Source organism: Meriones unguiculatus, chromosome 10, assembly GCF_030254825.1.
Source record: "Meriones unguiculatus strain TT.TT164.6M chromosome 10, Bangor_MerUng_6.1, whole genome shotgun sequence".
NCBI classification, from domain to species: Eukaryota; Metazoa; Chordata; class Mammalia; order Rodentia; family Muridae; genus Meriones; species Meriones unguiculatus.
The window spans coordinates 33,431,812-33,560,488 of NC_083358.1; the positions used below are offsets into that span (position 1 = coordinate 33,431,812).

At 49.1% G+C, this 128,677-nt stretch overlaps 2 protein-coding genes across 14 annotated transcripts; both read right to left on the reverse strand.

The window, feature by feature from the left end:
• Positions 1-2,993: 2,993 nt before the first annotated feature.
• Nlrc5 (NLR family CARD domain containing 5) lies at positions 2,994-75,348 on the reverse strand. 10 transcript variants are annotated; one of them, XM_021654995.2, is made up of 48 exons: positions 75,248-75,305; positions 59,798-59,910; positions 55,055-55,358; positions 53,887-53,946; positions 53,268-53,336; positions 50,780-52,427; positions 48,712-48,795; positions 48,490-48,573; positions 46,632-46,715; positions 46,433-46,522; positions 45,515-45,574; positions 44,209-44,271; positions 43,713-43,796; positions 41,876-41,959; positions 40,881-40,970; positions 39,896-39,964; positions 38,990-39,058; positions 37,903-37,995; positions 37,604-37,687; positions 36,767-36,856; positions 35,955-35,999; positions 35,194-35,283; positions 33,986-34,069; positions 29,424-29,507; positions 26,840-26,929; positions 26,513-26,575; positions 24,844-24,927; positions 23,413-23,496; positions 22,564-22,653; positions 22,228-22,293; positions 21,023-21,106; positions 20,851-20,934; positions 16,269-16,355; positions 15,697-15,831; positions 14,943-15,023; positions 14,638-14,730; positions 13,001-13,084; positions 12,391-12,474; positions 9,977-10,063; positions 8,231-8,314; positions 7,842-7,925; positions 7,642-7,719; positions 6,922-7,005; positions 6,768-6,839; positions 6,438-6,521; positions 5,042-5,125; positions 4,614-4,697; positions 2,994-4,151 (listed from the first exon to the last, which is right to left on the reverse strand). In XM_021654995.2, the coding sequence occupies exons 3-48, from the start codon at positions 55,344-55,346 to the stop codon at positions 4,049-4,051; spliced, it is 5,553 nt and encodes a 1,850-aa protein (XP_021510670.1). In that variant the 5' UTR covers positions 55,347-55,358; positions 59,798-59,910; positions 75,248-75,305; the 3' UTR covers positions 2,994-4,048. The 10 variants fall into 10 exon arrangements, 9 of the variants coding, with proteins under 9 accessions (XP_021510670.1, XP_021510671.1, XP_021510673.1 ...); XM_021654996.2 differs by lacking the exon at positions 75,248-75,305 and adding an exon at positions 65,217-65,321; XM_021654998.2 differs by lacking the exon at positions 59,798-59,910 and having other exon boundaries at positions 75,248-75,348.
• A 24,874-nt stretch (positions 75,349-100,222) lies between these two features.
• Herpud1 (homocysteine inducible ER protein with ubiquitin like domain 1) lies at positions 100,223-110,489 on the reverse strand. 4 transcript variants are annotated; one of them, XM_021657140.2, is made up of 8 exons: positions 110,220-110,489; positions 107,516-107,593; positions 107,354-107,425; positions 106,011-106,141; positions 104,096-104,218; positions 103,203-103,553; positions 101,681-101,786; positions 100,223-100,953 (listed from the first exon to the last, which is right to left on the reverse strand). In XM_021657140.2, the coding sequence occupies exons 1-8, from the start codon at positions 110,376-110,378 to the stop codon at positions 100,789-100,791; spliced, it is 1,185 nt and encodes a 394-aa protein (XP_021512815.1). In that variant the 5' UTR covers positions 110,379-110,489; the 3' UTR covers positions 100,223-100,788. The 4 variants fall into 4 exon arrangements, with proteins under 4 accessions (XP_021512815.1, XP_021512817.1, XP_060248171.1 ...); XM_021657142.2 differs by having other exon boundaries at positions 107,354-107,428; XM_060392188.1 differs by lacking the exon at positions 110,220-110,489 and adding an exon at positions 108,961-109,305.
• Between the last annotated feature and the right edge of the window lie 18,188 nt (positions 110,490-128,677).

The window sequence follows — 128,677 nt, forward strand, 5'->3', positions numbered from 1 at the left end:
GAGTTTTCTAGTTTTCTCAGTTGGAGGCCTGAGCCCCGTAAGAAGCCCCTGTGGGGGGTATGTAAGTCAGCACACGTTCCTGAGGTTGGCTTCTCTGGTGCTGGTTGCCTGGACAGACAGACAGCTCAGAGTAACCCAGGTGGCCCGCACCCTTCCCCATGCTTATGAGTCAAAGCCATCCTGAGCACATCCACTGCCAGGACCTGTCTGGGCCTCAGGTATATGGGAGAGGAAGGGACAGAGGGAGTCAGGAATTATAATGCGTGCAGCTCTACTCCAAACCTTTTGTCTCGTGGGTCTGAGGTCACCTGCGTTCAGGGAGGGCAGTTTTTGCCTGGGTTCAGACCACAGCTTGGTTGGAGTCACAGGGAACGCTTCCTCAAGCTCAAATGGGGTTGGAAGTATTCAGGGTGGTGTGACCATAGACAAAGGAGGGCTTTCTTTCTTTCACTGTTGATGATGTCTGTCCACCCACTGGTGACTAGAGGTGTGACCTACTGGTGACATGGGCTGCCTGGTAATCTTCAGCATGCTAGCCTCTTACGTCTTTCTTGTAAACTCTGGATGTGGCCTGCTTTGGCTGGTCAAAACAGAACCCAGGCAGGGTATAGGACTGTTTCATTTCCTTGTCTACAGAACACCCAGACCTGCAGGCCACTTCCATTCCCAATCTAGGACTGACCCCAGGTTCTCTTTTGACTTCTTAGAAATGCAGAATGTCAGTCCAGGAGGCCCAGGTTTCCTGACGCTGAACCTTCACATTCATTGCACATGGAAGTTTTTGTTTTTTAATAACTGGACTTTTATAGGGAGCTTTCTCATCAATTTCCCAAGGCAGTTTAGAACAGTGGCTTCCAGACAGCTGTATGTGCTACGGGATAGAGGTGGAGAACAGGACAGGCAAAGAAGTTCAGGAAGGCTTCAGGTCCGAGGTAGAAATAGTAACTGCAGTTCCTATCAGGAAGACGGACATTTGTTCCATCTGTGAACCCCTAGGATGATGACTAAGTGATAAACAGCATGGGCTTCTCCCAGCCCTGCAGGCAGACTTAGGTGCTCCCAGGCCAGGCCACATCCTTACCTCTTAGAGAAGACGCTCAAGCTTCTCACTCCGCCTCTTTGGGTTTCATTCGCTTCTCTCTATATTCTTAAACTGGGCCTCCTCTGGGAGGAAGCCTTCAGGTACACTGGGCCCCACTAGCTTGAGATGAAAACCTGCCAAGGTTCTCAAGCTGGTAGGCGGTAGGAAAGGAAGTTACTCAGGAAAAAAGAACAAGGAATTGGCACGCAGACTTGAGGTGGTCAGAGCCAGCTCCACGTTGCCAGTCAGCACATGGTCTGTTTTGGGGCCCGCTGTTGTGAGTTTCTTGGAGTTTAGAACTTGGGGGTAGCGAAAACTGAAAAGCCAAATGTAAAATGATGGGCTGAAAAATGAAAGCTTGTCTCCGTGTCCTTGGCTTCCTCTCCTCGGGTCCTACCCTGTGTGCTCCTCGCTCGGCCTGGCACTTCCGGTGGACTGGCACTTCCGGTGGACGTGCTTGGGTCTTTTTAAAATCGAACTATCCTGTATTCTATCTGGGCCAGACAGGGCACAACTGGGCACAACAACTGCTAGCTGACCCGGGCAGGGAAACGGGATTTCGACCCAGGATTTCTTGGTAAACTTCTTGAGTCCTCTACCTGCTAACTTCCTGCCCATGATCGTGGTGGATGGCGCCAGGTGTGCCCCTGTTCTGGCCCGATAAGGATGTCCCGGTATGATGAATGGGTGTTTGGCACTTGGCCGGAGGACTTTCTCCTCATGCTTGGCGGGATGCCGGAGACAGTGGAGGGCTGAAAAGGTCAGGGCCAAGTCATCCTGGTGAGCCACAAGCATGCTTTGACATACCAAGCGACTGGCCAGATGGGAACAGCCTCCAACATCACCTAACCTCCTATGGGGTCCCATGGCCTTCTTTCTGGTGAGTTCCATCAGGAAAGCATTGATGGGCCAGCCTGCCCTCTAGTGCTACTGAGCTGTAACTGCATGCTACCGGCCTGGCTTTTCACAACATAGTGGGAGGAGGAGGGACTTGTACCCACTGAGAGTAGGTACCATTCCGTCACTTGGGGCATCGCCGCACCCCGTATGACGCCCAACCCTAAAGCAGAAAGGGAAAAAGCGTGTAATAAGCACTTACTTCTTTGTGGCAAGGACTTTGTTCACCTTGCTTTCCCGACCTCACCTCATCTTGTGTCCATACACGTGCATACATGGTGTGTGTATGGAGCGTGCGTGACCCAAAGAAACAGTTCACGCCTTCCAAGATATGGAAGGGGCCAAATCACATTCCGTTCTCAGTCTTGTTCAAAATATTCCACACGCTTGGCCAGGCAAAAACCAAAAGAGGGTAGTTGGTGTGGTGTCAGGGTGACAGGGGAGGGACTGTAGCAGCCTGAGGGATGTGTGCCCCAGCTAAAGGTCACATCGTGTGGCTTCATCAGCGTAGCTTTGTTCTTTCGAGTGTGTGTGTGTGTGGGGGGGGGCTGGACTAGCTCCCCCTGACCCTCAGAGAATCTCTCATAGACCAGGCTGTCCTGGAATTTGAAATGTAGCAAAGAGGGACCTTGATATCTCCTCCCTATATGACCCAAGTACTAGGGCTGGAGTTATAAGCATATGCAAGCATGCCTGGCTTTGGACTATCTCCTAAAAAGCCAGAGTTGGGATTTTAAAATACAATTTCCAGAATTTAAATACTGACCATTAATTCAGAGAAGAGTTTAAGTATTACATAAGTCAAACAAATCTGTTTCTACCACCTGAACTTTGATAACCCGCCTCATGTGACAGGTGAGGTTTGGCGTGGTGTCTGTGGTCACATGACCGATAACTCCGAGCCGCTGCCCATCCTAGCAAGCACACTTCTGTCATCCCTCCAGTTCTCCAGTCCACAGTGCAGAGGTGATGCACTTCTGACCTCAGAGAGGCAGGAAACTTATCAGACACCAGCTACAGGCAGGAGGACTGTCTGTGTTTATTGATCATTTGACTTGGAGTGCAGTGAAGATATTTTCTCTCTTGGAAGACACACACACAGACACACAAAACATGGAGTCTCAAGGGGTTTCTAAATCCCGCTGAGGTAGTAGGTGGGCCAGGTGCCTGGCCCAATGCCCTGGAAGTACCTAATCCTGGAGCTCTAGGTTTGCCTTTGTCCCTCATACCAGGAAGGAACAGATGAGCCTGAACTGTCCCAAGGTCAGGCTAGCTCCTAAGCTGGGGCTGAACATCCTTGGAAGGGTGGACTACCCAATTAACAGAAGGGAGAACTGGGCTCTGGCAGGAAGGGGCTTCATGGTGAGTCCTTGGCATGTCCCAGAGCCCTGACAATTGGGCTATTGGGACAGTCAGCACTTAACTCCCTTCCCAACCCAGGACAGAAAGATGCCTGGGCTCAGCTGCTCCAGAAATTGCTTATGAATACTTTTTAAAAATGGTGCTGAGTATTTAGCTTAGGGCTTCACACATGCAAGGCAAGCACTCCACCACTGAGCTATATTCCCAGCCCATTTTGATCTTTTGAGACAGGATCTTACTAAATTACCCAGGCTGGCCTCGAACTTGCAACCCCTCTGCCTCAGATTCCTGAACAGCTAAGAGGTTGTTCATATAGCATAGCCCATACCATTAGCCTAGCTTCATGTTCTTTTTTAAATAATAATAAATTAGGTTTTAGACTTGCCTGTGGTTTCCCCGGCAAGCTGAGTGTCACGTGACATGGACATCATATCATGGGTGGATCCTTGATCATGTGTACTGACACTTACAGTGCAAAGAGGCTCTGACCAGGTGCCAGCCACTCTACAAATCCCATGTAATGCCACATTTGGCATACCCTGTCATGAGCATGAGCTTTTCATGTCAATAGGTCATAGTGTACCATTCACAGCCTTCCCTGTTGTATATGACATCATAGGACTCTCTCTTCTCCTGAGCCCCCTCTCCTGGTTAGGCGACGTTGTCCCTGGGCTGGACTCGTAAGTCTTGAGAGATCCATTGGGTTCTTCAAAGAGCCTGGGGCTGCTGGTCAAAGAAGGCAAAGTCCAGCCTGGGCTCCTGGCTCTGCAGGCTCTGGGCTACGTCAGCAGGAATGGGGTTTTTCCAGAGGCTGTGGGCATAGACATGGGCCTCAGCTCTAGAGTTGTTCTCTCGTCCTCTTGTCTCTGCTCCTAACCTACCCACAGGGTTTGAGATCAAGGAAAGCCTAAAGCAGAAGAGCCACCCATGTCACCCAATGGAGGCCGTATATACCAGTGCAGCCACCTTAGCATGGCGCCCCTGCCCCACCGAGAGCTATGTCCCAGGCTCTGTGCCCCAGCCACCCCTTCAGTCCTCAGCACCCTCCCAGGTAGAAACAGTCAGAGACATACAGCTACAGAGGCAAAGTTAACACAGCTGGCAAAAAGCATAGTTGGGATTTGATCCAGGGTTGCTGGCTGCCAGATTCCCAGTGGAATAGTCAAAGTCTCCCCAGGTAATCCTCAGCCCAGGCTCTGCCTCTCCCCGCAGAAGGCTGCTTTAAACTGTGAGGTCTGTGCGGCCTCTACCCCAAGGCCCAGCCCTTCATTACCGAATGACTGGGACACAGGATCCCTGGACCAGCCCTTGGGCCAGGAGTCGGGCTCCTCGTGCTGTGATCTGGTTCTTCTCCAAGCTTTGCAGTGGGCAGTGGAAGGGGAAGAGGAAGAGAGAGGCAAGCATGAGGCTGGTGGTGGGAGTTCCTTCTCCACATCCTATCCCAGGCAGGACAAGGTCAACTCCTCCCAGAGTTCAACTCCCAGGACCACCAGAGTTTAGCAGTGGACTCTGACCCCCGTGGAACAGTTGAAAGGCTGAAGCCTATTGCATGGGAAGAACTAAGCTGGGCAGGGGCTCGGACCAGCCAGAGTGTTCTAAAACACTGGACAGATTTCTGAGAGGCGGGAATGGCCCAGTAACCTCGGGAATTGTTCAGGATGTGAGACCCTTCTACACTCCCCACCCACGGGCATATCATACTCCACTTTCTTCAGCTGCCCCATCTGCGGCAGGACCTGGGCCAACTCGGCAGCCACCTCGTCACCAAGCAGATTCCAGGACAGCCTGCAGGGTGGAGGAGGGGCACACTCAGAGGCAGGAGGACATTGAGGCCAAAGGAAAACAGTAGAAAGCACTAGGCCTCGGCAGCTCCAGGTACGAGAGAAGTTACCCTGCGGGTGCTTGAGTAACTACCCACCTGGGAGGACTCCTCAGTGGAAGGTGGTTCCTTCCTCCCTACCCACCCCCACCCTATGCCTGAGCAACATGTTCCTGAGAAACCACAGCATGACGCAATGCACAGCGAGAAAACACCTTGCGGCAATGTCTCTTTCCCATGTGGTGGCGCGCGTCACGGTTTTAGAGCCCCCCCACCATTGCTTGTGTTTTAAGGAATTAATCTTCAATGGAACCACAGGTCTCTACTGTTTGTGGGAGCTCCATAGGAAGGAGCCTAGAGGGAAGGTACTGAAGAGAGTGAATACAGCCGCTACTAAGGGCAGAACTTCCAGCAGGGACCCAGTCCCTTGCTCTGTTCTTGCTGGTTAAAAGGGGAGGATCGAGCCGGGTGGTGGCGGCCGCAGTGGTGCACGTCTCTAATCCCAGAACTTGGGAGGCAGAGGCAGGTGGATCTCTGAGGCCAGCCTGGTCTAGAATGAGTTGCAGGACAACCAGGGCTACACAGAGAAACCCTGTCTCAATAAACAAACAAACAACAATAACAAAAAAGGAGGGTCCCTGGTTTAAAAGGGTGGGTTCAAGATCAAGAGTGCTGGCTTGTGGCATAAGGAGGAGGATTAAGAACCTGAAGAGCGGAGGGTGCAGCTACCTCAACAGCATACTACTCAGCTGACATGCACGAGGCTCTGGGTTCTATCCTGAGACAGAGAAAACAAACCTCTTCCAACTATTTAGGCTGCAGACCTGGAAATCCTCTTGCACTGTTCCCCGTACTTTGGGATTTAGGATTTTCTTCTCTATGCTCAGGGCCTCAAATCTTAGCAGTCAGGCTTAACTATTTGACAGTGCTGCCACAGTCAGAGGTCTGAGGCAGTGGGATGGCCAAAGGAACCATAGCCAGTGTGGAAGTGGGGGCTCTCCACCAGCTTCTTGCCTTCCGTGTTAGAACAGCTATTCACAGGTAGAGACTCCATAAGCCATGAAAAGCGTCCCCCACATGGAAAGTCAAAGACAAAAATCCTTTGCAGACCAAGGGATCCTCCTCCCTTCCCATCCCACAGACAGAGAAATGGGCAGGAGAGGTCCAGTGCTCTGCCCTGTGTTGCTGGAGAGCAAGGGTTAAGATTGTAGGGCGAGAAATGGTTTCCCGTCTCCAGAGGGGAGGACCAGTGGAGAGAGGGCCCACCCAAGTACTCACAAAACTTCTTCCAGGCCTGGGCAGAGCATGAGGTTGGTGGCAAGGTGCTTAGCAGCCTGGTCTTCAATTTTGCAGGAAATCAGGCTGGATGGAATGAGGGTGGTCTCTGAGACAGAGGCCATAACCAGAAGGACCCCGTTTCCCATAACGACAGCAGGAGGGACCAGGGTGGCCTGGCCAGAGCCAGGGGCTATCTCTTAGAAAGTCATGGTTCTCCTATCCCCCATCCTCAACTCCCATCTCTTCAATGGACCTCCTGGGAAAAGGCTTTACTGAAAGAGAACTGTGGCCCTTTAGCAGGAGCCCACATGGTCAGGGAAGGCTACTTACTTGATTTGTCTAAGCAGTGGGAGCCTCTTGCAGAAATGTGGAACACCTCCGGCCAGGTTATTCTCTGCCAAGCTGTGGGGCAGGATAGACACCAGTCAGAAGTGATGCAGAGGCTCCCAACCCATCCCTCGGCCCAGGCAGGACTCTGCCTCACCTGACCTCTTCTATGTGTGGGCATTGTTCCAAGGCCTGAGCCAGGCTCAGGGCCCCTTCTGGACCCAGATGACTGAATGGCAAGCTGTGGAAAGGGCAAGGTGAGAAGAGCCTGGGGCTGGGAGCCTTCAAGAAGCCTCATGCTCTTAGCTATGCCTCAGATTAGAGCAGCAACCTTAGCTGGCCTTTGGCTCTGTCCCTGCTCACAAAGGACTCAGTGGATGGCGAGGTCCCTGACTTACGGTTCTGATACGCTAAGTTCAGGGCTTGGGTTCTTCATGTATTAGGGAGTCAAGCTTTTCATACTGTTTCTAGTCTTAGCTCTCTTCCCAGAATATGGTATATATATATAAGAATCCCAGACCTAGGAATGGATGCATGGGACTCAGGAAGCCATGGACTTCATTTGTAGAGAATAGTGCAATCCCTTGAAGCTTTTGCAAGTGGCCTTTTGCTAACATTTTATTCAAACACTCTCAAGCAGGAAAAGTGACATCTGTTACAAATGAGGAAACTAAGGCTCAGACAGGACAGAAACTTGGCTGGGGGTGGGGGGCTCACAGAGACAATGGGTAGGGTCAACACTAAGCTTCATCTGGGGACTGGGGAGTGGAGCAGAGAATGGGCCATGCTGATCTCAGGCTGGGATGCTCAACCCTCCCACCTCTCCCGGGTCACCCCTTCACTGCTCTGTGTGCACAGTCAGCAGGAGGACACTCACCACAGGACCCTCAGCTGTGGGGGCAATCTCCGAGCCAGCCCCAGGGCCGTGGGATCCCCCAGAGCATTGTGGCCCAGTCTGTAAGAAGGGCGGGGAGAGGGTGAGCATGGGTAGCCTGCTCAGGATCCCCACTCTGCCCTGTTCTGAAGGAACAAGTAGGCCAGGGGTCCTGTGGGGCACCTCCCTGGACAGATACTCACGTGATCTCCTCCAAGCACCTGCAATGGGTGAGAGACTTCGCCAGCTGTACTCCCCCAGCTGGGCCAATGTTGTTCCATGAGAGACTGAAAGAAGAGCTTATTGAACCCTCTCCTCTCTCCTTCCTCCTCCATCACCCCTCCTCTCTCACCCCTCTTCCCTCACCCCTCCTCCTTCATCCCTCCCCACTACATTTGCATAAGAGCCATGCCTCCCTCCTGATGGGACACAAGAACCCAGAGAATAGGACCTAAGAGGCCACAAATCTCCCTACTGGGCACCAAGGTTGGGAAAGCTTCCCCTTTCCACCTCTGGTCTGGGCCAGGGCCCAGTGTCTCCCAGGAACATGGTGTGGTCCCTGCAGGCTCTTTTCAGTGGGGCTGAGACTCACTCTAACTTCCTGAGCCCTGGCAGCCTTGGCAAGATGGCAGCTAAGCTCTGCATACCCACGTCTCCAATCTTGTTGTGCCTCAAGCTTGGGAAGAAAAGCAAGGGTGAAGAGCCATCAACCTGCCACCCACCTCACCTTTCCCGCACCCCTCCTGGTTAAGAGACAGAGAAAGGCCTCAGCTCACACAGGAATCTCATCATCCCACGTTTGGATGGGACTCCCAACTCTTGGTGTCTGTTTAGGAGAGTGTCCCTGCCATCATCCTAAAATCTTTCCTGATAATCTTGCATAGCATCTTTGGGAGTCCAAGGATCTCCCCAGGAGCTGCTTATGCAGTGTGGAAGTGTGTGAAGAGTTGAGACTAAGAAGTGAAGAGCCTACTTGAAGAGACATGGCATTCTACCCCACCCCCATCATTTTTTTTTCTTGCCAAAGTTGCTTGGAATCTAAGGGAAGGGCAGGAAACTTGTCCCAGCTCCTCCAAGCTGTCAGAGACTCTAAAGAGTGACAGAAGGCATCAGCCGCCATCACCAAGTGCTGTTCCTGCTCAGCCTGGAGAAGCAGAATACAGGCTCAGAGAAGCACAGGGGCCTTTGCAGGTGCTGTGTGCAGAACTCTACAGATCGTCAAACAGATCACCAAATCCTCCCGAAAACTCATAAGCCACTCACAAGACCTTTGGAGGAAAGTATGCACAGTGGCAATGACTATCCCAGGTAAGAAAAGTGAGTGGCAGAGACTCACAGTCAATTGCAGGCACAGGAGGGAGGGGCGAGGGGGGGGTGCATGATGCTTAAAGCCCCTGGCCTGAAACAGTCACTACAATCCTCAGCTTTGCCTTGTTTGCCTAGACCCCAGCAACGGAGTGTCCCAGGTGAGTCTGGCAGGATGGCAAGCTCATGCGGGTTCCCCAGTTAAGGCATCTGAACTAAAACTGGGGCCTTTCTCCGTCATCATTAACACCGATGCCACCTCCACCACCACCATCACTGTCATCATCATCATCTTCATCACTGCTGCCTTTTCTGCACCTGGAATGGTCTTGCCTAAATGAGAGGCAAGAGCCGAGCTAAACAAAAAGTAAACTAAACTGCCCAGGGAAATGTTTTGCCCTCCTGTTGTGAGGGTTATTTGTTTTCTTTGGCACATTGAATTTTAGCAACTAGCCTTGCAGAGGGTTGATTTTGTATGCCACATTCTCCTGCATGTTAACTGCAGGTCGTACCAGAGTCCAGAGGGCCTCTGACAGAACCAAACGCCTTTGTTTGTTTTAGACACAATATTCTGTGTTGCAATGGGGGAGACACATCATAAGAGAGGGTGGCCTTCTCTTGTCAAATAGGCAGGGGGTGGTCATGAGTGAGATCGAATCCAGCCCATCACTTGACAGAGTGTGGTCTCTGGCCCCTCAAAACTCCCAGCACTGTCGTGCTCATTGGAAACACACAACCTGGGCACATGGGCCTGTGCAGTCCTAATTCTCATCTTAACACAAATCTGCAGACAATCCCATGCATGGGAAGGGCTACTATGGGGCTCCAGCCCCACCCTGCCAGGTCACTTTTGTATCAAGGAAGCTGGGGGAGCTAGAAAGCAAGAACAACGGGCACCAAGGTGAAAGAGCACAGGGATGTCCCTGGAGGGAGCCAGCACAGGTTCCAGAGGCGCCCAGTGTTTCCCTGGGTGCTGTCCCAACAGAGCTCATCAGCGGCACTCTCTCTTTCCCAGGAGTCACTGGTTACTCACCAAAGGTGCTGCAGTAGGGTCATGTGGCTTAGTCCTTGGATGAGCAAGGCCAGAGAGGAGGAGGCTTCCAGTGGAAAGTGACTGAGGCTGGAGAGAGGAGGCCAGGTGAACTTTGCATGGCTGGGGTCTGCACTTTGCATGACCGAGGTCCTGTCCAGACTCATGAGGCCTCTGTGCTTAGCACACCCACAGCCCTCCGATGTAAAGTGTGAAGAGCAAATGGCACCCGTAAGTTGTGTATGGGTTATTGAGTCCCATGGCTAGGGGTTTTGTCTTTTCAACCACATGCTTAGACTGGTGCTGAGCAGTAACAGAGAGCACATAACAGGGGCCATCTTAAAATGTGGGTGTACTCATCTACAGATGAGGAACACTGAGGCTCAGAGGGGAAAGGGACCTACTCAGGGTCACAAGAAAAAGCAGCAGCAGCAGGAACAGAACATAAAACCTCACGACCCCTTTCCAGAGCCCCAGCCATTTGTTACCCAGTAGCTGGTGATTTCAAGATCCCCAGCCTGAGCATGGGAGGGAAAAATGATAATAGTAGCCAGAGCTTCTACCAAGCGACTGCTGCCAGCCAATGCTTCCAGCGCTCACCACACACGGTTTCACTCAGTCCTCATAATCCCAGTAAATCAAAGCTCAGAAAGAAGACTTAACCTAGGGAGGTAAACACTGTGTCCGAACTAGCATGGCAATGTGGTTTGGCCAACTGCCTTAGTTTCCTAGAAATCGTCTTTTGCTTGTTTGTTTCTTTTTTGTTTTTCGAGACAGGGTTTCTCTGGGTGGCTCTGGCTGCCCTGAAACTCCCTCTGTAGACCAGGCTGGCCTCAAACTCAGAGATCCACCTGCCTCTGCCTCCCAAGTGCTGGGATTAGAGTCATGCGCCACTGCCCGGCCGAGATAGGGTTTTTAAGGATATACAGTCAGTGCTGAAGTTGACACAGCCTCGGCCAATGAAGGCAGTCAGCAGTACCAAGAGCCTATCCACTTCACCTGGACAGTGTGGGTCTGCGCACGGTCCACTCCCCTAGCCTGAGAAGAGGGTGAGGACAGCTGGGAGAAGCTGGCTGGGTTTGAGGGGAGCTGCCAGTGACAGAAGATGTGGACCCGACAGATCTGGCTACTGTATTTTGAGAAGGAGCCTTGAGTGTCTGGCATTCTAGGCTGACGAAAGCAGGATGATCCCTAGCGCTGGCCGAAGCTTCAGGGCCAATGGATGACCTTACAGGGTCTTCAGCCCCTCTGACAGAGCCTCGGGAAGATTCCAGAAGCCTAAGCAAGCAGTGCATACCCAGGGAAAGCCCAAGCAACAGCTCCACGAAAAGACAGGTGAACCTGGTATGGTCCAAGGTTTCCAGTGTCTCCCTCCCATTTTCACTGTTCTCCCTGAGATGGGCCAGGAGAGACAGACTGGGGGCATGCCGCAGCTGTGGTTCAACTGTGTGCAGCACATATGTGGAGAAATATCGGGAAAACAGTTCACAAACTCACTGTTCCAGGAAGTTTTCTGAAGAAGTGCTGTCTCCAGGGGATTTCACCCTCTTTGTTACATATTTTTTGAAATTATGGAGCTTTTTATAACCAGGGTTTATTACAGGTCATCAGAAAAGCAGATTTAAAGCAGAAAATGCTGGGTCTATGCAGAATGGGAATATTTTTTAGGTTGGGCTGTTTCTGGCATCTCTATGACTTTGATGATTGCAAGTTACTAGGGAGAGTAAAAGCAGAGAGTTACTAAGAAACTGTGACCGGCAAGATGGCTCAGCAGATAAAGGCGCTTGCTGCCCAGTCCGAGGGCCTGAATGGATCCCTGAACCCCATCTGCTGGAAGGAGAGAGCCACGCCCACTCCCCAAAGTTGTCCTCCCCCCCCACCTCTGCACGCTCACATTTGAGCACACACACAACGTTGAAAGAAAGGAAGGAAGAAAGAAACTGATTCCAGAGGGACAGGAAGGAGTCCTGCCCAGAGTTTGTGTCCTCTCTTCTGTAACAGCATCTAAAACGACATGCACTTGAATCCAGCCATTGAAGTTAGTTGCCTTGTAGGTTTCTTTAAAAAAAAAAAAAAAAAAGCCAACCAACTGCTGCCTTGGCTGCTTTGAGTTGGGGATTATGTTTTGAAAGACCGAGCATCCTGATGACACACTCAGCTGGGCAGGAAAGTGAATGGTGTGAGGAAGCTCATCCAGGAACACAAAGGTACATTCAGAGGGAGGAAGGGAGGGAAGGAAGGAGGGATAGAGAGCACAGTGGCTCCTAGGCACATTCCATATACACCTCTGTATGAACCCCACTCGCTCTCCTCCCCCATGAGCCTCCTCACCTACTTCCCTCTCCATGCATTCCCCATTTACGCCTCCCCATCCCTGTCTGCTCCCCCCTCCTCCTCCTCAGCATCCCCTCACTTACTGCAGCCTCTTTAGTCTGCATGTCCCCTGAAGGGCTCCTATCAGTAGCTCTATGTTCTCCTCACAGAGACGGTTGTTAGAGAAGCTGTAGAGACCAAGCAGAAGGCTCCATTCAGGCACTGTCCTACCTGTCCTTTGGCCCTGTGGAGGCTGACTGGGGTTACATATAATAGCCAGGCTTTCTGTCCAGTCCTCACCCCAGGGCCATTCCTAGCCCCAAGGCCCAACCTCTAGGGTTCCTACTGGAGGGGTGGCTGTCACAGCTGCATCAGATAAGGGTGCCAGATGAAGGCTACACAGAGGATGAGGGACATGCAAGCAAACAATGATTCTTCTGTCCCTTTGTGCTTTCTGTACCCTGGCCCTCATCAGCAGCCGAGGCAGAGGCAGATTCAAGTCCCATTTTGACAGATGTGCAGTCCCAAGCCAGGGAGAAAGAAAATTCTAACCAGAGACACTCCATGGGTCAAGGGTAAAGTTAAGACAGAAACACAGTGTTGAGCTTGGGCACTGCTAGGCTTGGGCCAGAGACAGATGCAAGTGCGCCTGCCACCCTTCCAGAGGTGTGCCCGTCCTTGAAGCCCGGCCCTTGGCTAGCCATCCCAACTTACTCTAGCTCTTCTAGGTGGCAGCAGTGTCCCAAACCAGAAGCCAGGTAGGCGAGGCTCTCTGTGCTCACATGGCTGGAGGTCAGCCTGTTGGGACCAAACGGTGCAAGGTCAGGCAGAGCCTGGCCCTCAGGAGGTCTAGCACTGATGACAGAGGCTGGGAGTGGCTCTTGGAGACAGTGGGTAGAGGACATCTGTCCTCATAAACCTCTCCATCCTAATTGAGTCAGGACTTAGCTGGAGGCAGAAGCAGGGGCTGTCCCCTAATCCTCCTTAGCCACAGTTGGGTGCCATGGTAATAGCCAGCTGACTTTTTTTTTTTTTTTTTTTTTTTTTTTGTACAGCTCTCAACCTTCTACAGTCGAAGCCTGACAGCTCCAAAGAGGTTTTGTTTTTGTTGGTTTGTTTTTTGAGACAGGGTTTCTCAGTGTAGTCCTGGCTGTCCCGAACTCACTGTGTAAAGCAAGCTGGACTTGAACTCACAAAGAGCAGCCTGCCTCTGCCTCCTGTGTGCTGGAATCAAAGGCAAGCACCACCACACCCTACCCAAGTTCATGGGCCTTTTATTTAAAATTAAAAAAATAAAAACTTTTCCTCCACTTAAGTTTTTTTTTTCACTTTATTCTATTTATTTATTTATTTGTAAAAATTTATTAAGGGGAAGTAAGAAAAACTCCTGAGAGTGGGAGGGGTTACAAAGCGGGGGGGGGGGGACGACCAAGTTTCTCTATTATTTAAAAATTCTGACTTTATTTATTTTAGTGTGTGGGTGTGGGTGTGTGTGTTTGTGTGTATACATGCACATGCCATCATGTGTGTGTATGGAGGTCAGAGTCGTACCTAGGAGTTCTCTCTGTCCTCCACGTGGCTCCTAGGGGTTAAACGAGGTCCTCAAACTTGGCAGCAAGCGCCTTTACTGGCTGAGCCATCTCACCAGCTGAGAGTTCCTTGATGTGATCAGTTGCACTGAACATCAGGAAACCTCATTTGTATGTATTGGGCATGGGGGCTCCTTCTAGTAATCCCAGCAGCCCGAGGCTAAGATAGGAGGGTGGAGGGTTTAGGGCTAGCCTTGGTTACATATTGAGACCCCATCTCAAAATCAAACCAAACCCAACCAAACCAAAGCTCCATTTGGCAGTCTTTGTTCTGGTAACTAACTCAGGCAAGGTTTACCAGTGGATACTAACATTTGTGGGTGGAAGTCCAAAGAAAAAGAGGGGATGAGGATAAAAGGAGGAGCGAGGCAGGGGAGAAATGAACAATGTGAAAATGTCAACAGAGATATTTGTGGTAAATTCCCAATACTACAAGTTTGTTTGTTTGATTCTGAGACAAAATTTTCAGGCTAGCCTTCAACTCCACATCCTCCTGACTTGGCCTTCTACATGCTCAGTAACTTTTCATTTTCAGTTTTCCCAGAGACAAAACAAAACAACACAGAATGTAGAGAAAGGGATACTGTTTTAGTTGCGTGGCTGTGTCCCTAAGGTCACAGTTAGGACCCCCGGAGCCCTGGCATCATCTCTAAGAACCTGAGACCTGAGCACAGGGTGGGGCCAGCATCCTCTGGACCCAGGGGCAGGGCTCAGGTGAGTGGGCAGGCAAGAGGGTCTCAGTAAAAGTGCAAATCCACATACCGGAAGCTCTTCAGCTCACAGCTACACAACAGGAGATACTGCAGCAGCCTGGACCTGCTGTCGTCATCGTCACTGAAGTTAACCTGGGACAAACTGCGAGGGGTCAAGAATATTTCAGAAGACTGTAGGCACCTCAGGAGTCACCACGAGAGATGGATCCTCTAAGATCTTCCCTGGGTATCCCTGAGCCTTTGACCCTTGGCTCAAGTAATGAGTCCCACCCTTGGGAAGCGAGAATGTGGCCCGGAGAAGACACTGGGGTAACCAGAGAACTTGAAGCCACCGCCAGCACTGGCAGTGCCAACCTGAGCTGCTGCAGTCTGGCACATGTCTCCACCAACTGTCTCGTAAGGCTGTGGTCGGTCCCCGGGTCACAGTGAGCCAACCTGGAAGCAGAGAGAATAACTGCAGTTTCTGAGTACCTGGACCACGATGAAGTCCAGTCCTGGCCTTCACACTCACGGCACAGGGAATGCATGCTGTCTGAAGAAAGTCTGAGTTTACTGCGTAGTTACAAGCACTGCTGGGAAGAATGGTCCAGGTGGGCAGCTGGCATGCCTGATGTTGACGACGCGAGGATGGGCATGCAGACAGGAAGATAAGTTGGGGCTGAGAGCCAGCCACACCCTATTCCCCAGAATGTATGCATGCAGAGCTGTTTCCACCCCAAAGAGGTGATATTTCAATGTCTAAAATGTGACATTTGGACTGAGATGTCATAGACCCAGGCATCTATGAGGGTAGAAAATGGGAAACTTGGCCAAATCTTGGCTGTTAGGCGTTCCAGTTGAGATGGGGACATTTAAGCTGAGTCTTGAAGTATGAAAAAGTATAACCAGACAGAGAGGAAGAAACTAGGCAAGAAAAGGACATTTGGGGTGGAAAGAAGAGCCTGTGCAAAGGGTCTGAGGTCAGAGAGGACAAAGTGGTGTTTGAGGAATTGAAATTTGGTGGGAATGAGTGGGCCTGTTGGGTTGGAGCGGGGATGGAGAGCGAAGGATGTGGAAAGAACAAACATCAACAGAGGCTGAGCACAGGCATAAGAAACACTGGTCCCACCTCCTGCTTCTTGCCACCAGCCACTCCCTTGAAGCTCCAGATGCTGGGTCCCACCTGAGGGCCATGGCCTCAGAATTGTCTGCTTGGTGAGGAAACTCCAGCCGGAGCCACAGCTGCTTCTGGCCCTCAGAGATGCTGAGGGAGAGAAGAAAAGCTGGGGTGAGACGCTTGTTCTGGCGGGCTGACTAAGCCTGTGTATGCCTGCTCTCCTGCTCGAATCACGATGGACCCCCCAGCCGTCAGGGTGACAGGCATTTCAAAAATGGGAGGTGATGCCAAGAGCAGACAGGACCATGGTGAAATCTGTTACACCTTATCTAGAGCTATAGGACATGTTAAGTGCACCCAAGGGCCGCTTCTGGGTAACCACCATGGATACCCAGACATACCTGCCTGGGCCCTGGACCCAAAGTTACCTTGCTCTGACATTGTGGCCCTGCTTACTGCACAAGACTCTATAAATGTATATAGCTCTTCAGGCATGCCCATCAGTTTCTGCCAGTGACAAAGCTGTTAATCCATAGGATGAGGTGCTAATGTCTGGATGACTAAGGGCTCTTCCCTGGACTCACCCTAACTCAGTAAGACATCCCGAGGCTTGGGCACAGGCTTCCATTAGAGCCGGTAAGTTGATGTGGGCCAGCCAGGGCTCTTCCAACCTGTCAAGGGAGAGACACAGACAAAGACCACTGGGGTGAGCATCAACTTAGCATGCCTGAAGGAGGGGTAGTGCCAGGAGGAGCCTGGAGGATTCTGTGTGTGTGTTGCAGGCTGTGGGGGTGTGACTTTTAAATTATAAAATCAGGGCTGAGGCTGTACTCAGTCTGTAGAGGATCTGTTTAGAGTGCATAAGACCTTGGGCTCCATCCCTAACCACAAGAAAATCAGGCATGGTGGTGCATAGCTGTAATCCCAGCACTCAGATGGTGGAGGCAGGAGGATCAGGATAAAGGTTCTCCTGGGATGCATAAAATCCTCTCTCTCTCTCACAAGAAAAAAAAAAAAAAAAAAAAAGCGAAAACCACAGACAATGGGGCTATGGATACAATAAAAACGTTACATACATGTATAAACATGTCCTAATGAAACCCACTGTTACAATTAATGTAATTTTTGCATTTAGCCATATATGTTGTAGGCTCATGCTTCTGCTGCACTGCTCTGCTAATGTCATCTTGGTTAAAAGGGAAGTTAAGATCATCCCCATCCCAACAATTATTTTTGCAACAATCTGAACCAAGAATTTGTTTTTTCTTTCTTTCCTTTCTTTTTTTAAATTTCTTTTGAGACATAGTTTTGCTATGTAAACCAGGGTGGACTCGAACTTGAGGCACTCTTCCTGTTTCAGCTTTCTGAGTGCTAGGATTATAGGTGCTTGCCATCAGGCCTGACTCAAGGATATTTGTGTGTGTGTGTGTGTGTGTGTGTGTGTGTGTGTGTGTGTGTGTGCTTTCCTGTGTCATGAGGACAGTATGTATTGAGGTGAATGGAGGTCAGCAGACAGCCTCAGGTGTCAGCCCTCATCTTCTAAATTGTTTGACCCAGGGTCTCTTTGTTGTTCTCCGCTCCATGCCAGGCAAGCTGAGCAGAGGGCGTTCAGGGATGCTACCGTCTCTGCCTTCCATCTTCCTGTAGGAACACAGATACACACTACTTGACCAGCTTTGCGTGGTTCTGCAGATCTGAACCTGGGCCATCGCGTTTGCAAGCTTTACCAACTGAGCCATCTCCCTGTCCCAAGAGTAGTTTTTGAAATAATGTTTTTCAGATTTAATACAAGTCGTTATGTGGTAAAAGTCATAAAAGTGTAACTCCAATTTTATATTTAAAAGAAGGAAAATGCATAGAAAGAGAAAGAGGTAGAGCCAGATACAAGGAAAATGTATGCACTATGCTTGGCATTGGTTAGATGGCAGAATTTTTATGAGCAATTTTACTTCAATTTTGTTTTTTTTTCCTTTTTAAACATGATTTATTTATTTTTATTTCATGTGTATTGGTGTATTGCTTATAAGAATGTCTATGTGAGAGAGTTGGGTCACCAGGAACTGGAGTTACAGACAGCTGTGAGCTGCCATGTGGGTGCTGGGAATTGAACTTGGGCTTTCTGGAAGAGCAGCCAGTGCTCTTAACCACTGAGCCATCTCTCCAGCCCCTGATTTTGGCTTTCTACATTTTTTTAAACTTTGTTTTTGTTTGCTTGTTTGTTTGAAACAGGTTTTTGTTGTTGTTGTTGTTTAGCCCTGTCTGTCCTGGAGCTCCCTCTGTAGACCAGGCTGACCTCAGACTCAGATCTGCCTCCTGCTGGGATTAAAGGTGTGAGCCTCCACCACCCTGCCCGTTTTCTAAACTTTGTGCAAAATGTACAAGTGGATTTAGTAGTAAGAAAAAGTTATTTAAAACAGCCCTGCTTTACAGCTCAGTTGCACTATTTTTAAAAACATTGTTCTTCTTTATGCTAGTCTGGGTTTTCTGCCAATTTTAAAAACGTTATTTTTAGGCGAGGAACGTTTTATTTTAAGGTGTTGTTTGGGTGATCTAGGGAAAAAACTGAACAGTGGAACACAAAGTCACATTTGCAGACCCACATTCACAGCACAGGGCTGAAAGGTGAAAGCACCCCAAGTGTCCATCGGCAGGTGAACGAGTGAACTGTGGTGTTACCCACGTGCTGGCCTACGCCTCAACTATTCAGAAAGAAAGTTCTCACACCTACAGCAACATGGGAGAACCCTGAGGGCAGGCTCTGGGAAATACGGCAGTCACAAAAGGCTAAATACAGCGTGATTCTTCTGACAGGAAGTAACTGGAGGAGCCCAGTTCACAGACAGTTCACGCCAGAGGCTGGGGTGAGTGGAGCATTGGAGAGCTGTTCACTGGGGAAAGAATTTCAGTTTTGCAAGATGAAGACTGGTTGAACATCAGGGCTAGAGTCTTTAATATTACCAAGCTATACGTAGATCTAACTGTGTTATGGCAGTAATTTTTGTTCACTTCTTTTAGTTGTCATTTCACTTTGTTTATTTGTTTGTTTGTTTATTGACAGGGTCTGAGGTAGACCAGACTGACTGGCTTTAGACATTCTAGGTAGCCAAGGCAGTCCTTGACCTCTTGCTCCTCTGCTTCTGAGGGCAGTAATTACAGGCTCATGACAGTACTCATGGCTAATTTGACTATAATTTTAAGACATGTTACTTTGGCCTGACGATGGTGATACACACCTTTAATCCCAGCACTTGAGAGGTAGAAGCAAGTGGGTCTCTGCATTTGAGGCTAGCCTGGTCTACAGAGTGAGTTCCAGGACAGCCAAGGCTACATAGAAAAACCCATCTTAAAAAAAACAACCCTACCCCCCAAAAAAAAGACAAAGAGAAAGAAATGTTACTTCTTTAATTTTAAAAAAGGAAAATAATCAGCTCTCATGTGCCCATCTTTGAGCTGTATAGTCAGTGATGCGTGGTGCGGCCCGTGAAGCCAGGTTTTTGAGGTACAAACTTGTTAGCTTATCTCATGGAGCCTTTTGACCTAATTACCACTTTAGGAAAGTCAGGGGTTAGCTTCAGGGCACATAAGGAAGTCAGCAGGCCTGTCACTATCTGTGACGGGTAGTTGCAGCCCAGAGCCATGGACCAGCAGTGCCCAGGGGCCTGTATGGACCTGGCCCCCACAGGCAACTGTTCTTTAAGGACCACGTGAGAATTTCATATTCACCCAGATAATGCAGGGCCCTAAGGATTGCCAGTTGATTTCCCAGGTGTCCCGACTGAACTACAACCCTGACTTATTCATTTGTATGTGGGTGTTTATGTTTCTATACTGTGGTGGCTTAAAAGAGACATGTCCCTCACAGGCTCGGGCATTTGAACACAGGTCTCCAGCTGTCATTGTCTGGGAAGGAGGTGCGGCCTTGTTGGCGTACGCCATCGGAGGTGGGCTTTGAGAGTTCCGAGCCTCACCTTGCCTCCAGTTCTCTTCCCTTGCTTTGTGCTTGCGGTTAGAGATGTGATATCTCAGCTCCCTAGAGTTGGCATGTCTGCTGCTTGCTGCCAAGTGTCCCCGCCATAAAGCACTCACCTTTCTAGAATGGTAAGCCAAAATAAACTCTCTCCTAGGTTGCCTTTGCTCATGTTGTCTTAGCACAGCAACAGAAAAGTAATACATATATGTTCACGTCCCAGTGTGTGCCCATTTGTGCGTGGGCGTGTTTGTGTACGTGTGCACGCCTGCATGAGGAGGCCAGAGGACACCTTCGAATGTTGTTCCTCAGGGCCCTCCATCTTGTTTTCAGAGATAGGGTCTCACTGGCCTGGAGCTTGCCAAGGAGGCTAGGCTGGCTGGCCGGCCAGGGATTGGGATTGCTGGCCTACGCCTCAACTATTCAGAAAGAAAGTTCTCACACCTACAGCAACATGGGAGAACCCTGAGGGCAGGCTCTGTGAAATACGGCAGTCACAAAAGGCTAAATACAGCGTGATTCTCCTCAGCGTTGGGATTACCACCCTCTTTTTTTTCTCGGGATTCCAGTTCTGGGGCTAGAACTCAGGTCTTTGTGTGGCAAGGCGAGCATTTCGCCGATGGAGCCACCTCCCAGCCCCTGATTTTTAAAGAGATTCATAGTGAGGTGTTTAGAAGCGATATTTTCGTGAGGTCTTCTGCGTTTTAGTTTAAAACACTTTAGCCAAACAAATGTGAAGTGAGTATGGAAGAAAATGAGCAATTACAAAATGCGGGAAATGGACTGAGGGTTTTTAAAGATTATTCTGTCTCCTTTTTAGTATGTTCTTTTTCTGAAGGCTTTCACATTATAGTGAACATGTAAGCATATTCATTTTATCTTATTTTTATCTTCCATTAGGTATCCTTCAGAGCTTTTTTGGATTGTTTTAAATTGATTTTTAATTATTATTTCTTTTGTGGAGTTAGGGATAAAACCCAAGGCTTCGTAGAGGCTAGATAAGCACTCTATCAACTCAACTATACACAAAGCATGATTTATTTATTTTTTTAACCCCAGAGCACAGCCTCCCTCTCCTCCTGGGATGACTCAGACAGAGACATGCCTATGGAGTACAGGGAATGGCCGGGCGGTGTGTGTGCGTGCGGAACCCCACCTTCCTTAGCTTCCCCATTCCCCTCCCACGTGCAGGAGGGTACCTGAGGCCCAGAAACCCTGCTGGTTGAGTCACCAGGCTAAGGAGCTTGGTCAGCTGTGGCAGGTCCAGGTGGCACCTGGTCAGCCTAGGGACAAAGACCAGTTATCAGTATGGCTGAGGCTGGCAGGATGCTTCACCCATCAGGAACCCCATGGGCTGGGCCTGTCACTCACGAGAGTTCTGTCAGTCGTCGGGCTTGGCTCAGGCTGGAGGCCAGTCTGGAGACGTGTTCTGGGCTGAAGCTGCATTCACGTAGCCTGACGGCAGAAGGGAGGGCAGAACCTGAGGAGGGGGCTTGGGCTGCTGGCCTCTCCTCCCGGTCTCCCCGAAGGATACGGGCCTAGGTTGAGGCCTGACAGGTGTTGGCTACTGCCTCAGGAGCTGTGAGTCAATCACTCATGGAGCATGACTCCACAGGCACAGTGCCAGCCTCCAGGCGTAGGGCACCCGCCTGCTGCACATCTTATTTTGTCCTCACGGTACATTTACAGGCAGCCACTGACTGACCCCAGCACACAGCTGTTGGGTTATCTCTGGGGAGGAAAAGCTGGCTTCGGCCTGACCCTATGACTAATGGTGTAATTCAGGTTCCTTGTGTGGAGGGTGTGCCTGGGCATTGGCATTGGCCCTGCCCTCCGTAACCTACAGGTAAATTAGGTCGCTGTCCCTAAAAAGGGGCTGCAGGATCCCAAATAAGTTCACTCTGGTGCCAGGGATGCTGGTGCTTCCTGGACCTCCAGGAGGGGCTGCCACGTAAGCTGGCCTCAGAGGGCTGGGAGAATTCTCTCTGAGAAATGGCAGGAGAAGACGATGCTAGACTCAGGGCCCATTGTGAGCAGGCTAGGAAGGACTAATTATGTAGGGTGTGGTGTGAGGGGGGTGGGGGTGGGAGTGGATGGAGAGCAAAGGCCCTGTGTGTGTATACATCTGTATGTGTGTCTGTGGGTATGTATGTGTGTATCTGTGTGTGTGTGTCTGTATGTATGTATGTGTCTATGTCTCCTGTCTGTGTGTCTGTGTTTCTCTCTGTGTGTCTCTGTCTGTGTGTGCATGTGTACTTTGCATGTATGTGTGTGAGAATGTATAAGCATGTAGTATATATTTTGTGTGTATAGTCTATGTGTGAAATGTGTGATAGTATGTGTAGGGTCTGTGCATTTTTGTGTGTAAAGTACATGTGTGTGCCACGTGTGTTGTGTAATATGTATAATGTAGTTTGTGTGGTGTTGGGAATGGAATGGGGACATCAATACTCATCTGGAGAAACCAAGCCGGGTTGTAAGTCAGAAGCAGGCTATCTGAAGAGAGAACCAGTGAGGAAGCCATGGATTCCTCACAGGTCAGAATCCTTGCCTTTTTCCTGCTCACCCAGTATTACCTCAGTGTTGTCCTGGCTCCTTCCTCTTTGGAGAAGTGTACCCGGAAGTTCTGCTCTGAGCCTAGACTGTGAGAAAAGAGGGCAGAGAGGCGTCAAGCTAGCACTCTGGGCACCCAGGGCACAGGGACGGAAGTGTGTGGAAGAGATGGGGCTGAGACTATAGGGAGCAGGGCAGGCCTTTGCCACCCTCATTCTATGAGGAAATAGACTCTAGTCACCTGGCCCTCGCCACCCTGGTGGCACCCCATCAGGGATAGACTCAAAACCACACATCGTAAAGCTGAAATGTGGGGGTCTTGTAGCCCACCACCGGTCAGTCAGTAGTTAGCAGCCTACCTCACAGACACCTCACAGACACCAGGGCAGGAAGGCAGAGTCTCCAGCAGGCACAGGACCCCTTCCTGAGAGATACTGTTGTGACTGAGGCTAGGAGAGAAGCAAGGCTCATCAGGGTCCCTGCCCCTTGCCTTCCCCTCCCAACGTGTCCAAGCACACATTCTCTAGATGCTGACATTGAAGCCCAGAGAGAGAGAGAGAGAGAGACAGACAGACAGACAGACACAGAGAGACAGAGACAGTCTCAGAAGGGACACTACCTATATAGGAAATGCGCCTGGCCCTGAGTCCTTCAGAGCTGCCTTTGCTGAACCTGTAATTCCTAGGGTTGGGGTGGGATATTGAGGAACCTGATCAGGCCACTCCGGCCCTAGCTGCATCAGGAACTCTCAGAGTGCCAAGTTCAGTTGTCTAGCAACAGGCTGTGTGAGGAGACAGAGTGAGAGTGGATGGCTTCCTGAGAATCTTCCCTTGCTGCAGACCCTTTCCAAACTTGTGTCCCATAGACGGAGTTAGAGTTAGGGTTTCAGGAGTGGGATTAACGAGGAGCTGGCTGCTGAGGCCCCACATCAAACTTGGTAGGGATGCTGCTCCTGTCTCAGGCTAGCTTGGTGAGGAAACATGGAGGGGCAGGTCTCCTCTACCACAAGCCCTAACTTATCCTGTGTGTCTGACCCAGGATCTGCCCATGGGGAGGCTGAGGGGAGGAGGTTGTCAGGGGTAGGTCCGGGTTAGAGCCGTCCCTTCCCATCACTGGTTCTTGTTCTCGGATCCCCTTGAGATGTCCCCCCACTTACGCTCTTGTTGAGGGAGAAAAATCCCCTGGCTGTCTTGGGGCTGCTCACTTACTCAAGCCACCCGGAGATGGGCATCTGTGGCAGGCATCCCAGAATGCACCTGAGCCCGCCGTCACCCAGCCGGTTGTCTGTGAGGCTGTAAGGAGTAAGGAACAGTGTTGATGGACCACACTATACTCTGCCTGCTCCTCATGGTCCCTGTGGCCACTGCATTGACTGCCACTGCTGCTCGTCATCACCACGGCATCACCAGCCCCAGCACTGGAAGCATCAGCCTCATCCCGAGCTACCCTGCCTGTCACCGCACCATCATTGCCTCAGCACCATGAGCATCACCAACAGCTCTGGTCCCCTCACCAGCACCACAGAAAACCAGCATTTACTGTGTCCCATCACCCCCTTCAATATCTTCATCACTCACGGGCCTCAGGTTCCTCTAGCAGGCTTTTAGGAGTTAGAGAAAAACAAATGAGCTTTCCCCCCCAGTGCCAGCTAGAAGCCACAGTGATCCAAGAAAGGGACAAATGTTTGGAGGATACAATTACCCAACAGATTTCCTCCTGTGATTAGGAATCTAACATCAGAAACTATACCGGAACATCATTCTTACTCCCTCTCCGGAGAGTATCGCTGGGCTCAGCACAACTTCAGAAACATAACCGCAGCGTCCCGAACATCTGATTTCCCACCTACCTTTCTGATACTTAAAAAAGATAATTTTCTTTTATTTGTATGGGTGTTTGCTTACATGTATGTATGTCTACTGCATGTGTGCCTGGTGTCTACAGAGAGGCCAAACTGGAGTTCCAGCCAATTGACAGCTGCCATGGACGCTGCTAACAGCATCTGGGTTCTCCGCAAGAGCAGCAAGAGCTCTTAACCCATTGCACCCTCTCTCCAGTCCTGTACCCCTGACACTTGTTTATTTGGAATTTTCTGCAGACTTTTCTTTTAAGAATTGCTTAGCAGAGGCTAGAGAGGTGGTTCAGCAGTTCAGAGGGCTTGTTGCTTTTGCAGAGGCCCAGAGTTCGGTTCCCAGCACCCACAAAGGATGGCTCAACCACCTTAACCCCAGCTCCAGGAGGTTCACACCCCTTCCTTCTAGCCTCTGTGGGTGTTCACGTGTGTGAGGTGCTCATGCATACAGGAGGAGAACTGATGGATTTTTAAAATTGCTTTGTTACACAAAGCCAATTACTCTAACGAGCTGCATTTGATTTTTGTGGTACTGGAGTTTGAACCTCAGGCTTTGTCCCTAGTAGGCAAGTGTTATACCACGGAGATACACCTCCGGGTGTAAAGTGACCTTTCAGACACAGACCGGGGAGACTTAGAGATGAAACCCAGAGTCCCACCTGTCCCCTGACAACTGGTCCTGAGAGCAGCGGGGCACACGAGGGTGCCTGCTAACAAGGGCTCTCGCGTTCTTTCACCTCTCCAGCCCCATCCAGGTGTGCTCCACTCCTTCCTCCCCCCGACTTACTCGAGCTGGCTGAGGGCTTTGCACCTACTCAGTGCATAGCACAGTGGCTCCATGTGCTCCTGGCGGAGGCTGCATTCTGGGAACCTGCATGGCCGGGTTGGGGACAAGCAAGAGATGAAGCATCCAGATACTCACACCACTTCTAGCTCAGCTCTTCCTGGGTGTGGCCTCTGAGCTCCAGGAGTCCTTTGAAGACAGTGGACACACAGCTCCTGTTCCCTGCAGGCCCCCTTCAGTGCCTGTGCACTCTCTATGGGAAGGGTGATTCTCAGTGTGGTCCCTAACCAGTCACACCAACATCACGTGGGAACCTGGAATGTGAATCCCGGGTCCCCCACCAAACCAACAGATCAGAAACTCCAGATCACTCTTGGAGCTGGTCCATCCTCCTCTAATAAGAAAACTCAGACCGAGGAGGGAGAATAAGGGTGACATCTGTTTTTACAAAGGCTGGGATACAAAATGACAACTGACCTGTCTGATTTAAGAGGCCTACAGTGAAATCTCATAGCCAGTTAAATGAAAGGGCCATGGCCAGCCAGCAATCTTAAACAAAACAAAACAAACAAAACCCCAAATTGAGAGTTATAACACTTTCAGCTAATTATTTTTAAAAAAATCATTATTACTCTCCTTAATTTTGTTTTGATTTGGTTTTTATTTTGGTTTCTGTTTGTTTGTTTGTTTGTTTGTTTGTTGAGAAAGGGTTTCTCTGTGTGTCCATGCCTGTCCTGGAACTTGCTTTGTAGACTAGGCTGGCCTCCAACTCACAGATACCTGCCTGCCTTTGCTGGGATTGAAGGCATGTACCATCACCACCCAGGCTATTCTCTTTAATTAAAACAAAACAAAACAACAACAACAACAAAAAAAAACTTTTTAAAAAGATATTAATTCTCTATGTAGCCCAGGCTGGCCTTGAACGCATAAACCTCATGATTCTCCTGCTTCAGACTCCTGAGTGCTAGGATTACAGACATGTGTCACCACATGTGGGCTCATTATTTGCCGTCTAGCCCTTTGCAGAGAGGGTGTGTCTGCCTCTGGCTTTGGGTCAGTCGGCAGCTAGAGCTCTGTTCCCGAGCTCTTCTTCCCATGTTAGGGCCACACGTTGGTGCTCAGTGAGTGCGAACTGACTGTCACTTCACAACAGAGACGTTGATGACCCAAAGGGTCCAAGGTCTCACAGAGAGCTAGTGGCATTCAGCTGCCTCTGCATTCAAAGGCTGCTCTCCAGTGCCATAGTCTCTGTCACCTTAAGGACCATGAGCGTCGGCAAGGCAGGGTCACCCGTGTCTGCATGTGCCTGGTGCCTTACAGTTTGTACAGCTTTGACAATGTTCCGCTGTCCCACAGCACCCTGCTATATCTGAGGAAGCCAACAGTCAAAGGGTAAGTAGGCCCCAGGCTCTGGCCGCACTAGGCTTGGACAGCTGGATGGGTGGGCAGGTTGTGTACCCCTTTCTGTAGCTCCGGCTCTGAGTTCTCGTCTATTCGGACTCTGTTAGCTCCTGGGCCCAGCCAGTCCCCCTCTAGACCTTTGATTCTTCCTGCTGAAGGAACCAGTTCACATTTGGCAACAGGCACCCTGCTCTCTGCTCTGACCCCACAGGGCAGGTCTGCTTGTCCCTGATCTCCATGGATACCCCGGATGGTTCAGAAGACTTACCCAAAGCACACACCCTCTTGCTCCTCTTTGGAGCTGAACTGCAGGACAGCATGACACAGGGACCTGTAGTGAAGTAGACATGTGGGCTCATTATTTGCCGTCTAGCCCTTTGCAGAGAGGGTGTGTCTGCCTCTGGCTTTGGGGCAGTCGGCAGCTAGAGCTCTGTTCCCGAGCTCTTCTTCCCATGTTAGGGCCACACGTTGGTGCTCAGTGAGTGCGAACTGACTGTCACTTCCCAACCTGAGGCCATTGCCTTTGGCTTGGGCATTTCTGACCAAACATCAGGACCCTCCCTCCATGACCTAGGGCTCCCAGCATGACACCTACCTGAGTTGGACCTTCTGAACTCGTGGGCACAGGTTGAAGATGTCAGCCAGCAGGAAGGGGCTTCTTGAGGATAGGACTGTGTGGCTCAGTCTGAGAAAGAAAGGACAAGGACAAGCAGGGTCACTGGCCAAGAAACAAGTAGGCTGGAGGGGCAGGAAGAGGAGTACATATTGGCTGCCAGCTCTGCAAGGTAATAAGGACGTCAACAGGGACTCAAGAGGAGCAGAAAGGGGTAGTGGGAGCAGGGGACTGAGCCCCAGTTCTGTTTGCTAGCTGTGTGGCCTTAAGTAAGTCTTACAACCTCCGAGTTTCGGGCTCCTTCTGGGGTGCACGGGACTAATTTTGGTATTCTCTCTTCTCTGTCGGACATCCTGCCTGACATGCTTCTGATCGCTGCTATGGTTTAACTTTTCTTTTGAAGACTTGTCTGTATTTATATGTCTGTGTGGATGTGTGTCCATGCGAGTGTATGTCACCTGTGTGCATGAAGGCAGGGTACCCGGAGAGTCCAGGAAAAGGCATCAGATCTCTGGACCTGGAGTTATAGGTGGTTGTGAGCCATTTTATGAAGGTGCTGAGAGCGAAACTTGGGTCCTCTGTAAGAGAAGGAAGCTCTCTTAGCCACTGAGCCATCTTCAGCCCCTTATATTTCTTTCTTTCTTTCTTTCTTTCTTTCTTTCTTTCTTTCTTTCTTTCTTTCTTTCTTTCTTTCTTTCTTTCTTTCTCTTTCTTTCTTCTCTCTCTCTCTCTCTCTCTCTCTCTCTCTCTCTCTCTCTCTTTCTTTCTTTTCTTTCTTTCTTTCTTTTAACTGGTGTGCGGGCATGTTCTCATGTGTATGTTCTTAGTAGGTACACATGCAGGTGTGTGTGTGTGTGTACATCCAAACGTTGCTATCAAGAATCTTCTTGGCCTCTCTCTTCTACAGTATTCTTGGAGGCAGAGTCTCCATTGAGGCCAGAACTCGCCAATATGGCTGTCTAGTCTGCTTGATTACCTATATTTTTACCGCAGAGATCATGGGCAGAAGGAAGTGCGGGGAGGCCAGAGAGACAAATCCTAGTGACACCCCACGTGGCGGCCTTAGAGACCTGGTTGTGGGTGCATCTTTCCTGGGGCACAGCTCTTCTCTTTCCGTTGCTGCTCTTGTCCTTTACTCTCGCCTCTACTCAGCAGCCAACCCAGGCTTTCGAAAGTTCAAACTACTCCTCTGTCTTTCAAATCCCTGGCTCCTGGGTCCTGTGTGACCAGCCCTGATGTCCCCCACCATCTTGTCTCCCAGCTGCTCCCGGCAGCCAGCGGCTCTGATCTCATGTGTATCAAGGCTGTTCCTATAACCCATCAAGCCAGCTGTGCTTCGAGGCTGTGAGCATGCTGTTCTCCTGTCGGGGATGTGGTTCCCTGCCCTTCACAGCCTACAGAGCCAGATCCCTGCTGTCCTGGTTGGTTGTAGCTCTCTACGATCACACTATCATCTGTGTCATCTCTCCAGACTCTTAGCACCTAGAAAAGTACCGAGTTACTGTTTCCTTTATTTTTTGGGGGGGAGGGGGGAAGGAGGTCAGGATTTTATTCTATAGCCTTGGCTAACCAAGAATTCAATATCCCCTCGCCTCAGCCTTCCCAAGGGCTTGGGTTCCACCCCCTGACACCACCTGGCTCCATCATTCCTTGCTTGGCTCATTGTACTACAAGGCAAACACTGAGAAGGCCAGGACCTAGTTGTTTGCCTTTGCCTCCTGTGTCCATAGCACCCCAGACAGAGCCCGGTCCGCAGCGAGGAGGGTGGGTGAAACAGTCAAAGCCAAGCAAGGGCCCAAAGATGGATGCGGAATAAGGGCCGAGGCGGCTTGACCTGGAGCTGTGACTGGTGTGGCAACCCTGACGCTGACCGTTCCACGTCTGCATGCCCTCCTCCCCACCATCCAGAGGAGCAGAAGAGAAGCGAGTGCCCAGAGGCAATGTAAGCAGCCTTGTGCGTGTCCAGAGCCCAGCCTCCATGCTCTTGGTGCCACTATTAATGCTGTGATTTAATTTCCTGTTGTATTTTTCCATCTCAGCTGTGGATGTTTCTCCCTAACCCCCTCTGCTAGAAGCATATTTAAAGTAAATCCTTTTTAAATTCTAACCAGTCTGCACTGAAATTAGAAAACAGAGTTTTAAATACTTTGACGGATGCTGCTTAAATCCCTCCCCTTTGACAGGGTGACCTTTAAGAACATGGCATGTGACATATACGTGGCCTCCATCTGCTTGGGCCCTTCGTAGGGGTGGGTGACCTTTCCACAGGCAGCAAAAGCGTGACCGGCTGTTGGCCGCACTCCTCCCATCCTTCATGAGGCTCTGAGCACATGGCCTATTTGAGTCCCAACCCGGAGCGAGAGCTGTCGTGGCAACCCCACTGTTAGAACACAGGAGAGATCCAGAGGAGACAGAATTAGGGTGAAGCAGGTGATCCGAGTCTCAGATGTGTGAGGTAAACTGATGCCGTGGCGGGAGAGGGGAGGGGGACAGGAAGGACGGCCCTGCCACACAGAGGCTGGAGGATGTGGTCAGCTGGACAGGAGGACCGGAGACCAGGACTCACTGCAGCAGGCTGAGCTGGGGCAGCCGGGGCAGATGCTGCAGCAGGGCCTCTAGGCTTTCATCACTCAGGGTCTTGCAGGACAATCTGTGAAGCAAAGGATTTGAATGAGGCGGGGGAGGGGGGGCCTTCACAGCGGAGCCTTCAGGAGGGGAGAGAGGTGTCGCTGACGGCATCCCCTCTTAAGACTCGGTCAAGTCAGGGACATCTTGGACACACTGGATGGAACAAATGAAATCGCTTTGTTCTGTGCGTCTTTCTTTAACAAGCTAGTGAACATTTTGGATCTCTCAGGGACTAGGAGATGATCTCCACAAACTCCATGGACTGGCAGGATTGTGAGTGGAGGGTCATCAGCTATTTTCACCCCGGCGGTGACCTATCACCCCATCGGGGAGATGTCGGTTTCTGTGACCCATCTAATCACCGCAGCGCAGGTACAGACAGTGTGACAGAACGGGAGAGAGTCCAAGCATCTACCCTGCAGCCACCGTGTGTCCTGAATATCTAGAGAATCACATTCGCCCTTTGCTGTGTGTGTGGGGGGGGGGGAGGGTGAGGGGTCTGGAGTCACTTCCTGTCCCCACAGCCCTTTGGGCCGTGTTTCCCTCCTGCCTTCATCCCTCTGTCCACCCCTGCACTTTCTCCTCTGTGCCTTTCTCTTTGCGCCTGAAGGCTACTGCCCTCAATCCTGCTGTGCTCATGGGCTGGTTGGGAGAAGAGGGTGGGGCAGCACTGATGACGTGGGTGAGGTGTGGGCAGGGGCAGCCTGCAGTTCTGAAGCTAAGTCTAACAGGCTTCAGGCTGAGACTAGCCTTCTGGCCTGGCCTAGCCAGGAACCATGGCAGTGTTTGAGTGGACCTTCACTGAAGATGCTCTTTCCACAGCACCTCCCGTGTGGGGTTTCCCCACATCACTAGCCCACAGTATCATGGCCTCTGGGTCTACAGAAAATTTTAAAGTGGTGGACGTATGACCCATTCCAACTTATTATGGTCTCCCGGTAGGTAGAAAGGGCCCACAGCAGGGCAGCTTACCACCATCCCTGACCTCCAAGTGAGTCCCAGGAGAGATAATCTACGCTGGGGGGCTGGGGAGGACCCTGAGATATGAATTGTGCTCAATCTCACCTCCACCCCCTCCAACTCTGTTCCGCCCTTCTTTCCCATGGAGCCTGGACAGGGCCTGCAGCTCCAAACCCTGTGTAACCCACAGCCTGATATTCAGTGAGAGCGTAACAGCACCGAGAGTGTAACAACGCTGAAGCACTTTGGGCAGCATCACTGTGACACTGTGACACTGTGACACCACACGGATGCCTGTCTGCACATACCTAGATGGGCTTGCAGCATCCTGCTCCAGACAGCCATGGTGCAAGGGCAAGCACTCTACAAAAACACGCCAGGCAAGGCCGCTGGACACTGAATGATGTATTGCATGATTCGGGGATGTTATCATTCATGTTTGAGGTTTGATCATATTTTAATTTTTTACATTAAAAATAAGAATTCAGGGCAGAGTGGGACATGCCTTTAATCCCAGAACTTGAAAGGCAGAGGCAAGTGGATCTGTGCTTTCAAGGCCAGCCTGGTCTACAAAGTTAGCTCCAGGCCAGCCAGAGCTACACAGTAAGATTTTGTTTTAGAAACTTAAAATAGAGAGAGATAGAGCCAGGCATGGTGGTGCAGGCCTGTAATTCCAGCACTCAGGGAGACAGAGGCAGGTGGATCTCTGTGAGTTCCAGGCCAGGCTGGTGTACAAATCAAGTCCAGGACAGCCAAGGCTACACAGAGAAACCCTGTGTCAAAAAACAAAAACAAAAATAAATAAAATAAAAATCTATAGATAAATGCATTTATAGATTTTTATACCAAAATATTTACAAATAAGATGATAAAGTCTCTGAAAACTACTGCTTTAAAATAACTGGGTACCTATGCATGTGTTTGTGTATGTTTGCACACGTGTGTGTGCGCGTGAATTTTTGTTGCTTTTGAGACAAGGTGCTGATTTGTAATCTCAGCTGGTCTGGAGCCAGCTGTGTGGCCCAGTCTGGTATTACACTCCTGATGCTCCTGCCTTAGCTGTGAGCTCTGGGATCACAGGCAGGTGCCACTGTGCAGGGCTGTGTGCTGTGGTGTGTGGGGAAAGCAGTGGGTGTGAGTTATGGGACAGTCACTCCTGGGGGAGAGGGGAATCCCGAAGGTCCTTTATTCTCCTCTGTGCCTTTCTCTTTGTGCCTGAAGGCTACTGCCCTGTCTCTATATGCCAGGAGGCTCTAGAATGAAAAGGCCTGTTTACGTGGAAAAGCAACCTCACGGTGAGGAAGGGTGACAGACAGGCTTCGACAGGTAGCCAAAGTCAACGAAAGCCTGACAGCAGGCAGCCTAAAGTGACAGAGGAAGAAGTTTGGCCAGTGGATGCTTCCCCCACGTCCAGACCCTAGCTTAACTTGGAGAAAAACAGCCCAAATCAGCCAGAAGATGGCTTACAAAATACCTGGGGGGATGGGGTGGGGTGCTCCAAACCCAGGGGGACATGGAAGACAAAAAAGGAAACGGGAAGCTTCCAGGGAGAGAGGAGGCTGGGAAACAATGCTTGGCGGCAGTGTGGATGCAGACCGCCAGCCAGGAGGCAGAGGTCCATCTCGGTGGGAAAGCCGAGAAAGCCTGCGCAGGCAGCCGTCTGCCACAGGTGGTTTCCTCCTGGTGACAAGCACGCCAGGTGGCACGAGTCGCCAACTCTCTTGCACCCTCTCTGCAACCGCTTTCGAAACGCAGTCTAAAATTACTCTGAAGGAATTTGTTTTTAAAATGAATCGAGAGCCGGTGAGATGGACTCTGGGCTCGACGCGGTGGAAGGTAAGAATGGGCAACTGTGAGTTCCTCTGACTTCCGTGTGGCATCAGGACAGCACACCCACACAAGTACAAAAAATAAATAGAAAAATAAATAGAGATCAGATCGGCCTGCCTCTGCCTCCTACGGTGCTGGGATTACAGGCATGCACCACCGTGCCCAGCTTAGAACAAACTTTTCACAACTGAACTGAGGACTGGTGAGTAGGCTCAGAGGGGAAAGACACTTGCCAGCAAGCCTGACAACCTGAATTCAATCCCTGGGAAGTGATCTATGAAACGTCTCCTCTGACCTCCGAACACAAGCTGTACACATGTGGTACACACACACTCCTTCCCCTCCCCAAACAATAAATAAATAAAAAGTAATAAAATGTTTTTTAATGAATCGGACTTACACAACTTGCCCCTCAGGAAAAGCCATACCATCACTGTCACTGAATAGTAATTAGATGCAGGGAGATTGCTCATGGCCAGATCCCATCCTGTCAAACAAAACAAACCCCTCCTTCCGGGTGTGTTTGGTATGGAGAAGCACATAGGAAGTGCCCACTGAAGGGATCTATATGGATTTGCTTGTCCAAAGGAATAGAACTGATTTGAGATGGAGCCAGAAGGAAAAGCAGGTACGATGCAGGTGAGACTGTGGGCTGCTCCTGGTATAAGCCTGCAGATTCAGGCGGAGCAGCACTAATCTGAACATCCCAAATCCCAAATACAAAATCGGAAACAGTGTGAGCATTGACATTACAGTGCAGGTGGAAAATTCCAGTCCTCACAGGTCTCAGCTCCAAGTGCAGGCCTGTTATAGACACTGGGCATTTCTTCCAGCTTATGGACATAGGGCTTACATCAAACTGATGAATTTTGTGTTTAGACTCGATTCCCTTTTCTGAGGTCTCTCATCCTACATATACAAACATTCCAAAGTCTGAAGAAAATTCAAAACCCATTCAGTTCCAAGAATCTTGGATAAACACGATGCAACCAGAAAGTAAAAAAATGAAGCATACAATGAGAAAAAAAAAATACACAGAGCTGTGACAAATGATACCATGATACAGGGAGAGGAAGAGTTTGTTTAGTTGGGGGTCTCTGGACTGCAGTTTTTAAAAGGTTATTATTGTTTTGTTTTGAGACAGGGTTTCTCTGTGTAGCTTTGGCCGTCCTGGACTTATTTTGTAGACCAGGCTGGCCTCGAACTCAAAGATCCACCTGTGTCTGCCTCCCAAGTGCTGGGATTACAGGTGTGCGCCACTGTGCCAGGCCCTTAAAAGGTTATTCTCGTATAGGAATCTTGTAACTGACTCCCAAGGAAAGGCTCTCTGTTCACAGAAGTGGAAGCCGAGGCTCGGGACTTCAAATCAGCCAGCTTCTATGTGGCTGAGCTAACTCCTGATTACGGTCAAAGACCTTAATTTGAAGTGGGTGAGGTAGTCCAGGGGCAAAGGGCTCAAAGGTGATGAGCTTAGCCGTAGAGAGAGGATGAGGGAGAGACTTGCGTGGGCGTCTGGGAGAGGACCCCGTGTGGCCTGGTACCTGAGACTAGGAAGGCTCCTGGGAGACGGTTGACTAGAAGTCCCAGAGGACAGCTGATGTGTTTTGAAGAAGGCCAGGAAAGACCTATCAAGTCTCCTCTGAGGGTCCTCTCCCAGGTTTCTGCACAGCAGCCCACACTGTGCCCTTGGGGTTGTGTCTTGTCACTTACTGGACTTCCAGAGGCCCTGGGCATTTCTCCAGAGCGGCACAGAGGCAGCCAAAGTTCAGGGGTTCCAGATGACACTCCTGAAGGCTGAGAACGGGCAGGGGATGGGACAGAGAATCAGAGTGGACACAGGCCTCCTGTTGTCTAAGGACACCCTCCTCCTTCTAACAGACATCCTCCCCAGAAATGTAGGCCTCAGATCACGTCCTATACCCTACAGGGCACACTCCCCTCTCCAAGCACTCCTGTGCCACCATTATGATATCTGCATTAAAGCTGCTCCGTGTGGTGTAAGGCCTTCCCATCTACCACCTCTGCCTGAGCCCAGGCAGCTCCTTCACTCTCTAGAATCACTTACTACTCATTATTACTGACCCCCACTCTTGCTCTCACAGTCCTTCATCACCTTCCAAGCCTCTCATCTTTTTAGAGTGTATTTTAGAGTGTATTTTGCCTGCATGTATAGATGTGCACCAAGTGCATGCCCAATGCCCATGAAAACCCATGGCAGAGGGTGTCAGATGTCCTGGATAACTGTGAGCTGCTATGTGAGCACTGGGAACCGAACCCAGGTCCCCCGCGAGAGTAGCGAGTGCTCTTAACTGTGGAGTCGTTTCTCCAGGCCACACCTCATCTCTCAACACTGCAAATCTAATTGGCCCCTCCACAGCTCAAAACCCTCAGTGTTCTCCTATTATTCTCAAGCAAAAAATAAAGATAAGTAAATAAACAAAAAGGAATGCCTTCGCCCAAGCTCTCCTTCGATGCCCTCCAGCTCCATAGCAATGCTTCTCAAGATGCCCTGGTCCTGACTTTTGCTCATGTTCTCTCTCCTGCCTGGGGCATGACAGCCTCTCTCTGAAAATCTCTGTTGACACCACTTTAGGCACCTTAGGGGAGAATGCCAGGGCTCAGAGGGGACATATAGCCCCTTGTGTCACAGTTGGGAAACCCCCCCCAGCTCCTAGGCCAGACTTTTCTGGGGTGTGAAGCGAACCTCTTTCTAGAAAAGAAACTCTCAAAAGCAGATGGCAAGCCATGGCCAGGGGTAGCTGGGCATCCAATGTGTTTCAGAGATATGACATCGTCTCCAAGGAGAGTGTCAGGCTTTGGTCCCACTGCGGTGACCCATAAGGCCCGGCCGGTCTCTGTACTGTGCTTCTTTCTTTCCCCGTCTTGCAAACCCTCTAAACAAAAATGGGGTACGGTACCGGAAGCTCCTGGAGGTGTGACGCTGACGGGACTCCAGTAACTGGGCTCCAGCCGGAAACTCTGGTTCACACCCACCAGTTAGTGCGTCCCTTGGAGGGGGAAAGCACAGCACACGTTAAGCTTGAGCCATATCTGTGGGGCTCCTACACCATCAGCACGTCCGCACCTGGAGGCAGAACTGGGAGGGATCCTGGAAATCGGATCCCAGCCAGGTCCTCTGTTGCTCAGGTGGGGAAACCGAGATCCATGAAAGGGAAGCTGGGGCAAGGGAAATCAGCAGTTCCTCAACCAGGTGAGTGGAGACAGAGCACAGTGCCTTCACTGTCCACCAGCTTGACAGGACCACACATCTGCCTCACTGTTTCTCAATTCCTCTGCCCTCGGATCCCATAGAGCTCTTAGAGGGGGAACCAAGAGCCTCTAGCCTGGGGCTCTCGGGGTTTGGATCGCCTGGCATGTTAGCTGTGGTGAGGTCAGTGCCCAGCTGGCCCCTCCTCGAGCCCAGCCATGAGGACAGCCGCCAGGGTTCAAGGCCATGATGCCTGCCGTCACTAGGGGACAGCTGGGAGGACCTGTGGAGTGTTAAATATGTTTATGCTAAGAAGTTAGCCTGGCTTCTAGGGGTGGGGGGAGCTTACAGATTAACGTGTGACTGCCCCCAAGACCACGCCAGACCTCGGGGCTCGTCCTTGGGTTCGGGGATGTGTGCTAGGGTGGTGATGGGGCATCCACAGGAAGGGCCCAGGTCTCCTCTCCTCACCTGCCGGTCCCAGCTCCTCGAAGGAGGATGTGGTCACTCTCAAGGCTGAAAGAGAAGAGGAGGAAGCTGGTTGGGAAGAGGTCAACAGCACACTCCCCCAGTGGAGCTTAGGGACCAGGAGGTGGCCTGTCAGCCAAGAAAAATAATAACAGTGGATCAAAGGATGACAAAGACTAGGGCTATGGTTCTTCAAGACTCTTGCATGGCTCGTGGCCTGTTACTTCAGCGCCCTCTTGTGGTGAACTGGGAGAGGAGGCACTCTTCAGAGCTCTATCCAAATAAGGCCTTAAAGAGTCTAATAAAGTTAGAGACCTGCTCTGTCCACCTGCGGCCACAGCTTTATTCTTAGGGTTCCTGGGAAAGGATGATGGGCAGAGTACTCCTAAAACTACAAGCTTTCTATATGGATGGATTCAGGGCTGTCGGGGGGCTGGCGCCTTTCCTTCTGGCTTCATCAGCTCTAGAGATGCCACAGTTAGGCCAGTCCCCGAGCCCCAAAGGCCACCAGCCAGCTCCCAGCTTGCTTAGGGGTATCCAAGGACAATCAGGAGAGTATGGGAGAATAGGAAGACGTTTGCCCCAAGGAGAACTTGGGGAAATTTGATTGTTCCTGGGACCATGAGGGCCACGATTTTCACTCATTCATTCACTCACTCTCTCACTCATCCATTCATTCGTTTGTTCATTCCACATCTCACTGTACCTGGTATTATCTAAGACCCCGATGGTGACCCAAGGTGACCTGTAAAGGGGGAGCCTCACAGGAACTTATGAGTGGTGGGGGAGCTTGGGAGGTTCGGGGTACCACTCACCTGACGTCGAAGTGGAACACCCACTGCAGGGAGGACATACATGGGATCAAGCCAAACACGCCATCCAGGGACAAGCCATTCCTGCTAAGGCTGGAGAGCACACAGGTGACAAGGGGAAGCCACCAAGGACCCAGGCGTGCGCTCTGCATGTGTCTCTGACAGCAGATGGCAGATCCCAGTGAGCCCCAGGTGACCAGAGAGAAACCCTCCAGCTTCACTGCACAGCCAAGGAGATGGGCTAGACAGGCAGGAACTTGCTCAGGGTGACAAGCTGTGTTGGTGACAAGAGCTAAAACGGGAACCCAGAGAAACCCCTGAGCTCTACTTCTGCACCCGGTAAAGAAATGGGAGGGGGCTGGAGAGATGACTCAGAGGTTAAGAGCATTGCTTGCTCTCCCAAAGGTCCTGAGTTCAATTCCCAGCAAACACATGGTGGCTCACGACCACCTACAATGGGATTGCATGGAGGCAGAACACTGTATACATAATAAATAAATAAATCTTCAAAAAAAAAATTAAGAAAAAAGCAGGAACAAAAACATCTCTTCTCTCCATGGAGAGACCAGGGACTGCTTGGAGAAGCCTGAGGCAGAAGCAGAAGCAGAAGCAGAAGCTGGAGTGCAGAGGGAGGCCTTTGAGCAGAAACAGCACTTGGTCAAGCTAGGGTGAGAAGAGCATGCGTTGTGCTCTTCTTGAGCATTGCCTGGGTGCTGCTGTTGTGGGAAGAGGGCATTCTGCTTACGTCTTTACTGAACCCAGAAGAGGATCCAGAAAAAAAACCTTCTCACTGGTGGTAACCTAGAGGCCTTAGGGGAAGGGGGAGGGTTAGTTGCTTACTTCAAAGACTGCAGGAAACCCAGTCCTGGGAGCAGCTGGGCTAGTATGGCCACCCCTTCGTCTCCCAGAGAATTGTCTGACAGGCTGGAAAGGAAGGAGACGAGGTTAGTGGAGGGTGGAGTAGGCTCTGCTTTGGTAGCAGTGTGGTCACCCAGCTGTTCTTGGCACCGGGGACCCAATCTAAGCACTAGGCCACATTGCTGCAATTCAGACATGGGCACATCACTCCCCCAGGATTCTTGTCTAGATTTGTGGCCTTCTGGGAGCCAGGAGTGGCTACAAAGGATGCAGATACTCACTCAAGATGGTCCAGGTGGTGGGTCTGGCAGCTCGCTCTCAGCGCCTCACTGAGCCCCTCCATGTGCTTGGCCAGGAAGCCACAGTGTGTCAGCCTACAAGGGGCAAGACCCACAGCCCTGCAGTGCCCACCAGACACTGTGCCCAGAGCAAAGCTGGACCCCCACCCCCAGGGCCAGGCAGAGAAGCCAGCGGGCAGAAGGGAGGGATCGCGGTACATGACCTCGAGATAGACAGGAGACATGCCTAAAATAGCATGAAGAGGCATAGGGCTGGGGACGAGAGGGAAAGAGAGGCAGAGGTAAGGGGATAGAGAGGCAGAGACAGGGACAGAGACAGGTAGAAACAGAGACAGAGACAGGTAGAGATAGCAATAGGGATGGATGGATGGATGGATGGTTAGATAGCTAGATAGACAGACAGACAGACATAAGCAGAGACAAAGAGGCACAGAGAAAGAAACACAGAATTAGACAGAGAGAGGATAGAGAGATGGTTCAAAAGTTAAGAGCACTGTCTGCTCTTCCAAAGGTCCTGAGTTCAATTCCCAGCAACCACATGGTGGCTCACAACCATCTAGAATGAGATCTGGCATGTAGGCAGAACACTGTATACATAATAAAAAAAAGAAAAGAAAAGAAATAGACAGAGAAAGGCACAGATAAAGAGTGACAGTAACAGAGACAGAGACAAAAAGCAAAAAGACAGAGGATAAGACTAAGTGCCATGGAAAAAGGACAAGATTCTGAATGAGATAAAAACGCAGGCAGGCAGGCAGGCTGAGAAGCAAAAGGAAGATAGTGTCGATGGGAAGAGGCAGGGCTGAGGTGAGCCCAGGCTGAGGCCCAGAATTGGAGACCAGAGGCCCATGGCTCCTCTTTTCTCCATTCAGAGTCTCTGCAGCCCCGGGTGCAGGCAGCTACAGGATGGGGCTGCCTGGGAAGTGGGTGGTGGCTGAGGGGTGGGCTATGTAGGAAAGAAGAAGTTGCCAGGCCGTAAGTCCTTGACACAGCAGGTTGCGGTGTCCTCCAGGGAGCCTATGAGACAGGCCTGAGGGTTGGGGACAAGGAAGAGAGACTATCACCATACCTGACCCTTGGAGAGCTCCGGGACTGCTCAGAGGCCACAGGAGACACAAAGCTGGCAAGTGGTGCTCCCCTGGAGGAACACAGAGCCAGGCCACACTGAGTGCATCTTGCTTCTGGCTCTGGGGTCCAGTCCCAGACTCACTATCCACCTTTCAATCTCTGTCCTTAGCCAGTGGGACTTCACCTGCTATGTGCCTCTCTCTGGGACTAATTTGGCACGTGTGAGCTGTCTCGGTCTAGCGCTAGCTAGCTGCGCACAGAGAGTAAACGCTCAGTTCACCCATGGTTGCTGTCACCATTAATTAATACCATTGTCATTATCACCATCAGGAATGGTAGAGATGGCAGCTGTCCTACCAACCCTCAGAGTTCAGACCCTGTGCAATAGCTTGTGGAGACACACGAGGCATGGCACCATTCTTCTGGCCATGTGCTGGAAGTCACCTAAAGGAGGGTGGCATACAGCCCTTAATGGTCCTTGTGCCAAAGGAATATAGGAATTTTGGCCATCTTAGAGCTCCAGGCCAGGCTATTCTCTATATTTAGGCTAGAAACCCAAGTTTCCCATGAATAATTGTCAGGGTATCCCAGCCTGGCCTGGCGTACCACACAGACCCTATCTCACAGGCCTCCCAGGAGTCTGTCCTCTGCTCCTTCCTTATCTGACCCTTGCCTCCTGCAAGCCTGCTCACTGCCTGACTTTAGTGAGTTCTTTTTCAGTTTTTCAGACAGGGTCACATGTAGCTTAGGTGCCACCATGTCTGATTTGTGCAGTGCCAGGAACTGAGCCAAGGGTTTCATGCAACATTAGATAAAAACTCTACCATCTGAGGTACAGCTGCAACCCTACTTTGTGAGTTCTTGTCAAGGTTTCCCTGGGTCAGGGAGGACACGGCTCCATCCTTACCTCTTGTGGCTCCCCTCCTGCTCCCTTGGCTCCCGGGCAAATGTGAGTACCACAGTGTTGGTCAGCAGGCTATGGGTAAGAGAGGGGTGAGGGAAGGAGGTTTAGTGCCCTTGTCTAACCCTGACCTGGTGGGACCGCTAAGGCACAGCACCTGCCTAAGCTAAGCCCCTTCCTAGGACTTCCTCTGAGGCTTTGAGCTGTGAAGCCTTCCTGCTGCAAAGACTTTGTATTTTTCCTGTTCTGCTTTGTGCCTCAGGCTAAAGCATGCCCTCTCTGCCTTCTCTGGGCCCGGTGGGGGAGGGGATTTCGTCAGTTGCTTGCAGCGCTTTGGGATATGGGTGCTGTCTCCCGTGACATGCAGCACATCTCAATGATCACAGTGAATGGGGACCCCAATCTACCTTGTGAGAGAACCTGATTTTCCTCCATCTCTTTGAAGGGTGCATGGGACAGAGACCCTCTGTGCAGCTGAGAACCAAGAACTAGGCTTTCAGCAAAGCGCTGACATCCATTCACACCTGTCCTCAGCCCCCCATACTGATAGAGATAGAGCTGAGGTTGGACCAGGGGGACAGGTGGTCACAAGTCACTTGGAGACTGTTCTCATGAGAAGCTGGGAAGGGACTGAAGGAAGCTGAAAGGGGGCAGCACCCACAGGCAGTGGGGACACAGAGGGCACTGCATAGCTGGAACCACCTGGAGGGGGAGCTGGAGAGCTGTTCTCTCAGTTTCTGTTACTGCCACTCCCTGCTGGCTTCACTGGGCCCCAGACAGTTCTCCAAAAGGGGACCCACAGCACTGGCAGTGGCTGCACTACTGTGCCAGTTGGGCAGGCCACCCGGCAGCATCTTCTTGGGGGAGGGGGGTGTCCCTAGGGCATGAGGCCAGAAATAATACGGGGAGCTTCAGAAAGTCCGATGAGGAGACTTGGAGCTCAGGGGCTCAGGGATGAAGGGCAGTGACGGGGCCCTGTTGTGGCTCCCACCTGACGCGCAGCTCTTCAAGGGTCCCACACGTGCTCACGGCTCTCAACACACAGGCCACCCCAGTCCTAGAGAGCTTATTGTCACTGAGGCTGTGGAGAGAAGGAGGAGGCGGTATCAGCAGGCACACAACTCCTGCCCCTGGTCGCGGCTTGGAAGTTGTTAGCGGTTATGGGGCCCCAAGCAGGGTCCCTCAAAGAGCTACAGCCATGTGAGCCAAGGGATGTATGACGCCCCCTAAACATGCACACTCAGAGAATCAAGCCCTCTACCTTAATCTGTAAACACTGCCCCTGGGTTCTCTCCTCTCCGAGCTTCAGTTTTGGGGTCTATGGAGTAACATGGACGGCTGACGTAGTGGGCTATATACGAAGGCCTTTAGACATGCACGGTCTCATTTAACTCCATCTTACAAATGGAGACACTGAGGCCCACTTTCCCAGAGTTTCAAAGTTAGAGAATGACACAGTTCAAGCTGAAGCCCAAATCTTTTTTTTTTCAACCTCACTACTCCTTACCCAACCCAAATAGGACCTTTAGACCCCAACACAACACCTCCAAACGCCGTGTCTCTCTGCCCCAGTTCTGCACCATGTACCCCCTGCTTTCTTGGGCTGCGACTCCAACAACCTACGCTTAACCCAACACACCACTCTTTCCACGAATGCCTTGACCCAGGAGCACAGCACCCCCCCCCCCACCCAGCGCCTCAAGTCTGGCCCAGTGCAAGCAGCTGTTGCAAGGACCACCTGAGCCAGGTCCGCCATGATGTTCTACTGCCCATGTGCAGGCAATTAGATGCTGAGGTTACTAGCAGTTCAGGACAGAGGTAAGAGCAAGGTGTAGTCAACAGCCCAACTTAGCTGGAGAGAGAGGAAGAGGGGTAGAGCAATGCTCCTACTGCTGGCCGTGGACACGGAGGACAGGGGGTAGCAGGGACCAGATGGGACTCTTTCAAGGCTCCTCCCGTTCCCCAGCAGCAGGTTGTACAACTCACTCCAGTTTCTGGGCAATGTGCAGCCGCGCAACAGCTTCTGCCACAAGTCGACAGCCTTCATCTTCCAGGTGGTTCCCTGAAAGACTAAGACAGAGAGAAGCACTGTGGAGATGCTCTCAAGGCCCCTCCTCGGCTCCCGTCAGAGCCGCATTCCCAGGAGTGCGCTTTACAACCAGCAGCAGGGATCGGCAGCCAGCTCCGCAGGTGGCAATGACCTTGGTACTCCTACACTGGCGGCACATTTCATGCTCACAGTCTACGAAGCAGTAACACGTACACATTCATCTTACTGTGGAGCAACCCAAGGTATGGAGTCCTTGAGGGCCTTGCTCAGGGGTGGGCTTGGATTTGAACCCAGACAGCCTGCCTCGCGGGTCCCCCCTGTGATCCTCCTTGTCTGCTGCTACATCCATTATTGCTCCTTGGGATGACCTTTCTAAATCTATGATATCTGGCCCAGTGTGGCCAGGGAGGCTTTCCTGAGTTTTTAACTACTTGCTGGAAATCCCTGAAATCCCACAGATAAGTGGTTGGGGAGAGATTTGGGAAATTGCCCCCACTAATGAGAATAGCACCTTCAAAGGCCTTGTGGCATAGCACACAACAGCACCCAGAGGAAGCCAGTGTGTTTAGATTGGAAATTGAGTGAGGGCAGCAGCAGGGTGAAAGCGGCTGGGGAGGTTGTGGCATGCTTCTGGGTCCCACAGGATTTGAGGATTTGGGGCTCTGAATCCCCTGGAACTGGAGTTAGAGGCAGTTACAGCAGCCCACCACAAGTGCTGGAAACTGAAGTCGGGTCCTCTGGAAGGGCAGCAGGCAATCGGCCACTAAGCCGGCCCTCTAGACCTTTAATCATTAACAAAAATTAAATTTATTTTGTTATTCTGTGGGGGGAGGGTGCGCATGGAGGTCAAAGGACGACTTGCTGTTGATTCGCTCTTTCTGCTCTTTCCATCGTGTGGGTGTTGGAGATTGAACTCAGATGGTAAGGTTTGATGACAAATGCATTTATCTGCTGAGCCACCCCCTGGCCCACATTTGATACATTTTAATCTTGTCTCTGAGACTTAGACTTACAATGAAACAATGTAATGAAACAGGCGACTCTCACCCCGAGATGGGGCCAACTCATTCCTAAATAATTCATAGTACCCCATTTCTTTTCTTTCTTTTTTCATTTTTTGGTTTTTGAGGCAGGGTTTCTCTATGTAACCCCTGGTGTCCTGGAATTCACTCTGTAGACTAGGCTGGCCTTGAACTCAAAAATCTGCCTGCCTCTGCCTCCCATGTGCTGGGATTATAGGCATGTATTGCCACCATCTGGAGCACCACACCATTCTCTCTACACATCCCTTGGAGGACTTCCTGGGACTGTCTGGGTGGAGCTCTCTTCCTATCACTAGGCAATGACCACCACCAGTTCTAAAGCCCTGCCCAGGAGATAGGCATCATGCCTGTAAAGAATAGGTCACCCCAAAAGCAGGAGGAGTTCCACTTTACTGATGGCCAAGGAAGTGGTGGCAGGATTCATGAGGATGGGCTGGAAACCTCAGACCAGGCTCTTGCCAGCTGTTTAATCTTCAACAAATTTATCTTGGTGCCTTCATTTCCTTCTCTTATAAAATGTGGTTCCATCACAGAAAGGAGATGATAAAAACACATCCTAGCAGCTTCTAGATGAGCATGTGATACTAGACAGGTGACAGATGTTCTGACTGTTGAAGTTTCCCCAGCCAACTGTCACCACACCACTCACACGATGGTAAGGCCTTGTCTGCCCTGCCCAGCCTCCCTAAGCCACTCCTGCTCCCGGCTTCCCACTTCCCAGGGTACTCACTTCACTTCCTCTAGCCGGGGACCTTTCTGGAAGAGCTCCACCAGGGCTTCTGCGTCATGGACCCTGAGCTGACATTTCTGAAGCCTGGGATAGGAATGGAGGGTGTCAGGGGAAAACCATGGTCCTTCCGGTTCTGAGTCAGGTGGGTCCTGAGGGAACAGCTCTGGGATCTGTGCACCTCTAAGCAGTGGGGTGATCCTGCTTAAGGCACTCAGTCTGTCTGTGTCTTCTACCAGAGCAGAGTAATACATATCATTCATGGGGCTCCTGAAGGGCTTCCCATGAGGTACCACACACAGACCTCTGAGTACAGTGCCCCCACATACAGCCTGGGTCCATCTGGCTGAAGCTCTTATTGACACAGTTGCTTATGCATGCCCTTTCACTGTCCCTCCATCTGCTTTCCCCGCATTCCTTCCTGACTGTTCTTCCTCTCTTGGGAAAGGGCCCTCCCTCCATCATCCTTTTCTGAGGGTAGTGGGCCCTGCCAAGGTACCTGATTTCCAGGCTTCGGCTCTGTTCTTTCTTCTGTCCATCTTTGTCCTGTAGGTCTGGTGCTCTGAAAAGAACAGATTACATACTAGTCTGAGACCAGGAGCCAGACCTGATGGACTGGACCTCTCTGCTCGGCACCCAGGGGCTGATGACCCTGCAGCATCCCATCGTGGGTTAGCGGCAAAGACGGTGCTGGAAGGTACTCAAGGTGCCAGTAGGCAAAGTAGTAGGAGCAAAGGGCTTGAGGTCTAAGGGAGCCTTTATTCAAATGTGGCCTTCCCCATGTGTGGCTGTGCAGCTTTTGGCAAGTCACTTAACCCATCAGACTATTCAGTTTCAATGTTCTAAGGTCTATGATGGCATCTCTTTGATGTGACCTTTGGTTCGGAAGACAGGGAGCAGGTACTGTCTGCCACAGGCAGGTCCAGGTAGTGGGGAGCTACAGCCCTTCCAGACTCTCCCAAGAGCTGAAGAGCGTGTCAGGGACTGTAGAGAAGCTTGGGCTATCCCACAAGCCAATGTCCATAAACTTATAGATCGGAACTAACAGAACCCTTTGCAATGACAGATGTGCTCCTCCACTGTGTCATCTGCCACAGGACACCTGTGGCCACTGCTGAGCCCTGGAAGGGTGGTAAATGCACCTGATGGGGTGAAAGTTACTTCATTTAAATAGCCATGGTGACTGATAATGATCACATCGGGTGTCTAGACATCTAGGAAGGAAATGATGTTGGCCCAACTGGGTCATGGTACAGATGGCAAGAGCGAAGCTGAGAGCAGGAAAAGGTTATGGCTCTGGATCTTAGCCAGGGAGGAGCGAGAGAAACATGATAGGAGTGTTTTCCCAGTGACAGGAGTGCTCCTATCTTCACCCACCTAAAGTGGGGGCAAGGCAAGTGGAAAGCATGCACAGCTAACATCTGAGTGCTGGTGGCTTGCCTGTGTCTGAAGCATGTTAGATAATTTACTCCTTCTACCCCTAAGGAAGCCCTAAGAGGGAGCTACCATCACTGCTGTCTCCTTTGTGTGTCCTTCAGTTTGAAGAATTTTTCATTGCACAGTATCCTCACATCTTGCCTACAGGCCTGTCTCACTCTCAGACCCTTGGGGTGCTTCTCTAGCCAGGAGTCGGATGCACTCCAGACATGGGAGGAAGGGAGGACACTTGGCCAGCCCTGAGCAGGGATGCACACAGCAGCAGGGAGAATCTTCCCACTCCAGTTCTTGCTAGGTTCTCATTTTCACCTTCCCAGCCTAGATCCCTTCTCAAAACTAGCTGGAGCCATGCCCCCCTGGCTACTTACCCTGATTGCTTTGTAGCTGTCTCTGTGGCCAGGGACAGAAAGAAGATGAGGTCCGATTCCCTACAGGGTCAGACACAAAGCCATGATAGCCAGGGACTGCATGTCAGCACACCACTCGACTTTCCCCAGCTGTCACCTGCCCCCGCCCCAGTCATTCAGTAAAAGTTTATTTCCTAACTGGTAGAGATAACAGGAGAACTGGAAAGAATGTCCCAGCACAGGCCATAAATCCTCTACCACTACAGACAGCCTGCTTTTGTAAGGTCAGGAAGATAAGGTGAGAGAGTTTTTGTTGTTGTTGTTTTTGTTTTGTTTTGGTTTTTCGAGACAGGGTTTCTCTGTGTAGCCTTGGCTATCCTGGACCAGATTTGTAGACCAAGCTGGCCTTGAACTCACAGAGATCCACCTGCCACTGCCTCCCTGAGGATTATGGGGATGCTCCCTGAGGATTATTAAAGACCTGTACCTGGCTGGTTTTGTTTTTTAAGGCAAGGTGTCAAGTAAACCAGGCTGACCCTAAACTCACTATGGCCCTCAGGCTAGCCTTGGTCTCCTAACACACAGAGTGGGTGTGCATCACCATGCCCTCTGGTTGTTTTTAAAAATGAGAGTTACAATTGTATTCTGATTAAGAAACCTGACATGCATCCTACAACGTGAGCCAATGAGAGAACACTTTCAGAACCATGGAGAGCGACACGTGACTCATTCCGTCTGCTGTGCCTGAGCTTCATAGTTCTGTTCATCCATCTTTCCATCCATTTACTATTTATTATGCACCAGATCTGAGCAAGATTCTAGCTGTGAATCAAGATGACTGCTATTCATACAGGTATTTTAAGCTAGGGACCTTCTCCTGTCCCATCCTTCACACCTCTCCCCCTTTCCTTTTGCCTAAGACCTCAAAGACCTGCTCACCTGACCTGCAGCTTTCTGACAGTAGGACATGTGATGGCCACCTTCACCATGTACAGTAGGGTTGACACGGAGAAGCTGTTTCGGCTCAGGCTGCATAATTGTGGCAAAGTGTCAGGGGTGGATGCCCTTGACATGGTCTGCAAAGGAAGATGTGATGTGGGCCAGGAAAGGGGCTTGGCTGGGGGTAAAGACCACTTACTCAAGTTTCTGGAGCTTCGGCAAGCAAGGGAGCAGCTCCACAAGACTCAGCACCTCTGGGTCCTTGAGCTGGTTGTCATTCAGACTGCAGAGAGACCAAGGCCCGATGTCTCAGTTGTGGGGAGGGGCACTCGGAGGCCCCAGGTGGGGGGTGACAGTCTGATGAAGTGAGATCTGCTCCCTGGGCTGAGCTGCACAATATGCCTGATTCTTGAATTCAACAAGGTCCCAGGGGACCAGTGAAGTCTCTCTGGGAGACTGAAGGCTCTAGTTCCAGTCTCAGCTCTGGCCTCAGCTCACTAGAGCTCGGGACAACCTCTCTGACCTCACTGTCTCTACCTGGAATCCCAGCTGGAAGGACAGGTGGATAAATGGTGTGAGAATAATTGAGAGCAACAGGGGAAATTAAAAACACACAAAGAAAGAAAGGAAGGGAAAAAAGAAAGGAAGGAAGGAAGGAAGGAAGGAAAAAAGAAAGGAAGGAAGGAAGGAAGGAAGGAAGGAAGGAAGAAAGAAAGAAAGAAAGAAAGAAAGAAAGAAAGAAAGAAAGAAAGAAAGAAAGAAAAAGAGGGTAACAGGGACCAAGATTAAGGTCACTAAAATAGGACAGTTTCAACAAGATCAATGGTTTAAACCTTCATCCCAACCAGAGTGACCACTGCCCAAAGGCACCCATGAGAGGGAAGAGCAGGGACTGGCCAGCTTGTGTTCGATTCTGTAAGTGCTGTATCCTACCGCTTGGGTGAGCCTGCTTGGGTTCAGGGGTTGCCTTTCTGAATCTCAGAAAGAAGCTATATGAGACTATAGCAGATCAAGGATTTTCCTGAGACTCTGTCTCCTAGTAATGCATAAGTTACACTCATAACACTCACCAACATGACTGTCTAAACATGAGCCTGACAACGACATCATCAACAGACATGTTAAAGTGGGTGGGGACAGTCCATGATACTTCAACCCTACACAAAGAACTAGAGGCAACTGAGGAATGCTAAGAGTGGGAAAAGCACATCAGTTAGTTATCCAACATCAGTTGGCCAGACCCGGAAACATACATGCAAGTAACATTTACAGACCGTGTGGGTTATAGTTAGGAATATATATGTATATATACATATATGCATACAATAACAATACAATTAATTAAACAATTAATGAAACAATAACAATTAATGAAAGGGATCTGAATTGAATCTGAAAGGGAAAAAGGAGCAAATAGAAGGGAGAAATGATACTATATAAATTATGTTATATATTTATATATTTATTATATAATAAGTATATTATATAAATATATTATAAAATTATATTATAATCTAAAAATAAAATTAAAATTAATTTTTTTTAAAAGACTGTAGTAGAAGGTCTCTGGTTCCAACTTTCTCTGGAGCAATAGTTCCAGACCAGCAAGAAGTATATGGTGCTGATGTGCTCAGCCAGTGTGTGTTGGATCTAAGCGTGCCTGTGTGTGCCACAAATGTACCGATCTGTGAATAGGCATAGGACACACCCTTGAGTTAGGTGAGTGCACTTTTTGAAAGTGTGCAGGAAAGTGAAGTTGTGTGTTGTATGCATTTATGCGTACCACAGTACCTGCCTTCTGCCTAAACACTGTGATCCCTTTTCCTAGGGTCACAGAATGAGGGGAGGGAGCCCAAAACTCATGATTCTCCAAGATGGCCCCAAATATGCATCTTGTTGGAGTCTGAGAGGTGTTCTTTTGGATTTGGGCCAGCTCATTCTGACACTGATGTCTCCTTCGCTGGTCCCTGATGAGAATATGCAGGCCCCAGGGGTGTCCTAAGAGCTGAGAAGTGACCCTTTCCCCAGGCAAGAAAGCCCTCCTGTACATCACTCACCTGACCTCCTCCAGCTGGGAACAGAGGGGCAAAGCCTGAACCAGATGGCTGATGCCTCGGGCTGTAATCTTACTTCTTGTTAACCTACAGGGCAAGCAAAGATGGTAGAGAGGACTGGGGACGGAGAAGAGGGCTGGCCAGGGTTCCGTCTCTACAGACAAAGCACGGAAGAACGTGCCAGACATCCTCAGTGGCATATCCTGCTCGCAAGCCTTGGCTCACCCCAGAATCTTCAGGCTCCCCATAGTAGGCAAGCTCCTGCACAGGGCTTCGGCAAAGGCGTCCCCACACTTTCTGCTTTTAAAGCTGCAGGAGGGAAGCAAAATGGGTCAGTGCTGGGCAGAGCTTAGTGACTGGCTGTGCGCCATTGGTGGCATCCATAGGGACAGATGAGACATCATAGTAGCACAAGTCACCATTGTCGTTGTTGGAGCAGTGAGAAGTACAGCTTACAGCGTTGGCTTCTTTGTCTGCCAGATCAATTGTCCACGTCACCCGCAGAAACACAGCCACATATAGTGTAAATCACGGCAAGCAAACATTGTTATGTGTGCACGCTCATCACTCGTTTGCACCTATGGCAGCCAGAGCATGTCGATGATCTTTATCTTTTTTTTTTTTTTCTTTTGTCTCTCACTGATCCTGAAACTCACTCTTTAGCTTAGGGCTGGCTGTCTAGCACTGAGCTGTGGAGATCCACCTGTCTCTGCTCCCTCAACAGTACAGTTACAGGCATGAGAGGCTATGCTCAGCTTTCACATGGGTGCTGGGGCCTTGAACTCAGGTCCTGTTGCTTTTACCATAAGCCATCTTACACACTGAGTCATCTCCACAAACTGAAGAAACTTTCCTTAGAAACAACGAAGAGCTAATTCTCAAAATGTGCAGCGACTTTAGAAGAGGTACAATTCATCTCACAAATTGATCTAAAAAAAATCAATTTTGAACTGGGCGTGGTAGCACATGCCTGTAATCCCAGCACTCCAGGAGGCAGAGGCAGGCAGATCTCTGGGAGTTCAAGGCCAGCCTGGTCTACAGAGCTATTCCAGAAAGGCCAAGGATACACAGAGAAACCCTGAATCAAAACAAAAACAAAAACAATCCACAAAACAACAACTACAAAAAAAGCCAAACAAACCAAAAACAAGATCATCCCCTTTCCTTAACCTCTTTCTTTTCAAAAATGTTATCTGGGGTGCTCTTTTAATTGGGAGGGGAGATTTTTTTCTTTTATTTGATTATTTTGTTTTCCATGCTGTTCATGTTTCTTTCTAGTGTTCAATGTTTCAAATACTAAAAGATTTTAAGTAATAAAACTGTACCTGGGGGTGGGGAGCTGGCCTAGGCTGCCTTGTTACAATGTTAATATCGTATACTGAAATGTCAATAAAGTGTTTTCAGTTTATAGATCCATGAGTAAGTTTGTAAATAAAACCTGGTGTTGATTTGAAGAAGGAGAACAAGAAATAGAGTGATAGCAGGAAGTAGTTTTCCGGCCAGAAGTGACATTTCCGGCCTCTCTTGCAGCCCAGAGTGATTGTGTGGCAATTTTCTCATGATGCAATATGACTGGAACGCATGTGCCCTATGTCCACGGCGACCTTTAAACACATCCTTCCAAGGTCACTCTCTCCCTTCCTCCAATTCAGAGCACAGGGGGCACCCATGATTCAGCACTGATCCTACAGCTAGGATGCCTGTGGGTGTGCTGGGAGAAGGACTGGGGTCCCTGCATGGCTATACCGTATAGAGCTAGCTACCAACTTGGGCCACCTGCTTCTGAGTTGTCTATCTCAGGGATATACACTCCAACAGGACTTTGGGAAGGTTTATTGTTGGGACCACAGCCTTGCCCTTTCTTTAGCTGATAGGTTCAAAGGCTTGGGCCTGGACCAGACACCATGTTGAGAAGCCTGTCATGCATCATCCCATTCGCCCACGCCCTCCTGACTCGAGAACTCATTGCAGGCATGGAGAAACATCCTTAAGGGAGGTAATACGTAACTTGACCATGGTCAAACAGCCTTGAACAGCACAGCTCACATCGCAGACTCCAGTCCCTGACTTCTAGAGAGATATGAGAGCCAAGAAGCCACAGGCAAGAGAGAGGTTCAACTGGATTCCAGAGGTCTGATCAAGGTAGAGTGTGTTATACACTAAACGAGGACGAAACATTCTTTTCTGAAAGTCAGGACTTAAATCCAGTCTCTGACAAACTGGTTGGCCTCTCACTCTCTCAAAGCGCAGTGGTCTCCCTCCCCTTCCCTACCTCTTTTCTGACTAGACCCACCTGAGAGTCTCCACCTGTCCACATCCTACCAGAGCCTCTGGGCAGTGGGGCTCCAGTGGGCAGCCATCAAAATCCAGGTGAATGGGGACATCCCTGTGCTCCAAAATGTTGGCCACTGCAGCCAGGTCCGCCCGGGTCAGTGGGAAATTGTGGAAGGAGAGTTGGAAGGGAAGGCTTTGGGCAATGAACCTCGCCAGCTCCAGCTCCTGGGTCTCAGCTGCACAGTGAGACAATTCTATAATCTTTGGCCCTGTAAGTTTTCGGCTAGCCAACTTCCTCAGCACCTGGACAACAACAGCCTGCCTGGAGCCCACCCAGGCTTCGTCCTGCTCAGTCAGGTGGCAGAGGAAGGCACGGCAGGCATGAGATGCCAGACCTGACAGGAAGGTAGGGATTTGGCCCGAGAGGCCCAGTTTAGCTTTGGTCCTCTGCACCCAGCGGGAGTTGAGAGTGACGTAGTCGGTGAGTGTGTCTTTGTCCACTGTGTCACTGGCCATCAGATACAGAGCAGCAAAGAACTCCTGAAGGCTGAAGTGTGCAAAAGCATAGCCTATTTTTTGGTGCTCAGGATGGTTACGGATACAGAAGGAAGTCAGGAGGCTGTGGACGACTCCAAAGGCCATCACAGGGGGAGAGATGTCTTCCACAGAGAAGATAACCTTTCCAGTGTCCAGTCCTCCAAGGGCAACCTTTCCAAGGCCCAACAAGGATTTGGCAAGCAGAGTCTCATTGGGGCTAAATGTTTCTGCCATCTTCAGGTACAACTGGGTTACAGTGGGTGGGAGGGCTGTAGAGCTTCCGGAGAGCAGGCGGCGGAGGCAGAGACAGGCCACCTTGCACAGCGCTGGCACTGCACAAATACCCCGGAGATGCTCATTGGCTCTCATTTCTGCCAAGGCCAATTCCTGCATCAGCAGGTCACTGAAGAAGTGGCTAACATACTTCTCCACCCGCAGCCCATCAAAGCCCCACATGTACACCATGGCTGCCTCTGTGGGCACAAAGGAAGGCAGTTTCCCAGGACGAGAGGTGGTCATCACCCAGCAGCCCTGAAGGAGGGTCCCACGGCAGAGGCCAGAGAAGAGGGTCAGGGCCGAGCCTGCATTGTCAACACCCACGGAACCAGCGTGGATGACCTCATCCAACCCATCAAAGATCAGTAGGACTCGGTGGGCATTCTCCTCCAGGTACTGAAAGACAGCATCAGGGTCTGACTCTGGGCTCAGATACAGATCAAAGAGGAGCTGGGGCAGTGTCAGCAAGTGTGTGATCAGGTTGAGCTGGCGGAACTCAAACAGGAACACAGCCTGGAAGCGGTCCAGCTGGCCGTGAGCCCACCTCCAGCAGAGCCGACGAACCAGGGTGGTCTTCCCCATTCCAGCCTTCCCCAGTAGAACTGTCACCTGAGGTGCCTTGTGGGTCCTGAAGTTGAAAAGATCCTGGATAATCACATCGACGTCCGCTGCCTCCTCAGGGTCTCCTCCAGTGACTCCCTCCCAAGTGTCCAAGGGTGCTGTGTCCCGGCTCCACTGCAGAATTGGGGGGATGTAGGCCTGGGGGGAGGCAAGGGTGTGCCCTGCTCCCCAGCATTCACCATGGTACTGTTGGGCAGAGGTCTTCAGGAGCTCCAGATACTTCTTGGCCAACTCTGCAAGGGGCATAGCAATGGCATGAAGGTGGGAGCTCTCATTCTTGATACATGTTCTGGGACTCCATGATCAGGCTGCTGCTATCTTTGGCCCCCAGCTATGTGTGTGTGTGAGCAATTGTCAAGCGCACCAATGGTGGTTCTTAGGCCACATATATTCCTAGAGGAAGTGGTTTTTTGCATAGCAGCATAGGCCTTGTAGCCACCTATCCAGGGAGGTGGGTATGGGCCCTTAGGTCATACCACTCTCTTCCAGGTGACGTAGTTTTCAGTGACCTGGGGGAGGTGCTTGCTTTGCAGTATCTATGGGTACAAGCCCTAAGATGGCAAAGGCAAGCTCTGCATCCTTCCCTTCCCAACAAACTGCAGGCTTTGGACCAGCCCATTAGACCATGGGAACTGGGCTATGCCAAGTGTTAACCTCTTCCTTCCTAGGTCATTGGGAAGACTCAGCCCCGACCCCTACCCCAGAAAAAACTGAGGTCGTGGCCTATTTTGTACAGACGTGAACTTTCTGTTTATGCCCATGTTGGTGGAGGCTGTGTGCATGTGAGGGCTGAGTCAAGGACTACTCTGGACTACTGAAGGAAGTTTCCCCTCTCCTCCTCCCCACAGCCTAGCCTCAGTGCCCTGTATCTCTGTGAGTCTCCTACCTGGAGATCTTCCAAGACACCTGTATCACCTCCATCCCAGGCCTGAGGTTACCTTGGTTGCCACAAACTTGAGGACAAGTTACTGTGTCCCAGAACCTTTTCAGCCAGGGGCAAGGCCCAGAATCTACCGGTGACCAACCTTAGGGCAACCTAACCCTATGCTGGGGCTCCTACTCCCACAACCCACCTAGCTGCTGTTTCCTGGAATGTTTCCGGCGGGGTGAGGACCCATAGCTTTGAGTAGGACGCTTGACACCTGGAGAGAGAAAAGTAAGGGCATGGGGAAGAAAATGGGGACCCAGACAACACCTTTGGGGTGCTCTAGTCCACCAGTGGGCCCTGGCAAAGAAGGATGAGACACCCTAGGGGTGTGAGTGAGCTCCAGGCTCTAAGCAGCAGGGCCTTCTGAGCACGTGCTCACCATGGAAGGGTCAGGCTCTGTGAGAGTGAAGCTTCCAGCTACTTGGTTGAGCTTGCAAGTGGTCCTTGCCAAACAAAATCAGGACATGATACCTGCTTTCCTACAATTCCATGAGGCAAGGACGGGGCATGAGAAGATGCTCTCTGGGTAACAGCTGCCAGGGGATGGAGAGGGCTGAGGCCAGCCATACTCAGTCTCTTCTGGGCCCCCAAATTAGATCCCTGGTAAAAAGCAGTGGGGGCAGGCCTTGAAAGTCACAGAGAGGGAGGGAGTGGGGCCCAGTCCATGTTCAGAGGAAGAAATGGTTGTCAACAGCCCCCCCCCTCGCTTAAAGTGATGACTGAGCAGCTCAGCTGGTACCCCGAGCCCTAGCCTCACATCTTACCATGGTGCAACCGGGGTCCAGGACAGCTCTCCTCACCAGCTCCTGGATGTCTAGAGAATTCTGTAAGGCAAAGAGCAGAACATATGCATTGGAGGATGTGGGATGCAGTGTCATGAGGATATTGGGAGCAGGGGTAGCTCTGAGCGGTATCTGCTCTAGGAGCAGCCATAGGTTACATGGTGTAAAACTGACACCCAGTCATCTCAGGGAAGCATGAACTCTGTAGGCAGCAAAGGGCAGAATTACACACACACTCACACACACACACACAAGTGCACATGAGTGAGGGTGCTTGTCTGCACACATATCTGTGTGAATGTGTTCATATGCATGTATGGCTGTCTGCTCATGTGAGTATGTGTGTGTGTGTGTGTGTGTGTATGTGCCTATCTCCATACTGGTAGAATTCATGGTTGTGTGTTGTGGGTGTAAACATGGTTTTTGTTTTGATTCCAGGTGCAGGATAAGGGACTGATGCAGATTGTTCACAGCAGCAAACTATTTGCCAGATGTGGGCTCTGAGAGAGGCTCTTTCCCAGCTGTAGGCAGTTTAATTCTGAGGACTCTGAGAAGGAATAATTGCCAGGGCCCAGAGAGAGAAGGGAGCACCGAGAAAGAAGAGGGCTGCTGGCGTTCACTCTCGCTGCTTCTGATTGCAGTTGATGCAGTAGGATGAGAAGTTGGAGATCTCCTGAAATGAAGATTGGACTTTCCACAAGGAACCCAATGGCCTTAACCAGCAAGAAGTAGCTAAGAGAACTGCATCCCCTCTTCCACTAACCCTTTCTCTCTCCTACCTGGTGTTGGGGTGTTGGAAGGTATTGGAGTGGCATAAAGAGAAAAAGATATTAAGAAACGAAAAGAAAATAGTTTTAAAAAGGACGCCAACAGTTGAGTTCCCACTTTCTATCTAAGGATTCCTGTCCATCAGTGTCTTGTACTCCTCCTCAATGCTATGTTCAGGGTGCTGGATGCAACAGTCAAACTTTCCTGCTTATCAGTAGAGGCTGAGGTGCTCCGGCTACAGAAGGAAGCCTCTTGGTCAGGGAGGGCATCTGGAATGTATGGCTCTTCTGTGTCCTCACTGTATGACCAGATGGGTTCCTGGGGGTCCTGCGGGTCACAGGACTGTGCCAGCAGCCCATGCCTCCCATGTGAGCCTCCTTACCATCTTCTTGGCCCCAGATGCTCAGCAGTGATACCTCCAGCTCCAGAGGCACATCACACTCCATGCACACACAGTGGATGAAAGTCTTCCAGGTGGCCGGGCCTTGGGCATACAGCATGTTGAGCTGCTGACGAATGACCTCAGGGTCGGGGGCCTCATTGTTGCAGTCCAGGTCCACGGTAGGGATGAAGAACCTAACCTTGTCGCTCAGCCCTTCTGAGTTTTGGCTCAGCAGGTTCACAAGCCAGGCCCACAGGCTCTCACTGTCCAGCTGGAAGCTCTCGGAGTCCATCAGAAGCTGGTCCTGCAGAGACGAGGGGAGACAGGCAAGCTGGGGATAGTGAGTTAAGTGGCCTGTGAGGATTTATGTTAGCTGTCAGCCCGACACAATCCTCTGGCTGTACTTGTGGAAGGTTTTATCTACACTACATTAATTGATGTGGGAAGCTGCGTCTTGTCTGTGGATGGAGTGATTCTCTGGGCAGGAGATCCTGGGCTGCAGGAAGTGAAGGGAGAGAGCTGAGGGCTGGCATTAGACACTCTCCACTTCCTGACAGTGGATTCATCCACAACTTCACGCATCTGCCTCCCTGACTTCCCCACTGTACCTCTGAGCTGTGAGCCACACTAATTCTTTCTCTATTGTCACTGTACTCTATCACGGCAAAGAAGTAGCTTGGCCTCTTCCACGGTGTGCTGACGCATCTGCTCACGATCAGCTTCGGAGACGGGCCTGCTTCCCATCCATAACTATACCTCGGCTAAAGCAGAACGGACTATCAGTTCATCGAAATATACGGGGCTCTAAGGATGCTGTTTCCGTGGTCCACATGTGCTGCTCTCAGCCGGGGTTAACTTTAGGACAAAGAAATGTAGCCATCCCTTAATATTGCTCTTCCTTTCTTTCTTAGTACCATAACCCCCAGCTATTCCCTGGTCATCCAGAATAGACTCCATCCCAGCCCCCCTAACAGCTAGATGCACATCGTGGGGGATTGGCCAGTGGGATGCAAGTGAAATGTTATCTGCCTTCCTCTTCTTCAACCTGGTGGCTGGAATGTTAACAGGATGGCTAGCCCTTGGGCAGCTTTGTTGGGTCATGAGGTAGAGGCCAGTGATGAGCAATGGGTGGGTAAAGTTGCTCACCTTCCCTAGACTCTGTGACTTTAGCCTTCTGTTATATGACCAAGAAATACATTTCTATTTGGTTCGAAATGCTATCATTTAAGGATTTCTGCTTGTAGTGGACCCAAGTCTTAACTAATACAAACCATCTGCTCTCTCTCTAAGCTAATTTTCTCTTTCCAGAGATGTAGCTTTTTTTTTATTAGTGTGTATGTGTCTGTGTGACTGTTTGACACACGTGTGTAGACACCTGCACGTGAGGTCATTGGATCCCCCGGAGAATCCAGTTCCCCTGTAGAAGCCATTCCAAGCTGCCTGATGTGGGCACTGGGATGGAAACCTGGGACCTCTGGAAAAGCAGCAAGAACTCCTAACCGCGGAACCATCTCTCCAGCCTAATTCTCCCCCTCTAGACTGAAACTCACCAAGATCCTGCTGGGAAGAGTTTGGTAGCAGGCAAAGGACATTTACAAAGCAGAAGCCTAAAATAATGACTGATGTTTGTGAGCTAGTAATTCCATATGCAGTAGCCATCATGAACGCATAACTTTTTTTTTAATTATAAAACTATTCATGACACGATTATTTATAATACTTAAAAATCAGAAGCAACATGAATAGCAAATAGTCGGGATGGATTGATTAAACGGTGGTCTATATATGCCGGAATAAATTGCTTTGGGGTATATTTCTCCATCAGCTAATCCTCACATCTGCAGAGACAGCACAGCTAACTGTAGAGACTGGGAGGCCCACCCGTGAGCCGGCCTCGCTACATTCATTGTGTATCTTGGGCATGCATCGGGGGCTGACTGGACACTAGTTCCAGCTCCTTCCAGGCTCTTCTCCTCCATCAGACCTCCAGCAGTGGCCTCTGCACAGACACAGAGCTTCTAAGTCATGCAATGTACTCACACCCATAATCCCTAGGATGACACCACTGTCCCTGGAGGAGATTGAATGACTCAGGCCAAGGGAGAGAGAAGAAAGTATGCAAGGTCAAATAGCAAGGTCAAGGCAGAGCCAGGATCGGAACTAAGATAAACTTCCAAAGCCTTGGAGCCTTGGGCAGCATGAGACAAAGGCTTTGTGTGATTTTTGCCCTAAGGCTGTATCCACTCAGAGGAATGGTTTCCTTACTGGGCTATGCTGTCTGGCAGCCATGTTGCCTGGGAAAGACCCATCCAGGGCATTGGGTGACAGATGAAAAAGAGGTCTGGGCAGGAGACACTGGTGCAGTTCCTTGTCCTCACATCAGCCTAACATGGAGCCTTTGTCTCCCCATATGTGTCCGACCTCTTAGAATAAGACACCAAGCTCTTTACGAAACCATCGCCAGGAGACAGGGCATAGCTCGTCCATACAGATGTGGTAACTTCTGTGAAAAACAGAACGACTTCGTAAAAAAGATCCTTGGCCTAGAGTCAGGAGATCATTACAGGCCTGTCTTACTACTAATTCTCCATGGTGGGCCTTGGGGATATTTACAAATGCCCCACTCCCCTCTTTCTGGGCCCCTGTTGGTATCCCCATCTCCTTGTATTTGGGTGTGGTTGTGAAACTCCGTTTGTCTGATGAGATATAGTAAAAATGACATAGGTCATGTTTGTACAGATGTTTCAAGAGCCAATATGTGACTCTCCCTGAGCTCTTCTCTCCTCCATTTCAGACTCTGGGCCAGAGAACAACGTGGACCAGAGCTCCAATCCATTCACAATATCAGAAAAGCAAAGGCAGGAAAAGCTGCTGTGGCGGAAAACTATTTGTTCCACAGCAGAACCCAGCAGACATACCCACAGCATGACCTCGAGCTAGTTTCTTCTCTGTCTGTTGACGGGAGTAGCACTGAGGGGGTGTGTCTTATTGATATGAACACGGATAGACATGGCAACCACCCCCCAGAGACCTGTGGAAATTGCAAAGCTTTTGCCTTGGTGGGAGTATGAATTTTGCTGGTGTGAAAGTATGGAGACCACAGCTTCCTCTCCCTGAGACTGGCTAACTAGCCTACCACTCCTCCTTGTGCTATGCATTATAAACACAGCTATGCTGATGGCATAGCAGGTGCCCTCCATCAGAGCAAGCACAACCCACTAGATCCCTACTTTTCTGAGTGTGTCTGTTGTTTCTTCATTCCTGCATTGTCCAAGGATTCCAGAATCAATCTGTGCAAGACATAGCAAAATGTGTGCCTCCGTCATACCATCTCTAAATGGGTGGAATAGACCTTCAAAGCTCAAAGCAGCCTTCCTGCCACTCCTGCTATTGTCACTGCTTCTGCCAAGGCTGCAGCTGCTGCCACGACCACTTCTGCCTGGCTGCCATATCTCTTCTTTGTGCTACCAGCCTAGGCCTCTCTACTAATGATAACAACCACAGTAGGCAAGAAAGGATTGCTCCAGAGCAGCCTTTTCTTGAGCGTAATGTTGTACCAGGGGCAGCATGAGAAGGTGTCTCCCTGCTCACTCAAAAAGTAAGCAGAAGAAACAACTCTAAATGGGTAGGTTAGATCCTTGAAGCTCCTCCGGATAGTCTGTATCAATGATTTTGATTCTCATGCTGAATGGTGGCCAAGAGCAACTTTGTTGAGTCTGGATACTCAAGGTTAAGAATGATAACACTGGCTGCCATTAAAAGCTCAGGGAGCTGATGCCTGGGGCTCAGGGGCTATAAAGATGTCTGACACCTTCAGAGCTGTAAAATTAACACCTACCATAGCTGCCCCCAGCTACTGGTTGAGGGCTGAGGGCTGCACCAGCTGCCTAGCACCCAGCAATCAAGCCCAGAGCCAAAGCCTCTACTCTGAATACATAGAACTCTAAGTCTCTGGCTTCTAATGCTCTAGTTCTCAGGGCTTGGAGCTGTACGCTCTGTGTCTGTCAGCCCTGCCCAGAGTTGGGCCTGGGATTAGAAGAATTCCATGGAGTGAATTTTGTAATTTGGATTTCTTTAAGACACACAGAGATGTGATGGGAATATGTTTTTGTTTTAATCCCAGATGTGGGGATATGTGGAGTGCTTCACAGCAGCTGGCTATGATTTGCCTCGTGCTCTGGCAGCGGCATGGTTTTGCCAGCCGCAGAAAGTTTCTGCAAATGTGTGACATTTGGAATTTTGGGAACTTTTCAGAGGATATATAAATGCCCTGTGTCGTGGTTGTTGTCGTTGGCTTGTTTGGTGGTTGGATCCTGTTGGATCCTGTTTGTTAGTCCTGCGCAAAGAAGAAATAAGAAGGAAGAAGAGGAAGAAGAAATTGGACATCCTGAAGGAGAAGATCAAACTTGTCTCAAGAAACTCGGAGCCCCTAATCAGCAGGAAGTAGTCCAACATGCCCTCTTTCCCCTCTGTCCTTTTCTTTCTACTATCTAGTGTTACAGGGTTGAAAGGGAAGAAGCAAAGGGGTGGAGAAGGGTGGAAGAGAGAAAGGAACCCACAAAGTAGCAAAGGTTGGCTACAGAATTTCTTGTCCACAGCAGCAAAAGGCTGGTGACACAGGGAAGTAGGGATGTTGGTAGCCTTGGCCACAGGAGGGGACTGATGTTTGTGAGCTAGTAATTCCATATGCAGGAAGGGATGGGAGGGGAAAGGAAAAGAGAGAAGGGGCAGAAAAACACCTACCTGGCTTCTTGGATCATGATAGATGGTTCAGTGTCCCCATTTGGAGGGTCTCCAGAGTGTCTGGGCCTTGTCCTCTGCCCTTTAGTTTAGAGGTTGTCATTATGGTATAGGTCCTAAAGGGAGAGAAGACAATATACTCTCCCTCTTCCAAACCCTGAGGAAAGCTGCCATGTCATGGACTCCAGCCCCTGCTCCTGAGATAACTCTGAGGACACTTGACCCACAAAAGTCCTTCACTCTCACGAAGCAACTGAGTTTTTCTCAACCAAGTTTATATGTCCCTGGAGTTGGCACAGCCCAGCCATCCTAGTGCTCTCCTGCCAAACCAGGAACAAAGGATGCATTCACCCCCCCTTCTTTAACTCAGAGCCAGGGTGTCATAACAATTCCACAGCTAGATCTGGCTTGTTCGTTTGCACAAAAGTGGAAAAGTCCTCACCACAGATGCTAGCCTCTGCCGTCTCCCACAAAGTCCTGAGGAGGTCAACATCTGCAGCCTTTTTTTTTTTTTAAGGTTTAGTATGTATACAATGTTCTGTCTGCATGCCAAAAGAGGATACCAGATCTCATTATAGATGGTTGTGAACCACCATGTTGCATGGGAATTGAACTCAGGACCTACTGGAAGAACAGCTGGTGCTCTTAACCTCTGAGCCATCTCTCCATCCCCTGTAGCCTTCTTCATTATGACTTTAAAGTTTTCAGCAGAAAGTGCTGGGCATGCTGATGCATGCGTGTGGTCTTGGAACTTTTGAGGTGAAAGAAAACAACAGGGTCACAAGTTCAAGACTATCTTCAGGTACAGAGTGAGTTTAAGGTTAGCCTGGGCTATATAAGCCTGTCTAAAAGAAGAGCAGGAAGCTGAAGTCTGCATGATAGTTTTACCTCACTGTGGTGCCAGAGTGTGGGGAGATTCAGAGCTGGGACTACTGTAAAGAAGTTGGGAGGTGGATCTTCAAGGCGGCACAAGTGCCTTTATAAGAAGATAGATACAGGGGGCTAGAAAGATGGCTTAGCAGTTAAGAGGTGTCATGAAGTTCAATTGCTAGCACCCACACGGCAGCTCACAGCTGTCTGTAACTCCAGTGAGGGCCCGATACCCTCACACAGACACACATGCAGGCAAAACACCAAAGCACATGAAGTGAAAATACATTTTAAAAAATTTTTAAAAAGATACAGGAAGCCACTGTCCCTTTCGGCCCCATGAAAGCACAGCGGGCAGCTGTGAACTCTCCCCAGACACTGGATGTGCTGGCACCCAGATCTGGGATTTCCCAGTTTCTGAGACCGTGAGCAGCAACTGACACCAGACTATGAACTTCTGTCAAGCAACATGAAGTGACGAAGACACACACACCTGCCTGTGGCCACAGAGAGTAGAAGGGGGAAAAAATAAACCCTCTAGACTGGCATTCAGGCAGAAGGCGATGCCCCTGAGAGCCCAGCAGGACACTCCAGTATATTCGGTGCGATGATAAGGACAGTCATTTGGAGAAAAGGGCAAACCGTCTGGCTATTGGGTACAAATGTTACAGTGTGGGGCATTTTCAGTTAGAACTGGGTAATTAAGGGCTCGGGCTGCGGCTTGGTGCAGAGCACATATGCATGGATTTTAGCAAGTGCAAGAGCCCGGGGTCAACTCACAGGAACACACAAGGCAGAAAAACGGAAGGCAATTTCATAAAAGACCATTTTGTGAATTGGCAGGCGGGCGTGTGGGGAAAGCTTCACAATATAGTAACGCTAGAGTGGCCATCACTGTAAGACACTTGGGTTAGAAACAAGAAAAAAAAAAAAAAGACAAAATGAATGGAATAGAGCCCAAATGAGCTTTATGTTCACATAAAACTCACTAATCAGTGGTATTTTACAACACAGCCAGTTAAAGAACTTGCAATGAGAATTTTGGTGTCTTCAAAAACCCAGTTATGCTATGTTAACATGTTTTTGTTTTAACCCCAAGGATATGGGGCTGCTTCAGATTGCTCATGACAGTGGACTATTTGCCTTGTGTGTGCTCTGGCAGGGGCGTGATTCTGCCAGCGGAAGACAGTTTAATTCTGGGAACTCCAGAGGGTCTATAAAAAGACCAGAGCCCCAAAAGAGGCCAGACTGTTCTCCTTTCTGGTTCCTGCTCCTGCTGTTCCTGGTTTCCCAAGTGGTTGAGAGAAAAGAGACAAGAAGAAGTTGGAGATACCCTGAAGAGACAAAGATTGGACTTGCCCCAAGGAACTCAACACCCTTAGGAAACAGAAAGTAAAGTAGTCTAAAAAAAAAAAAAAAAAAAAAAAAAAAAAAACTCAATGCCCCCCTACCCATTAACCTTCTGTCTCTCCTACCTGGTGTTGGGGTACTGAAAGGGATTGGGGTGAAGAAGCGTGGTAGATACAAGAACCCAAATAAAGTAGCATAAAAATATATGCCTTCAAGAACTAACATTCAAATTTATTTTGCTTTTTTTATGTGTACAAGATGTGTGTGTGCACGCGGGCACACGCGTGTGAGATGCTCACGGGAGTCAGAAGAGAGCACCAGATCCCCTGGAGCTGGAGTTACAGCCATTGGTGGGCTTCCCAACATGAGTTCAGAAACTTAACTCAGATCCTCTGTAAGAGCAGCAAGTGTTTTTGAACCCCAAGCCATCGCTGGCCCCTAAGTAATAATTTTTAATGAAGAGATTTTTAAATGTTTTGCTTCGGGCAGGGGAGATGGCTCAGCAGCTAACTATACTGGCCAGGCACATGGGTTTGATTCCCAGTGCCCATGTAAAAGTGGAAGGAGAGGACTGACTCTACCTAGTGTCCTCGAATCTCCACGTGATCACCATGGCGCCCAAATGCTTACTACATCAGACACCTGTGCTCTCTAATAAATAAGTAAACAAGCAAGCAAATAGCTTAAAAATTCTTGGAACTTGCACACCTGTGAACATAGCATTTCACACGCATATAGGCTGGCTATAAGGAAAAAGATGGACTATGTTGATAAATATTTAGAGGAACTGGAATATTTAGCAGACTGGCAGGGATATAAAGTTACTTTGGGAACCAGTTTGGAAGTTTACCATAATCTCAATTAAGCCATTCCTAGGTCTAGACCCAAGAGATGTGAAAATACTGCTGCTACACAACTAGTTCCTGATGCTTAGACCAGGATGGTTCAATTTCAGACTGAAGTGCTCCACACCTCAATAAAGTTACTGGAAACAATTTACACGAACAAATGTGTTATAATAAAATACTCTTTATCATCCGCTCATTTTTCTATTTGAAAAAAGAGGCAATGATAAAAACGAAAGCAGTACACCGAAAAGGGTGTTACACATGAGGCATATGATTTCCCTGACAGAACAATGACTCCAACAAAACATGGAAAAGGCAACTATGCTGAGAATAAGACAAAGGACGGCATTTGGGGGAAAACAAATACACGTTTGCTTTACATTTATCGTTAGAGGCTTATTAAAAGTCCTCCAGGGAAAAGCTCTGTAAACTATCAGCACCTGTAAAGTACTATGCTCTCCCAGCCACAGGGTCGAAGACCAGGGTTTAGTTGATTCTCTCTGAAGCGGATAGCTGAGTTGGTGGTTCCTTTTCTTTGGAGGGTCCCACAGCTTCACAGCACCTGGTTCACATCTGACTACCTACCCATCTGCCTTAGCTGGAGGCCAATGATTTAATTTGTCTCCTTAGCCAAGGGATGCTGAGAGTTGGTGTGTAAACACCCTACTTCCTCCTCGTTAGGCAGACTCCCCTTAACCCTAGTGTGAACTTGCTCAATGACACACACTGGGATGTCCACCTCTCCTGTCCCCATTTCCTGTCCCCATAGTTCTTGTCCCTATAGGATCACCTCCTAAATGAATGAGCTGGGTTTGTCTCCAGGTTTGCTTATGAAGCTAGGCAAGGAGGCTGAGGGAGAAAAATGAGTTTGAGGACAGGGCTTTGGAGACAGAGTTTGGAGATACTGGTGTTCTAGAATGTGTGCCTAGTATGTACAAGGTCTTGGGTTTAATTTTTGGGGGTGGGGAGGAAAGGAAGGATAGAGGATAGAGGATAGAGGGTGGGAGTAATCTGAGCTACACAGTAATACACTATAAAACCAAAACCCCCAAATCAAGCAGCTAACCAAAAAATCCTGCTGTTAAACTATATGATCATAGTTCTTTACAGAGGAGGTGAGTAGAAGCCTGTCTTGAAAGAAAGCCTCTCAGGCAGTGTGCCTGAGCCTCAGAGCTGCAAGTAACAGACATTTCTCCCCTCAGAACCCGCTGGGTGGTTGCTGCCATCTGGAGAGAGGCTCTGCCTCACCCCAGACCTGGGCTGCAACCTACCATTTCCATCAATAAAGCCCGGTAATCAGGCTCCCAGCTCAGCACATGCCACCTCCCACCGAAAGCCCCTAGGGAACCCAGAGGGGCCCTATTTTGGAACTGGGGTCTGGCTCCAGCCTGGCTAGCACAGCAGATAGCTGAGGAGGTCTGGTCTCTACCACTCAGTCCTGGATTCTTGGGCTAGAGAAAGTGGCTGGTGGCCAGAGAGGCCCCCCACATGTTTCTGGATGCCAGACCAGAGGCCCCATCTTGTCTGCACCCTTGAATTACATGGGGGTGGGGTATCCTTAGCAAGTCCACTGAGTTATATGTCAGCATAATCTCAAGAGTGGGGTACAGTCAACTGCTCTTCTGGAAAGTTCCCAGGAGGCTGCCACACTGACATATCACTGACCAGTAGGCCAGACCATGATGACATCCGTTCTCCACTCCTGCTAGAAAGAGACTGGCTCTTTGTCCTTGTATCTGGGTGCTGTTCCTCCATCAATCCATGTCCTGGTTATGCTGACCTTCCATGAGGCTCCAAAGGCCCTGGGGACTAGAAGGCCCTGTGGGCATCTATATCCACATAAAGGCCCCAAGGGTATCTCTGAGGAAGATGCCCCCTTAACCTCCCTTCTGTTCCTCCCAGGTCCCTACACAGTGGCTCTGTCCCGTTCTATCCAGCATTCAGGGCCCAGAATGCCACACACACAAAAATGAAACTAAAGTTTGGAAATCCCCTTCTTAGCTTCCCTTGGGTGGGGAGTCAGCTTGGCCGCCCTGCTGTGGGAGGCTAGGCAGGGAACAAGGAAAGTTTCAGATAAAAGAGAGAGAGAGAGGGCATTTCCAGATGTAGGTTCAGCTGCAGAATTGTCTGCTAGTTTTAACATCTAGGCACAATGTCACGACCTCACTGCTGACTGAACCTGGCAGAAAGCAAGACAGTACCAAATGGCTAGAGCACATGGGACTGTGAACACAGTAGTTTCTGTCATCCCCTAGGTTATATGTTGAAACCCTACCCCCAATGGTTTGGGGAGGATTTAGGGGAGGCAGTTAGTTGACCAGGGTGAGGTCCAGAGGAGTAGGACAGTTCCTTACCGAAATGCCCAGCGCGTTCTACAGCATTCTTTCCATCATGCAAGCATACAAAAATAAGTTAGCAGTCTGCAGCCCGGAAGAGGGACTCCTGGGAAACACCATGTTGACACCCCAACCTTAGACTTTAGCCTCCTGGACAGTGATAAATCCACTCTTGTGGCATATAAGCCAGGTGACCTATGGAACTTTGTCACAGTAGTCCAGACACACTCCGGCACCCGATTCTGGGCTAAGGATATTACCGTAGCCGTGTTTGAACAACCCAGCCATCCACCATAGGGTTGTTGCCACGCTGTGGTACTATGGGTGGGAAGGTGATGGCTCTCGGGCAGACACGGCTCTGTCTTCAGAATGTCCCCCCCAAATGAGCTATGCTGTGTAAAAACACACAGAGTGTGCCATCTGCGGGCATTTAGCCAGCTTCTTGCTCAATCTCCAGCCTCATAGGAAAGTAATAGAGCGTAAGCTCTGGGATGAACCTGGGGTTATGCCTGAATGGATGCGCCATGCTGCCCTCAACTGATGCTCTTCTCTTAAGACTAAACGATTGTTCAGCAAATTTTTATTACTCCCTGCTTACTGGCATAGTCTCAATAATCTGGAAAGTTCTATGAATTGCAGAAATAAGGAGCAGGATGTCCTCCACAGCCCAACAAGGATGCATGCAATTTCCTAGTTTTTGTTTTTTTTTGTTTTTTGTTTTTTTACCTGTTTGTCATACAAAGGCTACTTTACATGACAACCAGAGAGAGAACCGCTTCTTAAAGGTCTCAAAACCATCTTACTTCTAACTTTTTTTTTTAAGTATTATTCATCAGGGGCTGACCTAATTCCCTAAAGAAACCCCCCAGAAACAAGCCACAATGAGGTTGGAGACTTGGAGGGGGTGGCGTTGCTGACCTTAGCGTAGACCTAAGGTAGGGGTCGGGCTGCCTTACCAGACACCTGGCCGAGAAGTCTCTCCGTGACAGTCAGGATATGGGAGAGAGGAACTGAAAAGAGAACACTTTTCTTGCTTTACTTGCTTTATGATTAGATGTAGACCAAAGCCCCATCCCTGAGCCTTCTGAGCCCGGCAGCCATCTCCTGGGTGAGTCCTCAGCTAAAGACTGACCTTCTGTCCCAGTGAGAGGACGTAAAACAGCCAAGTGATTTCTTTCCTCACACCGCGCCCTGAGACCACTAATGCTGATGGGCATGGGCAAGGCTCCATCTCTCTGCCCATGAGATGGGTAACTGGGGAACAGGGTGGGGGTAGGGGGCCCTCTGGGAGGCTCACAGCAGCAATCCGTTGATACAGTCTTCAGGATTTAGCAACACAGTTTCAAATATTTGAAAAAGCAACAGTCAGCCTCTCCCTTGAGGAGTCTACCTTCAGAACCAGCCTGGGGAAGTAATCGAGCATCCGAGTGGAGGTCTGGCTTCTAGGGGATGTTCACAGTAGCCGCATCTATGCCTGGGTGGCCGCAGGGTGGACCTGCCTTTTCTGAGATGGAGAGGTGCACTGGGAGACCAAGCCATGTGCCACACCACTGCTCAGAGGGGGCTGTGTCCTCTCCACAAGGGTTCTGGAACATGTGGGGAGGGGTGGTGACACTGCCTGCCACGGCCCAGGGGTGCTGCTCCTTTGTAAGATTACATGAAAAAAAAAAAATCACACAGCCGAAGCAGTCATAAGCAAACTTGGGACATTACTCCTCTTCCTCATTCTCTCCCCACTCCCCTGATCTCATTTCTGCCATTCGCTTTGCTTCCTTCTTTCATCCTCCAATCGCCATGGTTCACTGTTTCCTGCCTCTCCTCTTTCAAATGTTCCAAGTGACCCTCACAAGAAGGCTATATCCAGTCTTTCTTCCTAACACAAACTTCCCCAGGCCTTTCAGTGTTACAAAAAACTAAGTTTTTGAATCATGGACACAGACGGGGAGGAAGCACTAGCCAAAAGCATAGGAAATCAAGAGAATGGAACATTCTAGAAGCTGGGGAAGGAAGGCAAGAGTCCAGCTGTGGCCAGAGGAACCTTATTTTACAGTGGTCAGTGGTGACTGCAGGGAGGGGCTCACTGGCCAGTAGACTGAGAAAAAATAACTGTCGGGTGCCCAGCTGTAAACAGGACATCTATATCTCACTTGGAGGCTTAGGTAATATTGTGAAAGAAGGGGTGGAAAGAGCGAGTCAGAGGAAGTTGGGGGTAGTGTGCTGGTAGGGCTGCACCCCTCTGCAGTTAATGGCAGGTGGGGGTGCGTCGTCAGAGATAGTCACTAATAAGTGCTGCTGTGTACAAACCCTTGCACATGCACACGCTCCTGTAAACAACCTTAATGAAACTCATTGGAGGATGGAAACCACAGAGAGAGAGAGAGAGAGAGAGAGAGAGAGAGAGAGAGGAGAAAATCACTTTCTTATGAGCAAAAGAAAGTGATTAGTGGGATGGAAGGGAGTTGGAGGATTGTGTATGTGTGTGTATGTGTGTGTGTGACCAAAATATACTATATAAATGCATGAAAATGTCATAATGAAACTCATTGTTATTTAGAATTACTATATGTGAATAAAATTATTTTTTACAAAGAAAGCAGAGCCGGCAAGATGGCCGAGAGGCACTTGCTGCACGAGTCTGATGAACTGAGTCTGATCCTCAACCCCCCTTAAAGGTAAAAGGAAAGAACAGACTCCACAAAGCTGTCCTCTGGTCTCCACAAATGTGCTATGGCCCTCACCCACATGTGCATCATATGCACACACAATTATAATTAATAACGAGATTTTTGGAAAAAATATATATCCAAGAAAGTCAAAGAAGCAGCCATAGGAAGTAGGATGGCCATTCAGGTAGAAAAGCCTCCTCATGTCATAGTATAGTTAACTATACTATACTTTTGGTCTGAGTATAGAGACCAAAAGAAAAACACTGAAAGCTGCAGAAAGCATCATCAAGCCATGTAAAAAGGCAAACCCACCAGATAACAGATTTCTGAACAGAAACTCTCAAATTCAGGAAGATATGGAATGCTATAGTTCAAGCTTTGCAGAACCATCCTTCAAAACTGATGGAGAAATACAAAGAAAAACCTTGTATGACAAGCACTATACAAGCATCACAGAAGACACTTGAAGGAATTCTATACACCGAGGGAAGTAAGCACATTCATGAGACCATGGGAAAGGGTAAACTGTGTTAGAAATGTGGGTTAAGAGGCTGGAGAGATGGCTCAGTGGGTGAGAGTGCTTAATGCTCTTGCAGAGGACCTGAGTTCAGTTCTCAGAATGCTGTAAGGGGTCTCACAACTGCCTGGAGCTTTAGCTCTAAGGGATCTGATGCCCTCTTCCAGATTCTAAGGGCTCCTGTGCTCATGTGGTATGTGCACGCGTGGGCACATTTGCACGTGCGTGGTGCACACACAAATTATGTAACAGTAATGATAATAACCTGTCCACCAAAGCATCATAAAAATTAAATACACAAGGCAAATATGAAAGGATATATTTTTTTAAAGTTTCACAACTGAAAAACCCTCAGACTCAGAGGGATTCATTGCTGGAATCCACCAGACTTTTAAAGAACTAACATGGGGGCTGGAGAGATGGCTCAGTGATTAAGAACACTGTCTGCTCTTCCAGAGGTCCTAGGTTCAATTCTCAGCACCCACATGGCAGCTCACGACTGTTTGTAGTTCCAGTTCCAGGAGATCTAGTAACTTCACAGAAATAAATGCAGGCAAACACCAATGCACATAAAATAAAAAGAAATAAAATTAAAAAAATTAACCTCAACACTCCTCAAAATAGTCCATAAATCATCAAGAGGAGGAAAACGTTCCAACTTTCAAAAGCCAGTATCAGCACACACACACGCACACACACACACACACACACACACACACACACTTCCCAAAACAATAAAGAAAAGAAGTGCACGAGGTTGGGCTGTAGATTAGTAGCAGAGAACTTGCCTGGCGTAGATAAGGACTTAGGTTCAAATCCCAGTACCCAAACAATAAGCGCTGCTGTGTACAAACCCTTGCACATGCACACGCTCCTGTAAACAACCTTAATGAAACTCATTGGGGGATGGAAACCACAGAGAGAGAGAGAGAGAGAGAGAGAGAGAGAGAGAGAGAGGGGAGAAAATAACTTTCTTATGAGCAAAAGAAAGTGATTAGTGGATGGAAGGGAGTTGGAGGATTGTGTGTGTGTGTGTGTGTGTACATGTGTGTGTGCCCAAAATATACTATATAAATGCATGAAAATGTCATAATGAAACTCAAACAAAAACCTTAGACCCTGTTTCAAAATATAAAATCAAAAGCCGAAGTACTTGGATACCAAACTTATAAAAACACAGAACAAAAATGAAAGAAAGAAAGAAAGAAAGAAGAAAAAAGTAGCGACTAATCTCTGTAACGAACATAGGTGCAAATTTTATTAACAAATAATAGCAAAACGAAGTCAGTAACACATCAAAAAGCACATTTACTGTGTTAAAATTGTCTTCACTCAAGTATGCAGTGAAGATCCAACAAACACAATCAATAAATTTTATACATCCATAATCTCAAGAACAAAAATTGCAGGATTATGTCAATAAGTTCAGAAAAAAGCCTTTGACATATCCAACATCTCTTCACGATTAAAAAAAAAAAACATGAAGAAGTAGAAATAAAAGGAACATATCTCAGCATAATATAGACATATATAGTTATACATACATATAAAACTATACGTGACAAACCTACAGCCAACATTATTTAACACATTTAAAACATTTCTGCTAAAAGCAGGGACAGGATAGGGATGTCAACTTTTTCCACTCCTAATCTGCTTAGCACTAGAAGTCTTAGCGGAAACAATAAGACAAAGGGGTGGCGGGGGAGGGACACAAATAAGAAAGAAGTAAAATTATCCCAGTTTGAAGATGACATGATCTCATGCAAAAGAGCCTCTACTGAACGCTTCAGAAAGCTCCTAGAATGCATCAGAAAGCTCCTAGAAATGATAAATACTGGGCAAAGTGGCAGGATGCAAACGAAGGCACAGAAGCCAGCAGGCTGTGTAGCCAATAATGAACATGCTGAGAAAGAGATTTTTAAAAGTCCCATTCATAATAGCTTTAAAAATAAAACTTTAGAAGAAATCTCATTAAGACAGTGGAATGAAGACTTCTACAATGATTATTTTAAAACACCAAAGAAAGAAACCAAAAGACATTAGGATGTGGAAAGACTTCTTACTGTCAGCTATTGGTAGAATTAATACTGGAAAATTGCTACATTACCCAGAACAATCTACAGATTCGATGCGATCCTCATCAAAACTTCAGTAACATTCTTCACAGGACTAAAAATTTGTAAAGTTTTAGAAGTACTAAAGATCCCCCAAAGCAAAGATCCCAAAAGATGCCAAAGCCATCCTGAGCAAAAAGAGGCATCACAGACCTGATTTTTGATAACAAAACCAACATGGTACTGGCACATACACACGTCAGTGAGTGAAACAGAGGATCCGGAAATGAACCCACACACAGCTACCTGACTTTTGACAAACACATACCATTAACACATGTTGGAATAAAAGCAGACTCTTGAGCAAATAGTGCTGAATATCCATATAGAGAAGAATAAAACTAGTTACTCTCTTCCTTTGGACAAAATTCAATTTTAAATAAATCAAAGATTTTAATGTAAGACTTGAACTCTGAAATGACTATGGAAAAACACAAACCAACCACTTCAAGATACAGGCTTAGGCAAAGACTTACGGAGAAGAATTCTGAGCTAGAAGAGGTGGTGACGCCTTTGATCCCTGCACTGGGGGAGGCAGAGGTGGGCGGAGATCTATGAGTTCGAGGCCAGCCTGATCTACAAAGCAAGTCCAGGACAGCCAAGGCTATACAAGAAAACCCTGTCTCGAAAAAAAAAAAAAAAAAGAAGAAGAAGAAGAAGAACAAGAACAAAAAGAATTCTGATATCATGGAAAACAATACTAGGAACTGAATCATATGGTTTACATACAGAATCATACAGAATGTAAAATCTTCCATGCAATCAAAGAAACAATTGATTAAAAAAAAAAACCTGACAGATGGTAGACAAGCTTTCCCACCTGTACATGTGGCAGCTGATTAATAGCAATATATATGTATATGTATGTGTATATATATGTGTGTGTGTATATATATATATATATATATATATATAAACTCAAACAACTAAGTACTAGAAAAACAAACAACACAGTCAACAAATAGGCAAATGAGCAGACAGTTCCAAAAAACCAATCCACATACCACATACAAAAAAAAGTTCAATTCCTTGGCCATCAGGAAGATTCAAATTAAAACAACAATGAATCCCATCTCACCCCCATTAGAACAGATATTGTTCTGAAAACAACAAATGCTGTTAAGGATTCACGAACAGGGAATATATGATATTTATATAATATATATTATATAAAATCGCTAGAAATGTAAAGTAGGCTAGCCAGTTTAGAAATTAATACAGACATGCTGAAAAATAAAAGCTAAAAATAGAATTATCACATGACCCAGCTGTACCACTTCCGGTATACAAAACCAACACACCCCAGAGACACCAGCTTGTCCATGTGGAGGGCAGCGCCACTCACTGTAGCTACAATGTGCCATCAGCCTGGATGTCCATCAACAGAAGAATGGACAAAGAAAGTGTGGAATGCACAGAGTGTGTATGCACAGAGAGTATATACCCAGAAAGAGAGCTGAAAAAGCTTTCAATGGAAAAGCACTCACTTGGCATGCCCGGGGCCCTGTGTTTCATCCCCATCACTAAAATAAATATGTAGAGGAAAAAAAATTAAAGATTATTTGTTGCATTAAATGAAAAACAAAAACAAAAACAGTGCACACTCCATACAATTACAGCCTCATTATGAGCGAGGGGATGCATGTGTATGCGTGTGTGTATGGGCATGGAAGCACATACATACATGTCTATATACCTGTGTATGTATATGTGCGTATGATCTAAAGATACCTTTGTCTGTAAAGGCTCAGTTAGACTCTGGAATAAGACTCAGAAACCCAATGATATTGGTTGTCTTCAGAGAAAGCATCTGGGTGACTAGATTTTTACTATATTAGTCACTTAATCATATTAAATTATTTATCTTTTAAAAAGTTAGGAACAGGGTCTTGCTACATGAGTCAGGCTGGGCTCCACCACCCATAAGCCTTCTGCCTCAGCCACTTAAGTTCTGGGTTTGTGATACCATTACTGGGATTTGGTTTTGTTTTAACATCATCCATATTGTTTAGTTTAACAAATTTCATTTTTTAAAAAAATATCTGAGTTCATTAAAATTTGAATACACACACAGGGGAAAACCTAGTGCTAGAGGGGCTCTGCACATCAGCCCTCGCAATTCCCAGCACCGAAAGCCCAGGGGGAGCCAGACAGAAGGCAGTCAGTGCCTCCCTGGAGAAGACCCCCCCCCCCCAGGAGGAGTTAGAAAGGAGTTATTCAAAGCGTCACCTGGGATGTGAAGTCATCGGGAAGAACCAGTTAAGTCAGGTTTCCTCTGGCTTCCAACCCCTGTCCATGCTATGGTCTGAGCAGAGACCGAGGAGGAAGGAAGAGCCGGCAGTCACAGGTGACCAGAAGAACGGAGTCCCCCACCCCATCTCTGAAACCCACAGAATGGAAGACTCAGGGCTCCTCTAAAGAGAAGAATGAGGGGTCATGCGGCCTCTACCAGATTTCAGGGGCCCAGAAACTGGAGCTAACTTTCGAGTTCTAAAATCACACCCATTTCTGGGTGACAGGTCCTACAAACCATCAGCGGCACACCTGGTTTTACACAGGACTCTGAGAGGGTGTGCAAAGGCCCGAGATCCTGCTCTCTGAACCTCCTGCACCAGCAGCCAGCGGGATCTAGCCTGTTTCTGCTTCTAAAGCTTGTTTCTTCTGCAGAGTTAGCTCCAGCCACACCCGGTTTCACAGGGGTTTTTGATCTGTCGTCTGTGCTAAGGATGGAACCCTGGATCTTCTACAGGCTAAGCAGAGCTCTTGACCTCTAAGCCACACCCCTCCCCTGACACTTAAGTGTTTGCACTTCTCTGAGCGTGGTAGAGGAGAGATGCTGGGATGCTGCTCTCAGATGTGGCAACAAGGTTCCACCGACAGTAACAGCGGCGGTTTGTTCTGTCCGGGCTGCAACCCGGACGTCTGCATCCAGAGTGGGCAGAGGCCCCTTGGAGGGTGCTGGAAAAGGAGCCCTTCTTCCTCCTACTGGCACAGTTGCTAAAATATTTTGGTGTCTCTCAGCTTGAGGCTGCAGTCTCTGCCACCCCAACGTGGCTGCCCTCCCTGAGGTATCTGTTTTGACATGCTGATTTCCTCCATTAGTAGGGAGAAGTCTTACTGGGTTCACCCTACAGCCTCATTTGCAGCCATCTTATGTCCAAATAAGGTCACATTCAGAGATGAGGATTTCATGTCTTCTTTAGGGGAGCCAGCGCACAGCAAAACAGATGGGAGAAGACAGTCTACAAAGTTTCATTGGGCGATCTTCAGAGGAGAAAGGGGGCTTGCTGGGGGGTACATGGACACTGACCAGGCATTCCCTAAGCTTTGGTGTTTGTCCCATCAGGACTCAAGGTTCCCTATTCTTGTGGCCAAGCACTATTTCTACTTTATCGCATTCAATCCATGAGGTGAATTTTGAACTATCCTTTATGCTTAAATTGCAGGTGGGGACTCAAGCTTCCAAGAGACCCAATCCTGAGCTCAGGGTCACCTAGCAAGTGCACAGTGCTGAGAGCCCAAGGAGGTCCCCACTCCAGGAACTGGTGGGTGCCAGTCCCGGAGACAGGGCAGACAGGCATAACTTCTGGCAACTGGTCTGGAGGAAGTACCTGGCAAGGGGCCTTGTGAACTTTAGGTCACCAGCTCGCCCCACTCTGTTCCCTGGTGGGAGATCCGGGCCGGCGCCTTATTTTTGTGGACTCAACACAGATTCTGCCCTACCACTGACCTACACCCAGAGGAAACCTGGTGCTTTTCCAGGTTTCCTTGTCCCTTGGAGAGAGAGTGACTCAGAAAGAGAGAACTCCAGGTATGGCTCAGCTATCCCCAGTTTTGGCCATTCCTTGGCTTTTTTTGTTTGTTTGTTTTCCTAATCAGGAAAGCCGATTTTCAAAATACCTTTTTCTGTATGAAGCCCCCAAACCCATCTTTTCAGAAGAACCCACACACACACAATGTATGCCAACAGTCCCGAAGACCGGCCCTCTCCAGGAACCTCCAGCAACTCCCAGCTCTGGCTTTCCTGAGTGAGACAATGGGTCGTAACCCGCATGCCAGTGCAGGAGGCCAGGGACAAAAAGCTGCCCAGGCCTACCTTTGTGACGGGTGAGTTTCAATAATTATTAGAAATGCAGGTGAGACGACCTTAAAGAACCGTTTTCCTTTAAAATGCAATAGTCTTTTTTTAAAAAAGATTCATGTCGAGATTCTCTATCTGTTATTTGTCTCAAAACAAAGTTGGTAGCCAGAAACCACCGCCCTGAGGTTGGCCACTGTTGGAGACCGGCAGGAGGGGGTTTTGTTCTATAAAACAGCAAGTTGCTATGGTTCATCCTAATTCTGTTCCTCCTACTTCTGTATAACGAAAGGGTTTTTTTTGTTGTTGTTGTTATTGTTTTTGGCTGAAAATTCGGAATTGCATGTAACGAACAGGGTGACTTCTGTGATTACTAATGAAGCAATAGAAGTTAAAAAGAAAATCAAAAAAGCATGAAAGTATGGCTCCACGGGATGACCAGTGTGGCTCTAGAAGAGGCGTGTTTCTCAAACTGAGTCACTCCCCAACCCAACACTTTCTGTGGCCTCCAAACTGCAGAGCGCCAGATTGCATTTTGCTAAGCCACCAGTGCTCACCCGCCCGTCTGTCCATGTGTCCATCCACCTGGCCTCTGGCACCCCCTCCTCCATCTAGGTGCAGAATTCAAACCCTTATCTCCCTCCGCGCCCTTGCCTGGGCAGGTAACTCACCAGCTCAGCTCCGGCTCCACCGCGCTCTGCACGAAACTGAAAGTGGCAGCGCTGTTCGCTTGTTCGTGGAACCCGCCGCCGCTGCCGAGAAATCACGTGGATTCAAAGTGCCAACCCCAGGGCGTGCGGGGAGGGTGCCAGGAATCCATCGTAGCTCGGCGATCGCAGCCTCGGATACTGTGCGCAGGGTAAGGTGGGCATCTGCCGGCGGTGGGTGGAGCCAGAGCGCCCCAGGACCCGCACAGTCCTCCTTTCCCCGCCTCCCCGAGACTACAGGAAGGAGGCAGAAGAGCCGCTTGGGTCCAGCGGGGGCTTCCAGCGCGCTGCAGGATGACATCCACCTGAGACCTGACATCACCTGAGACCTGACCTGGACAAACAGGGTCTCCAGGTGTGTCTCTGCCAGGCGTTGCGGAATCACAAGACACAGGTGCAAGGGTTTCCTAATCTACAGAAGAAAGATGAGCGCAGAGGTGAGGGAGGATGGAAAGAGGTGAGCTGAGAGGGAGAGACTGCAGGGTCAGTCCTGGAAAGCCACTGGTCCTGTGTTTGTTCCAAGTTCTTCATCCTGCCCTGCCTCTTGTTCTTGTCCCAGAACAGAGGCCAGGCTCCTCCTGAGGATGGCTCTGTCTTCTATACAGAGGTCTCTGTGACATCCCACAGTGAAGCAAATCTAGAACGCTCTGGGGAGGAGTGGAGAGACAAGCTGGTCTGAGCACTGAAGGGGAGGGTTAGAAGCACACCCATGACCCCAGCACCTCAGGCTCAAGTCCTTCTCTTTAAGTGCTGGCTATATCAACTTGGATCAGTGGTGCTCAACCTTCCTAAGGCTGCTACCCTTCAATGCAGGTCCTCATGTTGTGGTGACCCCGAACCATAGAATCATTTTTATTGCTACTCTGTAACTGTTATGAATCATAATCTAAATCTGATATGCAGGGTACCTGATATGAGACCCCTGTGAAAGGACTGGATGACTCCAGAGGATCTCGACACTCTGGTTAATAACCACTGCCCTAGACAAAAGGTTTGGCCCTTGAGTCTCGGCTCTGCCCTTTGTCCTGAGGACCATGACAACGCCTTTCTATTCCTTAGTAAGAATGGAAGACCAGAAGTTAGGGCAGATGCAGCATGTACCGGAAACTCTTTTTCTTTTTTTAACTTTTATTAATTACATTTTATTCACTTTGTATCCCACACACACAAACCCCCCCTCCTCCCCTCCTAATCCCACCCTCCCTCTCCCTTCTTCACACATGCCCCTCCCCAAGTCCACTGATAGGGGAGGTCCCCCTCTCCTTCCTTCTGATCTTAAGTCTATCAGATCACATCAGGAATGGCTGCATTGTCATCTTTTGTGGCCTGGTAAGGCTGCTCCCCCCTCAGGGGGAAGTGATCAAAGAGCAGGCCAATCGTTTTATGTCAGAGGCAGTCCCTCTTCCCATTACTATGTAACCCACTTAGACACTGAACTGCCATGGGCTACATCTGTGCAGGTATTCTAGGTTATCTCCATGTATGGTACTTGGTTGGAGTATGAGTCTCTGGAAAGACCCCTGTGTTCAAATTTTCTGGTTCTGTTGCTCTTCTTGTAGAGCTCCTGTCTTCTCCAGATCTATTTCCCACTTCTTACATAAGATTCCATGCACTCTGCCCAACAGTTGGCCATAAGTCTCAGCATCAGCTTTGATAGTCTGCAGGGCAGAGCCTTTCAGAGGCCCTCTGTGGCAGGTGCCTAACTTGTTTCTTGTTTTCTTCTTCTTCTGATGCCCAACCTCTTTGCCTTTCGGGGTAGAGATTGAGCATTTTAGTCAGGGTCCTCCCTCTTGATTAGTTTCTTTAGATGTACAGATTTTAGTAGGTTTATCCTATATTATATGTCTATGTGAGTGAGTATATACCGTGTGTGTCTTTCTGCTTCTGGGACAGCTCACTCAGGATGATCCTTTCCAGTTCCTACCATCTACCTGCAAATTTCATGATTTCCTTATTTTTCATTGCTGAGTAATATTCCATTGTGTAGATGTACCACAATTTCTGTATCCATTCTTCAGTTGAGGGGCATCTGGGTTGTTTCCAGCTTCTGGTTATTACAAATAAAGCTGCTACAAACATGGTTGAGCAAATGTCTTTATTATGTACTTGAGACTCTTAAGAAGCCCTTCTATTCTGGCCTCCTTCTTTGGGTCTCGAGTTCCTGTGACCCTGTAACCTCCTTCCTCCCAGGACAAAGCTGAAAATCTAGAAAGTTCTAGCCAGGGAGGAGCAGATGGCAGTATTATTTTGCAGTAATTGCTTGGGTGTGGCTCCCAGCCTGCCTAGTTTGACCTCTAACAAATGCCTCGATTTTAGCCAGCTTCCGTTTCCTGTTGTCAGGTGGTAGCATCCCAGCCTGTGGTACATGTTGGGCTGTTGGCTGTACGTATGAGAGGGACTGCAGTCCAACAGTAGGGCTCAGTCCATAATCCCTCCGACTGTCACCTGTTGCTGGACCTACTCCCTTCCGTGCTGACAGAGGGGTGTAGGTGGGCACAGACAAGTAGCCGCCACCCAGAGAGACAAGCACAATGTACTTAAGGGCACACATCCCCATGAGGGGGCAGGACAGAGATGAACATCTCATCAGGCACAAGAAGAAATGAGATCCGGAGAGGTCAAGCGAGAGCTAAGGGTCACATGACAATGAAAAGAGCGGCACCTTGAAGCCAGTACCCTTTGGCCTGTGTTATAAGGCATCCTATGAATCCAAATGCTGCCAATTTTCATGAGATCAGAAAGCAGGGAGGGTGGCTGAACCCTCACCTGAGTTGCTGGCCGCTCCTCCCAGCCACCGGCAGGTAATTCTGCCCTAATTGTATGAGGTCATTGGTCACTGCCCAGGAGAGGCAAGAATATATAGACTGGGAAGGACGAGGGGAGAAGGTTCCACCTGTGCAGCTCTGCAGAAGCCATCATCCATGCTGGGCGGAGACTCTCCAGTGCGACCACTTTGGAGTCACCGACGCTCTGTAAAGAAGCCCAGTAAACTCATTGGCTGAACGCACAGCTGAACTGTGGTGAAACAGAATTTTAGTTTGTAACTAGGACATCAGGAGGAAGAGACAGATATTGCTACATCTCCCCAGGGAAAGACTTTTCACAACAGCCCAGCCAATGGCCAGGAACCTCCACAAACACCAGGTTCCTTTGGCCAAAGTGCACACGGTTCTTCTCGGCTGCCTTGCATGGATCTGCTTTGGAGAGCTGAGTGCCTGTGTGTGAGAACTGGCCCAGTATGCCAGGAGAAGGAAGAAAGGTGAGCAGACCCAGGCTTGGACAGAGTAGAGTTCCTGGTACAGCTCTGAGACCAAAGGCTTCCCCGGTGGAAGTGTTACATCTCTGCTCTGAGGGGGAACGTTTCCCCAGTGTGACTGTTACAGCTCCGAAGGGAAAGGCATCCTGGAAGTTAGAGCCAAAGCCACACTGCGTGTAGCAAACCTCACACAAGAGATTTACTGGGAGAGACACAGAAGGGTGGCTACCTCTGCTCCGGTGAAAAGCAGCAGGGGACTGAGCAGGAGACAGGCATATATAAAATATATATATATATTATATCACATATATATTACACATATATACACATTTGTATGCATAGACAGATATAGATGATATAGGTAGATAGATAGATAGATAGATAGATAAATAGATAGATAGATAGATAGATAGATAGATAGATAGATAGATAGATAGATAGATAGATTCTCCTTTGGGAAGGAGTTTTCCAGGGTGGAAATTTCCAGGTGGGATTTTGAGCTCTGGAACGGGTGTGTTTTTATGCTCAGGGGTTGGTGGGTTTCGGTAGGTTTTCAAACCAACAAGTGGGCTTGGACCTTTTACCTACACTTAAAGATAAAAGTACTCCTCGGGTGACTGTAAGACAAGTGGGTCCCCACACCCCAAGGAGGTAGGAAGTGTTCTTTGTTAGGCAAAAAAAAAAGCCCCCCTCATTTACCTGAGGCCTAGTCCCACTCACCCTCGGGACCAGCAGCCGAGCTGATAAGGTGTTCTCCTCAGAGCCCTGGCGGGGTGGGAGAAGCACTGTTTGCTGTTTGGAAGGTGCAGAAGGCACAGTGTCCAGGCAATGGGTTCTAATCAGATCTGCCAACATCTGGCCTGGGCCAGGGTTGTCCTGGTCCTTAGCAGTCAGCCACGTAGAGCTTCTGGACTGGCAGTGGCATAGGTTTGTGAGAGGGTCTGTTCTGTTCTAACAAGTCTCTGCTCTCTGGGCTGCCGTAGATCTTGCTACATGCTCTCTTGGCCCTTTTTGGTGACCTCTAAGTCCCCCCACAGAACAGACCTGGAGACTTGTTCTGCAATGACAGGAGGGTACCAGGGGCTACATCCGCTTTCCATTATGGCATAAGGATGTGTTCCAGGGTCTCAGCTAGGATGTGGGGTCTGCAAGACTGACACTCTAAAGAGTTCTCACTAAGGAGTGTGGCAACAGTTTCTGGGCATGGGATGGGAGCTGCCGGGTGGCAAGCTCTCCTGCTTTTGCTCTGTGGCATTAGGGGAAGGCCTTAGGCCGGGGGATCCTTAAGAGAGAAGTATTGGTCCACTGTGTCTTCTAACTAGTGTTGCTGCTCTAGAGGACATTGCAGAGAATAAAATTCCTGTTAGTTCTCTGGGGCTGACAAGTTCTTTCCATTTTTTAAGATTTATTTTTATCTTATGTATGAGTGCTTTGTCTCTCTCTCTCTCTCTCTCTCTCTCTCTCTCTGTGTGTGTGTGTGTGTGTGTGTGTGTGTGTGTGTGTGCTACATGCATGTCTGGAGCCCTTGAAGGCCGGAAGATGGCATCGGATCTGCTGGAATTGGAGTTGGGAACAGTTGTGAGCTGTCATGCAGGTGCTTAAAGCCAAATGTGGGGACTTCTGCAGAAGCAACAAGTGTCTGAACTGCTGAGCCATCTCTCCAGTCCCTAGTAAAGAGTGTGAGTGTGTGTGTGTGTGTGTGTGTGTGTGTGTGTGTGTGTGTGTGCGCGCGCGCGCGCGCACGCAGAGGGCCTTTCAAGAACCCTCCCCATGCTCCTGGCTGCTCCCAGCATCAGACTCTTGCTCTGAGATCCAAGGGCAGAAGAGAACAGGGACAAAGTGAGCTCAGGCCGTGAAAAGGGAGCAGAGATGCCTGGAGCTCACTGGCTAGCCCAGCTTTATTGGTGAGGTCTGGGTCAGTGAGAGAGCCGGTCTCAAAGGAGGTAGACAGCATTTCTGTGGACAAGTGAGTTTATCGTCTGTCTTCTACATGCAGGCACAAACACACATAACACACCTGCACACATAGAATCACAAACACACATGCATTTTTTTTTTAAGTCAGGGTTTCTCTGTGTGGCCCTGGAACTATCTGTATATCCTGGAAGTCACTCTGTAGACCAGGCTGGTCTCCATCTCAAAGAGATCCACCTGCCTCTGCCTCCCCAAGCGCTGGGATCACAGGTGTGCACCACTGCACTCAGCCGTACATGCATTAAAAGTTTTTTTATTTATTATTTATTACAATTTATTCACTTTGTATCCTGGCTGTGGCCCCCTCCCTCGTCTCCTCCAATCCCTCCCTCCCTCCCTCTTCTCCTCCTATGCCCCTCCCCTAGTCCAATAATAGGGGAGATCCTCCTCCTCTTCTCTCTGATCCTAGCCTATCAGATCTCATCAGGATTGGCTGCACTGTCTTTCTCTGTGGCCTGGCAAGGCTGCACCCCCCAGGGGGGAGGTGATCAGAGAGCCTGCCACTGAGTTCATGCCAGAGACAGCCCCTGCCCCTTTACTAGGGAGCCCACTTGGAGAAAGACGACTTTCCTTGTCTCACAGTAAATGTAATAGCCTGTTCTGGAGGCTGAAAAGTTTTAGGCATCAGAGAAGGTATCACACTGCTTCAACAAGTAAAAATAGGCCAGGGGGGCACAGAAGGAGGGGGCAGAAGACAGGGGTGGCCCAACTCCATAACAGTCTACTCACCAATCCATTCCTGGTTGATCAGGAGCTCACAACCCTGAGAATCAACCAAGTCTCTGAGAAGTGCAGGAATCTCACTTGCTTCTCAAAGGCTCCACTTCTTGCCACAATGTGTGCTGTGAGGGGTGTGAGGCGGCAGGACAAACCATCCCGTTGGTTCAGTGTAGAGGCCGTGCCAGGAGAAAACCTTCCAAGACAGACGGAAGAATCCTCTGTGCTGGGGCTGAAAACCTGCAGAGGAGACCTTCCCTTTGGCATTAGAGTTGGATTGACTGGCCTATTCAGAGGCTCTGTCTTCCTCTTCTGTGAGAAACCAGACCTGTACAAGGCCCTCATGCTCCTTACCCACCTTGGATTCTCCCATCCACTTCACTTCTTGCCTCCCTCACCCCGCAGTTTGGGAACCGCACGGAAAGGGATGAATCAGATACTCCATTTGGACTCAGGCAGGAAACTGGTCCGGAGATGGGCGTGGGAGTTTTGATGGTAGGGAACAAAAGGTTGTCAACCCTCATCCTTGAGGCAGAGAGAGACCAGGGTTGCAAATGCTCTTGCCTGACCAGGGTGTGGCTCTGGATGTGCTGAGGAATCTAGGGACATCACCCAGCCTTCCTCAGAGAAATCAGCATGATAAAAATGACGAGGTCAGTGAATGAAAAGATGACTGTGTCACCAAGCCAGGGAGTGAGTGAACATTTCTGGACCCCACATTTCCCATCTGCCTCTGGCACCTTTTCTCATATGGCTATTTCATCAAGGCCTGCCCAGCCTTTAAAATGTGGCTTAAGTAGCCCCCCTGCCACTGGCTGCCGAGGACCGGCCCCCTTGGGCGCCCCTCACCCTCGGGAGAATCAGAGAATTCGGATATCAGGAAGGCACAGATAGGCAAAATGACAGAGACCATAGCATGTAATGTTGATTTGGATCTTCTGCGTTTTACCGAAGTCAAGCCAACACTTTTATAGTAATCTTACAAAGAAGCACCTTAAAGTTAACATATCCCCCGGAACATTTACAAAGTTTATATTTTAACTAAAGGTGATCTGGTAAAAGGCAGTGTCTACAAAAAAATCTTGGCCTAACAGCCTCTTAAGCAGAGCAAACATACAACTAGTGGCTTGTTTGCCAATTTAGCAAGCAGAGGGCCAGGGGCTTGTTAAACTTGTGGTCTGTTTACATAGTTTATTGTTAGTTAATTAAGAGTTGTTAATAATCCTCCGAACTAGGTCGGCTAAAGATTTACAACCTTTCCTTAGATAAGATGCTTGAACTAGCCTGTCCGTAAAACTTATAGTATAATACAAAACTTTTTGACCTCCTATGTTTGCCTATCTTCTTTCTGCCTCATCATAAACACCTGTGTTTGGTAATGGTTTTGTAGTAGCTTTACTGCAGTAGGAATAGCCAGAGCATTTATCTATCAGATCCTGATTAAACATTTTCTTTAGAAAGCCCTAAAACTCTTGTCCTTTTACTACCTACAGTGTTTGGTTTTTTTCACAAGCAATTCCTCATGTTGAATCTGATTTATTACCTCTCCTAAATTTTTTTTTCTAAAATTTTATTTTTCTTTTACTCTTATTTGCTAAAGCTTTTAGTGATCTATTAGAAATGTTTCCTTGAATAGTTAATTGTACTGTTTCAAGAATCATAGAGAAACAGCAAAAAAGGAGCTCATCAATTCCAGTCCTGTAACCAAATAAGCGTGGGACTTAAAGTAGGTCTTTTGGCTTAGATGGCCATGTTAGGGTTCTTGCTAGGGACCTCCAGGAAGCTGATTCCCGTAGGAAACGTGTCTTCTTGTCTGTTTGCATAATTTTATGCTTGCATAACACATGTTTATGCTATACAGACTTTGTGGAGTTAGTGTAGCAACTGGCCACTGGAAGATGCAGGTGTGGGCCTCACCCTGGTTGTGATCTTCCCTGGTATGAAAGCTTGCTGCCCATCAAAGTAACTCGGAGCCAGGGTTTGAGCCCTTCACCCGGGCTTAGTCAGTCAGGACTTTGGACCCTGAAGGGAAGTGGACACCTGACAGAATGGGATACTTAACGACATCTCAGGTGGGGAGGGGTCCCTGCGGCTTGCTAGGTACCCCAGGATGTCACTGTGACAAGTCTGCCACTGTGGTCCTCTGCTCACCCAGTCTCTGAACTGCTCCCAGCCCCAAGCCCCCTGCCTTTTCTACTCTGCCTCCAGATTGGAGTATATGCCTGCTTCCTGCGGACACTGATGGATGTGTTATATATATATATATATGTCTTGGCCGCTTGGTGTCCGTCAGAGCTGCCAGTCTGAATCAAGGGCCCTGGGTGGTGCACTGTGCACTGGGCGAGCTAGGAAAGCATTGCTGGAGGATGTGAGGATGTCCACAGGTTGTGTGAAGGAAGGCCTTGATGTAACTTTGGGGAAGGGGCCTCTGAGGGCCTGCCAGTAGGGGACCCTACCAGAGGGGTACTGTCATAGATTTGTTCAACACATGGGCAGTCTGCCCCCTAGATCCCTTTCCTGAGAAGTACATTCTCCTATCCTGGTGAGAGCATTTAACAGCAGCAGGAATCAGGGCAGCAAGGAGCCATCCCCATCTCTGCCACCACTGTGAGTCCCACACAAGAGATGCCAGCATTCTGATGTTCCTGTTCATTGTGAGTTGGGTTTACGCTTTGGCCTTGAATCTGAAAGCCTCCTAGATCAGGCTCTGCAGGAAGGCCGCTAGTGGGTGCTCGGGAAAACCAAAGTCTACCCACATCAGCAGGAAGCCCAGCAGAAGACAGAGAGCTGCTTTCTAGTAGCTACCAAACACTCCAAGATGGCTGTCTAGTTGACACAGTCCAGAGTTACCTGAGAGAAATCTCCAACAGGAATGGCTTAGAGCAGAACAGCCTGTCTGGGAGGGGAGTGGGGTGGGGTGGGAAGGGGTGGGGTGGGATGTGGTGGGGAGGGGAGGGGTGGGGAGGTGTCTTGATTGTTAACTGATGGGCCTGAATGACTGAGCAAGCAGAATTCCTCCGTAGTTTCTGCTTCAACTTCTCCTGCCCTGACTTCTCCCGCTATGGACTGCGACCTCTCTGCTGAAGGAAACCTTCCTTCCTCTGAGTTGTTCTTGATCAGAGTGTTTCATCACAGCAACAGACAGCTGTCTGACTGTCTTCCCAAGAGATGGGGCTAGGGACGGCTTCATACTCCCGTCACCAGTGATGACCCCACAGTTAGTGATGTGGAAGAGGCCCAGGCCTCTGCTGCTCATGACAGTTGGTAGTGACGCCTCCAGCCCTAGGCAGGGGAGGGAGTCGAGTCAGCTCTTCTCAGGAAGCAGGGCCAAGCCCAGGCTGAGGTTGGAGCACCTGGGTAGCCGCAGTGGGAAATGTTGGAGCTGATGATGCTTTGTGAGCCACTCTTAGCCACCCTCGTGCAGCAGTCACTCCCTCGTGGTCACATCTCACACAGGAAACCCTCCCTATCATCTACAGCCTCATCTGTACTATTCATTTGTTTCATTTTTATAGTACTTATCGTTGAACCTGAGGCCTCAGACTTCCTGGACAAACATTCGACCACTGCAGTCACTGTCTCTGTCTGTCTATCTGTCTCTCTCTCTCTCTGAAACTAACTCTCAACAAGGCAATGCCTGCACTCTCTCCGTAACTCAGACAGAGGTTTGCTCTTGCAATCCTCCTGTTTCAGCCTCCCAAATAGATGTCATTACAGGCCTGCACTGTCATACCCGGTTTTCCTATAGCTTTGACATCATGGTATTGACGGGAGAAGCTGAGGCTGAAAGAGATCAAGACACGCAGTCAGGTTAAGTCTAGTTCCTCTTTTTTTCTGTGTCTACCACAAATTGAGGATTCAAATTGAGGATGCAGCCTCCTAAATATCCCTGTGTGGAAGGAAGTTCCCCAAAGGCCCTCGCTCAAAGTGCCCTCTGCACATCCCCGTGTGATGCCACCATTGGAATAGCTGCTTATGTACAGAGGTGCTACAGTGTCAGGGTCACTGGGAATCAACAAATCTGCTGCTCTCATTTTATAAGAGGGGAAACTGAGGCATGTCCTAGGCTCCCACCAGGTGGCAGCCTCCCAGCTGTCAGGATTTTTTTTTCCTGACATATCCAGTTGCCATTGGGAGACTTGTATACTTATTGTTAGTTTTTTGTTTTGTTTTGTTTTGTTTTGTTTTGTTTTCTGCGTAGTCCTGGAACTCACTATGGATACCAGGCTGACCTTGAACTCACAGAGATCTACCTGCCTCTGCCTTCTAAGTCCTGGGCTTAAAGGTGCAGCCACCACGCCTGGTGAGGCCTGTGTTCTTAAAGTGGACTTAGCCAGCAGTGAGGTGGCAGAGGCAACGTGAGCCAGAACAGGGGTCTGTGCACCCGACCACCACTGTTACCCATTGCCACCGGGAAGGGGCTGAGGACGCCCAGCTGGCTTGAGAACCAGAGGCTCTTCGGGCTCCGGCTTGGGAGGGAGCTCTGCAGTGAAGAATCTCGAAGTGGGGACAAGGTAAAGCTGACATCCACCCCATCCTTTCCTGGAGCCCACGCTTATGTGACATGACCTCAGGGATGCCTACCGTGGAGAGCACCAACTGCAGGGAGCTCTGGATGGACTTGGAGCTGCCCTGCCAATCACAGGCCTGTGGTGAGTCTCCCCGGATCATGGAAGTGAGACAGATGGCCACAAAGCCACCAGCAAGCACTCATTCACATGCCCATCAGAATGTGCATCTAAGCTGGGCGTGGTGGCACACGCCTGTAATCCCAGCACTCAGGGAGGCAGAGGCAGGTGGATCTCTGTGAGTTTGAGGCCAGCCTGGTCTACAAAGCCAGTCCAAGACAGCCACGGACACATAGAGTAACTCTGTCTCAAAAAACCAAAATAAAAAATAAAAAAAGCGCATCTGAACTCAGATGCTCCTTCCCAGAGCTCTCTTTTAGGCTGTTTGTCATCCATTCCAGAGGGGAAACTGGAGTCCAGTGAGAGGCTGCTAACCCGGTATCCCCCTGCCTTCTCTTTAAGTCTTCTCTGATCCCATTTCTGCAAAAACAATGTTTCTTCTGTCAGACAGCAGGAGAAAAGTTATACAAGAGACCTAGGACGCTCCTATCGACCAATTTCCTTTAAAGCCTCTTCCTCCTTATCCTCAGGACTCATTTCTTTAAGACCACCTACCTCAGCCATGTTGGAGGTAGTCTTTGATTAAATCCTAAAATCAAGAGAGAGGAGAATAAAACAGAGAGTTAGAAACGCTTCAATTTAAGCCAGGTGTGGTGGCACAGGTCTGTAATCCCACCACTCTGGAAGGCAGAGGCATGAGGATCTCTGTGAGTTCAAGGTCAGCCTGGTCTACAAAAGTGAGTCCAGGATAGCCAATGCTACACCAAGAAACCCTGTCTCTGAAAAAAAAAAAAAAAAAAAAAAAAGAAAAGCTCCAATTTAGGGGAACATTTTGACATATACCAGAAACCCAGCACTGAGGCAGAAGGATTGCAATTGCCTCACTCAGCTTGGGATATACAGCAAGACCCTGTCCTAAAAAAAAAAAGGAATGGAACTTCTGGGTCTTTCTCCGTGCTCTCATCTTATGGCCAAGGCCTCAACCTTCCGTACCCTCTCTCAAAATCTGTCTCCCATCCACGCAGCCTTTGCACAGGTAAGCCCTCCCAATGCCAGGCCCTCTCTCCACGCTGATGCTGCTTCCTCCCAATGCTGACCCTGGGGAGGGCTTTCCTCTCCCTGAAGAGACTCCTAAGTCCTCAAAGGAACCAGACACGCACCCTACCCAGATCTGCACGCCATGCCTGACATCACAGAACAGAGACGTGTTTGCCGAGTCCGCCCTCCCCCCCCCACGCAAAGCATACTGGAAATCCACAAGGCTTCAGAAGAGCTTTTCTTGGGATAGGAGGTCTGGATGGTAGCAACAGTATCCTGGGAGGGAAACCAGAGGCTGTGAGCTGGGGCCTTCTGGAAACAGAGCTCCTTGCCCTCTGCGTAGAACAATCAGAGAGACATGAGAAGCAGTGGGTCCTGAGGAATTATGGGAGCAGGCTGAGCTACTCATCTTCTGACAATTAATGGAAGGTTGGAGGCATAGCTAGTAGCAGAGTGCTTGCCTGGCATGCCCCAGTCCTCAGTACTACAAATGGAAATTAAAAACCGGACATGAGTCACAAAGAAGACAGATCAATTTACAGGGTAAAAAGCCAGTAATCACCTCTGTGGTGCTCAAACAGCAGGAGAAGACTTCAAAGCGAAGAGCTAAAGAAAACCACGTTAGGGAATTGGGTGACAATATGAGACCTTTTGCAGCAAATACATCTTATAAAGCAATTGTGTTGAGAAAAGAAGAGAATGCTGGGGAGATGGCACCGTCAGTAAAGTGCTTGGAGTGCAAACATGAGGACCTGGGTTTGACTCTTAGCACACACATTTTAAAAGCAGGACGTGGCCACACATGCTTGGAATCCCATCACTGAGAGGCAGAGATAGTGGATCCCAGGAGCTTGCTGTTTGTGTGAACTGTAGGTTCAGTGAGAGATCCTCTCTCTCAAAAAAATTATGTATATTTATATATATATGTATATATACTATATATAAATATATATAATATGTATTATATATATATAAATATATATAAACAAGCCAGGTGTGATGCCACAAACTCTTAATCCCAGTGCTCAGGAGGTCAGCCAGGACTATATAGTGTGATCTTGTCTCAAAAACAAACAAAAAGGTAGTACAGAGCAGTGGAGGAAAGTGACTGATGTCAACCTCCATCGTCTGGACACACACAAACATATGCGCACACATGGAGAGAGAGAAAGTTCCCCAGCACACCTGCAGGGACTGAAGGCCCTGTCCCCTGTGCACACGTCCAGCTGCTTCTTCCTGGTAGGTCAGAAACAGCCAATGACCAGTACTCCTCTGAATTGCTCCCACCCTCCACCTCAAAGGCAAAGCCGTCTTCCAGGAGAGCCAAGGTGTCCTCTGCTGGTAGCTGGGCGCGTTTGCATGTCCACACTCTGGAGCTCCAGGACCCTGGAGAGCTGCACCTCCAGAGAGGTCCCCATGGTCAGGAGTCCCAGCACTGGGAACAAGGGATGTATTGCGGCTGCACATTCTTGGGTCTCACATAATGACCATGAGACAGACACTCAGGAGATGGGCCCACACCCCCCAGAAATCTGTGCCCTGCCAGCCTCCCTGGGTTATGCTCATATGTCACTGTGTGAGAGCCAGGCACCGTCAGTAAAGTGCCTTCAAAGAGCCTTGATGTTGACTTAAAGCTACCTAAGCTTAAATTAAATGTAACTAAGAAATTAAAATGTAAAACTAAGGGCAGGGGCTGGGGGGCGATGGTGGCACACACCTTTAATCCCAGTACTTGGGAGGCAAAGGCAGGTGGATCTCTGTGAGTTCAAGGACAGCCTGGTCTACAGAGCAAGTTCCTGGACAGCCAGGGCTACACAGAGAAACTTTGTTTTGAAAAATCACAAATAGATAAATACATAAAATGTAAAACTAAGGAATTGGTTTGTTGTTTTTAAGGGAATTCCAAGAAAGAAACCCATCAGGAGCACCGTAGTAGATGAGGATGTTGTCTTGGGCACTGGGCCTGCCATCTCCTATGTTTCCTCCTTCACACGCCAGCATTTCTAGGACAGGTTTTCACTACTTTCGTCTTTAGAATTTTGGGGAGGTATTGTTTTGTTTGGGGGGCAGGCTGGGCATTTTTTTTCAGAGGTCCCAGGATTACTTTTCTTTTTAACTCACAATCCTTCTGCTGGGTCTCCCAACATTGAGATTATAGGCGTAGATACCAAGCCTGCTACCTTTAGAGTTTGATATATTAAAAAAAAAAAAATGTTGAGGAGATCTTGAAGAGCCTTGGAGGCCAGCTCGACCCTAGATTCCTTATTTACAAGTATACCAGCGTCAGGCCTGTGTTTCCAAGATGAAACCTAGCCACCCAGAGGGAGCTTGGTACCTGGTATTGGTCTTGTTTGATGTGGGCATGACATAAGGAGACATGTCAGTGTGTGCCTGATTGTGGGTGCCACCCCACACGTTACATGGGATTTTCAGTGACGTCCAACACACACACACACACACACACACACACACACACACACACACACACACTGTGCCTCTTTGCTAAAACCCACATGGTCACATGGCCCTGGCGGCTGTGGGCAGATGCAGATGGTGGCAGTGTTGTAGAGACTTGAATGGCAAATATGTGCCAGTGCCCCACTTAAGCTTGTGGGCTGTCTCCTGGCCCACACCCCATGGTTTTGATGAACAGGATTTTGATGATTAGGAAACCAGGAATCCCAGCAGAGGCGATGAAAAGAACAGGTAGATTTTGACGGCCACCAGTACCCCAAACTCCTGCACCCATCTCACCTCTTCAAAAGTGTGAGCCGCAGAATCTTGTCCATCCTTGTGTGGGAAGAGAAATCTCATCGCCACAGGAGAGTGATCAGGACACCCTTGTTCTGGCAGGAGATTGTGGACTTCCTCAGGCAGTGGACAGTGATTCTGCCTGGGCTGGTGAGGAAGCCACCTTACAGCTGGTGGGGAGACGGGAATCCTGTGACTGGGAAAGAAGACATCAGAAGGGCTGTGGCCACTGCCCTCAGAGACAAGAGGGATCAGGCTGAGCGGGTCCCAGGTAGGCAAGAAGCAGCTTGGGGCAATGGCTCAGGCTCTGGGCTGTACCCCAATCAATTAACATGATGCAGCAAGAAGTTAGGACTGGGGCTGAAGAGATGGTTCGGCAGTTAAGAGTACTGGCTGCACTTCCAGGGGGCCCTGGCTTGAGTCCTAGCACCCACATGGTGGTTCATGATAGTCTGTAATTCTAGTTCCAGGGGGTCTGACTCCCTCTTCTGAGCTCCATGGACACCAGGCACACATATGGTGTACATACAAACATGCAGGCAAGACAGGCATGCATATAAAAATGAAGTTAAATAAACATAAATAATTTAAAAAGAAGCTAAGACTCTTGCCCCCTCAGGCACTCAGTTTTGTCATCTGTGTGGGGGACAGCAAAACCATTGCTTTCCTGCCCACCTGAGGGGAGTGGGAGGGACACATTCACTTAGCTTTGTGGGCCTCACTTTCCTAGTCTGTGAAATAGGGGTGACAACAGTGAGGAATAGATGAGATCGCCCACACTTAGAGCTGAGAGCTGGCCCTACTCTGCACGGACCCAGCAGAGATGGTGAAAAGAATAGATACTTTTTTTTTTTTTTAATTAGCCATGCATGGTGGTACATACCCTTTACATCCTTAAAGCTCTGGAGACATAGGCAGGCAGATCTCTGAGTTCGAGGCTAGCTTGGTCTACAGAGTGAGTGTCAGGACAGCCAAGACTACAAAAATGGGCACACACACATACCAGAGAGAGATTGAGAGAGATTTTGATGGCCTGTTGTTGCTTCCAGTGATAGTTGTGTGGACCTTACTAACTTCAGCTCTGACCAGAAGCTGGATTCAGCAGAAGCCAAACACACATGGTCTCTGCCAGCAAAGCTCAACACCCGTAAGAGGATCCCCAAACAAAATGTACAATTGCAACCAAAGAGTTTGTGAAATGAGAGCGAGAGACCAGGCTGGGTACAAGAGTCTTAGGCAGAGGATCTGACATAGACCAGGAGGCAGGCAGACGAGGCCTACCCTGTAGGTGGAGCAGAGTCAGATGGGGAAGGGGGTGGGGGAACACCTTGGGCAGAGAGCACAGAGGGAGCAAAGGCCCTGTGGGCGGAGTTGAGGATTGCAGGTGGCAGGTTGGCTGGGCAGACCTGCAGGAGTACCTACAGCAGCAGGAGGACTGCTCCAGGCTTTCCGGAAAAACAGCTGAGAGGTGAGGCTGTGTGCGGCAGAGCCCTGAAACACCAGAGGATGTGGCTGGCACCTAGGCACATGTCCCCGGGCTTTGATGTGCTCAGAAACCGCTGAGATGCACAGCTGGAAGTAAGACTTTCTGTGGAGAGAGCGCTGAAACCTACCCTCCCCGAAGGAAGCCATGGGGAGGTTTGCGGTGGGGTGAGGGGTGGAGATTAAATAACCAAGCGTTGGGGGGAGGTTTTACACTGCAGCAAGAAAATCACAAGTTTCAGAGCAGCCCGGGTGAGCCTGAGCTACATGGTGAAGCCGTGTCTCCAAACAACAGCAGCAACACAAAGAGTAATGAGCAAAGAGCAAAGAGCAATCCGTGCCGGGACGGAAGGACATACTTATAAACGAGTTTGGCATGGAGCGGGACTTTCTGAGCCAAACATTTAGTCTAAAAACACACTGAGCTGCTGAATATCTTACTGTCCCTGCCACAAATAAACGCAAAATCCTCTTAGGAAATTTAGCTAATCCAGGGAGCAGATCCGTCCACTAGAAACCCAAACTCCACTAGAAGAAGACATAAAGAAGAGTGGCAACCACACTGGGAGGCCACCACTTCCTGCGGCTTGCCAGTAACAACCAGCTGAGAGGGTAAGCAGCCAACGACTTGACCTTTAGGATGACCTAAAAGAAAGTACGAGAAAATTCAGATGCAACTAAATAATGAGAGCCATAATGAGATGACAGCACTGAGGGAGCAGAGATAAGAGATCTGAAAATGAGTTAAATAATTGCAGAAGTAAAAATTACTGATATTAAAATTTTTAAAAGCTCAGTGGTGGTGCACTTGATTGACAGGCACAAGGACCTGGGTTCCATCCTTAGCACTGCAAACTGAAGAGATAAGTAAGAGAAATAGTGCTTAAGTAATGTCTATATACCCAAGACATAGCTGTAAAGAGAATTCATAAGTTGAAAGGGATGTTTGCAGCCTTAGCTAGAGCTAAGCACGGGGACACGAAGAGGTGACAGATACAACAGAGTGACGAACAGGGAAGACAGAGTGAGAGGGGCAAATCGGTGCCTAATGGAAATCCAGGCATGGAAGAAGAGAGACAGAATACAGAGGCGGCAGCTGAAGGGTGGATGCTAAGAAGTTTCCAGAGATGATAAACGACATTGATCTTAAGCTGAGCATCACGCTAGTACAAAACAAACTCATAGCGAGGTAGTCAGGAAGATGTGCCTGAGACTTGCCCTCGAGACCCACAAGAAAGCTGAGGATGGGTTTGCCCACGATATAATGGTAGCTTACAGGAAACACTGAGGTCTGTGTGCTCACAGGTAAGCACCAGGGAACCCGGGATGTGAGATGCACACGGTGGTTCCTTCAAGGGAATGAATGCAATACCTGCTATTCATCCAGAAGGCCGGGAGAGGATGTACTTAATGCCCTCGTGGTGATCTTTGCACTCTCTGTGTGGTTAGAGACTTTTCCGGCACTCCGTCATCCCCAGACCCTTATCATCATTTCCTTTTCTCAGTCCATCTATAGAACCAAGCCACATCTGATCTGTATTTAGCTTACTTTGTTCCTCAAGGAGATGTACGTATGCCTTGTTGCTCGCTCGGGATTGAGTTAATTATCACCAGACTAGTGTTCATAAAATTGGGCTGTGCTTAAAAGTGCTCAGGGTCAGACTCCAGAAGGTTGACCAGCACCTACTGCTAAGTCATGTTGAAACGAACCGCCTTCTGGCCTTCCATGGCTCATCTCTCTGCAATCCATTGAGGTCTCAGAGACCTCCACGGTAGCTGGGCCTGGGGTTGTGATGGAGGGAGACCTCCATGGTAGCTGGGCCTGGGGTTGGGATGGAGGCAAGGAGACACGGACAGACTCTACAGTATAGTGGATGTCATGATGGCTCTCAGTGTGGGGACGAGGGAGAACAGGTCAAAGGTTCGCCTATGGTTCTTAGTTGCATCTCTGGAAGGAGGAAGTGGACTTGTTGGGAAGGGAAAATAAGAAGTTCAGAAGAGAAGGGTCATCACTGCTAGGCCAGGAAGACCCTGAGGAGGAGCAGGAGGGGATGGGGGGGGAAGGGCAGCAGTGGGAAGCTCCGTTGGGGTCACTCTGGGAGAAGCAGTTTCAAGGGTAACTGAGTCTGTAGAAAGGGAGGTGGTAAGAAGCTGGGAGAGCATATGGAGAATTTAGGGTGGTATGATAAAACCCACACAACCACCACAGTGGGTGGGAATGAGTCTGTGAGAAAGCTGAAGGAGTTTACCCAGAAAGGAGGACAGTTCTGTAAGGTTAGCACCTCTTCTTGAGAAACAGCTTTACAGACACCATCACCACAGCAGAAGCTGTGATGTCTTGAAGCCTATCTGAGGCTGGGTTCAGAGTTGGTAATGACTCTATTGCCCAGCCCCTCTCAGTGAGCCTGGGACTAATCCTGGGGTTCCACGCCCACCCCAGACTCTATGAACTTGGTATGGAACAGGAGCATGGGGCACAATCTTAAGCGTCATCGTGGCATGCTCAAATGCACCCCTGCTGTTCACTAGGCTGCCAGTGTGAGCAGTGCCTGGCTCTCGGGGCTGTATGAACTTACAAAGGAGATGGTAGGCAGAAAGCCTTAGTTTGGGGTGGACACTCACGCGCTCATTTGCTTGTCACTGTTGCTGAGATAGGCTGGGCACAGGAGAGCTCCTGAAGCAGGTGCAGGAGCGGGCTGCATAAGCTAAACCCCAAGCTGCAAGAACTTACCTCTGGAATGATTCCCTGCTGAGAGGTTGAAGCCCAGGTCTCTAGCGCTACCTACAAGAGAACAGGGTGATATGTGGTGAGGAAGTTACTCCTCAGATAGACGGTGCACGGCAAGCGTGGGGGGCAATGGCGTGAATTGGACCCCTTCTGAAACTCAGCCCCCAGATGAGATCAGGGAAGGAGGCAGGTCAAGAAACCCCAGCCTAGATGGAGGCTTCTGACACTCAGGCAGTGGGAGCTGGCAGAAGGCCTTTCCCCGCTAGGAGCTCCAGTTTCCCCCCGCTGATTCTCTGGCAGGTGTGGACTGTCAGACAGCTAAGCGGCTGTGGAAGATGCTGGCTTATAAGTCACCTCTTTTAGCCTGAGCTCCCTCGGACAAGTTCCCTGGCCTATCAAGTGTCTTTGTATTTAATTTTGCTTGAAGACTTTTGCATATTGAAAGCGGCAACACTATCCACCTACGGCAAATGCAACAAAAATGGCAGCAGCGCTGATGTTAAAAGCAGTTTCTATTTATTGGTATAATTGCCATGTGCCAAAAATGTCTGTATTTATATCTGCCTGTCTACTGTCTCACTGATAGGCACCAATAAATGCTAGGATTTAACATGATGGCTGCAGCTTCAGTGGCTCGTAGCTTCTTGGACTGACACCCAGAGTTCCCTCCAGGATTCCTCCCTGTGGGTAGGCACAGATGCATACAGACCACGGCGTAGGCGTACATGGCTGTCCCAGCTGACCCTGAACTCTGCCTCTGCCAGGCTGAGCTGGAGGCGGCCATCCTAGAAGGCTACCTCAGCTAAGGAGTCGAGGACTTGCTCAGAGAACCAGAGGTAGAGCCTTTGGCTGTCCCCCAGCAGCGTGGAAGAGAAGACAGAGAGGGGGAGCACCTCAGAGATGAAATGACCTTAGAAGAATGAAATGACCTTAGCAGAAATGAAATGTAGATGAAATGGCCTTGGAAGAAATGGGTACACTGGCTACTCTTCCCCGAGTCAGCCTCGGGGAGATAAGTAGAGGTCTGGAAAGCAAAATGTCCAGTCGAAGACAGGTGGGAAAACTGAGGAACAGCTGCACTCAGTTTCCTCCCAGCCAGGCATCCACTCATTCAGTGAATACAGCTAAAGCGCGTGATAGGCTCAGAGTATGAGGTGAGCCAGGTGGGTCTGGCCATGTTCCAGGCTGACACTCCTCCCAGGATGACAGTCAGGGCAGCTGGACTGTGGTTCTCCACGCTCCCACCCTGACCACCACGCCTGTGCCTTCGGGGAGCTGACAGCCAATGGCCACTACTCCTGGTCAGCAAGCTACTCCTGGTTCCACGCCCACTGATGACAGACATCCATTGTAGAGCATCTTCACTAGCATACACACCTCCCTTGGTTCATTTTTCTAGGGAAAGCTACAATTGAAGTGATGTTAGTGCCTCTTTCTCTCTCTTTCCCTCCCTCCCTTTCTCCCCCCCCCCCCCGCCTTTCTCTCTCAAAGTTCTGTGTTACTCAGGTCTTAGCCAGGCTCACAGTTTCCTAGAATAACTTTCTCAGCTTCGTTGGCAGCTAGGTGACCATGTGACAGAGGCCAGGCCCACGGGGTGTGAGAAGAGCGGATGTAGCATTCAGGTCACACTAGAACTGTGCTAGGTACACTGACAGTGCATCGGCCAGATCCCCCAGGCCGCTCCGCCAAGGAAGCTGAGCAGCTGTGGGCTTCAAGCTGACCTCCTGGGTCTCCTTGTTGCAGTAATACAACCCATGCCTCAAGAAACAGGGGTCCAGAGCTTCTGTCAGACCCTCCGAGGGGGTGGCAGCTACCCTGAGTGACTGCCGTGGAAGACGACAGAAGACAAATGAGCGTTGTGTAATGGAGCCAGTGCTGGACAGGGTGTGGGGCACCCTGATACCTGCAGGGGGCATGGGCACGTGGACAGAGGTCCTGCCTTTCTGTCCACATGCCTTAAGGAGGTGTGCTGAGGAAATATTTGCCTTCCATGGGATAACAGTTTGGACTTGGGATGGGACTCAAGGTAGGTGGCTGTGATGATGGGTGATCTTGTCAAGGAAATGTCCACCTTGATGTCTCCATCTGAGAGGATGTTGGCTGTGGACAGGCAAAGGTCAAATGGACCTAGTGGCTGGGGTCAGCCCTGGTTGAGGCTTTCTTTGCTCCTGAATGCTCCAGAGAGGAACTCCCATCTGTGCAACAGTTCCAGGGCCAAGAGTGGGCACTGTCTCTCTCTCTTCTCTCAGATACTGTCTGTCTGGCTCCAGGCTGAAGAAAGCTTTGTGGAAGAAGGGTTCAGAGTCCCAGCTCCAAACTGTGAGTGGCAGCAGCAGATGATAAGCTGACCTCCTTAGGGACTCTGGTCCTCACCTCCAAGGACAGCTTCTACATCAGGACTATGTTCATTTAAGTCATTTGTGTAAAAACCGTGAGAGCAATTCTACACATCTTCACAATCTTCTCCCAGGTCTAGCAGGGGGCTGCAAATGTCTTCCACAAAGGAACAGACAGCAAATCCTTAGGACTCCGATGCCCCTAGGGTCTCTGCAGCCACTAGCCCCACCATTCCCACCATTTGGCATAGGTTCACACCATCTGAGTTCTGTGTTGCTGTCCCACCCCGACCCCACTTTGTGCAACCTTAGCTGACCTGAAACTCAGTCTGTAGACCATGCTGGACTCAAACTCAGAGATCTGCCTTCCTCTGCCTCCGGAGAGCACCCAGCCCCAGCAGCCCCCCCTTCTTAAACTACACCACCATCAAACTTCCAAGCTCACAGGTCTTCCCATAGCCCCAGCTTGCTTTAGCTAAGAGGTCTTATTCCTTCATGACCTGCTCTGCCCACATCTGGACCTCTTGTCCTATCAATCCTTTTGGCTCAGCTTTAAGCACATGCCATCATGCAGGATGAGTGCTATGCCAAGCTCATTCCTGCTCCAGGGCCTCTACATTTGCAGCTCTTCAGTCAGTTCAGTTTCTTCAAGGCCTTCCCTGACCTCTAATGCCCTCCCAAATCACTGCTATCTATTCACTCAATCATAGTTCCTCTTCTTCCCGTGTTTTATATCTTCGTGTGCCCTCGTGCAATCTCTATTAATTTACCAGGACGTAAACCCCAAGTGGGATTACCAGCGCTGGCTGCTGAGTGTGGGCAGTACTGTGCACAGAGTTACGCTCTGGCCATCCAGCAGCGGCTGCCATACCTTGGTATCGTTAAGGACCTCTGTCCCCGGTGCACACACTTCCCTGTACTCGGGGGACACCAGAGAGGCCAGATATGTTTGGATCCCGAGTGCCTCACCGAAGGTTCACACTGAAGGCTTGGTCCCCAGTGCAGAAGTGGGGCCTTTGGGAAGTAACTGAATCATGAGGACACTGACCTTTCTGGTGGACAAGCCCATTGCTCGGTTCATCGCTTACTGGGCTGCTGGGAAGCGACCTAAACTGTAGAAGGTGGGCTTACTTGGAGGACGCTGATCCCACAGCAGAGAGCCCCTTGGTGGTTGGATATCTTTTACCTCTGGCCTCTGTCTATTCTTCTTTTTCTCTTCCCTCCCTCCCTCTCTCCTTCTCTCCACCTCCTCTCTTCCTTCTAATAACAGCCCCCTTTCACTCTCTCCCTCCCCCATCTCTCTTTCCTGCTTCCTGGACTCCACAATGTGAACATTTCTGCTCCTCACACCCCCTGCCATTCTGTTTCATTTTACCATAGGCCTGGAGAAAATGGCCAAGCAACTATAGTCTGAACGCCCTGAAGCCATTAGCCAAAGTATATCCTGCTGCTAAGATGAATTTCTTGAGAAGGGTTTTTGTCACAGGCTGATTGATTGACATGAGCCCTCTACCTAGTCCTCCAGAACCTCAGACTGTGTGCTTATGTGGAAATGGGGCATCTTAAACCCAATGGCTGGTACCCTTAAAAGATGACATGAAGATACAGAGGCACAGAAAGAGGGGATTGAGCCAGCTGAAGATGCAGGGAGCGGTGTAGCTAGTTAGCCAGAGGCCGTCAGGCTGCTGGGATGGATTTTCCATCAGAACGACATGTTGGGAGCACCCAGACCACACCTTCAGACTCCAAGCCTCCAGACTGTATTTCTGCCACCTGGTTGGGGGTTCGGTTTCTTACAAAGTCCTAGAAATCTTATCTACTATTCCATATGACCTATGCCCTGTAGAGGCGGGACCAAGGTGCAAAGGTTTTGCTAGGGCATTATCACACCCGATCCTGGCTGATTCAGTACATACAACCCCTCAGCGGACATTGTCCCCAATCTGCAAGGCACGGCCACACGGTGGTGCTGTGACTGAGTCCTCGGAAGGCCGGTCCCCAGCTGCTTCAGAACACAGGCCGTTTCTTCAGGCTTCCCTAACGAGTCATCACCAGCCGTGGCGCAGAACAGCACAGGCCTGTTTTCCCACAGCTTAGGGGATGGAAGGTGAGCTAAAAGTGCCAGCAGGGTCGCACTCCTGAAACCTCCACGGGAGATTATTTCTTGCTCCTTCCAGCTTCTGATGGCGTTGTTAGGCAGCATAAGTCCATCCAGTCTCAGCTTGTCTTCATAGAACTGCCTGTCCTCCATGTTCAGACTCTCCTGTTCTTAGAGCACTGTCCAGCATGACTTCGTCTTAATGAGGATTATCTCTGTTAAGACTACATTTCCCAATCAGGTCACCAGTGTGACGGGGAACACGAGGTAGCAAACTCCACTGAGTATAGACCCGCTGCCCCTGCCATGTGCCAGGAAGGAAGCACGTGATCAGAAGTGGTGCTGCACGGAATACCACAAAGTTGGGCAGCCCTGGCCTGAAACACTGCCCAAAGACACTCTGCACCCACAGAAGCAAAGGCTTTGATAAGCACCTTTGTGATTGGTGGGCTGAGTGTCCAGAAGTGGCTGCAGGCAGCTTCACCCTGAATTCAAGTCCATGTTGCTGAATCTAGCCGAGACATCCATCCATGTCGCCCTGACACTTTTGCTCAGGAGCCCGTGGGGAAATGGGAGGAGGGGCAAGGGGAGGAGCCTGGCTGGCATGCACAGATGGGTCCTCCTAGCCACTTCCTGAAAACACTGTTGAGCTCGCCCCTTGGTGAGAATTCACACAGCACACAGATGCCCTTGCCTGTTCAGAGGTCGACTGCCCACATGCCTCTCCCCGGAGCTCCTGTCACCAGCTTCTCAACCATGTCCCTTCAAAGTCCTTGCCCAACCAGCTAAACCACTGGCCACAGCCCATAACCAGTATATATACAGAATTGGCATATACCACAATATAATCAGTGTACACCACAGTATAATTACAAACAAGGTCAAATCAGCATACACCGCCTCTTCCCAAGCGTATGGTGCCCACAAGAGAGAGTTGGCTACACCACTGCCCTTCAGATGTCTCAAGAGAGAGAATAGAATGTTGCGTGCGAGCTGTCCTATCCTAGCTGCTGCCTACAAATCATGCAGAACTATCACTGAAGCGGCTCTATGGTCTCTTCCTCTGCCAGCCAATCATAGGGACTTTGCATAAGGCCTTAGGTGGAGACTTAGAAAGACGGGAGTTTATCAGGGGCGAGGACCATGGGCATGGACCTTATCATATACACACCACGTCCTTTTGATGATGGAGTGATACTTGAAAAGTCCCCTCTAAACACTGCAGATTCCGTAAGGTTTTGGGTCCCTTCCTCTGTAATATATTCAGGCAGCCCCAGCATTTGTTTCATTTGGTAAAGACCACCTTTGCGGCCATGTTCTTGTCAATCAACCCATTACAGCCCTTCCTAACCCCTTGTGCCAAAGCACTGAATCCAAATCTCTTAGTGGGCTCACACCAAAAAACCCCAGGTTAACCCCCTTTGTATTTCTGCTGTCATAACCCAACTCTCGCATCCAGAGAACACCGTGCCTTGTGACTCATGCACTGATGAGACTCTGGCCTTGGTTTCTGGCAGCCTCTGCCTATGGCTACTCAGGCTTAAGGACTGTTTTCAGGGTAGACACAGCTTTCAAATCACTCTTGAGGAACCTTGGGAAGGTTTAACCCAATCCTTTCCTTTCTCGGTTGAAAATGAAGTTTCTCAGAAGAAATAATTAAGCCCAGCACTTAATGCCACCGGCCTTGAATCTGGGGGAATCTAATCTTGGCAGATTCCTCCATAAGCTAATGACATTTAGGTAAGGAAATGGGAACTTATAAAAGCACAGCCATACTTAACAAGAGTCCCTAAGCCTCATTGTCTCACCCCTCACTGGTACAAACAGCCCTTCAGGAAAAGTATTTGGGTTACTTAAGAATCAGCAGCTGAACTGTTGATTCTCCAGTGACAAAAGACACAGCAAACTGCCAGGACAATGGGAGTCTCTGCCACAGTCATTCATAGCAAAACTTTATTGAACAGAAAACCCAGCAAAGGTTTTACCTCTGCCAAGTCACCCTCAGTTTAAAGTAAAGCACTGCATTTTAAAAAGCAATTATACATAAGTCTCTCCTAGAAAAGTCCTGCTAACATGTCTAGCAATTCACTGATTATATAAAGTAGTACACTTAGTGTAATTTGAACATTCCAACAGGAATCAAATCGAACCAGCAGAACCATTTCTGCATCTATTACTTCCATGTAGAGCACACATGCACACACATCTAGGGAGGTGCTCAGGCAGAACATGCGACCCTGGGCCTTCTGCTTACAGTGCCTATGAAACTACATACAGTATACATTAAAGCTCTTCAGAATAAAGACATGAGGGGCCCTGTTCAGTTTGTATCATGGCTTCATGTCTTAGTTTGTGCTTTTGCCTGGCACAGAAGCACACCATCATCGCGTGGGTTTTCAGTGACTCTGCTGAGTCAACACCAGGTGAGGAAAATGAGCCCGAGCCAGGTGATCCAGCCCGAGCTGTCAAAGCCTTCAGACACAGAGCACAAATGCCATCAGTTTGCTAGAGCCGGCGGGCCTTCTGGAAGGAGAGAGGCAAAGAAAGTCTTAAAGACCAGCCACGCTGTGCTCATGAATGAGGGGCTGGTGTGCTCGGGGTCCAGCACTTCACGGTCTGGGGGGAGACGGTTGGGGTCTTCTGTTTCAGGATCCGTGCCTCCCTATAGGCAAACACAATGAGAAGAAAGGATTAGGGTCTAGAGGAACACCTGTCCTGAGGAGAGGTCAGGGTGAAGCCTGGCAGGCCGACTGATCCCTGGGGACCAGTCCTTGGCGGCAGGAGGCAGCTCTCTGCTTCTACAGCACCTCTGCAGCTGACCTTTCACAGTTCTGACCACTCCTCTCAGGTCAGGGGAGGTCAAGAACCCTGAGCTCCGACTACTACCGAAGAGTAATTAACCCTGCCACGCACTAACGAGTCCTCCAACTCTGGCAGTGCCCTGAGCTACAAAACTAAGCTGGCAACTCAGTGTCCTAAAACAGGCTGCAGAGGCAATTTCTGTTATAAGATTTTGATTTATTTAGGGCTATGTGTTAATCTGCCTTAGGAAGAGTCTGTTTCTCTGTGTTATTTTTCAGGAAGTCTATCCTGAGATGTGGTTGCATACCCAGTAAATTAGAATAGCTATCCACCAGCAGTTTCCATAGTTAAACACACAGTCATGTGTCTCTTATTCTCAAAATGTGGGCCAACCCCCATCATTCCATATGTAAAAATTACAATTGCCATATGCCTATAGAATATTCAAAGTCTTAAAAATAGCTGCTATAACAATAGATTTTTTTTTGAAACCATAAAACACTTAGCCTTAAAAATGGCAAAGTACCAGACCGAAGGCCTGCAGACTGAGGACTGGAGCACGCATGGCAGGGCAGCGAGGCCTGTACCTGGAGGTTATTGTTGGGGTCCTGGTTGGCAGCTTCCTGAGGAGGACCATCAGCTGGGAAGTTCTGAGCTGGCCTCTGTCTGAACGGAAACCACCCAACATGGTGCCTTTGAAGAAAGCACAAACAGGCATGCCCACGCTGAGTCACTGTGGGAGCTACGCAAGAACCTCAAGTCCCCAAAACTCACATACTATCATCTGCACAAACAGCCTGTGAGTCCTCTGGACTTTCTCAGGCCTCTGGGCCTCAAAGGCAGGAGTTGGGTTTTATTCACCAGCAACTAATTAACATCTGGCATGAAGTATGTGCTAATAAATGCTTCTTGATAGGAACTAAACCTGGCACTTGAAAACCTCAATAGAGCCAGCATGTAGTGGCACAGGCCTGGTAATCCTGTAACCCCAGCTCTCTGGGAGGCTAAGGAAGGAGGAACCAAAGTTCAAAGCCTGTCTTGGCTTGAGTGAGTTTAATGCCACTGGTCAACTCAACAAGACCTTGTCTCAAAAATTAAAAGAAAAAAAAAAAAGCCAAGACTATAACTTAATGAAAAAATGCTAGCTTGCACAGATGGAGAAAGGGTTCTACTCAGCCCTGCAGAATCAAAACAAACCTAACACAACAGAAATAGGAAATATAATCATATATAAAGCTGTAATCATATACATCATAGTAATAACCTAAATTTGGTCACATAAATATTTGATTCTAGAGATAAAAGTATTTGATAAGAGGCTTTAACTGGAAAATCTAACAAAATTCAACTTTCAAGACAAAATATTAACACTTGTGCTTCTGACATTTAAAAAAATAAATTAAAACCCATTTTACTATTCAGGAAAACTTTTTTTTCCATTCTAACCAGAGACCTTTCCCTCTATGCCAAGCTTTCTTGGGCTGGATCATGAAATAAATTAAAACCCATTTTACTATACAGGAAAACTTTCTTTTTTTCCATTCTAACCAGAGACCTTTCCCTCTATGCCAAGCTTTCTTGGGCTAGCCTGAGGTCTCCTGCACAGGGCTGGAAACTCTTAGATACATCCCTGCTGCCACCTGCTCAATCACGACCAGCTCTCTGAGACATCCTCAGACACTGCCAAATGTCCCCTGAGGGAGGACACAGAATTATCTCCAGTTGGCAGCTGCAGCAAACAGCAAGTGTGTAAAGGGTTACGGCCCTTCGTGGCTGCAACAACACTGTCTTAATTTTGTCCTGATAAAACACTCTGTCCTTCTGGGAACTGAATACAACCTCTCATGCCGAAGTATGGCTCTGTAGTATGCTCCATGAGGCCATGAGACTAAGAGGTCATTTATCCACTTATCTAGAAGATGAAAATATTCTTCTTGCACTAATAAAGGATTTCTGCCCTCTGAGTGACTCCCAGCACCCAAAGGGCCAGAATGACAAAACGAACAGGTACTCTTCCTTTAAGGACCACAGACTGAAAGAAAACATCTGTACTCAGGTAACAATGTAGTCTCATTTTCAGTAAAGGAGAGAAGAGACCCCATCCCTTACAGGTACATGACAACAGTGGCGCCCATGACCATGAGGAATCGGCTCAGGGAAGAGTAGAAGTAGAGGATGCTGAGGAAAACGGAAAACGTCGCTGCGGAATAGGTCCAGTCCAACCAATCTCGGTTTATCTCATCGTCTTCTTCCACAAGGGGGCCACCCTGGGCGTTCATCCGCAAGTTCTGATTGGCTCCGGGATTAACAACCACTTGAGCAGCGGCATTCTGGTTGGCTGGCTGGTTTTCGGCTGGAAATTGGTTGTGGATAGGGGCCGGCGCGGGTGTGGAAACCACAGGTATCTCCTGGGCGCTTGGTGTGGGGACAAAAGCTCCTGATGCAGCTGTGGCAGCCAAGCTAAAATAAAAACGGAAGCAGACGCTGCTGAAGGCGCGGCAGCATACAGGCAGACTAGGCGGGGCTTCACTGCTAACAACTAGGAACGTATACGCCTAACTCATCTTCATTTTAGAGAAGGACTTTATTTTTAAACTGTGTGTGGGCACCTGTGTGTTTACACTCATTATGTATCTCTGGCTGGCCTGGAACTTCTTAATGGAGACCAGGCTGGCCTTGAACTCACTGAAATCTACCTGCTTCTGCTTCCCAAATATTGGGATTAAAGTGAAGAAATAAGAGCCACTAAGAATACTAAACATCACATCTGTAAAATGTCTTCTCTAAGAAGAGCTATATGGCAAAGCTTACCTGCAACTAATTCTACATCAATACACCAATCATGAAGCTGCTATCGTTTCCACTCTACTACATCACAGACCCACAAGGAATAGGGCTCTAGGAGACAGGAGAACACACCCCTCTCTCCACTCTGCACCTTCTAGCACAGATGGAATTTCTCTCCATCCCCAGCAGCCAGCCACACCCACAGGAGGACTCACTATTGCATGTAGTACTGTCTTGCATAGATCTGCTGGAACCAGGAGAACTGCAGCCACCCGTAGGTGGTGTAGCCAGAGAAGCCAGGCCCAAGGCCTTGGAATGTCTGCTGGACAGCTTCAGGCCTGTATGCAGATTCAAACAAAAGCACACTTGGAGTGGGTTGGGGATGAAGAGCATTACTAAGTTATAATCAACAATAAAAGTCAAAGAGACAGCTGGGCGGTGGGGGTGCACGACTTTAATGCCTGCACTTGGGAGGTGGAGGCAGGCAGATCTCCGAGTTCAAGGCTAGCCTGGTCTACACAAAGTGAGTCCAGGACAGACATCACAATAGTTAACTCTATGATGATGCACCCTGTGCACTGAGCATTGATGACAGCCTCCCATTGCAGCTCATCACATCCCATCGGGAACCAGAGCCCCGTCCTGACCTGGCTTCTCATCCTGTCAGCAGGGAGATGCTGCAAACTTTCTGCAAAGCTGGGCAAACAGCCTGATGCTTTCCATCACAGGTCTTCTCACTCAGGATTAAATCTGATCATGCCTTAGAGGGGAGTGTCCAAGCCACATTCCCAAGCCCTTCCTGAAGGAAAGCTCCCTTCCTCCCTGAGCCCAGGCCAGAATCGACACTGTGGCAGTTCTGTGTGACAGTAACATCCTCCCTGGGTGTTTACTGATCCTCTGGTGTCCCACACAGGTTGATGGATACCCAACAGCCTGGTACAGAGATTCCACCCTAATTTACAGAGAAAGCCCAGTACAGCTCAGAAAACCAGGGGACTTGTCCAACCTCACGAACCAAAGGATCAGGCCTGGACTTTCAGATACATTGGTGCTGGGTCAGACTTGATTCTTCAGGCACACAACAGGCTTCCCTTGCCCAGGGGAAGCATGACAGGCTAAGGGGTATGGACTTTTTTCCCTTCTTTTTTGAGACAGGGTTTCTCTGTGTAGCCCTGGCTATCCTGGAACTTGCTCTGTACACCAGGCTGGTCTCCATGAGCCGCCCGTCTCTGCCTCCCAAGTGCTGATATTGAAGACATGAGCCGTAACCACCACCGCCTGTCAGCCTACATACTTCTTATACAACCAAGACAAGACAGAAAAGGACAGGAGAAGGTAGGGTCCACACCCCAGAACCTGTTACTCCTTGTTAGATAGGAGTCAAGAAACCTCAACACAACTAAGAAAAACTGCATAGACAGAAATGCTTCTATTCCTAAAAAGATATCACAAATAACAATATCTAGAACAATAATCCATTTTGCTTAGGGCCAGAATATTCCTGATCTGTAGTTTAGCTTATCAGTCCTTATTTCCTCTTACCTCTGAATCAAACAATGCACCTCAAAATATTTCATTTACAAAAGTAAATTCTCCAAGATGGGAAAAAAAAACAAAACAAGTTGTGTATTTTTATTTAGTTTTTATACACTGCCTCATCTTTATCTTTAAATCTTGTCAGAAATTATGTCCTTCGAGCAGTGTCACTTAAGAAGCCACAAAGACAGGACTGCAGCCAGGTAGCAGCCATTGGGAACTACAACCATTTAGGGGCTAAAAGGCTTGTGTTTTCGTTATATCTACTTCTTAAAATATATCCCAAGAGACTAACAGTAATAGAAATAAACGCATGAGGTTTTTAAAATGAAGCCATTTTATATATCCTGAAGCTCAGACTGTGCCTGTATAAACAAACCTTATTCATGTTTCAAGCCAGGGTTTCTCTGTGTAGCCCTGGCTGACCTAGAACTCACTATGTAGATCAAGCTGGCCACCAACTCAGAGATCCACCTGCCCCTGCCTCTTGACTGTTGGGATTAAAGTTGTGCACCACAAAATGCCCAGCTTAAGCACACTTTATTCTTAAACTGACACAAATGAAGTATAATTGTGTTCTTCATGAGCACTCACCTTGAGACGGTCTCCCATCCGGAGGGAGAAAGGTTCCGAAGAACTTCCCTTTGCCTTAAGTTGTCACTTGAGGGACCCCCAGGGTACTGAACCTGATTACTGCTGTCCGGCTGCTCTGTGGATTCAGCACCCTAAATAACAAACGTCAGAGCAAAGGACCTGATGCAACTGTTTGCAATCAAGCTGAAAGAATTATTTTGCTACAAGTGTCTTATATGCCCACTCCAACCCCCAACTTGACAAAATTAAGTGCAATGTTATTTTAAAAAGTTTTGATTTGTTCATTGCAACACTTTTGAACATATAGATACTAAAATATAGCTTGGTGGCAGGGTTCTTGCCTTGTCTGCATGAGGCCTTGGGTTCAAAGCTGCAGAAAAAACTCTACATACAAGATACCAATATCTACACACATGCACACACACTATAAATACAAAAGATAATTCACATTTTTGTTTCCCTAAGAATAACTAGTATAGTCTCAGGAAAATCTTCCAAATGCAGCTGTTGTTAGTGAGAAAGCTTCCTGATAATACTAAAATGTATGGTGCTAAACTTAGTAAATCTAGAAATTAAATGTGACCAAAAAGATGTACACATACAACTGGACAGCAATGTAAAGAGAATTAGCTATGCGATACTCAGAAGTTTCAGGAAATACAACTGAGATACAAATTTGAGTCCATTATCACACCAGAATATTTATAGTGTGTACCTAAGCAAACATTGTGAGATGGAAAAACAAATGCATTTAATTGTCAAACAAAGGTCTTTACAGGTCATATAATGATGACTGTGGCCTTCTCCTACCCAAGTAATCATGACAGGGATTTCTATAGGAAATATAATTACTTCTTTACTCTTTACAAAAATTAATGTTCCTAGCCAGGTGGTTGTGGCGCACGCCTTTCACGCCAGCACTCGAGAGGCAGAAGCAGGTGGATCTTTGTGAGTTGAGGCCAGCCTGATCTACAGAGCGAGTTCCAGGACAGGCAGGGCTACACAGAGAAGCTCTGTCTCAGAAACAAACAAACAAATAAATAAGAAGATTTCCTCAGAGAAATGTGTTCATTTCCATAAACACCACTTTCAAGTGCCATTCTGGTGCTGTGTTCTGAGCACACAGTGACCTCAGGCCAGAGGTGCAACTTTGCTTTTGCACACAGCACACACAGCAGTCTGCTCACTACACCCAACCCTCACTGTACTGAGAACACAGCCTCTAAATCCTGGTGGGACTTGAGGGAAACACTATAAAATCTCTCTTAAGTTGTACTCAATTTCCTTTCTCCCTCCCCTGGGAATCTGAGACACAGTAGCTGCTATCCCAGAAAGACATATACCTTTGTGCTGGTCTCTGGCATTTTTGAAGGGTTCTTCACACTGCACACGAGGTGCAAAACATGTCGCTTTTCCTGCTGAATGTAATAAGAGACACCTCAGGACTTGAACTCAAACTGTAAGTGCTTAACAACACCCCAAAGCTAATTAAGTGCTACAAATACCTTTGGAAGTAAGTCTCGGAGACACTGGTGATCCAAAAGCAGCTTCCCAGAATAAATTAACCTTTGGTCCTCCGGGCGCTGATGGGAAATAGAAAGGAAAGCACATATCAGCACAGATCCCAACAAGTATTTTCCCCAGCACCACCGAAAGACTTTTTTTAAGTTCTCATATGCAAAACTTTTATTTAGAAAAGCGCTTCACTTTTCTATCTCAAATATGCAAATAAATTTGGTAGGTAAATGATCCCCTTGTCTGTAAGAACTATGGCCACATATCTTACTTCTTACTCAGAAGGACAGTGCTTTCTGCTACTAAAAACACAAATTAGATTTAGGGCTTTGGCAGCAATGAACTTTAAAACCAGAGAAAACTCAATGTACTTTTGGTCAATCTTCACCCACGCCAGCTGAGGTCAACTGTTACCAGAATCAAGATTCAAACCCATATGCTCCCCTTCACCAGCGCCTTCTCAGACATGAAGAGTCCACACACTTTCATATAATTCTTATTTCTAAAATCTATTTTCAAGTTTCTCTTAAACCACACTTTTACAAGTATGTACTTAAAAGCAACAGACTCAAATCAGACACCACCCTGATCATCGCCAGCCTGCACACCAGAATAACCCATTAGGCAAATCTTGGCATTAAGCTGTTCCTTCTAAACAGCCTGAGATGAAGGAAACCATCTGAGCTCATATGGAGACGCTGAGCACAAAGGTAGCTCAGGCAGAAGTTTGAGGCCAGACTGGGATATGAGTGAGCTATGGTGAGCCTCTGCTAAAGAAGCTATCTGAAAATAGACCAAAGTTTTCCCAAAGACCAGGAAAACTGCACCCAGCTAGGCAGCATGGCACATGCCTATAAGCCCAGTGCTTGGGAGTAGAGGCAGCAAAATCAAGAGTTTAAGGCTAGCCTCCGATATCTAGCAGGCTCAGGCTAGCCTGGGTTAGGAAGCCTTGCCTCAAAACAGTAACAATATACACCTCTACTTATCAACATCCATAAGGACTTTTTGACACTGTACCTAAAATTAAAGCATCAGATGCCGTGTTCGCTGTTGTCTGACTGGCTTTACCGGTAAATGCTAGACACATCAATTTGCAAAATGCTATTCTAAATGTGAAAAAACTAGCTGCCTGTGGGTTTGAACTGTTTTCCTCCTTTAAAGGCCCAAACTGACACTCTGTCTTCACCTGGAAGGCCAATTTGAAACTTAAATGTTAAGCAGATAACTACTCTAAAGGCAGGGTTCTCGCCCGGAAAATATGAGCATGCTTTCTTCCTTAATTTCTGAGAGAGGCTCTCAATGTGTGTACCCCAACTGCAAAACATGATCCTCCTGCCGTGGCCTGTCCTGCTATATTACAGAAGCACACCACTACACCCTTCCCCAGGATATTTTTTAAGGTACAGATCTGTATACCCAGGAGACCAGTATTTACCATCTTAGGTCTTCAAATCCAAGAGGCCCAACGCTCCTTGCCTGAGGAAAACAGGCCTTTTACAAATGATGCAACCAGAGATAACAAGAGCATCATTTGTGTCTCCCAACAAGGACACCTGGTTTCTTGGAAACGGCCACGGAGATACTGCAGACTACAGCGACGAGTTCCAGAGGACGCTGGATTGGAACCTTACACCCAGGTAAGAAAGCTCCTAACCAACGCTAAGCGGAAAGTCTGGTCTACATTCCCGACAACAAGGATCGAAACCAAGCTGAAGCCCACGCGCCAACTGACGGTTGGCGCCCGAAGGCAACTGTTGGAAGTTCCCCATCTGTAGCCGCCCGATGGCCCTCTCGCGTCTGATCCAGAACTGCGCCCGTGGACACTTACATAACATCGGAGTACAAAGTAAATACAGGAAGGTCCAAGAGCACAGCCTCCGTCACGTGGCAGGGGCCGGAGGAGTGGGCGGGGCTAAGGGCGCTGTTGACAGTTGTGTCAACCCCAAAAAAAGACCAAAACGAAAATCTCCTAACGGACCCCACGGAAGTCGTCAACTCGGACTCGGGGCTCCTCCAGCTGCAGGCGTCCTTTCTCAGTCACACTCCGCTAGAAAGTTTGGGGGGCTCCTTCCCCGGGCTAAGCGACGCCTCGGGAGCGCTGCGCGACAGGGAGGGGCGGCCAACGGAAGGTGGCAGGAGAGGAGCCACGTCTAGCTTCTGGGCGTGGGACCTTCGGAAGTTGGTGACTGGGCACGCACCCCCGCCCTCCAGCCACTGGCCCACAGCTGGCACATGCCCTCTTTTGTCCTCGCTGCACCCAGGAGTCTCGTTTGGCAGCGTTTACTTTTCTCTGTCTACCTACTGGACGCAAGCTGGATTGGGGATACCTAGTTACCTAGTTCGTTGGGAAGGGGGGGGTGTCACTGAGGCTTGGATGGGGGAAATGACTCACCCAAGGTCAAATTACTGTTTCCCTGGCTTGGTGAAGGATGAGAGGAGAGGAGAGGGTCTAGGGACGCGGGGCAGAGGTGCGACAGCCCTGCAAGTTGGGGAGTACCGGGAGGCGAAGTGACAAGGGTCTAGGCAGCGAGCAAGCTCGAGGGGTGGAAGCCGGAAGAGATGACAGGCGCTGGGACAAGTGGGGTGGGGTGGGGGGCACCGGGGACGACCGGGCAGGACGGGGATCCGGTCTGCGGTCCGTGACAGGGAAGTTGAGGCAGCCCTGCAGGCCCGGCACCTCGGGGACTCCCTTACCGGGCGCTCAGGATAGACTCGGCTCAGGTGGGCCTTGAGGCGACTCACACTCCAACCGCGGTCGCCGCTCAGCTCCAAGTCGCGGTGGCGCTGGTTGGGGCTCTTCACCAGCAGCGTGACCGGCTCGGGCTGTGGCCCCGGCTGGGGCTCGGGCTCCATGTTGGCGGCGTTGGCGCCTCGGCTGCGCTCAAGGATGCCAAGCGGGCGGCGACGCAGCCGTCCGAGACAGCACAACGACACTCGGCGTCTCTGGGACGCGCGCCCCCGTCTCGGGAACCTTTTATGGGCGCCCCGCGCTGGAGCTCCGCGGACGGCGCGCTCTGTGGCCGCCGTCCATTGGCTGAGGCGGAGGTCAATGCCCAACGTGGCCCAATCGGCACCGGCAGGGCGGCGGGAGGACGGGCTGAGCGTGAGGGTGCGGGCTGATGCAACCCGCCGCGGTTGCGTCATCCCGGGCCGCGGCTGCGGCGCGGGAGCCCGGCTTCGGCGGCCATGTCGGGGTGCCCTCCGGGGCGCTGGTCCTGTTCGGGGAGCCTAGCGCGGAGTGCGTGCGGGGCCCGAGCCCGGGCGGCCTGGCTGACTCCCAGCCTAGCAGACTGTGCAAATTGTTCCCTCACAAAGCGGCCCTCTGCCCTTTCTGACCCCCGGCACACGTCTGTCCTCTTGCCTTTCCCCCGGCGGCTCCGCATCCTGGCGTCCAGGGACGCCTTTCCTCCCGAACTAGCCAGGCTGGGCTGGCGCCTTAGAGGCGAAGAGAAAGCAGGCCTGTGCTGCCCTGAGCTGAGGATGGAATATTCGGGCACTTTCCAATTTGCCTGCAGCCCCGATCGCCAACACTGCGCTAGGAGTGGGGCATACCCCTTATTATGAGTGGCACCAAGCGCCTTTTGGTTGACAAGCCCTCTAGGAGACACTGGAAAGGGGCGTCTTTTATAGGCTAACAACATCTGCTGCTTTTAAACTGGGGTTGAGACGAGGACAGCAGTGGTCTCAGATTCCTGAAACCTGACCAGAGGCCTCTAGGATTGTCAGCGCTCCACTGTTGCCTCTAAGCTAGAAAAACAAAACTGGCATTGCCCTGACGCCGGTCTTTGTCCCAATCCTGTTGGGACACCTGGGTTTTCAGTCGTGTCAAGAGCTTACAGACGTCAGAGGGATAACAGGAGGGGCCTGTTTGGGGCTGTCTATGTGAGTTTGCCGCACAGGCCTAAGGAAGTGACACAAACGGGAAACCGGAGGAGGGGTGGTCAAGCAACAAATTTATTTCACAGCTGTAGGGGCTGGAAGTCTGAGACCAGGGTGTGGAGCAGTATTGCTTCCTTTTGGGGGAGAATCTGTTTGTACCCCTCACCTAACTTCTGCAGGTTTACCAGCTAGCCTTAGCACTTCTTATCTTCGAGATTAGTGTTCCAATCTCGACCTCTCTGTGCACGTGGCGTTCTCCGTGTGTTCGTGCACATACACGTATGTATCTTTGTGCCATCTTTATCTGTATCTCAGTCCATTCCCCCCTTTTGTAAGGATATCAGTCTTATTGTAGTGGCTAAAGACCTTAACAATTATCTCTTGCAGACTGTTTGTAAATGCCATCACATTTTAGGGCTGAGACTTAAGCATCTCCCTGGAGGATTCACCGCATCTCGCCACAGCTGGGCACTTGCCAGTATTCCACCGCAAACATGTCACAGAACACCAGCTGCTTTCTTTCTCAGGTTTTTGTGTTAAGGAGGAGCAGGTGTGGTGGTGCAAAATTAATGCCAGCATCTGGAGGCAGAAGTAGGCAGGTCTTCAGAAATTAATTGGAGGACATCTAAGGAGGGCTCTGTCCCTTTGCATAAAGGCTGGCTCCAAGGGCATGTGGTCTCTGCCATTGGAGCCTCATATTTCACTTAATACCCTGTTGTTTCTCTCTTAAAATTAATTTTGTAAAATTTATTTTATTGCCTGGAATGTCAAGTCCCAGACAGCCAAGGCTACACAGAAAAACACTGTCTCAAAAAAAAAAAAGCCCACGTGGCACGCTGGGGTTGGCTACCCAGAGGCTATTTAAGCTGTGGGCTGGCTTTCCCCAGGGTCAGAAGATTGTTCAAGGTTCCTGAATAAACTGCATTGAGAAGAAAAAAAAAAAAAAAAAAGGGAAAAAGAAAAGAAGAAAAAAAAGATTTATTTTGTGTAGGTTGGTATGATGGTTCAGAGTCCAGAAATGAGTGTCATAGGCTCTCTTCCATCATTCTCCACCTTTTCCTTTGAGGCAGGGTCTCTCCCTAAATCTGGGGCTCATGTTTCTGAGGAATACTCAGCTTGTTGGGTGGGTGCTAGGAACTGAATCCAAATCCTCAGGATTCTGAAGAAGTGATCCTAACCCCTGAGCCATCTCTCCAGCCCCACCCTCTTATATAAGCCTTATATTTTCTTCCTGCACTAGGCCTCACAAATTATGAAGCTTTTCCTACCACTTCTGGATAGGAAAACATAACGTATTGTGATATAGTAGGCTTGCTGGCTAGAAAATACCAGTGGGGTAAGAGCAGATGAGGCAAGCAGAGACCTTGGGGAGACAGTCAGGCTAGAAATAAGGGCCTCATTGGCAAATGAACTGTGCTTGCAAAGTGCTTTCCCCTTGCCTTCAGGAACAAACCCCGGGGTCCCTAAGATAGCTTGTCTATTTCCACCCAGTACCACACAGAGAAAAGAGGGCTTGGGATGCATGCTTATTTAGCATGCATAAGGTTCTTGGTTTGAGCCTCAATGTGTGTGTGTGTGTGTGTGTGTGTGTGTGTGTGTGTGTGGTGGGGGGAATCTGTGTTGTTGACTTTGCAACCCCTCACCCACGGAGAAAAGCACACCCAATTTGTTTCTGTCTTGAATTATCTCTCTATGATAGCCCTCTCTGAAGGACTTTTTCTGCTTATAGCATGCTTAGAAAAACACTGAGCTTAGCTTAATAAATTGCCAAGGAGAGATAGATAAACACAATGTGACCCTGCTCTTCCCGGGCAGCAGCCATGGGGGCTGTGATAACAGAAATACAAAAGAGAATGTAAAAGACTCAATAGTATTTTGTTTTGAATTCAGGGACTTGCCAGGTAGCCCAGGCTCATCTTGAACTTGTGATCCTCCAGCCTCTGCTTTTTAGAGTTACAAGTGTATGCCACCATCATTATCAGTGTGTGTGTATATGTACTCATTCATGTGTGTGAACATGGACATGTGCCTGCCATGACACTTATGTCAGAAGACAACCTTGGATGGTCTTCACCTTCCTTCTTTGAGACAGGGTCTCTTGGCTTGTTTTTATTCTTTGTTTGTTTGTTTCTGACGCATATGCCAGGTGGCAGGTGAGCCTCCAGGGACTCTTCTGTCTCCACTTCTCATCTCTCCATCAGAGCATTGGTTACAGACACTAAACACAGCGTCTGGCTTAACATGAGTTCTGAGGATTCAAACTCGGGGTCCTTGTGCTTGAGGGGCAAGTACTTTACTCACTGAGGAATCTTTCCAACCCCAAACTCATTCTCAGAGGGGTATGATTTTCCTGAGATGAGGTCAAGAGGGCAAAGGATGAATGTATCTGACTGAAAATAATAACAATTAGTGATTAAGAACAATGGGGCCAGTTAAATTTATGTACAGAACGTGTTCATGGGGTGAGGTGTAGCCCCATGGTTAAACTAATGAGCCAAACTGCCTATTTTCAAGCCCAGCTTTTGTATGACCTTAGGAAGTTATTTACCCTCTCCACACCTAGTTTTTCTTAGCTATTAATTTTAATTATTAAAATTGAATGTACTAACATTTCATAGCCTTATTGTGGGGCTCAAACAGCATGACGTTACCTTGAGACAGAGACAGAGCTTTAGTGAGTGCTCAGTAAATACTAGCCATCGCTATTTGGGGAACAGCAGTGACTCCAGCACACTGGTTCCGAAACCAAAGCCACCCAAAGGACTCTTCTTCAAGGCAAAGCGCCAGCCTCTGAAAGTTTGCCTCCTCCAAGCTCATCTTGAAACTTAACTACCATGGGAGAATATTGAGAGGTGGGGCCTTTAAGAGCTGATTATGCTATGAGGTGAACTGACGCAATGTGCTGATCACAGGAGTGGGTTCCCTGTCTCCCTGTGGGCTCACGCCCTCCCATGCTCATGCTCTCACTCTTGCTCCCTTGTTCTCTCTCCTCTTCTACCCTGTCATGCCTCCTTCCATGTTATGATACTGAGAGAAGACTCTCTCCAGATACTGTCACCCCGATGCAGGTGACACCTTGCTAGCTTCCAGAACTGTGAGCCAATACACTTCTGCTCGTTGTAAACTGATCTGACTGTGATGCTTTTGTTGCAGTGGCAGCATTAAATGGACTGAGACATGAAGATCCTGCGGTGGCCAAAATGGCCCAACAGAGTACTCATGTACAGCTAGTCAAAGTACAGCCCTGTGGAATGTGGCCTAGCAATTTTCTTATAAAGTTGCCTGCGTGCAGACACACACACACATGCACACACACGTCAGAGCTCAGCCGTGATAGTAGCAGACACTGACCCATGAGAAAGAAAAACTTAACATCTGTACTGAGACTTACACAAGACTGTTCTGACAGTTTGCTTTACAGCACTGGGAACGGTTCCAGGAAGCCAGATAAATTGAGGTTTTCACAAATGCGATATTACTCAGAAATGAATGGATGACAGACACATGCAGCAATAAGAACAAACCTTAAAACCATGTTGAATGAAAGAACCAGGCACAACAAGTCTGATCAGCCCGCAGATTCTATGAGTTTTGCATTCATGGATCCAGCAAACTTCAGCAAGAACATTTTTGTGCTTTTTTGTATGCTATGTTGTTTTGTATGCTATATCCAGTGTATGTAAAATAGTTAAATCTTGATAGTTGAATAGACCAGAAATCCATGAAAACTCAGAGAGGCTGAAGACTGATGGAAGCTTGTGTTTCGTACCACATATTATAGGGAAGCTTTAGAATAGGCTTCAAGATTAGTCCTCTTGAATATCCACTGGTTCGTGAAAAGTGATTTGATAAACCTCTGAAAGACGTGACTACAGAAGCAAGCAGCCTCTCTGGGTCTGGCGGGACTTGTACTTGAAGACACCCCGGCCAGCAGCGTGTCCTGCCGAGAGCACTGTGAAGACAGGGCTGGTTCAAGCCTGAGGCCGCCTGGAAATGCTCCAAGCCAGAGCTGCCAAAACACCTTCATGGCAGAGACGCTGTGACACCTGAGCAGCCAGAGGTGCTCCAAGCAACAGCCAGACCAGACTGGTCTGTCTCAGTGTGTGGCGGCCGAGGGTCACTGGGCAGTGGGGCCTGGGGTGACCAGCAAAAGCATCTTTTTGAAAAGTTGTGTCCGGAGCCTTGGCCACTCCAGTAGTACATGTCTGTAATCCCAGCATTTGAAAACATGTCCAAGGCTAACTTGGCTACAAAAAAATAAATACCCTGTTTCCAAAATGAAAAACAAACAAACAAACAAAAAAAAACCACAACCAAAATATCTCGTGTCTGTACTGAACTGCACAGAATTTTTTTCTCGCCATTCCTCAGACGGTTCCAGTGACCTCACATTGTTAACTAATCTAGAGATGATTGCCAGTCTCCAGGAGGACATGTGCAGGTTCTGTACAAGTGTTTGCCAGTTGTGTAAAGGACGTGAACATCCACAAATTTCAGTGCAGGGGACCCTGGGACAAATTCTCCATGGATACAATGGATAACGTAGGCCCTGTGTATGTTACCTCCTTCCATCCAGAGGAAACTCTGGGAAACAAAAGTCTCCTAGGGTTGTAGGAAACGGTAGCTGCCTTGGGAGGGAATAGGCAGCAGACATGGACTTGGGTGGGGCACAGTTATGGTCCCAATTGTCCTGGTTCATAAAGTCTCATTCTGGGTCTTGCTGCCCGATTGTGACTCAGTAATGTCACACCGAGAGCTGCAGATCAACCGTGGCAGAGGCTGAGTAGCAGGGAGGTCACAAGCACTGGAGAACATCAGGGTATTTCTCCAAGGCACCGAAGCTGCAATTCTGTCAGCATACAAGGCACCTGGGACACATCTAGGGGAGGACGTAACCTCTGCCCTGATCAGAATGTGGCTTAAACTGGCATCTAAGTTTGCCAAAACTAATAAAATTGGGGCTGGGGTGTAGCTCAGTGGTAGAGCATTTACCTGACACCCACAAGGCCCTGCATTCCAGCCCTAGCATTGCAAAGCAAGCAAACAAAATGATCAAATTATGTGTTTAAGATTTCTGCATCATTGCTGGGCAGTGGTGACGCACACCTGTGATCCCACCATTTGGAGAGGCAAAGGCAGGTGGGTCTCTGTGAATCTGAGGCCAGCCTGGTCTACAGAGTGAGTTCCAGGACAGCCAATTCTACACGGAGAAATCCTGTCTGAAAAAACCAAATAAATAAATAAAATTTGTGCATTTATATGTAACTTCAGTTTAAAAGTATACACACTTTACAAAGGACAGACGGGTTAGCTTTGGTGGCACACAGAACTCTGGGGGCCTACCCAGAATGATCTCAAGTCTAAGTCAGCGTGGGCTACATAATGAGACCCTGTGCACTGCCCCCCAAAGGGCAGATGATTGTGTAGCAGACCTACTCCCTTAGCCTGTTACGCTTAGCTGGATAGACATTCACAGGCAAAGCGTGATGAGCACAGGGTTTATTTTTAGATAACAGTAATAGCCATGTTAATATTAGTGAGACGGTGAATGGACAGAAGTCTTGGACCACTTCAGCAAAGACTGTGGTCCCTCTTGGAAGTGTGAGCAGTGGGAAACTTGGGATAGTGGGGATCAGAGCCATCACAGTGGGGACCTACTTGAGGCTGGATCACCCTGCTTGTCAATGGAAGAAGAGAGACAGATCTGCGGTAAGGTGGATTAACACCATGGGGAGACACTGCAAAACCAGGGCTGGAGGAGCGAGGGCTTGACAGCGAAGACTGCCTTTCGCACAGAAATTGTAAAGATAACAGCTGCCAAGGACAAGGGCTGGCAGCATAGCACAGCCTCAGGGACCATGCAGGACCTCATCACTCAATCTCCCACTACTGCCTTAGGGAGTACGGTGTTAGGGTTTCCACCCCTACAGCTAGTCAAACCAAAGCACTGAGAATACTAGCAGCAACTTTAAACTTAGCATTTAAGTAAGTCTGAGGTATGATTGCCACATATCTTGGCAACTATATTTGCCTATGTAACCCATTCTGCTCCCATAATGCAGAACATTCCTATCATACCTCACACTCCCCAGCATCCCTTCCCAGTGAACCTCCTGACTCCTGCCACGCCCCTGCTCAGCCATCACTGGTTGCTTTCTGGCGACTGCAGTGGATCATGTATAAACGAAATCATACAGTCCATATTCGTTTTGTGCCCCTCAGAGATAGGAGTCCAAGTGGATCAAGGAAAGAAAGTCAGCAGACAGAGGAGAAATCCATGTTTTTAGATGGTATCGGTGCAAATGAAAGGGCTGTGGCCGGTTAGAATTTGATTGTGGGGGCCCTACCACAATGCTCTGTCTGTGCTGAGACCTAATCCAGTTTACATTCCGAGCATGCGTAGAAAGCGCTAAGGGACCAAGGGCGTCTCATGTACCATCCAGCAGGAGACCCAGAAGAGGTCTTCACAAAACCAGAGCTGGGAGAACATAACTGAGCATGCGTGTTTTATTTCAGACCATCTGGTGTGTCACAGGCCTGGTTGAACTTCTGCATTTCATTTTTGGAACTCTTGTTTTTATTTGGTTTCTAGAAATCCCCTAAATAATTACAGGACCAAGAACTTTGCCTTTTATGGTCATTTCTGAGGTCAGCAGGACCACTTGCCAAAGCATTTCCATAGCAAAGGAAGAAGGTATCATGTTCCTTGTTCTTGAAAGCCATCTTTCCCCCACCCATGATAACCAGAGCAGCTTTCTTGCCTTGCCAGAGCCCGCTCTGGAGTCAGACCCCCTTCCTAACATCATGAGGCCAGGGCTAGGCAACCATTCCACTTGAGAGTGAGGAAGGATGGTTTGGTGGTTAAGGGCACCTGCCGCTCTATCATGAGGACCAGAGTTCAGATCCCAGGACCCACATGAGGCAGCTAACAAATACCTCTTCTGGCCTCCATAGGTACACTCACACACACACACACACACACACACACACACACACACACTGTTAGTTTTAAAAGGAACTGGATTTGTGACACTCAAGTTCCTGTCATTTTCATGGCAGTACTGCTCATCTCTTTTTTTTTTTTTTCTTTTTAAGTATTTTTGTTACATTTAACACATGCATTGTTGTTTTGCCCGCATGCATATCTGTGTGAGGGTGTGGGATGCCCTGGAACTGGAGTTAAAGACAGTTGTGAGCTGCCATGTGGTTGCTGGGAATTGAACTCAGGTCCTCTAGAAGAACAGCCAGGGCACTTAACTGCTGAGCCATCTCTCCAGCCCCCTGCCCATCTCTTAAATGTGCTTGTTTTACACCTTTTATAAACTAAAGAAAACTTTCAGTGAATTGGCTTTTAAAAAGTATCAAGTGTATGGGAGAACCCCCAGCCAAGAAGTGTAGACAGTTAAGATTGATACATGGGCAAGCTGTGCTAGCCTAGGGCTTTGCTTTCCAACTCCACCCTGGGCGCTGGAAGTAGTAATAATTTCCTTAGCATATGCAAGGCCCTGGGGCTGGAACCCCAGTACGGGTTGCGGTGGGGAGCGGGGGAGGGTAAGGTTAAGCTCAGTATTAAATTCCACTTTTGCACTTGGGAGGTAGCTCAGAGGGCAAAGGGCTTGCTAACCAAGCCTGGAGACCTGAGTTTCATTCCCAGCATTCACAAAAAGCTAGTCACGGTAGGGCACACATATAACCCCAGCAACAGGGAGGCAGATAGCTCCTTGGGACTCACAGGCCACCCAGGATAGCCTGATTGGGAAGCTCCAGGCCCTTGCCGGGGGGGGGGGGGGGGAGAGAGAAAGAGAGAGAGAGAGAGAGACTTCGCCCCCGAAAACAAGGTGTGTGAAGTTGACCTCTGGCCCTACACACATATAAATGTCACACTCCTACATATAAATGTCACACTAAGCTCCCTCCAAAAGCCCTCCACCTTTACTTTCTGTACCCAGAATTCTCTTTAAGTCAAACATAATGTTACCATTTCACTCTTAGGTTTACATCCAAGAAACTGAAAACAGTCTTAAAAAAAATAAACAATTTGCTTATTCATTACATTATATGAATTCATTAATATTTATTATAGCAGGATTTACAACAGCTCCCAAAGTGGAAACAGACTGATCAGTGAGTAAAATGTGAGGGGGCCACACGAGGCAATACTAACCAGCCATGAGGAGGAGTGAAGCGTGCCTCCACGCTGGGATGTGGGCGGCCCTCAGAAACAGTGCAGCAACAGAACGAACGATGCAAGACAGAGAAAGGCATGTGTCGTGTCTATTTATAGGAACTATTCAGAATAGGCAAATCTAAAGAGACAGAGAGCAGGTTGGTGCCAGGGAGTGGCTTGGGAGTGACTGCCTGGCCCATCCAGAACTCCTTTGAAAGGGTGACGAAACCCTTGGTGCTGGAGAGCTCTTGAGCCCTGGCAAGGTGCTGAGTCCCCTGGGAAAGAGTGGAAGAGGGGTGTTGTTTTCTGTTTAACCACAGTAGGGAAAACCAATAACAATAGCGACAGAGCAGCTCAGTGGGCTGTTCTGTTGGATCTGAGTTCCCAGCCTTTTCAGTTTAGAGGTGAAGACAAAATTACAGCTGGCACAAAGGAAACACTGGTGGACTCCCTCCTGCAGGGGACTGCACCATGAGGGAGTGCTGGGCAGGTCTGTCTGAGGAGAATGCCTGTCCCTCAAGGTAGCTGCTGTCCCCGCTCAGGCTGCAGGGATGTCCAGGTCCAGGCTTACAATTCTCCTCATCTGGCTGCCTAAGTTTGGCTGCAGGACACATAAGAGTCACATGGATGCTGCTTTCCAGCCACCATAGGGGAAGGGTGACAGCTGCAACCAGCCTCAGGTAACCACAGAACTTTACCTTTCACCTCGTAACAACCCCTGTTCAGCATTTTACTTTAAAAAGACAGAAACAATGGGGGAGGGGATGATGCATATCTTTAATCTCAGCACTTGGGGAGGCAGAGGCAGGTGGATCTCTGTGAGTTCAAGGTCAGCCTATTATAGAGTGAGTTCCAGAATAGCCAGGGCTACATGGAGAAACCCTGTCTCACAAAACAAAACAAAACAAAATCAACCAACCAAACAAAAGAGAAATAGACAGAAATAAAAGCCATTTGTTTGCAGTGCTGTGTGTCTTTTCCAGTACAGTGTTTTCTGTACTCTGAGCAGAAATTTGCCCACTGGCTTCTTTCTCCCCCGCACCCACCTCTACCCTAGCAAAAGTCCCACTTCCAGCTGGGCCAGAGCCCAATGATAGAACACACACTTAGTGTTCGCCGTGCCAAAACCACAAACAAACAAGGAAGAGACTCCTGCCTTCCTGAAACCAGTTTCACACCCGACCCAGTCCTTCAGAGAGACTAAAGGCCACAGAAACAGCTCACACACCATTTTTGTTAAAATGGTAGGACCTTTCAAAATGCTGAGTTTCCCTCTGCTTGCTTGAGTCCTCTCAACCCTGGACTCTCCCTCCTGTCTTTCCAGCCCAAGCAAGGCCTCTGCCTGCTTCTCCGTGTCTTTCATTGCTGTATGGTCAGGGCAGGCAATTGCTGTGCAGGCAGTTCAGCGGGCCTGTCCTCAGGGGCCTTTAGGGTCCTGACAACGTCCTGTGTCACCACCTGCGTCCTATGTCATCACTGGGGCCAGGTGCTCTGGGTATAACCCACCTGCCACTCCCACCCCCTCTCTCAGCTTCATTCTCTCCTCTCTCCCCTTCTCCTCTCTGACTTTTTCTCTGGGTTGGGGATGGGAGAGAGGCACCATGCTCCTCTTTCTCTTCTCCTACACTCTCCCACAGTCTCTCTCTGTCTCTTTCTCTCTCTACCCTCATGGCCCACTCAGGCCCTAACTCCTCTCCTAACAACTTGGTCCTTAGTAATTAGCCTTGGGTCTGGGTCATCATGAACAGACTCGGCTCCTTTTCCTTTGTGCCTGGCTGTTATGGTTTGGGCTGTAAATGTCCCTCAAAGGCCATGTACAAAAAACCTCGTAACCTACTGTGCTACTGATAAGTGGTGCATCCTTTAGGGGCTGGGGCCTAGAGGGAGGAAGTGGAGTTGCTGGAGTGTGACCCTCTGGTCAGTCAGACTTCTCTGCTTCCCGGTTTTGCTGTGCTCCACTCTCCCCACCATGCTTCTATTTCACCACAGGCCCAGAAGCAATGGAGCAGAGTGACCATGAACTGGGGCCTCTAAAACCAGGAGTCAAAATAGACCTTTCCCCTTTATGAGTTCATTGCCCCAGGTGTTTTGTCACAGGGATGGGAAGCTGACTAGTATATGTGAGCTATTACCCCAAACCTCTCCACCTTAACCAAATTCTTTCCTCCAAGAGCCTTGAACATTCCCCCACTAAGGAGGCTCTACACACAAAACCCCGGCTGATGCTGTGTACGCCTCCCTGAAGGTTTACCCTTCTACAGGAATAATCTACTTACCTCCAGGACTCTTTTCAGGGTGCTCACTGAGTCACTTGCTCCCACAATGCACTGCTCTGTTGACCTTCATTCTGCTGACATCTGTTCCCGCCCCTTCAAGTGTAATCCACTCGTTTTCCATTCATTCATTCATTCACTGCAAGAATGTTTATTGAATGTCTACGTGTGTGAGGAAATGAAATCGTGGAAGGAAAAGATAAACAGAAGACATGGGTACAACTTTATGTTCAAGCAGTGGAGAGAAGGAGGAAACTGAGGTAGTGACCCAAAGGAGCTTCTCCCCTCACAGGGAGGTGAGTGGGTCGCTGTTGTCTCAGAGAGCATATTAATCAGGGTGCCAGTTTGTTCTGCTGCAGCAACAAAAGGCCCGCCAGGCGCTTGTGGCCTGCGGAACATTTCCTCCTTTTTTCCAAGAATTTTTAGGTTGGTCAGGCAGCTCTTGGGGCCCCTTCAGGCTCCATTATCAAAGCTGCTCTCATCTGGGAAGCCCAACTTTAACCAGCAGCTTCCTGCTCACTGGTTGAGGGCGGTGTTCTCCGCCTTCCTACTGTAGCCGGGCAGGCAGTGCGGTGCTTTTTCTCACAGTCCATTAACTGAGTTGGCCGCCTGGCTCCACCCAACGGCAAGGGGGCGGGGAGAGTCACCCGACCACAGGCCTCTGTTCCAGAGTAGAGGTTAGTAGAAGAGGCTGGACTTTGCTAAGTCAGAAAGGAATGGCAGAGGAGGTGAGAGGCTCAGTCCAGGAAGAGAAGGGAACGGTGAACCAAAAAGGCAGAGGTTAAGGGTGCAGTTCAAAGTCACAAATCAGCTAGGAGGTCTTCAGGGACCTACCCCTCCGAGGGCCCCTGAATACCACCTAAGGATGTGATGTGAAGACCCGAGCGGCATGCCCTCCAGCCCCAGAGCTGGCAAAGCAGGGATGGAAGGGTGGGCATTTCCGCTCCTCAGTCCCCTCCCAGCCTGCCATCTCACAGAACCATTCTCTGCAGGGCACCACGGGAGCAGCATCGCTGCCTGCGGCTTCAGAAGGCAGCTGCGCTGTGTGCCTCCCCTTCAGCTCCTACTTTGGGGTCTCCGAAATCACCTGGTTTCACTGCCTGACCAGTGCTCTCTGGATTTTTAAATTTAATTTTTAAAATTTATTAAGCATTAAAAAATTTTAAATATGTAGTCGGTTGGTAGCGGTTCATGCCTTTAATCCCAGCACCCTGGACACAGAGAGGCAGGTGAAGCTTTTGAGATGGAGGCCAGCCTGGTCTACAGAGGGAATTTCAGGACAGGCATGCCTACCCAGAAACCCTGTCTTGGGAAAAAAAATATATATATGTATGACTTCCTGCGTGTGTGTATGTGTACCCTGTGCATGCCTGGTGCATCAGATCCTCTGAAACTGGAGTTACAGGCTCAGTCACCATGTGGGTATTAGGAACCCAAGAGAGTCCTCTGAACTAGAGCAGCAAGTGCTCTTAGCCTTGGAGGCAACTCTCCAGCCCCTCTAACATTCTAATGAAAGATCCTCTGATGGCTGTCTCTGTTAGTATTTAGGCAGCCTGCTTCCGGGTTGCCTAGCAACCTATGATGTCATCACGAGTCACCTGCCAGGCTACCTGGCAGACGTGGTTAAGTTGCTCCTTAAAAGGACCAACCTGCCACTTTGTCGCTCTCTTGCCCTCTTGCTCTCTCCCCTTTCTCTGTCAGGGCGTCCCCTCCCTTCCCCCATCATGTCTCGCTCTCTCCTTCTCTCTCTCTCTCTCTCTCTCTCTCTCTATCTATCTCCATCCAAAAAAAACTCTGCGGAAAAAATCTGTGCACATCATCATTTCATTGGTCCTAATAGTCTCCCCTTCCTCCTGCCTGCTAAATGAAACCCCTCCCAAGCTCTGTCCTCTGCCCTCCGTTCCCCATTTTCTCTCTTAATCTCATATAAGATGTGCTTTACTTGCCTGGCTGCGTTTTCCGTATCCTGACGATAAGTGTGTCTTTTGGGTCTGTTTAGCTCGCTGCTTCTAAGAGCTTCCAGCCACGGCGAGATGCCCAAGCTCTTCCAGAGCTTAGGTCAGAGTTCTGACGACCTGTCTGCGCTCACACATAAAATGCCTGGGATGGTTTATCCTGCTCACCAACTTGATATGATTAAGCCTGTAACCCCAGCACTCGGGGAGGCAGAGGCAGGCGGATTGCTGAGTTCAAGGCCAGCCTGGTCTACAAATCGAGTCCAGGACAGCCAAGGCTACACAGGGATACCCTGTCTCAAACAAAACAAAACAAAACAAATTACCTAAGAGACCAAGCTCTGGGTGTGTGAGGATGTTTCCAGAGAAGTTTAAATGAAGGAGGAAGACCCACTTGGAATTGTGGTTGGGCTGAACTCCCAGATTAACTAAGAACAATAAAGCAAGCTGAGCACTGGCATTTATCTCCTTCCGCTTCCAGACCAGCCGCCTCAACTCCTGCTAACACACCTTCCTGGCCAGGACGGACGATCTACTCAGGTGGAAAGCTAAAACTCTTCCTTAGTTGCTTTTGTCAGAGATTCTGTCACATCATTGAGAAAAGTGAGCAGTACAACAGCACAGCCAACCCTGTAAAGTCGCTTTCAAGGACATGAAGTCTATCCCTGTCCCCACGCTCCCAATGTCCTTCATTCTTAGAACTGTCCCATCTCAGCATCTGGACCCTGTCTCTATTCGTGGATGCGTCCAGGCAATCCACTCCTGTTTCTTCCTCCCCTTGTTTGGCATCTTCCTCATCTCTCTTCCATCTGCCTTGCTTAGAATGTTGAGCTTTGTCAACTTCAGGGTTCCCACTCAGCTTCCCCCAGGTCCTCCTGGGTTTTTTTGTTTGTTTTTTTATTCCCACTCTCACCATCTGGCTAACATACTTCCTGAAGCTTGGCTCTGCCCTCGACTTCCTCAGTGGGTTATCTAGAAGCTCACCCAGAGGAGTTTAAGCTAGAGTCTTCTACATATGGAAGGCTGGCCTTGAACTCATAATCCTGCCTGGGCCTCTGCTGGTATTACAGGTATGTACTGCCATACCCAGCTGCCTGCCAGCATTACACATTGCCAGCCTGGACATGACGCTCCCCACCTCTGTTCTTGCTCTCCCAGGTGCACATCCCCATACTTTAGGGAAACTGGTTAATTCTGGTTCTCCCAGCAAATCTAGAGTTGTTCTTTTGTGGGCCCTTGCTCAAGCTCTTTCTCCTGCCAGCACGCTTCTCCCATCCCCAGCTCTGGTTTCTCCCTCTGTTGAATGCCACCCATCTTTCAAGGCTTCTTTTTTATGGGGTGGGGGGTGGGGAGGACTGTTGAGAGTTGGTCTCACTTGATTGTCCTGATTGGCCTTAAACTCTTGGCAGTTCTCCTACCCCAGACTCCCAAGAGCTGGGATTACAGAATAGGCTCCAAAGTTCATGTTTTAAGCTTTAATCATGGTGCCTAAGAGATCCATTAAAAGAAAAAAAAAAGTTTCTAACCTGTAAGCCTCTTGCCCAAGGACAGCTGCTTTGTGAAATGCTGGAGGCTATTGCTTATGGAAAATTATAAACCACATTTTCACTTCCATAAGCAAATTTGTTTGACTCAACTATACCACGTGTGCTTGACCACATGTAGGCAGGAGGTACGTAGGCAGAAGACAGGTCAGACTATATGCTTGCCCCTGATTGGATGTAGGCAGGAAATCTGTCAGGAGACATGCCTGCCCCTGATTGAACCTGGTGGGAAACATGCTAGCCTATGAGTGTGTGTTTGTAAGCTTCTGTAAAATGTGATTGGTGGCCATTTTCTGGGAGCCCTGGAATGGTCCTGGCCAGAGCGTGTCATCCAGGCCAGCATATACTTAAAGCTTGCGTCAAATTCGGCTCAAAAATTATGGTAGTGGTTTTATTCTAGATCGGTGGGTTTAACAGCACTACACCAGCTCTCCACGCCTCTTTCCATATTCTCCAAATGTTCCTGTATTTTTTGCTTCTGGAACATTTTCTTTGTAACTTCCAGAAGTGCTTGCCTTTGCCACTCGCCACTGTTTCTTACCCAGAGGACTTCTATTTGCCAGTGGCTCTTCAGTGTTTTCAGAAAGTGAGTTGAGACAGTGTGTTTCAGGAAGCAGCCCTTGTGCCTTCAGCTGCAGACTGAACTTCCCACACGCTGGCTATCACCAGGCCAGGCAGTGGGATTGGTGATTCGTGTTCTGTGAACATTCTTGAAGCCTTGCTTGCTGACCACCTGAGCTGTGTGAGGCCAGTCTGGCTGCTTTGCATATGCTTCCCAGCCAATTGGTTCTTCTGGAATATTCCATGAGGTCTCATTTCTGCGAAACCCACCTCACCCTGACCACACTGGGGAGGCCAGGCAGGTACTTGAAAGAGAATTCAGTTCTGAGTAGGACTCTCTGCGGGCTGATGAGGCCCAAAGTGTTGTGACCAGGGAAGTGGCATAGCTGGTAAAACTGTCTGGGGACACTTGCTGAGGCCCAGTTCTCCCGTTTTGTAAGCAGAGACCCAGAGAGATCAAGGAAGTACATCTGGAGCCACACAATGGAGTGTCAGAAACTCAGATCCAACTTTTCAGGAGGCCACATCGGATGTCTTTGTTCTTACCCTCCCTCTCAGTTGAGGCAAGACCCAGGTTGCTGGGTAGTGTTGGGAGTCTGAGAGGCATGTACTCCTGTGAACAGACTGTAGACATGTGTAAGAGGAGCAAAGGGAAAAGAAACAGCTGTGAATATTCCTAAGCAAACTGGCCATCTCACCTCAAGGACCAAGAGAAAAGTTCCATCCACAGCGAGAAGGAAAATAACAACAAACCCAAACAACAACAAAGCTGCTAATTTTTTTCAAATCACCTCTCCTAGTTGAAAAATGGTCAGTTTCTAAACAAGTTCTTTGTCATGGTTACCTTGATGGTTACTCAAAGCTTTTTTTGGGGGGGTTGGGGGAGGATAGCACACTCCTGTAATCCCAGCATCCAGGAAGCTGAGATAGGAGGGCCAAAAGTCCTAAGCCCAGCCTAACCTGTAGAGTAAAATTGTGCCAATAAATAAATAAATTTCTCATTATTTTTCTTTTCTTAAAATAGAACTTTTATTATCGTTAAACATTGTCTTAGTTAGGGTTTTTATTGCTGTGATGAGACACCATGACCAAGAGCGAGTTGGGGAGGAAAGGGGTTATTTGGCTGACACTTCCACACTGTAGTCTATCAGAGAAGGAAGTCAGGACAGGAACTCAAACAGGGCAGGAGCCTGGAGGCAGGAGCTGATGCAGAGGCCACGGAAGGGTGCTGCTTTCTGGCTTGCTCCCCATGGCTTGCTCAGCCTGCTGTCTTATAGAACCCAGGACCACCAGCCCAGGAATGGTTCCACCCAGAATACGCTGGGCCCTCCCCCATCAATCACTAATTAAGAAAATGCCCTACAGTCAGATCTTATTGGAGACATTTCCTTAGTTGAGGCTCCCTCCTTTCAGATGACTCTAGCTTGTGTCAAGTTGATGTGAAACTAGCCAGCACAAACATATTTAACATTAAAAAATTTGTTTAAATACCCAAAGCTAAAGCATTCTGTAATCTCAAGCTAAGCACTCTGTGGGGGCTGAAGGCAGACACCATTTGTCAGGAAATTGTTATCATGGAGTTCCTGAAGAGCCAACACTGCCTAGTGGAGGCCATGCTTTCTATAGAGCTGGAAATTGGACACACGGTCCCTAGGCCGCAGAGCAGTGACACCTGCTAAGCATTGCCACACTCCCATCTTGTTCAGCAAATCCTGACGTAACCAGAGAACAGTGAGGGGTCTATTGAGAGCCTCACATCTTGAAGCCCTTGCTTTTGAGGGAGAAGACGTCAAGAAGAGGACAGCTCCTTGGAGAATGACAAAACTCAAGGATGCTCTAGCATGGTACTTTCCTCAGCATTAGAAGAGCAGGCCCAGCCACACCACCAAACAACTGGACTTTCTGCCTCTGTCTGTTAAGAGAGAAGAGCCTGTTGCATTTTGTATTTGGTGTCTCAACACTTGTTTCCGTGTCTCACTCTCAATGCACGTTCCTGTTTGCCACACTCTTACAGGCTAGCTGCCACCTGCAGCAGCCCTGTCACACTCCCTGCAGCTAGGTATAAGTTCTTTTACCGCCTGCCCAGCTCCCACGACAACCCGACCTCATCTTGACTCACTTGGCCATCTGTCAACCTGCCCTCCTTCATCTGGGGTAGTGGAGCCCTCCAGCTCCGGGCTGTGGAGAACATGCTTCTTGCCATCTTCGCGCCCTCTCTGCCTCCCCACTTTAAAATCTGTGCACGGCACCCTTCCACCACCACAGTGCAACACTCACTAGATTCCTCGAATCTTTCGCTTTCTTGTCTCTTTCTCAACACTCCCACCATCCAGGCCCCTCCTGCTTCGCTGCTCTTTGCTTGTTTGTTTGTTGTTGTTGTTTTCCTTCCTGAGTTATGGGCGGGGTCTGGCAGTGAAGCCCAGCAATGCCCAGGCTTAGTCAGGGTTTCCATTGCTGTGACAAACACCAGGACCAGAAGCAAGTTGGGGAGAAAAAGGGTTTATTTCATCTTACAGCTCACAGGCATTGTGATGGGGGAGGGGGGATCAGGGCAGGAACCGAAGCAGAAGGAAATACTTCTTACTGGCTTGCTCCCTGCAGTTTGCTTGGCCTGCTTTCTTATACAACCCAGGACCACCTGCCCAGGGGAGGGACTGCACCAAGATGAGCTAGGCCCTCCCACATCAGTCATTACAAGCCAATCAGAGTGAGGTGTTTTTGTCAATTGAGGTTTCTTCTGCTTAGATGGCCTTAGCTTGTATCAAATTGACAA

Coding starts and splice junctions, on each gene's coding strand:
- Nlrc5 (XM_021654998.2), bottom strand. CDS start 55,346: ATGGACTCCGAGAGCTTCCAGCTGGACAGTGAGAGCCTGTGGGCCTGG. Junction 8,315..9,976: donor ACCCTACTGCAGCACCTTTG/GTGAGTAACCAG, acceptor TTTCTTCCCAAG/CTTGAGGCACAACAAGATTG. Junction 7,006..7,641: donor CCACAGCTGAGGGTCCTGTG/GTGAGTGTCCTC, acceptor CCCTTTCCACAG/CTTGCCATTCAGTCATCTGG.
- Herpud1 (XM_021657142.2), bottom strand. CDS start 110,378: ATGGAGCCCGAGCCCCAGCCGGGGCCACAGCCCGAGCCGGTCACGCTG. Junction 107,594..110,219: donor GAGTCTATCCTGAGCGCCCG/GTAAGGGAGTCC, acceptor ATTTCCCATCAG/CGCCCGGAGGACCAAAGGTT. Junction 101,787..103,202: donor GCCACTGTTGTCATGTACCT/GTAAGGGATGGG, acceptor CTTTCTTCAAAG/GCACCATGTTGGGTGGTTTC.